This window comes from Indicator indicator, chromosome 1 (genome assembly GCF_027791375.1).
Source record: "Indicator indicator isolate 239-I01 chromosome 1, UM_Iind_1.1, whole genome shotgun sequence".
Classification (NCBI taxonomy): Eukaryota; Metazoa; Chordata; class Aves; order Piciformes; family Indicatoridae; genus Indicator; species Indicator indicator.
Genome location: NC_072010.1, coordinates 9,670,933 through 9,815,111, shown reverse-complemented (window position 1 = coordinate 9,815,111; position 144,179 = coordinate 9,670,933). Strand labels below are relative to the sequence as shown.

At 40.1% G+C, this 144,179-nt stretch overlaps 3 protein-coding genes across 9 annotated transcripts; 1 reads left to right on the top strand and 2 right to left on the bottom strand.

The window, feature by feature from the left end:
- The first annotated feature begins 32,944 nt into the window (after positions 1-32,944).
- Positions 32,945-48,045, top strand: CHORDC1 (cysteine and histidine rich domain containing 1). Of its 2 annotated transcripts, XM_054400033.1 has the most exons (11): positions 32,945-33,019; positions 38,943-38,992; positions 41,099-41,155; positions 41,578-41,738; positions 42,299-42,399; positions 43,404-43,462; positions 44,234-44,304; positions 44,521-44,626; positions 46,270-46,389; positions 47,044-47,106; positions 47,592-48,045. In XM_054400033.1, exons 1-11 carry the CDS (start codon positions 32,956-32,958, stop codon positions 47,733-47,735), a joined length of 996 nt encoding a protein of 331 aa, XP_054256008.1. In that variant the 5' UTR covers positions 32,945-32,955; the 3' UTR covers positions 47,736-48,045. The 2 variants fall into 2 exon arrangements, with proteins under 2 accessions (XP_054256008.1, XP_054256016.1); XM_054400041.1 differs by lacking the exon at positions 41,099-41,155.
- A 19,068-nt stretch (positions 48,046-67,113) lies between these two features.
- On the bottom strand, positions 67,114-100,740 carry LOC128981370 (N-acetylated-alpha-linked acidic dipeptidase 2-like). 4 transcript variants are annotated; one of them, XM_054400123.1, is made up of 19 exons: positions 100,659-100,740; positions 98,958-99,069; positions 95,837-96,023; positions 94,298-94,399; positions 93,412-93,537; positions 92,583-92,769; positions 91,416-91,509; positions 91,040-91,138; positions 88,449-88,534; positions 87,730-87,849; positions 87,252-87,334; positions 83,805-83,868; positions 81,324-81,391; positions 76,877-76,968; positions 75,092-75,182; positions 73,671-73,935; positions 69,940-70,021; positions 68,941-69,033; positions 67,114-67,303 (listed from the first exon to the last, which is right to left on the bottom strand). In XM_054400123.1, the coding sequence occupies exons 1-19, from the start codon at positions 100,738-100,740 to the stop codon at positions 67,114-67,116; spliced, it is 2,223 nt and encodes a 740-aa protein (XP_054256098.1). The 4 variants fall into 4 exon arrangements, with proteins under 4 accessions (XP_054256098.1, XP_054256107.1, XP_054256115.1 ...); XM_054400132.1 differs by lacking the exon at positions 100,659-100,740 and having other exon boundaries at positions 73,671-73,931; positions 75,088-75,182; positions 98,958-99,013; XM_054400140.1 differs by lacking the exons at positions 91,040-91,138; positions 100,659-100,740 and having other exon boundaries at positions 98,958-99,004.
- A 9,276-nt stretch (positions 100,741-110,016) lies between these two features.
- On the bottom strand, positions 110,017-140,989 carry LOC128981352 (glutamate carboxypeptidase 2-like). Of its 3 annotated transcripts, none has more exons than XM_054400103.1 (18): positions 140,959-140,989; positions 139,488-139,596; positions 136,555-136,741; positions 135,674-135,775; positions 130,510-130,635; positions 128,583-128,769; positions 127,075-127,168; positions 124,328-124,426; positions 123,254-123,339; positions 122,214-122,333; positions 120,828-120,910; positions 120,529-120,592; positions 119,930-119,997; positions 118,079-118,170; positions 117,186-117,276; positions 116,154-116,418; positions 114,967-115,048; positions 110,017-110,206 (listed from the first exon to the last, which is right to left on the bottom strand). In XM_054400103.1, the coding sequence occupies exons 2-18, from the start codon at positions 139,541-139,543 to the stop codon at positions 110,017-110,019; spliced, it is 1,992 nt and encodes a 663-aa protein (XP_054256078.1). In that variant the 5' UTR covers positions 139,544-139,596; positions 140,959-140,989. The 3 variants fall into 3 exon arrangements, with proteins under 3 accessions (XP_054256078.1, XP_054256068.1, XP_054256086.1); XM_054400093.1 differs by lacking the exon at positions 140,959-140,989 and adding an exon at positions 112,428-112,520 and having other exon boundaries at positions 139,488-139,558; XM_054400111.1 differs by lacking the exons at positions 124,328-124,426; positions 140,959-140,989 and adding an exon at positions 112,428-112,520 and having other exon boundaries at positions 139,488-139,561.
- Positions 140,990-144,179: the final 3,190 nt, after the last annotated feature.

Below are 144,179 nucleotides of genomic sequence, written 5' to 3'. Positions count from 1 at the left end.
CACATAAAATCTTACCCTTTGTGCAGGGCAGCAAGAGGAAGACCCTGGATCAACAAGACGATGAGACTGAAGTAAATATTACTTTTCAAATGAACTGAAATTGTTAACCCCAGTTTGCTCACAGGTGAAGAGAACTGCACAGTCAGGGCAAAGGCATTCATTTTGTTTTATTTGTCATTTTTTAATCAAATTGATAATAATTAAATTAGTTTCTGTGGGAAATACCACCTAAAAAAAATCTCACACACCCATGGACTCTGTTGATGTATTAATAGTGTACAAATAAATAAAGGAGACAAAAGTTAAATTAATTCAAAAATCAGATGCTCTAAGTAAAACTGAGAGTATCAAAACCAGAAAAACTAGCTCTAAACTCCACAAGTACTCCCACAACCACAGCAGAGATAACAAGCTGAAGAGCCAGGGTTTTATTTTACCATCACATCTGCTAATCTCATACTGAGATATTTTCTTTGTTGGTATTGCTGAATTACAGTATTGTACCACAGAGCAGAATCAGATGGGAAGATCAAGGATCTTTCATATGACTTGTGATTTCTTTCTCTTTTTTTTTTTTCTTTTTTTTTTAATAACCTTTTTGATATCTTTTGAAGATTTCACAATGTAAAACTCAGACAATAAACTGAACCATAGATTAAAACATGCAAAAGTATTGAGAACAGTGCTAATCTCAGTTTCCTAGCTCGCATGGAAGCTAAATCCCATATCATCCCTTCCAAAAATGATTCAGGCAGATTAAATCTGACAGACCAGCATGGGGTAATTTGTGCTGTAGTAGCATGCGGTGTACTAGTTTTCCGATAATTTCTCATTTCCAGAGTATTTGAACATTTAGCTTTGAAACTCTGACATACAAAAGGGAAAAAAGCGTTTGAGAAAACTGTTTTCTCCCTTTCTTCCTCACCTTAGCTCACTTTTGAAGAAGTAAAAGGACATGAAGATGGATTGCCATCTATTGGTGTGACCAAGAAATACCATGAGTGAAAATTTCCTGGTCAAATGCAGCTGCGATAGCTGATTTCCAAAACTGTACAGGCAATAAGTCCCCTTATGTAGCACTTGCTTAAGTACATTAGATGCTGTGATACACCTACAAGGGTATGTTATCAGTGCTTATAAATATCTGAAGAGGGAGTGTCAAGAGAATGAAGTTAGGCACTTTTCAGTGGTGCTCAGCAACAAGACAAAGGGCAAAAGGCAGAAACTAGAAGGAAGTTCCATGTCAGCATGGGTTCATGAAGGGCAGGTCCATCTTGACCAACCCGATCTCCTTTTATGAAAAGGTGACCTGCTTAGTGAATGATGGAAAACCTGTGGATGTTGCTTACCTGGCTTTCACTAAGGCATTTGACACTGCCTCCAACAGCATCCTCTTGGAGAAGATGGCTGCTCATGGTTTGGATAGGTGGATGCTTCAATGAGTTAAAAACTGGCTGGATGCCTAGGCCCAAAGAGCGGTGGTGAAACTCAGTTACAAGTGGCATTCCCTCAGGGCTCAGTTTTGGGGCCAGTCTTGTTTAATATCTTTATCAATGTGTTCAGTTTTTGGCCCCTCATTACAAGAAGAACATCAAGGTCTGGAGCATGTTCAGAGAAGGGCAAAGAAACCAGTGAAGCATCTGAAGAACATCTTATGAGGAGCAGCTGAGGGAACTGGGATTGTTTAGTCTGGAGGAGAGGAGGCTGAGGGGAGACCTCATTGCTCTCTACAACTACCAGAGAAGAGGCTGGAGTGAGGTGGAGGTCAGTGTCTTCTCCCTGGTATCAAGGATGATAGGAAATGGCCTCAAGTTCCACTAGGGGAAGTTTAGATTAGATATGAGGAAAAATTTCTTTACTGTGTGTTCAGGCATTAGAATAGACTGCCCAGGGAGGTGGTGGAGTCAAAAACTCTGGAGGTGTTTAAAAAATGTGCAGCCATGGCACTTCAGGATATGGTTTAATTGCTATGGTGGTGTTAGGTCCATAGTTGGACTCAATGATCTTAGAGGTCTTTTCCAGCTGAACGATTTCTATGATTCTATAAGGAGTAACATCTTTACTTTCAGGCTGAGGGAGCACTAGAACAGGCTGCCCAGAAAGATTGTAGAGTCCTCTTCTCTGAAGACTTTAAAATCCCACCTAGATGTGTTCCCATGAAACCTGTTCTAGGCAAGCCTGCTTTAGCAGGGGGTTGGACTAGATGATCTTCTGAGGTGCCTTCCAACCCCTACCATTTAATTAAAGGGCATATTTAGACAAATCAGCTTTCCCTTTTTTTCTCCACACCCACACTCCCCTTCCTCCTCCTCCCCCCCAAGAAATACACCTGGATTCTCCAGCCCAGTTAGTTTTGAATGCAGTTACTGTCTTTATATATAGGCATCATCTATAGAGTCCTTTCAAGCTGCACCCTGGCTTTTCAAAACAAGTTGGAAATAACCAAACTTCAGTAACTAAAACAAACCAAACTACTTTTCCTTGCAGAAAAACTTGGAGAAAGGAAAATTGGAGAAAGAAAATTATTTTGAGGATTTCAAAGCATAGAGACATTTGTTGATACACAGAAATAGGATAGAAAGGCAGGGAAGGAAGCACAAAAAGAACATGGGAGAGGTGGGAGACCAAACAATATGGATGTTCCGTGTTTTTAGCCACCTATCTCCTCCACCAGCCTTTCTATCATGAGTATTTCCTATCTAATCTTCCAACTTTGCTAACTCTGAAAGCCAAGAACAAACAAGCAGCCCAGCAGGTGATGGCCAGCTGGATGTTACTGTCTCCATCCTCTACTAGAGGAGTTTATGTGGCATTTTTCAATTTGCTTCATGGTAGCACTGGTTATGGATCTAACACTGTTCTTTCTAACCCAGTTACTTTTGCCTAAAGGCAGTTACCTCACAAAAGCAGATCTGCAGGAATAACAGTCATCAGCAAGGAAAACAATGGTGGTGGCAATCTTCTCTCCCATCACAGCTGAGTCCTGAGCAGGACTTGTGCTCTAGCACTAATGGCAAAGCCCCTTCTATTAGTGCCCCCACAGAAATGTTTCTTGGCACATATTTAAGGTTTAGTTCAGGTTTCAGTGTGGTCACAATTTCTCTTCTTTCTTGCTCCAAACATTAATAGCTCCATGAGGTTGTACTTCACTTCCATTCCTCATTCATAAAAATGATGTCTGTACTGGCACAGGCATCAAGTTCTGTACTGAAATTTTCTATTCTTCTTCTATCCATAATCCTCCATCTGCCTTTAGATTAGGTTTCTACCCTCCTTTAGAACAGCCATGACACCATGGTATAGCATCCCTTTCTTCCCATGGTGTAGAGCATTTTCCTACCCAGTACTATTAACGTGTAGGAGCTGGAGGGCTGCAGACCCCTAATGAATTGGGAAATGGACTCCAGAACAAGAATTCACACTGCAAACTCTATTATTCAAACTAACACCTGCCAAGATATTTTTTTTCCTGTATTATCTTAGCACAGAGAGCATAGAATGAGAAAAGCAGAGAAAACTGTTTTCTATCCCTGAGCTGCAGCCACCAGCACTGAACTGAACAAACAGAAGGCTGGAGTGCTGCAGTTCTCTGAGCTCTGGGCTATCACTCTGAATGGTAGGAAGTTGGCACAGCTCCTCTGCATCTATTAAAGTTGCCACAGTTTAGAGATATTCAAGCACTAGCCCCTAGATTCCAGCACTACCACTACGTCTGAACATCAAACTACTTTCCAAGAGAAACAAATTGAAAATAGCACTTCCCTGTTTAAGGAAAGAAAATTTCCATGACTTATTTCTTCTTTCAGTAGGAGGTTAAAAGTGGCTGGTGTTAGTACATAAGTAGAGTACCAGGGAGCTGGGTAATAAAGCATCTTTGAGCTATTCACCAAGTAGATTGGTTGATGCTAATGCCTGTTAGATCAACGTGCAAACAGCCTCTGGGGGTATATAATACACAATATTATTGGAGCTGGAGTGCAGGGAGTATCAGATTCCACTGCTGACTGACAAAGTGAGAGATTGGTTTATTTACTATTAAGAAACTAATTTATAGTGTTGTAAGGTTGCTATGTCTCTGTTTACTAGGATATAACATAAAGCTCTGATGTTCATTTATTGTGTAAACGTTTCTCAGCTACTTGATAGCCCAAAAGGCAGTTGGTGGTACTGTTATTGTATGGGAAGGCTTAGCTGCACAATAGTGTTTATTCACTTTGGTATTGTGAAATTAAATGTTGATGTAAACCACAGTATGAGGAAAAAGAGTGATAATTACTAAATAATCCATTAAACTAGTTTTCTTAAGAGAGTTTAATACATAGAGGAATAAATATCCACCAAGAGATTTTTCTCTTTTGTCAACAAAAAGTGAAAAGGCAATACAGGCCACATTCAAGCACATGATAGAGGTGCTAAACTTCATCATCATAGAATCATAGAATTGTTTAGATTGGAATAGACCTTTAAGATCATCACATCTAACAATTACCTAACATCTCCAAGTCTGCTGCTAAATTATTTCCCCCAGCACCACATCCATGCACCTTTTAAACACCTCCAGGGATAGTGATTCAACCACCTCCATGGGAAGCCTATTTCAGGGTTTGATAATCCTTTCAGTGAAGAACTTTCATTTAATATCCACTCTATATCTCCCCTGGTACAACCTGAGGCCGTATCATCTCATTCTATTACTTGTTACTAGGGAGAAGAGATCAGCCCCCACCTCACTACAACCTCCTTTCAGGTAATTGTAGAGAGCAATGAGGTCTCCCCTCTGCCTCCTCTTCTCCAGACTACTTCCCTCAGCCACTTGCAAGATTTGTTCTTCAGACCCTTCACCAGCTTTGTTGGCCTTCTCTGGACATGCTCCATCACCTCAATGTCTTTGGGACCTTATGAGGGCCTCAAACCTGAACACAGTACTCAAGGTGTATCTTCACCAGTGCTAAGTACAGGAACATAATCACTTCCCTAGTTCTGCTTGTCACACTACTTCTCATACAGGTCAGGATACCATTAGCACATACAAGCCATAAAGTGCCAGTCTCTCCAGGAGGATGCTGTGGCAGATAGTCTCAAATGCTTTACTGAAGTCTAAGCATATAACCACAGCTTTTCCCTCATCCACTAAGCAGGTCACTTTGTCATACAAGAAGATCAGGATCATCAAGTAGAATCTTCACAAGCTGCTGACTGGGACTGATCATCCGATTGCCCTGCACACGCTGCAGAATGGTGCTCAAATGGTGAGCACTGAGGTCAGGCTAACAGGCCTATAGCTTCCTGTGTCCTCCCTCCAGCCCTTCTTGTGAACAGGTGTCACATTTGCCAATTTCCAGTCAGCTGGGAACTCCCCACTAGGCAGGACTGATGGTAAATGATGGGAAGTGGCTTGGTGAGCACTTCTGCCGGCTTCATCAGTACCTTTGGGTGTACACCATCTTGCCCCATGTCTAAGTGGTGCAGCACGTTACTAAACCATCTCCTCCTGGGTTATGGAGGCTTCATTCTGCTCCCCATGCCTATCTTCCAGCTCAGGGGGCTGGGTATCCGGTGAACAACATTACTGTGGAAATCCCTGTGAAAGGTGAGGCGTGTGGTAAACACAAGACCTGGCTCTGGATGTTGATACCAAGATATAACCAGTGAAAAATTGCTGAATTCAATGAATGTGAGTCACATTCATGCAACGGACTTAGACTGCCTCTTTTTTCCTATCATCCAATCATTAATTCACATATGAAAACGCCTTATCCTCGGAGTCACCACCTTTTTGAGCATTCAGAACTCTTGGCAATAACTTCAAATCACTACCACATCTGTCAGAGGTGAAAGTCTGCTCATTAACATTATGGAATAACTACCTTTGAGCACTTGAAGGAAATTGCTAAAAAAATCTTACTGGGTGCAGTAACAGAGTCCTGGAAATATGCAGTGCAGAAGGCTGTGAATCGGTGATTTCTGAAACTTTGGAATCCCACGAGCTACTTTAAAATTCCTGTACTAGCATGAGATAAAACACAGCAGCCTCTGATGATTCATATTTGGCCCTCAAATTTATAGCTGCTTGAGTTAGGGTAGTGAATTACTCCATTTCCACCCTTGCCATTCAATTAGTTCCACAGATTCAGTTGTGTGAAACATTTCAGAGTAAGAGTTCCACTGCCATCTTTTAAATTCCTCTCCATATTTTAAAACAGCCATTTTAACAATGCTGATAAAATTTGTTATTCTATGAAAACAGCCCATGGAATAGCTACATTATATACACAGCTTATCTTGGACATTTGCAGAAAGAATTTCCCCTCCACCGTTTTCCCTCCATGTTTTCCCAGTATTTCTGACACGAAACATGGAACACAGTAGTGTCTAATCATTCTATTTCTACTTGTTGGACCATGGAAACAAGAATGCAGTGATGGCACAAATCAAGAGAAGTCCTGATAAAGCACCACTACGTGGGTATTTATTCTGTTCTCTATCAATATTTACAATTATCTAATTAAGAATAATAGGGAATTAGAAGGGAGGCTGTGGTACAGCTCTTAAGAGAGATGTCCTGGGAGGCTGTGGTACCTCTCTTAAGAGAGATATCCTGAAGTCAAGGAAGGTTTGCCCTTAGCATCGATTATAAGTTCTGCCTGTGAATATTGAATTTGCCTTTGCCTTATTCATTATGGGGCAGTATCCATCACATAAAATTCAGATCTTATTAAGTATTGTACCATTCCAAATATGTTATAGATGGGAGAAACTATAGGATTAATAGAGTTGATTTCATTGACTACAAATTTGGCAAAGCTTATTTCAGATTTCAAGGCTTGATCTTGCAACCTGTTCCTATTGAGTCATTGGCTCTATTGTATTGTATATAAAAGGACAGCAAGACCTGATCATTGGTGTGCAAACTTTGAACATGGACCACAGTAGCAGGGAGATCATTATCACAAGACATGTGGAACTGTAGCTTTAATGACACAAGAGTATTGACATAATGTCACAGAACCTACAATAAGCATTCTCCAGCACAGCTAAAACCGTAGTTTTTAAACCAATTTTTATTTCTCAATTTTTGTCGAGGCTCCCATTCAACAGATGCAGTAAAATCTTCTCTAAAAAGAGAATCATGGAATCATATAATGATAGGGTTGAAAGGGACCTCTAGACATCATCAAGTCCAATCCTCCTACAAAGCAGCACCACCTAGGGCAGGTCACGTAGAAATGTGTCTAGGTGGATTTTGAAGATCTCTAGAGAAGGAGACTCCACAACCTCGTTGAGCAGCCTGTTCCAGTGCTCCGTTACCCTCACAGTAAAGATGGTTTTTCTTGTGTTGAGATGGAATTTCCTGTGACTATGTGCATTGCCCCTCACCCTATCACTGGGTATCACTGAAGAGACTGGCTTCATTCTCCTGACAGCCACCTTTCAGATATTTTTAGACACAGATAAGGTCTCCTTCCAGCCTTCTTTTCTCCACCCTATACAGCCCCAGGTTTCTCATTGTTTCCTCAAAAGAGAGATGCTCCAGTCCCTTAATCATTCTCCTAGCTCTCCATTGAACTCTCTCCAGAGCCAAATGAGATAATCCATCAGATTTCCCTGACAAGGAAGACAAACCATGTGTTTTTACCTGCATACAGTGTCTTTACATACTATTGACTTGGTATAATGGGACATACAAAGAGCAAATCCATAGCACATTCTCATTCTTTTACAGAAAGGCTGTACAAGCTGTCATCAAACCTATTTAAGGCAGTAGTATGAGTAGCTCTTCTGACAAAAAGAAGTTATCCTTGAACATCAGTGCTCTTGTCCATTTTTACTTAAGAGTTCATTCTGCAGCACAGTTATGGGACTGAGCATGTTTCCAGGAGCTTTGTTCTATAGAAAAGTTTAACTCTTCTTACACATTTCCCTCCATTTCAAATGACACATGGTACAATTTCTCCTTTTTGCTGTCAACTCTTATTTTGAAGGAGCCTTCTTTTTCTGCTTTGGCAGAACCTGTTATGAACAGAGAAATTTCTGAAGGACTGACTGTAATTTTGTGCAATATTCTGACTTTCCTGTTGCTGTGCAACCAATTATTATTTAGCACTTGCTGTTGTAAACCAGTAAATATTAACCAGTGTTCCTGATCCTACACACTGTTTCAAAGAACACAGTCTTTCCTGTAGGGAAGCTCTTTGAACATCACAAGTAATTGACTTGTTAAGGTCTTTTGTGTGAAGAAATTAAAAAATAGAATAAAGAAACTAATAATAGAGAATTGAACTTGGCTTGTTAATGTGTGCTACAGCCAAAAATTGAACAATGCTTCAGGACTTACAGTGCAGCAGTGGACAATACATTTGTGACCATCTTCACTGTACTTTGCTGAAATGTTTCCACTGAACTTTTAATGCCAGTTTGTTATTTCTTAACATCTGGATCAGATTTAATAGTGTTTATATATGATGAAAAGGGCTTGGGGCCTGGGGTTTTGAGGAGGCAGGAAAAGCGGCTTTCAGCAGAGGAATGAGCCTTGAGTCTTTTAAAGGGAACCCCATTCATGACAAGTTATTTACATTCTCCTTTACCTTACCTAAACAGGACTCAAAAAAATCTGTCTGCTATTTTTGCCCAAGAATTTCAAAAGCAACTGGTGCAGGATTCAATTGCCTAAACACAGGCATACAGCACTGCTTTGGACCCACTAGGATATTCAAACATCAGTATGAAGCCATCAGCCATGTCATCAGGAAGACCCATGCCATTATGCCATTCTGGATGGATACAAATATTTCAGAGAGATCACTGAAAATCAGTAGCCACGTTTGCAATTTTTAGCCACAATGCTTTAACAGGAGTTGCACAGCTGTTACAACTTACTGACAGCGATGACAAAGATAAGCATCGGTCATTGGGAACAGAAAAGTCAAAATCAGAGCCTTTAAACTAACAAGAGCAACAATAGCTCAAAACTATGGCAGTCACCACTGAAAAAATGAAATACAAAAAATAGAGCAGCTACAATGTAATTGCCATAGATAAGAGTGGTGGCTGCTGATCTGTACCTGCTGGAGGAGCTAAAGAGGTTGTCAATTTAGTTACACAGAGGCAAAATGAATACAAAATGCTCATGAGTAGGAGGCATTTGACTTTTATCATGTGCCAGATGAAAAACTGAGATTGTGGATCAAATTCTCCCCTTGCATAAATGGATTTTTTCCCCCACCATAAATACAAATATATTTAATTACATCCAAAAGTAAGTCAATCCTTCCATCCTATACATATAGAAAAGACACTTTAATTCTTTCTATTTCAGAAGTACTTCCATCACCAATGTGACTCTTCTGGGAGCAGCAGGCAATTCATTTTATATATATTTTTTTTTTTTTTTTTTTGTTCTTACCTGGTCACAATAATATTTTTAGGGCCATTATTACACAAGACAGACAACCAGGGTGATATTCACTAATTAAAACTGAATACAGATTTCTGTATTTGAACTACCCTTTATAGGCTTCCTTTGCAACCAGTGGGAAAAAACAAACATTTTTAATTATAATTTTCCTCATGATAAAGTAGAAATCTAAATGAAGTCAGAACTACACCTTTGAAATGCCCCTTTCTCTTCACCAGTAACACCAGTAGCTCAGAAGTAAATGTCAGCACTGCAGATGTCTATAGTTAAATGAGATTAATTCTGTCCCAAGAATAAGAGATGCAGATTATGTTAATGCTTCTTAATAGCAGTTATGCATATTATGAGGTATAGTCAGCTGTGGATTAAGGGAAAAACAAGATAAATCACAGAATCACAGACTGATAGGGGTTGGAAGGGAGCTCTGGAGATCATCTAGTCCACCCTCCCTGCTGGAGCAGATTTACCTAGAGGAGGTTGCATGGGATGGCATCCAGGCAGAATTTGAATGACTTCACTAGAGGCAAGGATAACCTTTGTCTTCAAGTCCATAATAGCCTTGCTATTACAACATTCCTTTTAAGGATATACTGATATTTAATATGACAATGTATTACAAGAGTTGGATATCCCTGTAATGTCCCTGGTAACATATTTTTCAGCATTATAAATACCTACATGAATTGCTAGAACAGGACCTGTCTCATGTTATAGAGAACTGAAGTAGAGGTGTTTAGATTGGTATGAATAAACATGTGTATGTGTGAGGGCACCAGAGATATCAAATGGCAGATGATGGGATAGAATGATGTATGTTGTTGTCACTTTAGATAGGAGGTCATCAAGGTACCAGCACATGTCTGTGTTTCTCCTCAGGGTACTCAGACTGGGAAATAAAAGGCAGTGAGTAAATCTTGATGACTCAGGTGGGACAGGATGCAGAGACTAATCCCTGTCAGTTTGTAAGTGGAACAGAACCAGGGTATCCAAAATCACTAATCTAAGATGAAACCAGAAAATGTTTCCTCAGTGTCACCACAGTAAATCTCAGTCTGCCTGCCTGCACATCAGCTTCGTGGTGCTCAAGGGTAGACAGACTATGTGGGCATACATGTTTTGGTGTATTACATGCTTGTGGGAACATGTGAACAAATTAATGAAATGAGCTTTGAAATCCTCTCTCTAAGGTCTCCTTCTGAGATCTGCTATGTTGATATTAGAATGCTGCAGCAATATTTCTAACAAAGTATTTCTTCATCTCTGTCAAAAACCAGCTCCTCATCAACCTTGATGCACTGTTTGCTTTCAAGTCAGTAAATATTCAAGGGCAGGAACTACTTACACTATTGTAACACTCAGGACTCCATGAGAATTACACCAGATTCTTGGAGGCATGAGTAAGAAAATATTGCAGTCCTGTTTAATTTCAGACTAGCATCATGACTAAATTCACATTCTTTCACCTGGGTAACACTGAAGAGAAAAATGGGCAACGACAACTCTATCCCAGAAAGCACTGAATTATATGAGACAGGGTGGTTTACAATGGGTTGTGTTCCACAGCTTTGTGAATGAACAGGTTGAGATCTGGCAGTTATTATAAGAAAGAAAAATGAAATGTTTGGGTATATTATTCACTCAAAACAAAAAAAAAAAAAATAAAGCTGAGCCCTTTGCTGGCATAAAATGCCACAGCTTTATTGATTTCAAACAAGAGCTGATTTGTATTGGATGAACATCCAAGCCATATTTTATAACATGCCCAGTTTTCATTAACTCATAGCACAGTCCTAAACAGCACTTTTCATTACTCGATTATTTTTAGGACCACACTTGAAAAAAAAGCCCAAATAGTCCTGGCTATGATAATGCAAGTCTCTATCCATTAGAAAATTAATAATTATTTTCATAATTTAAAGAATGTTAGACTTGATGTTCTCAGTTTACTTATTTATAAAAAGTGAGCAACTACATCTACACTCACCCAGTGTGTTCAGTATTCTGCTCTTTCTCTCACCAGTGTGTTAGGTCATCAGGAATGCTTCCTGAACAGAAGGCCCCAGATGGATACTTTAAAATGTCTGGACTGAACAGGATATGGTTTCCTATATGACCAATACAGGGGTGGCTGTATGAGCCATCTGAAAAACTCATAAATTCATTGTTCAGAACTACAGAAGTATTATTCATGCAGCAGTATGGGCCTCCTTTCTTCTTTTACTCAAGTCTTTAATTTACATATCATAGCTCTTCATTAAAAATAAAAAATAATAGAAAAAATAATCCTTATTCTGAGTAATGTGGTTCCATGTGATACATGCCAGTTTTTTTCCTTGACTTGTCCATGATTTTATGTTAATACCATTGCTTCTCTATGAATAGAGTAGGAAGAAGGGAAGGAAGGAGGGAGGGAAGGCAGGAAGGAAGGCAGGAAGGAAGGAAAGAAGAAGAAAAGGAAGGAAGGAAGAAGAGAAGGAAGGAAGAAGGGAGGAAAAGAAGAAGAGAGAGAGGGAGGAAAGGAAAGAAAACTGAGAGGAAGAAGGGATAGAGGGAGGGAGGGAGGGAGAGAGGGAAGAAAAGAGAGAAGGAGAGAGGGAAAAAAAGAGGGAGGGAGGGAGGGAGGAAAGGAAAGAAAACAGAGAGGAAGAAGGGATAGATGGAGGGAGGAAGGAAGGAATATAGGCAATTACCCTGTGGCTAAAGGAATCAACACATCTTACTGCAGTGTGAAATGGAGCTGAGCGAATTGCAGATCAAAGCACAAGTCAAGAAGTAGGTTCTGCAGTCAGTTACCCTGTATAGGAGCTCTTGTGGATAACAAGCATCTTTTTCTCTCTGATAAATCTGTGCCTTATTTATGCTTATTTAACAGGTTGTTTTCAGTGGCTTCATCCTGCATACATCAACATACTTCATCTCATTTTATCACAGTGTAATATACTTGACCTCCTCTTTCTTTACTTAAAGCACATTTAGAACTATTTCACATAAGTCTGTACTGTGTTGTCTAGTGTCAGAATTTCTTCTAACTTCATATGCTAAGCATCCCTGGCCTAAATTTGCACTTGAATGGAAGATCTTCTACAAAGTACATCTACAATAAAAAAAAAAAAAAAAAATAGTTTTGGTAGTTCAAATCGCTCTTATTTTCTGTGAGTAGGCAGTCCATACCTTACAGAAAGATTCCAGAGAATTTGTCATGGGATTATAAAATGCTATGTGATTTAAAGCAGACTAGAAGATTTTTTAGTAGAGATTCTCAGCCCTGTTATATTTCACAGCCCTGGTGCCTTCACAGTGATAAATCATGACTGATTCGAATGGTCATATAAAAGAGTATTTGCTTCACCAAGCTACCAATAAAATCACAATCATAGAATGGTCTGGGTGGGAAGGGACCTCCGAAGGTCATCTAATCTAACCGCCTCTGCAGTAAGCAGGGGCATCCTCAACTAGATCAGGCTGCCCAGAGCCCTGTCGAGCCTGACTTTGAATATCTCCAGCCTCAACCACCTCCTCAGGCAACCTGTTCCAGTGTTCCACGACCCTCATGGTAAAGAACCTGTTCCTAACATCCAATCTAAATCTGCTCTTCTCCAGTTTGACGCCATTGCCCCTCATCCTATCTCTACAGACCTTTTTAAACAGTTTCTCTCCACCCTTCTTATAGGCCCCATTCAGGCACCAGAAGGCTGCTGTTAGGTCTCCCTAGAACCTCCTCTTCTCCAGGCTGAACAACCCCAGCTCCCTCACCCTGTCTTTGTAGCAGAGGTGCTCCAACTCCCTGATCATTTTCGTGGCCCTCCTCTGGACCCTCTCCATCAGGTCCATGTCCTTCCTATATTGAGGGCTCCAGACCTCGATGCAGTACTCCAGGTGAGGTCTCACCAGAGCAAAGAGGCAGAATCACCTCTCTAGATCTGCTGGCAACATGTCTTTTGATGCAGCCCAGGATGTTCATGTCCAGCTTCTCATCTATCGGCATCCCTTGGGCTGCTTTCTATCACCTCATCCCCCACCCTGTACTGACAGCCAGGATTACTCCGGTTGTGCTATGATTCCAAAATCAATGGCTGTGTTCAACTGCAAACATCTATAGATACATGCAAACTTAGTTCTGCTATCTTGAAGATATGACCAGAAACATACTCCATAGTATTTACTATGGGAACAGTTGGGTGATCCCAACTGTTAAAGAAATGAAAATCTGTTCTTTCATGAGGTTGTACAAATCTAACATAATGATGACTGTAGGAGGAAACTCAGTAAACACTGACTTACTCTCCTGGGCTGTTAATATTTTCCCACACATCACCATGTATATCTGTAGCCACTCTTTTTCACAGGATCATAGGGAAACTCAGGTTAGAAGGGATCTTGGGAGGTATATAGTCCAACCAGCTGCCTAAAGTAGGGTCAGCACTGAGGTCACACCAGGTTGCGTAGGGTTTTATCCACTCTGGTCTTGGAAGCCTAGAGACACAGAGACTGCACAACCTCTCAAGGCAACCTGTGAATCTCTCATTTTCCCATATGTCTGCTCCTCCAGCCATGCATCACCTCCTCAGTTAAGGCTTTTCTTCTGGTTTGTGTGTTGTCATATCTATGTTTTAATCCCTATATTGGATTTATATTGGTGCACCTTAATGCCTGTAAAATGTCCTGGTGATACTAATGAGACTATACCCAGATGCAAAGGCATCCATACCAGTCCTGCTGCAGAATTTCTCTGTAAACAAAGGAGAACATATTAAGCAAATAAATAAAAAAATAATCTCAGACAATTTCAATTTTCATCTCAATAAGCACATTTTCTAGAGATCACATTTGTTGAAAAACAAAACAAACAGAAATTTAAACCCCCAAAACAACACTGAAACAAAAATGAACCAAACAAGCAAACAAACAAAAAACCCCACATTAAAACCAACCAACCAAAACCAAACCACAAAACACAAAATTCTCTTCCATTAGATATATAATGTAACAAAAGTGAGTATGTAAAAGAAAGTGGAACAGCAGGTGTCTTTAAAGCAGTTGAAGTTAAATCCTGAAGATATTTTTATGATACAGTAATGATCTACCTAGAATTATATGGAATTTTCTATTACCTTAGCAAAATGCCATATCAGTATGCTAGCTTGTCCCACATATTTAAAGACAGAGACAGGCAAATAAATGAAAGCAAGATTGGAGACTGTGACATAAAAATAGAGAAAACAGAAGTCTAATATATGCTGTCAGATAAAAGGATCCTGAAGGGAGATGATAAAAGTTTAAATACCCTGAAGGAAGCAATATCAGGGAATGAAGAGAATTATTCATACTACGTTGAAAAGCTAAACCAACTCATGTTTTCCAGGACCTGCAAATTCTGAAAAATAAAATATTTGGGCAAGACAATATGAACAATTTAGGAGAACTATATAGGTGGGACTCCAGCAGGGAGAACACCACACTCCTCAAGTTTCTGGAGCACTTTCCTTTCTTGCTGGTGAGCCAGTCTGGCTCAGGTCCTCCAGCTATCCCCTTTTTCAATGGCAGGGCCCACCCACTGCACTGCCCTGCCACCCACGTTAATCACCTTGGTTGGTTGGAACTGAATTCAGCACAGTGTTCTTCTCTCCCTGGTAATGATGGGGTTAATCAGTGCCCATCCAAGTCTTACCCATAACAGGAACAACTGTGAGAGCCAATTTGTTTTGAAGAAGGCTACTTTGAGAACATGAAAGCTGTCATGCATTGGCACATGAAGACTTGGCCCATAGCCTCACTGTAGTCAATGGTAGAACCCCAATGCACACTGCATGCTAAGCTAAACCTGCATCAGCAAGTAGCAGTAGCACTGCCAGTGGATCAGCAGATCAAAAGCCCTGTCACTGAGGATGTGATGCCTGCACCACATGTATTTCAGAAGGGTGCCTTCAGATTACATCTAATCCAGTCCTGTCTCCTGCATGCTCACTGGAGTGTGCTCGTGGAGTGCTTCTCCCAGCCTGGTTTCATCTGAACTTGTTCTAGTTTCGATGCTCTGAGATCACTTGGAACCAAAGTGGAGAAATTTGAGATGGTTGGGAGATTTACTTCAAAAGAGCAATTTTGATCCAAATTACAATGGTAATGGAGATGAATTCAATTATTCAGAGTTGCCAGGCAATTGTCTTCTTAGCCCTCTTCAGATGGATTGGAAAAATCTGGGTTTCCTTCCCAGCACGAAGCTCTTTTGCTTCTGCATTTTTCCATTTGTGTTACTTGCCCTTTCACTTCCAGATTCTGCAGAGAGCACAATTTAAATCACAGTTTCAAAATTCCCTACTTTGTAGAATCCTAATGCATTTACTTTTTCTTTGGAAAAAACAGTCTGTATATATCACTTGTAAACAATAAGCTTGCCTTTCTCTAACACCTTCTCCAGAGCCAAAGATCACAGTGAAGTAGCCCAAAGATGTCCAGAGATTCAGAGACCCTGAGAAGGAAACTATTGCTTTAGGTTATCCATGGAACAAAGGACAGAGCCAATAATCTGCCTGTGATAGTAAAGCACTACTTGCGGTCAGTGCCCTACTTCTGGGGAGGCAACAATGCTCTACTACTCTACTACTCCATGCCACTGCATCTCTCCCATACACCATACAGTTCAGGATAAAATCAGAGTAATCATACATGGGAAAGAAAACTCCACATGTTACAATTTGAAGGAAAAAAAATGTCCTTTTCAAAGCTCACCATCACAGATCATCTTTGATTATTAAGACATTTTATTAGTTACAATGACTCCATGTAGGCCAGAATCTGTTGCAATAACAGGGAAGATGACAGCATAATTAAAAAATAAAAGAAAATGAAGGTAGGCATTGTCTTTATCATTCCTTTATGCTGTAATATCTTCTGTGGGATAAATCAAATGGATTTTACAAGCTGTGTGTTGCAGCACGGATTCATTTCTCATAGCTTTCATACACATTTTTCTGCATTAAGCAAACAACTGCCAAATAAAGGCTAAACTGTGCTTTTGGCATCAAGCCATCCCTCAAGCAGTTTTGCATGAATCACATTGTATTTATTGGTAGCCTCAGACAAACAAGCAGTAGCCCTGACTAACGACAACAAGCATAATAAAATAGCTACGCCTCATTGCTTCTGGAAAAGAGGACAGAGGGAGCATAATCACATTCCTGCTTATTCTGATGTTACACTGATGCTTCTGTCACTGCCAGACAGGACAGATATCTTTTCCCAAATTATTTCTGGAGGAAGGAGCAGCTGCCCAATGACAAGTAAATAAGGTGTGACACAGGTTACCTGGATTTAATTCATTGACTTGATGAGGACTTCCCATATGACTCAGACAGGCAATGTTTGTCTCTGTTCTCAAGCATTATGCATGGAAATAGTTACTCACTTCAGTGAGTATTAAGAAAATGCTCATTGCAAGAGACTATAGCCAGAAGAATCAGACAGTTCAAGATGTTTCCCATGTGGGCTAAGTCTAATTGTTTTGAGAGATGCTATATATAAGCACAATAACATTGTTATATTAAAAGATCCTGATTTGTTATTGTAATTGTCTTTCCAGGGATACATGGAAAAGATTATACCAGAGTAATATTTCATAATATTTTTCTTTAGAGCCTGAGAAATCGCTGAGATGTTGAAGTACAAGTGCCAGCATTCCTTTCCCAAATCAAGACTGAATACACAGAATGTAGTGCGGCAGCACCACCTGTCGGTAAATTTGTCACCAAGTGACCAAAAAGGCAAACAGAAAATTATCAAAGCACACTATGAAGTGAAATGCTGATACAACCTGCAAATTACATCTTCAACTGTATCCTCCTACTGCCAAGACCTATATGAGAAACTAAGACCCACATCAAGGAGCACTCATTTATTCTTCTACATAAACCATTATTTTACCATAGGCAACATCTTTTTTGAGCCAGAACTGCACATTTTTCACCCTCAGTAATTATGCAGCAGTAGGGGTTTCCTAATTTGTACAGAAGTTTAGGATTAGAATCAGAGTGGTTCTTCAAAGTGAGTATATACAAAAAAGAGTGTTCCTGGAATAGGCAAAGCCATCGTAAGTGACAAACAGTTTATCAAGCTGTCAGCAGTGTCAGCTCTGGTTGTGAAATCCGAAAGAGCAGCAAATGTAAGGTTAACTGTGAAAACGAGGAAATCTCACAGCTCTTATTGATGAGATTGTTTTCCCAATGTGGAATAGTAACTAAAATTACTAGAAGATTTTAAGGAAAATACACCTCAGAAACAGGTTGTAGTGTGCAGATAAATATTATTCTCGCTGCACTACTTCTCTATGGGGCTTTTAAGCAGGAATTATGACATACCTTAATAAAGGTAAATCACATGGAAATGAAACTGTCATTACTGTTGAGATTTGAGATAAAAATCTGAAAAAAAAATAGCTAATTTCACCAAATAAAGTCAACATTAAGATAATCTATTGACAATCTAATTTTATGTAACATCTTCACCTTTTCACTGATTGCATCAGCCTTCCTAGGACAAGAACATATCTTCAGACAGGTGCTGTTGTGCTCAGACTATGCCATTTAGTTTGCACATGCCCATTGCTCAGAAGCACATGCCCCACTACATGTTACTGTAGGTCACTGTTCTTATTTAGGGTTCAATCTATGGTGCCAAGACCAACCTAAGGCAAACCTGGCCACCTATCACTTGTTCTCCAGCTGAGCTGTTCCACAGTATGGTCCTGTACTGCCAGATGAGATCAGTGTGCAATACACTTGTACCATGTGGGACCTAATTCTCCAACCACAAGACTCTGAAGATGAGAATATCCAGCTTCTCTTATGCCCAAAATATTGATATTTTGGTTTAGACCTCTATTAATGGATTACCTGTTAATATGCTTTATGCAATCACTCACTTTTACTACAGGCTTAGGCTTAAACAGCTGGTCACACGACTGTTTGTATCCTACTTTGAAGAATTCTGAGTCCAGCCAGGAAGCTTAAATTACAAGCATCTTGGCTCTGCTGGCCCTCATTACTCATGCCCAACAACATGAGCAGTGTCAGCAGTTTCAGTGCTTAGTTTCTTGTACCAGTTGCATACAATCAATTGCACGGCTTTTCTCCTTTTTAAAACTTCTCACTGACTAACACATTCATTTATTTACAGTTAAATAAACACAGGCTACAGATTTAACTTTCATCAGTGTGACAGGGTAAAGGGAAATATGAGCAGTGTGTAGCACAAGCAGTAGTTGGGCATCCTTATCCCTCACTTGGTCTTTCACTGCCAGCAATGGAAAATTTCAAAGGGGTCAGCAAAGGACACTCTACAGAATGTGTTCTTTTCTACTTTTCACTTCAGCCCTAGGAAAGTGACTCTACAGAAGGCTTGCACACCAGCCCTTTCACAAGAAAAGTGGTGTTTGCTGCTCTCCAGATGGAAGTGCTACCCGCAAATAACTGCAATGACATTTTCTTCTCTGCCCTCTTAGTCTCCTGCCGTAACCACATTAATAAGTCAGTAAGAGCAGGAAATAGAGACTGAGTTGTTTCAGTTGACTAATAGAGTTCAGATACCCCAATTAATTTAGTGTCCAACATAAGGCATCTTAAAAGAACCTGAATTGTTCAGCAAATAGTCATTCAGCATTATATAAAGATAAAATAACAGGCAGTAATCTCAAAGGAGATACCAAGTATCAATTAAAAGCAAATGGGGATATCTTTGGGTTTCATTAGGACTTCTCACAGACCTGAAGATAAAAGAATTATAAATTATTCATATGTGCCTATCTAGAAATTACGCTTTTGTATCCTGCATATTTGAAAGTGCAGTCACTGTACACTTCAGTACTATGCTGAATTAAGCCCCATATTTATGAAGCATTTATGAATGTTGTCTTTTCCCCCTATATTGCAAAGAAACAAAAGGATTATGTGTTGTTTGCAACAGTACTGACAAAACACCAGAGCACTCCACTAACAGCATCTTTTCCTTTGAATCATCCTTCAACAATCTGCTTTGTTTTCATATCATGGTTTTGGTTCCTCAAAAAGGAACATTTTGTCTCCTTTTGAGATGAAACAGTTAAATCTGTATAGAGAACTGGTAAGCATTATGGTAACAAACTATGAATGTAATCCTAGGAAATGCATAATTTATTTTCCAAACAGTTGTATTTTCATTGAATAACTTCATGCCAGGTTAACCCTCTATAAGTTTCTGTCTCAACATAAAAAATGTGATTGTTGGCTAAACTGCTTTGGGGGTTTTCAAAAGTCAGTTTTTACCTCCAGCATCTTTGCAACACCTACATTTTTTGCCTAAAAGACACCTTACCTGTGTCTGTTTAAGTGCAAAAGTGATGTCTGAACTTTGAGATTATTTCCATGTCTTACCATGTTCTCCAGAGTACATACAGAATGGGTCTTAACCATGTTATCTCTATCTGTATTCTAATATCTATATTCTACATCCGTATTGATATCTATACCTACCCATTATTTGAATTCCCTGCCATCTTTTTGCTGTGTTCTAAATCAGCTCATTCAGTATCTTCTGGTATTTACTAGTGCCTGGTAATAGGACAAGGAACAATGAGTATAAGCTTGAATACAGAAAGCTCCACCTCAACACGAGGTCAGGGCAATCCCAAGCACTGATACAGGCTGGGCAGTGACTGGCTTGAGAGCAGCCCTGAAGGAAAGTACTTGGGGATGCTGGTGGATGAGAAGCTCAACATGAGCCACCAGTGTGCACTTGCAGCCCAGAAAGCCAATCACATCCTGGCCTGCATCAAGACAAGCATAGCCAGCAGGTCGAGGGAGGTGATTCTCCCCCTCTACTCCACTCTGATGAGACCGCACCTGGAGTACTGCATCTAGTTCTGGAGCCCCTATTACAGGAAGGATCTGGATGTGCTGGAACGTGTCCAGAGAAGGGCCACAAGGATGATTAGAGGGCTGGAACACCTCTCCTATGGAGACAGACTGAGAGAGTTAGGACTATTCAGTCTGGAGAAGAAAGAGAAAGATCTGAGGAGACCTTATTTTAGCCTTCCAGTATCTTAAGGGGGCCTACAAGAAAGCTGGGGAGGGACTTTTTAGGGTGTCAGGTAGTGATAGGACAGGGGAGGATTGAAAAAAAAAAAGAAATGGGTAGATTCAGATTGGATGTTAGGAAGAAGTTCTTCACCATGAGGGTGGTGAGGCACTGGAACAGGTTGCCCAGGGAGGTGGTTGAGGCCCCATCCCTGGAGGTTTTTAAGGCCAGGCTGGATGTGGCTCTGAGCAACCTGATGTAGTGTGAGGTGCCCCTGCCCATGGCAGGGGAGGGTTGGAACTAGATGGTCCTTGAGGTCCCTTCCAACCCTAACAATTCTATGATTCTATGAGGAGAAAATTCTTTACTATGAGTGTAACGCAGCATTGGAGCAGGATGCCCAGAGAGGTTGGGGAGTCTCCTTCTCTAGAGATCTTCAAAACCCACCTGGATGCATTCTCGTGTGACCTGTCCTAGGTGTTCCTTCTTTGGCAAGGGACCTGGACTAGATATGATCTCTAGAGGTCTCCTCCAACCCCTAACATTCTATTATTCTATGATTCATCACTCTAACACTGTATCTTGTGGCTCCACTACCAGTTCCATATGTAGTGACCTATACATACTACCCCAAGCAATTTTAGGTTTAGACAGTGAAGGACAAGAACCGGGGAAAAGAGCACACTGAAATAATGCTTTGTTGTTGTAATCTTGGGTGAATGTTTTTAATCTGCCAGACTTTCAGCAGGAGACCTACAGTCCCTCTAGAAAGCTGGTAATTTTAAAAGACTGCCGGTTGAAAAATCATAAGAGTGGCAGGGCTTGCTCCAGGGCTCTTCCTTTTTCACTTTGCTTTCCTGATTAGTTCCAGCAGCTCAAGCCTGCTTGTTTTATAAGCACAGGCAGAAATTGATGCTCTCTTGAACTGCAGATAGATCAAGCACAGAGTATTTTTCTAGCTTATTTTATTGTGGTGACGCTTTCTAATGTCACATTAAAACTCTGCTCCTTTTATTCCTAAACTATCCAGTAAGTTAAAAAAGAAAAAGGGCAAAAAAACCCAAACCAAACCAAAACAAAAAAAAACCCACCACAATCATAGTTACCATAGAAACTATCTCTAAGATATAGAGCAATTTCTTAAAGAAGTCTGCAAAGAAGTACTGAGTATCATCAGAGCCATAACACATGGTTTGGAAGAAAATGAGGGATGGGCTGTGCTCCAGAGCCTGAATTCCTCATAAGTTTCTCACAGTGATGAAGACTATGTCTGCCGAAATAGGAATGACTGCTTGCAAAGTGAACAGATTTATCAGAGGGTCACACAAGTATCACAAGTCCATCACAAAGTAGTCAAAGAATAATAGAACTTATCACATCTTCAATATTTTACACTTGTAAAGAGTATGACTGGCGTGCTGTATCAGTCCCAGCTGATGGATAATATTTCCTGCATTTTGTTCGTATCTGTGAAAGAATGACAGGATTCCTCTGGATAGAAATAACGTGTTATCTGGTCTTCTCATGGTACTGACATGTCCCAGTCTTGCAATGCCATGAGGAAAACAAATCTCTTGTCATTTCAGCCCTTAAATGGCTCCCTTTGGCATTAAAAATGTCTGCAAAAACCATAATTACAATTGCAAAAAAACAGAGACAAAACCCAAGTAACAGATCCCACATGCATTCCTGACGCATGACATCTCACGCGTAAGTGCAGACACTTTTCTACTCAAAGATGCTGCCAAATGAAAAAAAAAAATGTCAATGCTATTTGTTCCTGCTACTAAAAAAAATATGTTTTCTGAACTGCATTTCAAAATCACTTTGTATTGAGAATGCCTGCTGGAACACAATTCAGAACTGTTACGGGAGAATTATGCTACCACCTTCTGGCTGACAGAAATACTTAGCACTTATTTAACCAGCATACACCGAGTTCCTAAAGTGATTGCTGTTTTTTCAGTCTGCACTCTTCACGTGTTACTACCCCATTTTCTTTAATATAGAAATAAGAGATACACACACAAAAAGTTATGCCTTCATTTTGCAAACATTTCTGATGAAAAAAATATATAAAATTGCAAAACCTAAATATTTATATCCACATTTAAAAAATTACTTCAAAATCTTTGTTCTGTAATTTAAATTTGTCATAAGCAAAATTAAACTTCTTTACATAAAACTAAATGGAGTTTTTCCACTTCTTAGCCCTTTCCAAAAAGTGTTTTGGTTCAATTAAATTTATTTTAGTCATCAATGAACAGAAAAAAATAATTGTTTACATCACTGTAACAATAACTCATAAAAACTGCAGTTTTGTAAAGTCTTTTGCACACTTCTTGCACACATGATTTAGTCTCACAGCAACATCAACAGAGACTTGAACACAATTGCTTGCACTAAGTTGAATGACAAAAGAGCATAACCAGAGCACAGTCTTGTAAACTGTCTTGTAACCTTTTGTACTGTTGCCACAATCTATTCTCTAAACTTCTCAAGTTAATTAAGAGAATCAACACTTCTTCCTTCAGATCTTAAGTAACTATCCAGCTTCACTGGAAGGAAAGCTGAAGCTGTAAGAGTAAAGGCTCAGAAACATGATGATAAAGAACTTTGTATTTGAATGTTTTAATAATGTTATTTTAAAAACAACACCTGATTTGGGGAACTGGTCAAGAGAGCACCTTGAATGAATTTGGCAACACTGACCAAGTAGGAGTAAAGGTCCTATTTTCCATAACTAATGCCAGCCATTTCTTCTAACCCCAGTCCCTGCTGCTGCTCAAACAGGTGGTCTGAATTCTCCCTTAGCATGCAAAACAGCAGATTACTTGCATTAGTTCCCTCCAGGAAAAAAAGAAGGAAAAAGATGGAGACAGAGCAAATGGAAGCTCCAACACTCAGTTCAGTAGTTGTGAAAACATCCACAAAATAGAAGTGAACATGTTATTACACTGTAACTTTTAAGTAGCTGATGCAAATTTTGTCTTCACAGAATCACCAAGTAGTAGGGATTGGAAAGGACCTCCATAGATCATCTAGTCCAATTACCCCCCTCCCCCTGCCATGGCATCTAGACCTGATTGCACAAGAATACCTCCAGGTGGGTATTGAAAGTCTCTAGAGAAGGAGAGGTTTTTGCTCTTCTCCCACCAGTATTCATTTAATCTGTCAACTTTATTTTCAAGCTCCTTTGGGTTATAGCATTAACGTTCTATGTGTACCTACATGTATTACCTGAGTATTTTCTCTCATCTAGGGAGATGAATTTTTAAAATTTCAGCATTAACATTTAGGTTTAATTATTCACAGATTCTGTTGTATTTCATCCTTGTTTCAGCTGCAGGAAGGATGAAAAAGATCATTATACTACACACATCAGTGTAAGTTATTACGAAGTACCACTCTACGAAATGGCTGTACAGATTGTATCAAAGAGGTTTTGCTCTCTGCAGCTAGGTCAAAGGCATAGAAAAATTTAAATAAGGAGGTATCAAGATATTATTTAGACTTAATCCATATCCTATTGAACCCAATAATGAAATTTCCAGTCCTCTTATCAGGACCTGAAAGCAGACTTCTGAAAACTGATTTAAAATTATAACGTTTTCTAGGTTTCAAAGGCCCCTTGAGAATCCAGCCAGAAGTGGCTAAGCCTCTCTCAAAATGAAATGCAGGCACCTAGGTTACATAGAAGACACCTTTGAAAATTCTGCCTTAAATCAACTCTTATGATCACACAGCAAGCCCATGCTAAAGCCAGATATCAAAGGCAGGTGCTGAACCTTAATGAAGCATCTACTTTAATTCAGGCCATGCTTTAGCAGCAAGCACTCAGGTGGGTTATTAGAAGCGGGTGTCGTTTAATCTCTCCTACCTCCTGGGAAAAATTGGCATTTAAAAAATGTCAGCAATAGCAATCAGAGGAGGAGGAGGAGGAAAATGTTCTCCTAAAGAGTTAGTCGTTCTGCTTCTCCATGAGATGAGATGTTTTCAGAAGTTCTGCCCATCAAATCTGAGCACATTCAGTTGAATTAGACAGCTTCTTGCAAACTCTGCAGGCTTTTGACTCACTTAGCTTTACAGGGATTTAAAACCTCTGCTAAGCTTCCTAAAGAAAGGATTTATTATTTCACATTTTGATTATTTCCAGATCTGAAACAGAGCTACCTGCCCTGACTCTCAATGAGTCCTCAGAATTGTTTTAAATTTCAAGGACTCCTTCTCTGTTCTGAGCAAGTTGAGAGTTCAAAATGCCCTTTGCTGCTGATGAGAAGCCAAACTACTCAAGGGACACCCACACAGAAGCCATAGCCTGGAGCTAGAGTCTTCACAATATTGCCCCTACCACCTATCAGTTTTATTCAAAATTGAGTTAGTTCAGACTTTTGTTGCAGTCCTAGGGCTAGCAATTTCTGCATGAACAATTTTCTGGCTTGCAGACAGTGGGACCCAAAGCCTCTCACCAAACAAACTGGAAAGCAAATCAGCAGATTATGCAGCTCACGAACTGGACTGAAACCTGACATTTCTTTACAGATTTGGGTTTTACCATGAACTCCACTGTTTCAAATGCTTGCAAATTTGTGACCACCTCTTGCATAAGTTCCGTTAGCCATAGACGAGATGGAATGACTTTCGGCTGGTAGAAACTCGGGATGGCTTTTGGCAGAGAAAATTTTTGCACAGACTTTATCTCTGTGTAATAAAGATGCTATAAACCCCTCTGCTACCAGCTGGAAAACACAAAGAAAGCATTCAGTGCCCAGGAGAAGAGTGCACTGACATGCTACCTAGCCACGATTGCTGACAGATGATAACATTACTAACACACACCAGATCTGATAATGCATTTTCAAGATCTGACAATGTATTTTCAAGCTTAAAGTACAAGGAATACACACCACTTCTGCCTACCCAAAGCTGTCCTTGACAAAGCATTGCTTTCTTTTGACAGAAGTAAGCATAATTTTCTGTTTATTTCACCTACCTGCTTGGTCTAAAGCAGCAAATACAATTCTTTGTAGAGGCTTCCTGCTTGGTACAGAGAGTCTTGAACCAAAAACTTCCATACCAAGTTCCTTAAATTATTGAACTATTGGTTTTATTTACATATATGTTAAGAGTAATGCAATTCGTAATATTTCATGGTAGGAGGTGTCAAGGATGAGAATGCTTCACATAACAGTTGTCATCTTCACAGAGCAATAAGCGAACATTCTAGTGGGCTCTCAAGATCACTGGATGGAAAGTAGTTCTGCACTCTAGGAAGCAACACATGTTCCTGGCTATACAAGTTCAATCTGTCCAGTTACCACTTTGGAGGAAGGAGAGAGGATTTAGGAGAAAATATTGTCACAACGAATGTGTTGCTGTTACACTTCAATCTTCTGGTCCAGATTGAGGGTAATGAATCTCAAATTAAAAAGAATTTTCTCTGGAAAAAGAAAAAAAAAAAGAAAGAAAAAGAGATTGAACTCTTTTGCCACAAGAGCAACTCATTTTCACTGTTTGACTGTTTGATTCAACTACCCTGAATAAAAAGGCACAGGAATTTCCAGGAGCAATTCCTGTCTCAGGTATATAATCCGTTTGATATATATGTTTCCGTGTGTATATCATAGAATCATAGAACGTTAGAGGTTGGAAGGTACCTCCAGTGGTCATGAAGTCCAACCCCGCTGTCAAAGCATGATCACCTAGGGAATGCATCCAGGTGGGTTTAGAAAGTCTCCAGAGGAGACTCCACAACCCCCCTGGGCAGCCTGTTCCAGTGCTCCATCACCCTCACTGTAAAGAAGTTTCTCCTCATGTTGAGGTGAAACCTTCTATGTTCAAGTTTGTATCTGTTGTTCCTTGTCATTACTGTGCACCACCAAAAAGAGACTGGCCACATCCACTCGACACCCACCCCTCAGATGTTTATACAGACATTGATCAGATCCCATCTCAGTCTTCTCAATACTAAACAACCCCAGGTTTCTCAGTCTCTCTTCATAGGGGAGATGCTCAGGTCCCCTAATCATCCTTGAGGCTCTCTTGAGCTTGGGGAGCCCAAAATTTGACACAATTCCAGGTGTGGTCTCACTAGGGCGGAGTAGAAGGGGAGAAGAACCTCCATAGGTTCATGCTGGGCAGACATAGTTCTCTGAATGCATCTCAGGATGCCATTGGCTGTCTCTCTCTCTTACCCTTCTCCAAGGGCACATTATTGTCCCATGGAGAACTTGCTGTCCACCAGCACTACAAGGTCTTTCTCCATGGAGCTGCTTTCTAGCAGGGCAGCCCCTAACCTGTACTGGTGCCTATTGCTCTTCCTTCCCAGATGCAGTACACTGCACTTCTCTTTATTGAACCAAATAGGAACCATACAAAACCAATCATCCATTTAAAGCTTCCAGTGATGGAATAAAAATAATAATCCCATCAATCATCACCACTCTTAAAAAGTGCATCTGATTTCTGCATTCAGAAATTCTGCATTCAGCTAATGTGCAGCTTCCCTTACCAGCCACTGATTTTTTCTATCCCTGTTAGCCTCAGTGGCAGTTTTCCAGGGAATTTGCAAACTACGATCAAGCCTTAACCTTCTCCAGAGTTTCTTCAAAATTCCTCTCAATAAGAGTATTTCTGACATTTTGTAATCATCTCTAATAAACAAAAAATACTGCATTCTTACCATCAGTATGACTTGCTCTTGATGGATTATTTCCCATCAACTTTTTACATCTATCCAGATCCATGCAGGACATTCTCTTGTGTGTATCTATTCATTGTAGAGCCACCATATTTTAAGTGTCTGATTTCCAATGTGATAGAAAAGAGTATGTGTAAATATAATTTTAAAAATGTTACATGAACACAAATATTTCACTATTTCTCAGGTATCTCAGAACAACAAATACAACATCATAGAATCATACAATAGTTTGGGTTGGAAGGGACCTTGAAGATCATCTAGTTCCAACCCTCCTGCCATGGGCAGGGACCCCTTCCAAAAGATTAGGTTGCTCAAGGCCCTGTCCAGCCTGGCTTTGAACACTTCCAGGAAAGGGGCATCCGCGAGTTCCCTGAGCAACTTGTTCCAGTGTCTCACCACCTTCAGTGTAAAGAATTTCTTCCTAATACAAGGTCTAAATTTACCTGCTTCCAGCTTAAAGCCATTCTCCCTTGTCCTATCACTAGAAGCCCTTGCAAAAAGTCCTTCTCCAGCTTTCCTGCAGTCCCCCTTCAGGTACTGGAAGGCTGCTATAAAGTCTCCTCAGAAACTTCTTTTCTCCAGGCTGAACAGCACCTACTCTCATAGCCTGTCTCCATGGAGGAGGTGCTCCAGCCCTCTGATCATCTTCATGGCCCTCCTCTGGACCCACTCCAGCAGTTTGATGTCTTCCTTATGCTGGGGACGCCAGAACTGGATGGTTCTCCAGGTGAGGTCTCATGAGAGCAGGACAGAGGAGAAGAATCACCTTTCTTGTCCTGCTGGTCACACTTCTTTTGATGAAGCCCAGGACCTGGTTGGCCTTCTGGGCTGCAAGTGCACATTGCCAGCTCATGCTGAGTTTTTCATCAGCTGACACCCCCAAATCCTTCTCCCTGAGACTCCTCTCATGCCACTCCTCGCCCAGCCCATATTTGGGCCTGGGATTGCCCCAAGACAAGTGTAGGATCTTGCACTTGGCCTTGTTGAACTTCATGAGGTTAACTTGGGCCCACTTCTCAAGCCTGTCCAAGTAAAAGAATCATTCAGGTTGGAAAAGACCCTTGGGATCATCAAGTCTAACCATTAATCCCACTCTACAAAGCATATCCCCATACACCACATCTAAGTGACCTCTAAACACATTCAGGGTTGGTGACTCAACCACCTCCCTGGGCAGTGTATTCCAATGTCTGACTGCTCTTTTGATGAACCCCCTCTATTGTTGGCCTTCTGGGGTGCAAGCACACATTGCTAGCTCACGATAAAGACAACATAAAAATTTATCTAACACTCTGGAAGACTTTGCAACTGAAAATAAAAGACAAATTTCATCAGAACATATATACTACTTTTCATGGTTCAAATTCTACTTCTTATCATTTCTACACAAACTATACAGGAAAAAAATGAGGCTTAGAAGTCTATTATGCACACAAGAACCCAATTATCTAAACCTTATTTGAACAAATTAATCTCTACGTTTTCAAAACTGGGTTGAAAATCTCTTAGGCCTTCCTAACAATCATAGAAAGAGCCTTTTGAAGCTAAGCAGACCACTATGACTATTGCATACTGTCAATCTATCCATTCTGTCTTGTGCAGGCAGAATATATGTGATTTCAAAAGACTCAATTACAAACCACTATTGGCTTGTACACTCTTCTGTGAAATAAAAAACTGATTTCATTTGACATCACATACAAAGACAGATACAGCTTGGTAACCTTCAGAGAACCCATTACATGTGTGGTTAAAATTAACAAGTGAGTTTCACATGAGTTTTTCATTTTCTTTAATGTGATATATTACAGAATTCTGAACCATGAAACACATACATTCTTGTTGGATTTGGAAGACCTAAAGACGTGTTTCCAGAACAGTGAGACATCACTGAGGTGTGAAGTACCACCACATGATACTTTGGGGCAACTATTTGGATTTCGTTTTACTTTTCTCCCTGGAAGTCTTCTCTGTGATTATTTGAACCAAACCCCATTACTAAAGTAATATGAAATGTCCCCTTTAATCCACTAACTACCACACTGGTAAAATAACACTTTTTGAGTGTTTATACAAATGTTCACAGGATCACAGTATCACAGGATGTCAGGAGTTGGAAGGGACCCAAAGAGATCGAGTCCAACCCCCCTGCCAGAGCAGGAACATACAATTTAGCTCAGGTCACAGGGTAACAGATCCAGACAGGCCTTGAAAGTCTCCAGAGAAGGAGACTCCACAACCTCTGTTGGGAGCCTGTTCCAGTGGTCTGTGACCCTTACAATAAAGAAGTTTCCCCCTGTGTTGAGGTGGAACCTCCTGTGCTGCAGCTTACATCCATTGCTCCTTGTCCTATCACAGGGAGCAAAGTGAGAAGAGCCTGTCCCCTCCCTCCTGACATCCACCCCTCAGATATTTATAAACATTTATTAAATTCCCTCTAAGTCTTCCCTCTTCCAGACTAAAAAGCCCCAGGTCCCTCAGCCTCTCCTCATAACGCACGTGCTCCAGTCCCCTAATCCTCCTCACAGCCCTCCGCTGGACCCTCTCCAGCAGGTCGCTGTCCCTCCTAAACTGGGGAGCCCAAAACTGAACACAGTACTCACGATGAGGTCTCACCAGGGCAGAGAGGATGAAGAAACTCTCTCGATCTGCTGGACATAATCTTCTTAATACACCTCAGGATCCCATCAGCCTTCTTGGCAACAAGGGCACATTGCTGTCCCATGGATAACTTGTTTTCTACCAGGATTCCCAGGTCCCTCTCCACAGGGCTGCTCTCCAGCAGATCACCTCCCAGCCTGTACTGGTGCAGTTTATTTTTCCTCCCCAAAAGCAGGACTCTGCACTTGGCCTTGTTGAAACTCATTTGGTTTCTCCGTGCCCAGCTCTCCAGTCTGTCCAAGTCTTGCTGGATGGCCACATAGCCTTCAGCTCTATCAGCCAAGCCTCCCAGTTTGGTGTCATCAGCAAACTTCCTGAGCAGACACTCTGCCCCCTCATCAATGTCATTGTTGAAGATGTTGAACAGCGCCAGACCCAGTACTGATCCCTGCGGGACTCCACTAGTTACAGCTCTCCAGCTGGACCTGGCACCATTGATCACCACTCTTTGATCTCTATCTTGTAACCAGTTCCAAATCCACCTCAGTGTCTGCTCTTCCATACCACACTTCCTGAGCTTGCTCACTAGGATGTCATGGAAGATGGTGTCAAAGCCCTTGCTAAGGTCAAGGAAGACTACATCCACTGGTCTCCCTGAATCTACCCATTCAGTTATGGCATCACAGAAGGCTATCACATTAGTCATGCATGATTTCCCCTTGGTAAATCCATGCTGACTAATCCTGATAACCTTATTCTCTTCCAAGTGCCTTGAGATGCACTCCAGAGGGAGCCGCTCCATCATCTTTCCAGGGATGGAGATGAGGCTGACTGGTCAACAGTTCCCTGGAACCTCTTTCATGCCCTTTTGCAAGACTAGAGTGACATTGGCTCTCCTCCAGTCCTCAGGCACCTCTCCTGTCTCCCACAAGTTGGCAAAAATGGTGGAGTGGCAGAGCGGTAACATCAGCCAGCTCTCTCAACACTCTTGGGTGCATCTCATCAGGGCCCATGGACTTTTGAATATCCAGTTTGTACAACTGATCCTTAACCCAGTCTTCACTGACCACTGGGGTGCATTCCCTCCTCCAGGCTTCCTCTCCTTCATCCAGGGTCTGGAGTACACAGGAGAGTTCAGTCTTAGGCGTAAAGACTGAAGCAAAGAAGGCACTCAGCAACTCTGCATTCTCTGCATCCTCAGTTATCAGGGCTGCCTCCTCATTCAGCAGTGGCCCCACACCTTCCCTATTCTTCCTTTTCCTACTGATATATTTGAAGAAGCCCTTCTTGTTCTCTTCTACTTCCTTTGCCTGTTTCAATTCTCAGTGAGAACAGAAATTGCTGTCTTTTGCATTGTACAAAGCTAAATAACACTGGCTTTTTCCAAATCAGAAGTATGCTTGCCTACTATGAATTAAATCCAACCACAGTGACTGCAACAGCACAAAACTTATTTTATGGATATAATTCAGACTTTTATTATGTGGTATTATCACTGACAGAGAGTAAGGTGAATTTCTAGTTTTAAGAACAATTCTTGGCCCTATGAATACAATGCAAAATAGACCTATTTTAACTACAAAATGCTTCCATCTCTCTTTAAAATAAGGTATCCAACAAACAACTGAAACACTTTCTGTACAAAAAGGGAAGCATAAATCTTAAATGTATTCTTTTCTTACTTTTCTGCTTTATTTTCAAGCTGTTATCATCACTGTGTATTTACACATTAAAACACTCCTGGCAAACATCAAGTAAGTTTTTTCCTGTTTAAAATGAAGCAGTTTCAGTCTTACAATATGCCTCAATGTGAACTTCAGAATCAAGCACTTGGCATTTGACAGCTCAGGCAAATGTGGATTATCATGTAAAATACAGGCAATGAAGCAAGCGGCATGTACCTCACATTACCTGTTTGCAGTTTAGGGCTACATTGTAAGCAGTCTCCTGGTTATCCGTGTTGTATCCTTAAACTCCTAGTAAAGAAGCACTTGTAAGGATCACTTAATCTGCTCACTCTCTACACATGCGCTTCAGGATTTGTTGTATCACATATGAACACCTAGGCATCTCTATTTTTAAAACTTTGCAGTAGGATGTTTAACTAGGAGAAATCAATTTTTATTTGCTTGAAGTACATAGCTGTAATTATTACATACAGCCTATTATAATACATCAAAGAGACTGGCACACAACAGACACATAAATTGGTCAGCATTGCAGGTAACTTGAAGGGAAACGAAAGAACACAAAACAACTTTTTCATGGTAATTTCTGATGTAATTGTGTTTCTGTGCAAATGAGACACTTTAATAGACACAAAAGTAGTTGTGTTTGTTTTTTTTTTTACTTAAACTCACATGTATCACAGACATTTAAGAAATCAGTATCTGGTTTCCTAATTACAGCTTTTATACAGCCAAATACTTTTTGCAGTGACTTAGACAACCTACATTCTCAAAAAAAGTGCTGAAAAATTCACCAGAGGCTGAGCATCCCCTTCCCCAGCCCAGCAACACCACTGGTCACAGACTGAGGTGCTCGCCGCTTCCTTACGGCTCCAGCCCGCAGACTCCAGGAAGCTTCCACCGTCAGGTAAGCTGCGGCCAGGCACCCGCCTCACCCCCAAGCCCAGCCGCCAGACGGGGCCGTGAGATAGACCGTCCCGACGTGACAAAGCCCTGGAAACACCGCGGGGAGCCGACTGCAACCCTCCTCCTAAGGCAGCCAAAGGGCTGTCCTGGGCTATTTTAGCCCGGCGCAAACCTTGCGGCGGGCAGCAAGGCCATAAAGACGCCCAAAGACAGCAGCAGCCGCTTTACCTGGCAACATTCCCCCACCACTCCACTCAGCCCCGCTGCACTACACATGCGCGCCCCGACTCACTTCCCACCCGCTTCGCCGTGCGCATGCGTCCCGCGGCGTCTAGCCGCCTGGCGCCTTCCTTTCCGCCTTCCTTGCCCTCTTCCTTTTGCCCTGGTAGCGGCAGCAGCGCCTGCGCAGCTGCGGCTGCCCGCTCTCCCCTTCCCCCGAATTTTCGTGAAGTTTCCGGAAGGCTCCGGGCGGCCCTTTCCGCTGAGCGAGCGGGCCCGGCCCCCCTGCAGAGTCCGACTTCCGTCTGCTGCCTCCCGCTGCGCCGGGCTCTGCTCTTCCCAGCGGTGGGGAAGGAAGGGCTGCCGATCGCTCAGTCGCCATGTCGTTGCTCTGCTACAACCGGGGCTGCGGACAGCGCTTCGACCCCGAAACCAATAAGGAGGGTGAGAGCGGAGGGGAAAGGTGATGGAGGGGAAAGGGGGACGAGAAGTGCTTCTCTCATTACTCCCTCTCTCTCGCTTCACCCAGCTTTCGGTTTGGGAGATGTGAGGGTGACGGAGCACCGGAACAGGCTTTCCAGAGAGGTTGTGGAGTCTTCTCTGGAGACTTTCAAAACCCGCCTGAACCCATTCCTGTGCAGACTGCTCTAAGCGTACCTGCGTTAGCTCTGGGGTTGGACTAGGTGATCTCCAGACCCCTACCATTCGATGAGGGGAGGGCCTCGGAGGGTTTACGAGAGGCCTGCAAAGGAGGTCTGAGGGGCGGTCCGAGGTGCTGGGGGCGCCCTCCACGCTCTATGACCTCCCCGGCTGCTGGAGCCACGTCGCGGTGCGCTGCTGTCACTCGAGCCTCTGGGGACGGTCAGAGAGGCAGAGAGCAGGGATGTATTTGTGTGACCGTCCTACCTTCGCTGTCACTGCTGGTCCCGCATCTTCTCCTCAGGGAAACCGGTGTGCTGCTTTCAGTCGCCGTCCGGTGTGGTAAAGCGATGTCACAGGCTGCTGCGGGTTTCACGGCAGCTGGACAGCGAAACCTGCCGGGGCTGGAAGTTGTCCCTTTAATGCAGAGGTGCAGGGCTGGCAGTGAGCCTGGCGCTAAGGTTCTTCTATAATAATAAAACCGTTCACAGCAGTATGAGGGAAGAGAGGCACTAAGCTGGAGTTCTGTACATTACTGTCACGTGCTAGAGGTGGAAAACTGGAGGCCTTAAGCAACATTGTTCTTTGGAAGGCCTCTGTGGGTGTTTCATACACGGCAGCTATCAACTACTTTTTTTTTTTTTTTAATTGTAGTATGTGAACTTACAGCAGGTAATTAAATGTAGCTTGTGATCATGGACGCATAGGATGCTTTGGGTTGGAAGGGACCTTTAAAGGTCATCTAGTCTAGTATATTCATGTCTGCTTTGCCAAGGTCTATGAGCTCTTGTAGTGCTTCCCCTGGATATACTGGGAATTCAATTTCTGGTGAAACACTATCATTTTAGGTTTCATAATTCCACAAAGGCTGCAAAAAGGTCATCTCGGTAGGCTTGCCCTCAAATGATTTGTAAAGTAGCTCTGTGGACTGAATTTCTAGAATGGCCTTTTTGCATTAGCTTAATTTTTAGTGACCCACAAGATCAGTAGACTAACATGTTCTAGCGCATGCATATTCTGTGATTAGGAACTGTGGCATAAATTGTGTGTGTTTTTCTGAGCTAAGCATTTCCAAATAGTGGGGCAGCATTTGGAGTCAAACTTGGCTAACGTTAGTAGCAGCAAAACCAGGCAGAGTTGTGCAATGCTTCCATTTAGTGATCTCTTCCACCAACACGCCCTGTGCCCCTTTGCCCCAAAAAGGCAAATGGGCTTTACCATGTGTTCCTGTATTTGTGATCATACTGTATTAGACTCAATCTGGTTGACATGGTCTTTTGCTAACTGTGTGGTGCTTGAGTTGAGGAAAACAACTTCTTGAGATGAAGTTTGTTTTGTCAAGTGACTGGAATGCTTGCTGGCTTACTGTGTCCTGGACTAAGCAGTTCTGAAGGTAACCATAATTATTCACAAACCAGTTCAGAAAACCAAGTCTGACATTTTCTGTGCAATTAGGGTGATGACGTTTGGCATCCCTAAAATTCACAAGGTCAATGGGGCAACTGCTTCTTAGGAGTGTAAATCTTCATATAGCTGTGTATGGCTGTCAAGTTCAAATGTTGGTGTTTCAGAACACAGATTTACCTCCAAAATACTGAGTTAAATACCGGTATAACATAATAGTTAGTCTTAGGATAAATCTATTATTAGGGTGTATTTTTAAATGAAAATAGGTAGAAAATAAGGCCTTCTGGACCCCAAGCAATTTTGGATCTTTCAGGGCTTTTTCTTTACATTCATCCAACGGTGTATTCCCATAGCAATAATTTATTAAAAGACAATTAATCCTGTCTTCAGAATCTTATGGCTGAAATAATATATGCATGAATATTCTGTAGAAACTCTCATTGTTTCAAAAAAATAAGCAAGAGGCAAGTGGCTGACATGAACGACTGTATGCCTCTTAAAGACAGCCTGAGGGAAAGCATTAAAGGTCTGTCTGCACAGTTAGTGAGAGAATGCAGTAATGAATTCATCCATGGCATGCTTGGCAAGGTACAAATTTCATGTGCATTTTAGATGTGTTGCCTACTAATTAATCCGTACTCTTAAAGATTTGCCCAGCATCTGACACAGAAGGGAGAATTTGATCTCAAAAGTGATCATAGACATTTAATTATTTTCTTGTTTTAACCTGTCAATGAGAATATGAATGTTCAAATTTTGTGACTAAAACTGCTATGAGGTAATACATGCACACTTTGACACAGGCTTGAAATCAGTGCAGCTTAATGACAGTTGGAAATATGATGTGCAAAACCAGACTGAAATTGTGTATTTCATGTCTTTGTCTCAATTTCTTCACTGTACTGCAATGTACTTTTTTTTAATGACTTTTTTTTTAAGATTATAATTTAGATCTTTCATAGTGCAGTTTAATTTGACCCGTTGCCAAAACAGTAGCACATACTCTTTTGTGGGGTTTTGTACCCTTTTTCCTTCGATCAAAGTTAGTGATGTTGAACCTGCAGGATAAACATCATCACAGAGCCAATGAAAACTTTATGTATTTCTGAGGTGGTATGACTGAGAGATGTGGTTGAAATAAATGATATCTTAGATTTTTGGCGTCTGTCTGCCTGTTTTTCTTTAACCTTGCCTGGTTCATGCAGTTCAAGCTCTGTTCCTATGAAGTCCACCCCTTGATCCTCTGCCTTCCTCTCCTGGGTTTCCATTTCTCAGGCTGAGCCTTTTCTATATGAATTATTTATAAGCTCTTGCCATACCATGTTTGTCCTGTTTATGTTTGTCCTGTTTGGTGTGAATTTTTGTCTAACACCGTGAGAAATGCAGTGGAATTATCTTCCTAGCTTCAGTAGACACCTGACCTCAACTTCCTCAGAGTGCTGAATGAAGTTCATCAGGTTTAATGACCTGCCATTGCTTCAGGGTTGTGAAGCATAACTTTCAAAGTATTGGAGCACTTCCACAGAATACCAGGTTGGTTTGCAAGTTGTATATAGACAGATACCTCATTCAATCTTCAAGAATTCAATAAGATCACATTGTAAATACTCAAAGTTTGGGTACCTTTACCATTTTCTACTTTGACATTTAACAAAAAATAATAGCATGCTTCAGTGAATAAGCAAGAGTGTAGGAGTAAGGTAACAACAGTCAGCACTGTGTGCATTGTGAGAGTGGGATTGGTTTGGGTATGAAATCAGCATTGAAAAAAACCCCAAAACAGATCTGAAAATTTGTGGTCCTTGCACCTCCAGAAATTATCTGAGGATGAAAGAAAAATGACTTGCTTTGAAAAACCTTATTTCTTTCCTGGTTAAGGGAAGGTGTTAACAGCAGTAGAGAGGTAACTTGATTTCTTTTATCCTGTGAAAAATGTAGACTAGAAGTTAAAGGCTGGAATCTGAAGTCAGACAAATCAGAAGTAGGACATACTTTTAACTGTGCAGGTGACAATCAATGTATACTAAATTCCTGGGTTTTTTTCCCCACCTAGTCTGAGATGGGATACTTTTGTGGAAGTAAACTTCACTCCAGTAAGGGTTACTTGGCTCAGCATGGGTGAAAACCAGTTGATGTTTTCCTGTCTTCTGGTACGCAGATGGTGAGACCACCTGGTGGCTAAGTCCCACTGCCTCAGCTTTAGGCATTGCAGAGCTCCTTGTCTCAGCACTTTCTGGTATGGAACATGCAGAACCCTCATAAGATAGCAGCAAAGTGGGCTGTTATTTCACAGAAGCATGGAATCACACAATCAGCTAGATTGGAAGAGTCCTCAAGATCTTCAAGTCCACGCGATCATCCAACCCTATCTAATCAATTCGACCATGGCACTAAGTACCTCATCCAGTCTTTTCTTAGACACCTCCAGGGATGTTGACCCCACCACCTCCCTGGGCAGCCCATTCCAATGGGTAGTCACTCTTTCTGTGAAGAACTTCTTTCTAAGATCAAGCCTAAACTTTGCCCTGTGCAGCTTGAGACTGTGTCCTATTGTTCTGGTGCTGGTTGCCTGGGAGAAGAGACCAATCCTCCCCTGGCTGCAGCCTCCCTTCAGTTGTAGACAGCAGTAAGGTCTCCCCTGAGCCTGTTCTTCTCCAGGCTAAACAACCCCAGCTGCCTCAGCCACTCCTCACAGGGCTTGTGCTCCAGAGCCCTCACCAGCTTTGTTGCCCATCTCTGGACACGTTCGAGCAATTCAACGTCCTTCTTAAACTGAGGGGCCCAGAACTGGATATATGTACTCAAGGTGTGGCCTAACCAGTGCTGAGTACAGAGGAAGAATGACTTCCCTAGTCCTGCTGGCCACACTGTTCCTGATCCTATTCCTTTACATCTTCTGATTCAGAAGTTCTGTTTGCAGCAAAGATTAATTTTACTATCATGATGCCTGTGATGACATACTTTCATACTTTTGGGAAAGAATAATCTCAATTTTCATTTTTATTTGATTGACAAGTGAAGTCCTGAGCTCTTTATACAAAAGAGCCCTGGGTTTTTTTTAAATTTTCCTTAGGTTTACCAGTGCTAGCTTTCCATCTGAAGCTGAAGAAATTGGTAGACATTCACAGATGTTTGTCAGTCTTGATGAAGGACTAATGTCCCAAAACGTGCCTTTTGAGTTAAGGTGGGAACTGGCTTTTGTCAGACTGCATTGGTACCTTCAGTCTGAATATGAAATTAAAGAAAATTATCTAAGCAAGATTACTTAAGTATCTATGTATTTATAAAAAATGAAAACAACAAAGTTTGATTTCTGTTTGTTTTTTTTTTTATTATTTAATATCTGTAGGCAGGTTACTAATAAAATTATCACTTTTCTCTTTTGCTTACTATTATGTACGTTTTGATATTTTTCACTTCTATTTTATGGAGGCTTGTTATAAAACCTGATACTGTTTGCATCACACTTTTAGCTATTTCTAACAACAACAAAAAGACTTAAAGACTGAAAGATAGCTCATGGTTCCCATCACTTTTAGAATCAGGTCATAATACTATTATCCATGCAGTACATGTCAAAGTTCTATTGTCAGAGCAATGACATTACACTTAAAGTAATAAAATATATTGAGTAAAAAAGGAGCAGTTGATATATTAAAAAGCTGTAATGTTAATAAATGTTTATGAATATAAACAGTTCCGTTAATGGAAGTTCTGTTTTAGTGTAATGTTGATATGAAGCTATTAATAACTAATAGTGTTGACATGTCTAAATTGTGTATGTGGAAGACTAGCCTTCGGGTTCAAGTCCTTGAGTGGCCTAGGATGCTACAAACATTGAAAAAAGACAGCAAGCTAATTATCATGGTTAAAATAATGAACTCAAAGATTTGTGTCAACAGAATTTTTTTAACAGAGTGCTTCTAGATAGAAAACCTTGATCAGGTGCAAACAGATATATTTGATGTTATAAACCAGCATTTTATATCTGCAGGGTGGCCATAGGAACAATAGTTCTGCTGACTTACCAGTAAGTACTAATTGTTGGTGAAGGAATGGTCTATAGGTATTTACTTGCACCATGTGGAGGTAGAAGCTTACTTTAGATGCCTGGGTTTTGGGTTGTGTTGTATAACACAGAAGAAAAAATATTGATTGTTTAGTTTTACGATATGTACTTAGAAAGCTTGTTCTACAAAATTTGTACTTTCCTTCAGCTCATGGCGCACATGAATTGCAAATCTGAATTTTTTCTGTTTGTGGTCAGATGAGTAAAGATTCTTAATATTCCTCAATATTAATAATAGTAATTTTCTTCTAGATTCATGCACATATCATCCAGGTGTGCCAGTGTTTCATGATGCTCTCAAAGTAAGTATGCAAATGTCCCTCTAAGTATTATGTCTTTTTCCAGATATGTAAAACACTATGCTTGTTTTTTTCCTTTTCGTTCCAAATATTTCAGTGGTGCAGAAACCCGTGTTCAGCCTGCCTTGTTTGAGCAACTCTATGAAGTTAGAGGAGCACAGCTGCTCAGACCTGAAGAAATTGAAAGACCATACTCATGGTCTAAACGTTCTGCAAGTCTGCATGACACATTTCCTGCTGACTGACTTTAGATGTCTCAACAGCTTAATTAGGTCTTCTAAATAGGTCTTTGGAAGCATTAAGATATGTCATCCTCTCTCAGTTAATTAATCTGCTTTGAATTCTAACCAGTTGTTTGTGGTCTTACGTGGCTAGAGCACTAATCTGTATGTGACATTTGCCTACTGTGAAAAATCATTTTGTTTGTTAATCAGCCAGATGAGAGTATTGGTTAAGTTTGGATTGGTTACCCATGTCTCTGATGCACCTGTCCAGGATTCTTGGGCTACATCTTCAGTAGTGAATTAAATGTACCTGTGACTGGTCTGCAGTGTTTAGGCCAACTGCAAAGTCCATATTCATTATATTTGTTTTTGTATTTCAAAATCTACTGGATGCATCCAAAGTGAATAATTTGAGACACAACTGCCAAAACAGTTCAGGAAATCGTTCTAACAATTTAATTGTGTATGGTCAGAAATCTGGCATCCAGAAATGGAGCCTGGATCTACTTACTGTGTTACTACAGATAGAGCTTAAGTGACCTTTCTTAGGACACTAAAATGCTATTTAACCAAGCTTTAGGAACTGCTTCTACTGACAATGCATCTCACTCCTGTCCCATAATGGGGTGGATTTTGGATTCCTGGAAACCTCTGTGTGTGTGCTGGCTGACATATTTTCTGTGAGCTATTGCCTATATTGCAGCCCATGACTCTGTAACTGGCCATCATATGCCACTGGCACATTGCAGCAGATGCTGTTGAGTCAAGTATGACACAGTTATTTAGACTGTGGCAGTTTGTTTTGTATAAAATTGTAGTTGTACCCCTAACACGATGCACAAAAGTTCTACCTTGTTAGGCAGAAATTAGTTACCTGTAAACCTCGTGTTTATTTCTTCTTACATATGCACTGTTTTTAGAACAAGAGGTACTTCCTCCTACCCCCTTTATCCTACCTTTTAGCCTAATTAACAATTTATCATAGAATGGTCTGGGTGGGAAGGGCCCTCCAAAGGTCATCTAGTCCAACCCCTCTGCAGTAAGCAGGGGCATCCTCAACTAGATCAGGCTCCCCAGAGCCCTGTCGAGCCGCGTAATTTTGTATGAGCAATTTTGTTCCTATTATGAATCCTAGATAATCAAAGTGAGCAGGATGAGACTTTTGTCTTATCAGCTGTGGAAATAGTTAATGTTTTCACCGTGTTTTTAACCACCTACCTAAGCTCCATTGTGTTGCACTGCTGAAGCTCTGAAAGCAGTGGTGCATTTCTTAGTCAAACTGTTGTCTTTAATAATGTTCTTCAAGTTCTAAGATACATTATTCACAGTGGCAAGATAATTTTCTCTAAAATTGGATTTCTGATTTATATAATAAAAAGTGCCTTTGATTGATGTAGCTGGATAGATGGCTATGCAATGCAGCTATCTAGCTTTGTGGTGGGAAATAAACAGTTGAAAATGATGGCCGACACTCAAGGAAAAAAATCCTCATCATTTTTGGAACCGGGGGGCCTGTACCTCTGCCACATGTGAACTAGTCTTAGGTATAGCATTTCTTCCTTTTGCTGACGTGTTACTTTGTGACAAAGTAACATTTGTGCTTTCTGTTGTACCAAGTTGGCACCTAACTTGTCATGCAAATACTGCCTTACATTTAGCAAACTTTCTGATTAAGGCAGCGTCAGTGAAATAGAAACGTTAACAGTCTCTGGCTTTTAAAAATGCAGATGATGGGGAAATTGTCCAAAGAGGAGGAAAAATAAAATCTCTGAGTGTGATGTGCTGCATCTTGTAAAGGCATATAATTAGCCTTTTGCTTTTTATAAGCTGTTGCCAGGCAAGGTAGTCACATTTGTTTTGTTTTTCTTCCAAAAAATGTCTATAGGGTTGGTCATGTTGTAAGAGAAGAACAACAGACTTTTCTGACTTCTTAAGCATTGTGGTACGTACTCAAGATTATTTACAATTGTTTTACTTGTCAAATGACAGTGATAAATATTAAATGGTAGAATGTGCTTGAATGTTTGAAATTTGCTTAATTTTGTTAACACTGTCTTAAATCTTGCATGCACTGTTCATCTTGATATAATGTTGAAATTGACTCCCATGTTCAAGCTTTACTGGTTAAAATTAGTTCTATCAAAACCTATTTAGGTGCTTGTTAGCAGTGAAGGAAGGTCAGTATTTGTTGTTACTCTGCCTGATTACAGAAAATACGCATTTTTTCTTTAGTTGCAGGATTTCCTTTGCAGCCGGTGTTTAGAATGTGCTAAAGGAGAAGATGGGGCTGAGGAAATAAATCAAGGAAACTTATTACAGTTTTTGACATTTTACATTAAAATAAACATATGCTTTCCACAATAGGGCTGTACAAAGGGTCTTCATAACAGTGAGAAACCTCCTGAGCCTGTTAAACCAGAAGTCAAAACAACCTCTGAACGAAAGGAGCTAGCTGAACTCAAGCCCAGATTTCAAGAACACATTATTCAGGCACCAAAACCGTTGGAAACAATTAAAAGGCCAAGGTAGAGTATATGAAACTCAGTTTTGCCAAATTTGTGGTAAGCTGACCAAGTTAAAGCTTGTTTGTATAGTGTAAAAATTCCCAGATTAACTTTAAAAGAGCTTGTGTTTAGTAGCAGTTATGATGTTACTTTAATCTTTGAAATGAGATACAAGTATTCTGTTTAGGACAAGGTAGTACTGGATTTCTCGGCACTTTCCAGAAAACAAAAACCGCAGTCTAAAGTCTCATAGCTTGGAATGCCACTAGCAGTTCTCATTAGTGAAACAGTCATTAAAAGTAATTTTAGGATGCCTGTATTTAGAATCATTAATCTCTGATTCATTTTTATTGTTGTAGAACATTGAGGTTTTCACGTTGAAAGACATGACTGCCTTCTAAATTTCTATAGTCTCTTTTTCCGTAAACAACAAGAACTGTCATTTACAAATCTAGTTTGTTCGGTTGTTGTAGGAGAGATTGGACAGGAAGAGCCTTGTAGCAAGACTAAAGGTTACTACTTTGTTGTTGTTTGTGAATTATTTCTCATCAAGCTGACATGAGTACATGGACTTATTTTAGCCCAGATGAACCAATGACAAAATTGCAGCTGAAGGTATCAGCTTCCCTCAAGCAAGCACTAGATAAACTGAGACTGTCATCAGAAAGTGAAGAGAAAAAAGGTAAGGATATAGGGAGGTTAAGTAGGTATATGATGCTACTCGTCACACAAATAAGTTAAATGCTGGATTTTGTTGGTTTTTTTGAAGTCATTATTTCACATTATTATGTTCTTAATCTGGGAAATAATTAATGTTCTTAATAATCTGGGAAATACCTTCCAGACTAGGGAATGACAAAGTTGAAATGTGAACACTATGGAGACTTGGGTGTTAGGAGCAGGATGTTGTCATTAAAGTTATTTGAACTGCTGGTTTTGTAAGTTTTCCTGGTTCAAATGGGCATGATGGGAACATCCATTTCTGACTATGTGATTGAAAGAGTTCCCAGAAACTCTTTCCACTCATGTCATTGCAAGCATGATGTCATATAAAGCCTTTCTTAAACTGGTGAAATTCCTCTGAAGATTAGTTGATTCTCCTCCATCTATTTTCCTTTTTTTTCCCAAAGTTTATTTGGAACTTGGTTCCAGAGCTACACTGCTCCTTAAGAAATACTTCCTAATTTCAGCCTCCATTTGTGTCTTTTTTGTATTCTTGCTCTTGTGCCAAAGCTGTCATTTAGCTCTTGTTTCTCCTCGGTATCCAGATTCTTTGTGTATATTTATATGCAACGGTTGGAGCATTTTACATGCTTATGTTTACAAAACCAAACAAGAGGAGTGATTGTTCTCTCCCTCTATGATTCTAATAATCCTCCTCATCAGTTTTTTTTTTCTTTTTTCCCTGTTTAAAGCACTGTAAACATGTAGAACCTAGAATCTGATTCTTAGGTGTTACAGCTTTTGGCATGTTTGTGTAATTTCTGTTTCTGTTTGTATAGAATCTGATTCTTAGGTTTTAGAGCTTTTGGCATGTTTGCATAATTTCTGTGAGAGAGAGCTGGTTGTTTGGTTTGGGTTTTTTCTGATCCACTCCTTAGCTCATTTTAGTTCTTAATAAAAACAAATTATCTAGCATATTATACATTTCAGTTGCTATTTTCCATAATATGATTCTGTTTACAGAGGAAGATGGTGATGAAATCAAGATTGGGACTGCATGTAAAAATGCAGGCTGTTCAAAAGTAAGTGGTTCAGTTCTGCTCTTAAACCCAGCTGCTAAACCAAGTGCACAGTTTTGGCTTTCTTTCATGAATGATTTTTCATGCGCTACAATTTGATTTGGAAATGGCACAAAGTCTTCACGAATGCACATAGTTTTGTATGAATAAACGTGGGCTGTTCTGTACTGGGCATGAAGTAGGTCTAAGGTTACCTTTTCTTATGCCTGTCCTTATGAACGTTTACTTAGTAAGCTTGCCAAACCCATGTTACTGTTGTGTTTCAACTTAAAGTATTAAATATAATATTGGTGAAGGGAGGCTTACTGATAATACTTGAATTACTCTTGATAACATGTATGGGTCAAAAGCATCTGCAGATCTTACTATTTAATGCTGCCCTTAGAAAAATCCATAAAGAAAATGGTTTAATACTTTGAGCACCAAAATTAGTCTTTATATTACAGGGTCATTTATTTTCTAATTAAGTACTTAATTTCTCTGAATATTCAGAGAGAAAGTGACCTTAATGACCAAAGATCATGTCACCATTGATGTATTCCATTGAACTAATACAAAATATAGCTGTTAAAAGGAGTGCCAGGGAACCTTCTGTGAATGCTGGATGAATGGTTACTTTAAAAGCTGGAGCAAGCCATTAGATCTAGGTTACTACAAAGCTTTCGAGTAAATACTTTGTTCAGTGTTTCTGTTGTGGATTGTGTTTTGTTTTGGTCTTTTTCTTTGGTCCACATACTGTAACAGTAATACATTTTAAATGCTTTGCTTTCTTAGACCTATGAAGGACCACAAAGCGCAGAAGAAGTATGTATATACCATTCTGGTGTACCTATATTCCATGAAGGGTTAGTATTCAGTAAACATAACATATTTTTTTAACATCTTCCTGATTTCTTTGAGATGTTGCCTTGTTTTTATTCTGTATTTCTTCTTCAGTCAAAAATGGCAATGCTTGAAGAGGGTATACTAAATCAACAGTTACATTGCTTAAAGGAAACATCTTAAGTATTCACAGTAAATTATGTCCTAAATATTGTTTCATTACATTGCAAACTTTCAAGGATGAAGTATTGGAGCTGTTGTAAAAGAAAAACATCTGACTTCAATACGTTTTTAGCTCAAGAGGGCTGCACAACAGGGACACATGTATGGACTAAGAAGGATGCGGTAAGTAGCATTAACATTGCATTCTATAGCTGCCTTTTCTGAATTTTTAATACTGAAATGTAGTTATTAGCTTGATTGAATTACTGCTGTAGTTGAGCTGTTATGGATCACTACCTCTGAAATAATACGGAGCATCTTCTGCATACCATGACAACAGAGAAATGTATTTTGAATTAATCTGTGGTAGAAGTATACTTGTAATAGAGTGATATGTGTAGTAAAAGTGGTTTTGACAAGTTCAGAAAGGAAAAGGAAGGCAGTTGCTTTGTTAGTCAAGAAAGTCAATAGTATTCCATATAGAATCTAATCCATATATATTACTTTAAAAAATCAATTAATTGTGTTTCCCAAAGACCATTAAGAGAGGAGTTGTACATGTTTCATAGTAAAATAACTGTATTTCCAATTTAATTCAGAGTAGTTGTGTTTAGGTAGGTATAGCAGGAGAGGAAGGCAATGAGATTGCATGGGTGGAGGGCAGGGATGGAAGGGTCTCTCTGCCTAGTTTGGATTCTGTTTATTTTTCTGGTCTGGATCTAATTGAGTGTTTTGTTTTCACTACTGGTAGAACAAATACAGAGAGAACATGTGTTCATTTTATAGATATTTCATTGCAATGTTGGGAACAAAGTGCAGAATTACAAGGTGAAAGATATTTCTGTTCACAGTTTAAAAAGATTCTTAGAGAATGTTACAGAACAGAATAATGAAACTGAACTCTTAGTTTACATCTTGGAGGCAGGTGAATGCAAAATTCTTGTTACAAATGTATTGTCTATTGCTGAGGCAAAATGGGATTGATGCTGCGAACACCATTAACGTTTAACAGAAGAAAATAAAGATATGTTCTAGAAGGTAATTCTGTTACCTAATTCTACAGCAATGGCTTCACACATCCTTTACTTCTTGTAAGTCAAAGAGTTGCTCCTTGCTTCAAAGGTTTATTTTTTTTGTTTAATTATTTCCAAGTACAGAGAGATTAAAAAGAACCTGCAGTTGTGAGCCTAAAGCAGGAAAGTATTGTAAAAAATTTTCCCAGATGTTAAGAAACTGTGTGTACATTAAAAGTATATATATTGAGATAATGGGCTTTAGCTAAGAAGGGCTTTTTGGCTTTACCTTTTCGGTGGTGTTTTGGTTTGTTGTTTTTTTTCCACTATTTTTCCCGCATTAGAGAACAGAGGATAATACTGAATAATTTCTATTTTCACTAATGTGAAAATTTCTTAGAGTCATAGCTTTCTTTGTCCTTTCCTACAACCTGCTGGATAAGTGTAGTCTTGGAGAGGAAGATAATCCAATAAGTAACTTTTATTTTTGGTCATTTGTTTGGGGTTTTTGTAGTAGATTGTTATGGGATTTTTTTTTCTATCACAATGTCCTTGTTTTTCAGTGTAGTCTCTGCCATAAACATTGGTTTTCTCACCTGTAATTTTTGACAGGGACCAGTAGCTGAAACATTTAGTGAGAAGAGGTGTAAGTGGAGTCCTGCAATCTCCTGTGAACATAAAATGTAGTCCTTTAATAGCAAATAAATATAGCTAATAAAAATAGTCCTGTGATTTTTATCCTGATTAATCTTGTAAAACTCCTTCTGAATGCAATTTTAAGTCTTTTTTTCTATACCTTTTTTCCTTATATAGGGTAAGAAAGTAGTTCCATGCAGGCATGATTGGCACCAGACTGGAGGAGAAGTGACTATTTCTGTATATGCTAAAAACTCTCTTCCTGATCTGAGCTATGTAGAAGCAAATAGCACAATGGTGAGTATCTATCTTAAGATGTAATTATTATTTTTTTTTTTTTAATTCTTATAGCAGCCTGCAGTTAGGAACGTCTGGCTTCTACTCAATTTACAAGGCAAAGTTAAGAATCATTTTTGCATAAAGATTTCTTGGTGTTTGTGTTTGTTCAAGTATGTATAGCTTTTGATTTTCCCTTCTATTTGGACATTGTACCTTATTGTGTTGGTTTGGTTTTTTTTAAGCTGCAATATATGTCCAAAAAAAATGCTTAATTTGATTTCTGCAATTAAACCCCAATTGTGATGGATTTGCATCACCATACGTGTAAATAATTATAGCTTCCTAATTTAATTATAATTGGCTTAATGTAATTTAATATTCCTCACAGTATGCAGTTTCACAAGTACTATATTTAAAAAGCATTAAGATGCTTCTCTGATTTGTGCATTTGGAGAAAATGGTACAGCTTCCAGGATGTGTGTATGGCCACTGTTGACTGTGATACGGTATCAGAGTAGGCTAAAACATTCTTCACTTCTATCTGAAGGAGAATTTGATTATTTTGCTCATTGTAGGATCTGAGCCCTAGTGTGATATATTTTGTTTAAACATACTTGAGGTGTTAAATGTTTTATTAGCCTAACAAAATTTTCTTTTGTTTTTCTTATGAAGTTAAATATCCACATTGTGTTTGAAGGAGAAAAGGAATTCCATCGGAGTGTGAAATTATGGGGAGTAAGTAATTTTTTTTACTTAAAAAAAAAAAACAAAACTACAAAGCCTCAACTTTGTTTCTTTCAAAGAGTGTGGTTTATTTCATTATTGTGCTTATTGAAAGAAATTCAGTTTCATGTCATTTCAGTAATTACGTTTAAATCTAATATCCTGTGTAATTGGCTAGGACATCATAGTTGATACTGCTTTGAGACAAAGGTGATCTCCTGAGATCCTGTCTGATCCCAACCCCATGACAGCAGGGTGGTAGAGAACCCATGACAGTATTTAGTTGCATGTATGTGTTAGACCAGTGTATATGTCACATATACAGATGTTCATATCTTGAGAATGGGAGAGGGCTGGCTTTTCTAGATAACAGGAGGTACTCCATCTATCTAAACATCTGCTGAAATTCAGTGATGAGGTACTCTCCCTAACTCAATTCCCAAACATCTAGCAGTCTGTTTCTTGAATTCAAAAGGGAAATACATTTTCTGTTCTAGGTAATTGATGTAAAGAGGAGTTATGTGAACATGACAGCTACGAAGATTGAGCTGACTATGAGAAAAGCAGAGCCCCTGCTATGGGCAAGTCTTGAATTACCAGCATCCAGCACACAACAGAAAAAAGAGGGTTCGGATCAATAATAATTCCAAGAGACAAGTTATTTCCCATTATGAATCAGTGACTTGCTACTGTAATCAAATATTTAACTTTTATATAGGTTTTTTTGTTTGTTTTTTTTTACGCTAGCTCGTATGATCCATTCTACAAAGATATTTGACGCACAGTAACTGGGGATGTAAACTTGAAGGGTAATAGCTGTTTCTGCTTGTGCTCCCATGAGTGTATTTATTCTAGCTAGAGCATCTCCATGGGAATTTAGAGTAAAAGAGCTATTGCCTTTTGCTTACAGCCTTACTTACCATGCACTGACTACCCAAATAGATGTGTTCTCGGCCCACTCTGTGTGTTAATTTTTCAACTGTTTGCTTTAGACTGGATCTACTGGGTAGTACATGGTAAATTCAGCACTGTTCATTATGAAGCATATGGTAACAGAGATACAAAAATTTGAGTTTATGAAGTGATTAGCATGCAATTCTATATCTAGAACAAAAAAAATATATGAAAAATTAACACTTGTCGACTTGCAATTTTTCTTCTGGAACTAACGTTTGTTTCAATACCTGTTGGCTGTGTAGGGATGAAATAAATGGTATTTGCTAAGGATTTCAGTACTTGCTGACTCTAGCTGTCTTTCATGTATAAAAGCAGAAGGTTAGATTAAAATGAAAGTTGGCAAGAGGAGATTTTTTTAAAATTTTACTTCTGTATCTTTGGTATTTGAATTGTTAAATATAAAAGTGAATGGACAAAGAAATGGCTGAATAACTCAGCATCTCAGCTGTGGAGGATATATTGTAAAATTATCAAGGTGCTGTATGTATATGACAGTTTTCAGAATGTATATTCTGTCCTATTGTACAACATTCAAAATGATGAAACTTTTTCAGAGCAGTTGGATATGTGACATAGGATAAGCCAGTATACAGTGTAGGTATCTCAGGAAAATTATTTCCATGTAGATAGGATTGTTTCTGAGGATGGTAATACAAGAACTAAATTTATCTACAGGACAAATCTTAGGACAAAGAAAAAGCTTTAAAATATCTGCATCAAAATAGTACTTAAATATAAAATATTTTTAAAATATTTTAAAATATTTCCTTAGAGTAGCATGAGCAAAACACTGTAACTAGAAATCAAGACTTTTTTTTGTTTTCAGTTCTCCCATCAATAAAGCTTTGTGGCTGAAAACAGGATAGTTTTAAAGATGAGACTTTTATCCAAGCAGCAACACATGCAGTAATGTTGTTTTGTGTTTCTGCTTGACACAGCTGCAGCTGAAAGAAAAACAGTGGTTTTGTAATGTGTCATGCAAAATGTACACGCTTGTTTATTGTGCCAAAACTTAGATGTGTAACCAAGTGGTCCTGTGGACTTTTTAAATGTGTGGATGCTCATCTACCTACCACCTTAGCAGAGCTGGAGTAAAGCCAAGAGAAATGCAGAATGTAGTAAATACATTAAGAAGTTAAATGTGGGTTTCTAAGGATCTTACTCTTTTCCAGCAGGTATTATTTTACTTGAGCTCAGAGTTCTATCTCTAGCACTACTTGAAATCCTACTTCATGCTTCAAGTAATGGGAAATATGTTACCAAAGAAACCATCCCCAAACACCAAGAAAGTAACACCAGTGCTGTATATGCTGAGTTTGTTTTGGTGCTTCTTTACCTTCCTTTCAGGATCCTGTTTCCTTACTGTCTTGGAGGGAGTGTGATTGCCTATTCCCCTAGGCCCCTGTTAAAAGTTCCAGCTCTAAGTTCTACCTACAAGATTCTATTAACCTCTAATAACCTCTAACCACCTGTTTGTTTTGGGGTTTTGGTGCTTTTTTTGTTGTTTTGTTCTGGCTTGATTTTTAAATGTCAGGTGCTCTGAAGTGGCAGGGTGCAGGCTTACAAAAATGTATGCCTGCAATTCGTTCTTTAAAAACTGAACAGATGTTCCCTGATGAGTTCTGAACCAACAGGTGGAGTTCTTAGTAGAATCCTGGGAACAAGCAGGATTACACTGATCAGTATAATCTGATGCTACCAGTATCTGAGATCAAGTGAATGAAAAATTCTAGATAGCTGTGGCTGCTAGCATGCCATCTGTGGGTTTGTATGCAGAGCTCTGAACTTGGACAGCAAAATGAGCAGTGTTTGAATGCCAGGATAAAGTTCTTATTTAACAAACGAGTTCAAACATGTCTACCCATTTGGATGTATAAATACCCAAAATATCTTAATGTTTTCCATATTTTTTAACATAGTTTTCAGTTTACTTGCATCCTCACATGCAGTAGGTTTATATAATTTAAAACCCATTTTAAAGAACTTCAAGGGAAATTTGAATTCCTTCTGGTGAAAAATGATTTCTGATTTCAAGCAAGTCAAATTCTCCTGAATATTCTAACTGGAGAAAAATGTGGCTGAACGGACCTTCTGCTGTTAATGCTGCAGCTTTGGGAATCCTGTGGCTATTTCTTAGACTCTTTCAAACTCAATTCTGCTGGTAACTGAGTTGACTTGGCCATAATTTAAAAAAAAACTCCTGTAAAGAGGAGCTCAGTTTTGCTTTTGCATTTCATTCATTCCTCCTACTTTTTTCCTGTTGTTCATACTTTCAGCACAAAATTATAGAACTACTGAAGTATCTTTAATGACTTCCCTCACCAGTGGCAATAAAACCACTTTTGAAATTACCTTGTTTAAAAAATATGAGCATAACCCCCAAACCAAAGCAACTTTGATCAGGCAAGAAGGTAGAGGTTTTACAAATTAAGCCTGGTTTTCTATGGCCTGTGATGTTTTCAAAGTAAAAGGGTAAACTTCCAGATGGTGTAGACTGCCATAAGTCTCTTGCTTAACTGCATTAATTCTCAGCAGGTTTTTATAACCATATGTCTGCACCCATCATCAGGCTGCCAAAGCTGTATTGTTTACTGAATGCGAGCATTTTGAGCAGTTGCTTAGAACAGGCTTCAGCACACTGGTGTTTGATCCTGGTATTTCATTAAAGGAATTCTTGACAGGAGTGGTGGTAGCTGACACTTCAACGGAATATTAATTTGGCTGTAACTTATTAATAAATGTGGAGAGAAGGTGAAACAAACTACGGTGTGTCAAACCAATCACAATACTTTCTCCAGAGTATTGATTTGAAAGCTAAGTTTTGATTACTGAGGCTTTCATCTGTCTGATAACACTGAAACTAGTTTGCAGACAGGTATGTACTAAAATATTCCTGTTAAATTTACCCTTTGTCATGTTCTCAGTAATTGTACTGTATTTAACAATTTGGTTAACTTGATATGGTCTGGCTATATTTTTAACATTAATGAGCCTTCAAAAGCTCACTAGGGTGTTTCAGGATGGGTTTACACATTACACATTACCCATGTAGACAGGACGTTGCATGTCTGAGTACTGACTGTCCAGGTGCAGACAAAACTTTACCTTCACAATTCCTCTTTAATATGAAGAATCGTGCGGGTGCATAAGTTGGTGATAGAAATCCTAATCCTTTCCCTCATGTGTAAGCCAGTTTTCATACCTAACATTGCCTATTACAGCTGTACCAACTTTTCTTGGAGGAGTTGGACCTTAACATATGGTCAAGCACTGGGCTGTTCAGCTACTCTGACTCTTAACGTGGCATTGATGTAACTTGACAGAAAAATCTTCCATTGAATGATCTTCCAGAACATGTACATTATCAAGTCACCATTTCACTAGTATAGGGATTAGTTTAACTAGGAGTTTTGCCTTGGAAAAAAAATCTACTTATCCTACATAACTGCATATTTTGCTTGCATTCTTTAAACATGGCATGAGTATTGGTTAAATGCTGAACCTGTTAATCTTCTCAATTGCTACTAAAATATTGTTACGTCCATTCAGGAACGAGATCCTTTTTAAAGTAATGAGTTAGGTGTCTAGAACAAGGCCAGCTTGGATGGGGCTTTGAGCAACCTGGTCAAGTGGAAGGTGTCCCTGCCCACGGTAGGGGGGGTTGGAATGAAATGACCTTTAAGGTCCATTCCAATCAAAACCACTGTATGATATTATAAAACTGTTTTAAGGTGGTACTAATTTTGTTGTTATGAGAGTTGAATTACAGTTGAAAGGGGGAGATGTCTTTTTGCATGATTGTTTGATTCTTCACATTCATAAGAGGTAAATGCAGAAATTAATTTCATGTCTTCATGCTCAGTTTTTGGGGGTTTTTTGTTTTGTTTTTTTCTAAATGTATTCAATAAAATTATTACTACATTCTGGTTCCATTTGTGGCTGTTTTGACTTCTTTTGTTATTCCCTTTGGATTTTCAATGCAGTTGTTAAAATCTAAGTGGACATTTTCCACAGATCAGTCTGGATGAGGGAGACTGTGAGCAAAGGGTTTTTTCTCCCCCTCTTGGGTTTTTTCTTTGCCTATTGCTTTCTGACACAACAACCCAATTAATATCCACAAATTTTGCAGCAGTTTGAGTAAGTGTGGCTACTGAGATAGAGGCCTGGTTCACTGATGGGAATTGTTCTGTCCAAGAATTTTGAGCTGTAACAAACTTACTGGAACTGGAATAATACCAAATACTATCTTTGGCCTGTTTCTAACAATGATGAATGTGCTCTGCTGCCTTTTTTTTCTATTTTTTTGAGAAAATGAGAAAATACCTGTCCAAAAAAAAAAAAACAACAACAAAAAAAACCCAACAACAACAAACCTCTGGCATTCCCACAATGGAGGGAAAAAGGGTTCACTTCTCAGGTGTGAAATTTTCTCTGGTAATAAAAACCTTATGTTTTCCCTAACTTAGCATAGGTGTTTCATCCAACAGAACCAAGATACTGTCCTAGACAAATTAATCCACAGTTGCTATGCCAAGTATTTGTTAGTCAAACAAATTCAGATTCTACAAGTTTCTCTAAAATGAAGGGTAGGCATCAGGGAGGTTGGATGTTAGCAGTGAGGAAGCAAAGAGCATGGTCCTTTGAACTTCTCTGTAGGTAGCACAGATCTCAGCCCATGTCTGTAACATCACCGTTTTCCTGTTCAGCTTCTGAGCATTTTGTTCTCCTGGCACAAGACTGGCATGACCAGGAATGAAGAGCTGTATGTGACCACTGCCAACTATGCATCTCTAGTCAGTGCTGTGAGCATTAAAGGAAAGGGGCTATAGGAACAAGTGCCATAATCTGCAGGTATGTGAAATGCATCAGTGTGGTTTTTATTTAGCTTAACTGATCGCCCTGTATAATGAGTGATTCTGGATATCCAGAAAGTGTGCAGGTGTTTCTGCCACCTGTGTGCTTCTGTGTGAGAAGGAAGCATCCTCTTCACTAAATACTTTTGTTGGGTACTGCAAACAAGTATTTAAAAAAACAGTTTCTTTTTAAATATTAATAAAAGCTGCGTTGCAACAAAAAGTCATTCAAAGGTAGCTGGAGGCAGAGCTGTTACCTTACAACCATCTGTGCAATGGCAGATTTAGATTGGATGTTAGGAACATGTTCTTTACCATGAGGGTAGTGAAACACTGGAACAGGTTGCCCAGGGAGGTGGTTGGGATCCCCATCCCTGGAGATACTCAAATCCTGCTCTGGCAAGAGGGTTGGACTTGAAGATCTCCGGAGGTCCCTTCCAACCCCTAACATCCTGTGATCCTGTTTTTAGTCCAGAAACCTTGTTCTCTGAAATGTGTTTTAAATTTATGTTAAATATTGATACTGAGATGTTACTGCTGAGTTCACTGCTTGGGGGAAACTAGCCTAATGTGCCTCCAGCCTTGTTCTTCCTTTATTTAAAATCAGACTCGTGTGTAAGAGGCAGAGTTGATATTTTGTGCTTTTAGACCCCAAGGGTCTTCATTTTTTGGAAGGAATGCCTTGTAATCCAAGTTATTTGTTGTATTCATAAATATTAACCTAAAATTTAAATGGTGTGCATTCATCCGTGAAAGCAGTTAACATTTGGAGTGTCTGCTCATGAACAAAGCCTACAGCAAAAGCATTCAGTTCAGAATTGTACCTCTGCAAATCAGAAGCCTGTTGGCACTTGTGTTAAGAAATTTTTACTTCAATGGATTTATAACTTCAGTGGGATACTTACACTTTCCAAGGGCAGTGAACAACTGTAAAGAAGATAAAGCTGGTGGAATGAATAAAGGATAATGAAAGTGGAAATAAATGTTTTAAAGGAAGATTTTCTTATGTTTATAGAAAAATGAAATAGAAAGCATGCTAAGGCTGGAGGTTAATACAAAGCAACAACTCCGACTGTGAATGAGCCAAAGCACTGAAAATCACAGTGGTGGATAATTCTTTCCTATATCTTTATAAAGGTTTCTCCTGGTGCTCTGTGAGCACAGTGGTGTTCAACATTTCTTCTTTTCTTGTGTTTCTCACAGAATATATCTAGCTGGAACAGACCTTCAAGATCATCCACCCTGACATCTGCTGGAGGGACAACACAGCAAGGCACCAGCAATCCAGGATGTTCCTGGATTGCATAGATGACAACTTCCTCCTCCAAATGGTAGAGGAACCAACAAGAAAAGGTGCTATGCCGGACCTTGTTCTCACCAACAGGGAAGGGCTGGTAACCACTGTGAGGCTCGGAGACAGCCTTGGCTGCAGTGACCATGAAGCAGTTGAATTTAAGATCCTCAGGGCAACCAGAAGGACGTATTCTAAGCTTACGACCCTAGACTTCAGGCATGCAGACTTTGATCACTTCAGGGATCTGCTGGCCAAAGTGTCGTGGGACAAAGCCCTAGAGGGAAGAGGGGCCCAGGACAGCTGGTCAGTATTCAAGGACCACTTCCTCTGTGTCCAGGAGCAATGTATACCAACAAAGAGAAAAGCAGGGAAGAATGCTAGGAGGCCTGCCTGGATGAGCAAGGAGCTATCACTTAAAAGGAAGCTCTACAAGGAGTGGAGGAAAGGACAGCTGGAATGGGGGGGTGTATAAGGAAGCTGCCTGAGCAGCAAGAGACCTGGTTAGGAAAGCCAAAGCACAGTTTGAATTGAATCTAGCCAGGGAGGTTAAAGGGAACACTAAGAATTTCTACAGGTATATTAATGGTAAAAAGAAGACTAGGGAAGGTGTGGGCCCCCTCAGAAAGGAAACAGGTGAAATGGTCACAAGTGACCTGGAAAAGGCTGAGGTTCTCAATGACTTCTTTACCTCAGTCTTCACTGCAAGGGCCTCCAGCCACCCTCCTGGAATAGTGTGGCAGTTTGGGTTGGGTGCCCCCTGCCACTGCTACATGAGATACACCTCTGGTGTCCCAGGTGCCCACCCAATAGGGGTGGACACAGGAAACGGCGTATTTCTACCCATAAATCCTGCGCCCTATAAATCCATCTGCAAAGCCATTCTCTTCCTCTTTCTTCCCTCTCTGCCCCCGTGGGAGATGCTCTCTTATCGGGTAACGGTGGGGGAGTATCTCAGGCCCCTTAGGCCTGTCTAGGCCTAATGCTAGGAGGAGAATGGAGAGGGGGCAGTCTCAGACCTGGCCAGCCTAAGACTTGCCTAGCAGTGGGAGGGGGGGAAGAAAGAGCCCTGAGGGTTTGGGTATACCCTCAGGTGGGAAGGAGGGAAGGATTGGAAGTCTCTGGGAATTAAGTAAGGGACTGTGTATGCTTTGGGATATTCTTTGCCACTATGCTTTGTAGTTTTTCTGTAGCTTCACCAATTGCTTTTCCATTTAAACTTTCCATCACTCTCCAATCTGTTTGTGTGTGTCATTCTTTTGTCCCTTTCGGGGCAAGAGACGTTCTGTCTGGCCTCAAACCAGCACAAGTAGTCATGGAAGCCAATGGCAAGAACAAGAAGAGAGAACTGCCCATCATAACTGAAGATCAGGTTCATGATCACCTGGAGAACCTGAAAGTGTTCAAGTCCATGGGACCCGATGGGATACACCCATGGGTACTGAGAGAACTGGCAGATGAGGTTGCTAAATCCCTCTCTATTATATTCCAAAAGTCCTGCCAGTCTGGGGAATTCCCCACTGACTGGAAAAGGGGAAACATTACTCCCATTTTCAAAAAGGGGAAGAAGGGAGAACCAGGGAACTACAGGACAGTCAGTCTCACCTCTGTGCATGGTAAGATCATGGAGCAGATTCTCCTGGAGGCACTACTGAGACAGAAGAATAGTGAAGAGGTGATTAGGTACAGTCAGCACGGCTTCACCAAGGGCAAATCCTGTCTGACAAACCTGGTGGCATTCTATGAACAGGTCACAACATTAATAGATGAGGGGAGAGCAACTGATGTCATTTACCTGGACCTGAGCAAAGCCTTTGACACTGTCCCACACCACATCCTGGTCTCCAAACTGGTGACACATGGGTTTGATGGGTGGACCACGAGATGGATAAAGAACTGGCTTGATGGCCACACCCAAAGAGTGGTTGTCAATGGCTCCATGTCCCAGTGGAGGCCAGTGACAAGTGGAGTCCCTCAGGGCTCAGTCCTGGGACCAGTCTTGTTCAACATCTTTGTTGGTGACATGGACAGTGGCATTGAGTGCACCCTCAGCAAGTTTGTTGATGACACCAAGCTGCGTGGTGCAGCAGACACGCTGGAGGGAAGGGATGGCATCCAGAGGGACCTTGACAGGCTGGAGAGGTGGGCACAAGCCAACCTCATGACGTTCACCAAGACCAAGTGCAAGGTCCTGCATCTGGGTCGAGGCAATCCCAAGCACAAATCCAGGCTGGGCAGTGAGTGGCTGGAAAGCAGCCCTGAGGAGAGGGACTTGGGGGTGCTGGTGGACGAGAAGCTCAACATGAGCTGTCAATGTGCACCTGCAGCCCAGAAGGCCAACCAGATCCTGGGCTGCATCAAGAGAAGTGTGGCCAGCAGGTCAAGGGAGATGATTCTCCCCCTCTACTCAGCTCTGGTGAGACCCCACCTGGAGTACTGCGTCCAGTTCTGGAGCCCCTATTACAAGAGGGATATGGACATGCTGGAACGTGTCGAGAGAAGGGTCACCAGGATGATCAGAGGGCTGGAGCACCTCTCCTATGAGGACAGACTGGAAGAGTTGGGGCTGTTCAGTCTGGAGAAGAGAAGGCTCTGAGGTGACCTTATTGTGGCTTTTCAATATCTGAAGGGGGCCTACAAGAAAGCTGGGGAGGGACTTTTTAGGCTATCAGGTAGTGATAGGACTAGGGGGAATGGAATAAAGCTGGAAGTGGGGAGATTCAGTCTGGATGTGAGGAAGAAGTTCTTCACCATGAGGGTGGGCAGAACCTGGAATGGGTTGTGCAGGGAGCTGGTTGAGGCCCCATCCCTGGAGGTGTTTAAGGCCAGGCTGGATGAGGCTCTGACCAGCCTGATGTAGTGTGAGGTGTCCCTGCCCATGGCAGGGGGGTTGGAACTAGATGATCCTTGTGGTCCCTTCCTACCCTGACTGATTCTATGGTTCTATGACTGATTCTATGATCCAGTCCAACCTGTGACCCAGCACTGAAGGATCAACACTAAAGTACATTCCTAAGTGCCAGCTCCACACACCTCTTAAACACCTCCAGGTATAGTGACTCCACCACTTCCCTGGGCAGACTATTCCAATGTTAATAACCCTTTCAGTGAAGAAATATTTCCCAATATCCTGCCTAAGCTTCCCCTGGCACAGCTTGTATCCATTTCCTCTGGTCCTGTCACTTTCCACCCAGAAGAGGCTGGCCTCCTCCTCCATACCTGCTTTCAGGTAGCTGTAGAGACTGATGAGGTCTCCCCTGAGCTACCTTTTCTCCAGACCAAACAACCCCAGCTCCCTCTGCCACTCCTCACAGGACATGTGCTCTCTGCCCTTTTACAGTGCTTGTTGCCCTTCTCTGGACACGCTCCAGCACCTCGATGTCCTTCTCCTCAACAATCATTTTCATTAGAACACAGACAATTAAGCTTATTGCATTTATTATTGAACTGCTGCATCAATGCACACTGCCTGAAGACTGTGGTGGGTTTGGGACTTCTACAATGAAAAGTGGCCAAAAACCTTCAACATAGTGAAGTGACAGTACCAAAATGTTGAGCACACAATTCTAAGCTGAAGCATGTGTCACGTTAATGAATTTTTGCATTTCACAGTTTCATTATGTAATGTACATATGTTTGATCTTAAACTGTCTTATAGGGATACTTACATAAACATAACTTTTCAGGGGTATATTGCAATCTGCAGTGGTTTATGTCCTCAGTTTTCCTCCACACATTGTAGAGATTCTTCACTGATATTTTAAGTATAGTTGCCAGCAGAATGAGCAGTTAGAGAGATGACAGATTTTTCTAGAACTTCTCCCTATTCTGGTAATTATTTTAGTACAAAATAATTAGTACAAAATAATGTAGTACAAAAGTTTTAGTACAAAACAGAGTACAGCACTGCCTGAGAGGCAAGTGCAGCTACACTCTGAATGCTATGTAAGTATCTAGTCCTAGTGCCGTTTTACCATTTATCAGAATGCAGATGATGAGAAAGTTTGACCTTTGAAAAACTAAGTCTGTTCAGGCTGAATTTTGTGAACTGGGATGGCTTGAAAAAGTAGGAAGGAAAGTTCAGTCTCTTTCATCCATTTCTCAGATTTGACCAGAAGTAGACACTAAGTATGCATACAACTATATATAAATATCTGTCCTGACCACAGAATCATAGAACGTTAGGGGTTGGAAGGGACATCCAGAGAATGTCAAGTCCAACTCCCCTGCCAAAGCAGGATCACCTAGGGCAGGTTGCACAGGAATGCATCCAGGCAAGTTTTGACAGTCTCCAGAGAAGGAAACTTCACAACCTCTCTGGGCAGGCTGCTCCAGTGCTCCATCATCCTCACCATAAAGAAAGGATTAAGTTGTCTGAACTTATTTTCATCTGCTTGGGACTTCATTTTAGCTTGTTCAGCTCTTACAAAATTTCTCATGATCAGGTGGCTATTGCCTTGTTTGGTTTACCTTTGTTACTCCTTTTATAGGTGTATGGCATAGCCATATTTTTTAATACACATACTAATAACGAGAAGCTTTTTTGTGTAGGGGTTGTTTAGGAGAAGAGGAGGCTCAGGGGTGGCCTCATTGCTGTCTACAACTACCTGAAGGGAGGTCGTAACCAGGTGGGGGTTGGTCTCTTCTCCCAGGCGACCAGCAACAGAACAAGGGGACACAGGCTCAAGTTGTGCCAGGGGAGGTACAGGCAGGGTATTAGGAGGAAGTTCTTCACAGAGAGAGTGATTTTCCATTGGAATGGGCTGCCCAGGGAGGTGGTGGAGTCACCGTCCCTGGAGATGTTCAAGAAAAGACTGGATGAGGCACTTAGTGGCATGGTCTAGTTGATTGGATAGGGCTGGATGATGGGTTGGGCTGGATGATCTTGAAGGTTTCTTCCAACATGGCTGATTCTATGATTCTATGAACACATTTGTGATTCTAGTATCACACTGTAGAGGCGTTACAGGGGAGGTCCTGGATGACTAGAGGCTTGCCAGTGTGACACTCATCTACAAGAAAGGCCAGAGGGAGGATCTGAGCAACTGCAAGCCTGTCAGCCCGACCTTGGTACCAGGGAAAATTATGAAGTGGTTGCTCTTGAGTGTGCATGAGCAGGACAACCAGGGGCTCAGGTCCAGCCAGTGTGGGTTTGTCCTCGTTTAGAGCTGGACAGGTCCTCTATTGCTCCCCCCCACACTGCCCTTCTCCCCTCCTGAGGGCTCACCCAAAACCCCCAGGGCTTGTTCTTCCCCTCCCACTGCTAGGTTAGTCTCAGGCTGTCCAGGTCTGAGACTGCCCCCACTTCTTACCCTGTCATTAGGCCTAAACAGGCCTAAGAGGCCTGAGATGCTCCCTCACTATTACCTGATAGGGAAGCATCTCCCACGGGAGCAGAGAGGGAAGAAAGAGAAAGAGAGTGACTTTGTAGATGGATTTATAGGGTACAAGATTTATGGGTAGAAATGCGCTGTTTCCTGTGTCCACTTACTGGGTAGACACTCGGGACACCAGAGGTGTAACTTATGTGGTAGCCCAGGAGGCACCCAGCCTAAACTGCCACAGGGTTCATGAAAGGTAGGTCCTGCTTGACCAACCTGATCTCCTTCTATGACCTGGTGACCTGCACCGTGATGAGGGAAAGGCTGAGGAAGTTGTCTGCCTGGACTTTGGTAAAACCTTTGACAGTGTCTCCCACAGCATTATCCTAGAGAAGCTTATGGCTCATGGCTTAGACAGGTGTACTCTTTGCTTGGTAAAACACAGTCTGGATTGCTGTGCCCAAAGAGTGGTAGTGAATGAAATTAAATCCAGTTGGTGGCCAGGCATGAGTGGTATTCTACAGGGCTCAGTTTTGGGGCCAGCCTTGTTTAATATCTTTATCAATGATCTCGATGAGGGGATTGAGTACACCCTCAGTAATTTGATCTGCTTGAGGGCAAGAAGGCTCTGCAGAGGGATCTGGACAGGCAGGATTGCAGAATTGCAGGATCACAGGATGTTAGGGGCTGAGGTCAATTGTATGAGGTTTAACAAAGCCAAGTGCTGGGTCCTGCACTTGGATCACAACAACCCCATGCAACACTACAGACTTGGGGCAGAATGGCTGAAAAGTTGCCTGGCAGAAAAGGAGCAGGGGGTTTTGGTTGACAGCCATCTGAACATGAGCCAGCAGTGTGCTCAGATGGCCGAGAATGCCAGCAGCATCCTGGCCTGTATCAGAAGTGGTGTGGCCAGCAGGAGTAGGGAAGTGATTGTGCCCCTGTTCTCAGTATTGGTGAGGCCACACCTTGAATACTGTGCTCAGTTTTCGGCCTCTCACTACAAGAAAGACACTGAGGTGCTGGAGCGTGTCCAGAGGAGGGCAACAAAGCTGGTGATGGGCCTGGAAAACAGATCTGGTGAGGAACAGCTGAAGGAATGGGGATTGTTTAGTATGGAGAAGAGAAGGCTGAGGGATGACCTCATTGCTCTCTACAACTACCTGAAAGGAGGTTGTAGTGAGGTGGTGGCCGATCTCTTCTCCCTAGGAACAAGCAATAGTAAGAGAGGAAATGGCCTCAAGTTGTACCAGGGGAGGTTCAGATTAGATATTAGGAAAAAATTATTTACAGAAAAAATGGTCAGGCATGGGGATAGGCTCCAGAGGGAGCTGGTGGAGTCACCACCCCTGAAGGTGCTGAAAAAATGTGTAGACATGGCACTTTGGGACACAGTTTAGTGGTTATGGTGGTCTTAGGTTGACAGTTGGGCTTGCTCTTAGAGGTCTCTTCCAACCGTAATGATTCTATGAATACAAGCGTGATACAGGCAAGGGCCTTGTAACCTGGGCATAGGATGTGCTGTAGAGGACCATGGGCATGGGACGATTGGAGAAGGATTAGCATAATAGTGGAGGAAGATAAACAGCTTGTAATCATGTTAACTCTTTTGTTACTGAAAGGTTTGTCTATATTAGTATTATGTTTCCCTTTAATAAATAAAGAGCAAACATTCTTTGATCACACCAGTTAGTATTTCAAGTAGATTAACAGTGAACTTGTCTTCACTTTCAAAGCTGCTTCTTCCTGCCCAGGAGACAGGCAGGATCCTCATGTTTTGCTCCTCTACTGTGGCAATGGGCACAGCTAGGCAAGTGGCCACACTTCTGCAAGGCTGGGTGCCAGGATCGTTCTGTCTGGGTTGAAGCTGGTGTTTTTAGTGCCAGCAGGAGGTGCCAGAGCATGCAGATTTGGGTGTAAAGTGCATGGAAGCATTGCTTGAGACACAGAGAAAGCTGAGGAAGCAAAAGCAGTGCCTCAGGAGAGGGGTGCTGGTTCCAGAAGTATCTGAAGGGACAAATGATCTCAGAGCTAAATCTTTCAGTGCCCAGTGTTCACAGCTGACAATGATTCCCCAGCCTGACATCCTGCTGCTGTGGGTTACATAATGCTGTGTTGTGACAACAGTCACTGTGTCCAGCAACTGTGGCTTGAGCTTACTTCTAAAAACACAACCAAGTTTGGAGGTAATATGGATGGCAGCATCAGGAGTGTGTCAGCAGATTACCATCAGCAAGCTAGCAAAGCACATCTGGAGAAAGTGCCAGGTAAACATAGCAAGTTTATTCTTACCTAATACCCTCCTGTGAAATGCTTTCCCCCTTATCACCCCTCCCATTTTTTCCCTTTATGGAAGGTTGTAATATGTACTTTAAACATTCAGTTTACTCAAGCAAGGTCCAATCCCTCCTGCCTGAGGTGCTCAGCAAACTAGTCCTTCTCCTCTTCCATTGGACGAGTCCCCCAAACTCATCCAGAAAATGAATGTGCCTTATTGGTAGGTTGAGGAAGGAAGAAAACTCTTACAGGTGTATGATCTAACAGGACAAAACTGTGTTAACACTGAGAGGAGCTGCCTTGACTTCACAGATGATAACTGGCTCAGGCAAATAGAGAAGCAATCCATGAGACAGCTCCCAAACAACTGAGGTTTTCTAAGTTCCTCTTGCTGATGCTGATTAACAGAAGTTACTGCTGAACTTCAGATCTTAACTTTAATACATCATAGACTCACAGCCAAATTACAGAGTTAAATGATAGCCACTCTTGCTTGATTGCAGTTGCTTTTAGTCCCAGTGATGTAATAGAAAAAGTATTTTGCATTCTAAAGGGGCTGCTCACTAAATTCAGCTCCTCCTGGTTTCTCAAGGGCCAGATTCTGTGTAGCAGGTGTTGCTCAGTGAGGAATGCAGCACTTGATTCAGCTCAGAAGAGAACAGTGGGGCAGAAGCAAGATTTCTGTATTTCATTTAATTAGTGTTGTTTCCTCTGCTTTGCTGTAGGGGATTCCATGCCATTCACCATCACTCAACTCTCTTAATGGCACTCTTAAGAGTATGTTAAAAATTCCATGAATAAAAATAGAGGAATTTAAAGTAAGAGAGAGAGAAAAAACAGATCATGCTGAGTATATCCTGTTCCTAATAGCTGCAGAGAGGTCCCCAGCTGATTTTGATGCTGTATCGCCTAGAGGTTCCAGTTCCTCTTCCTTAAGAGTTTCTACAGCATTGCCTTGGTGGTGCAGAAAGTCCTTGGTGACTTTCAGACTCGGCCAGGATTATCCAGCACCTCATCCTGCTGCCGTTTTCCTTGGGAACGATGTGGGGTCATTGCACTAACTCTTCTGTGCAGATGCTGCATAGCACCTCATACCACCACCACTTTATTCTTTTTAAAAGACCTGTGACTGATATATTTAACCATTATCTTGGTTTGAAGGGAAGAACAAAGCAACTTTTACAGATGTGTTTATTAATTTTCACGGTTTCAGTCAAGTGCACACGAACTGCAGCAGCACTGGGGACTAACTGCTCATTGAAAAGCACTCAGTGAAAGTGCAAAGCTCTGTCGTTCCCAATAGTCTCTCCATGACAAATGCTTAAAGCAAGGAAAGAAGCAGGTATGTTTTAATCCCTTCATAGTTACATACGCTTTAATTCCCAAATGCTTTAGGGACTTCTGAATGAAAGGTTGCTTCTGGATCATTAGGCATGAGAACTCCTTGCAATGTGTCTGATCTTTAATGCATTTCACCTTCCACAGGCTCCTGTAGCAATGAGCTTTACCATAACTTCGCATATAGTGTGAGCTATCCTTTTGTTTTAAACCTTCTGACAGACATTTTATTAGGCAGCCTGGACAGGAACAGCAGTAGGCCTTCCACACAAGGAAAGGATTTCAGGCCACTGAGGGCTGCTAGCAAGGTGCTGTTGCAAAATACTATACAGTCCACAGAATTCAAATTCTCTTGACCCTTATGAACGTGTGAAGATTATTTTATAAGTTATCTATAAAAGAAGGACAGAATAAGATAAATTTGGTCTGTAGAAAAGTCAGCATATAGCACTGGTACTGATTGAGATAACCTGCCTAATGGGCTGATTGACTGCTTTAGGACCTCTCTTGCGATGCCTTTTCCTTAATAGATACTGTGAGTTACACAGTGTGTTTTATTTTAATCACTCTTGTGAAAAGAAGTAATTTTAGATCAGGTGAAGCATTTTAAATATTTGACTTAGACTTGACAAACTGCTTTGGCTGAACCAAAAAAATAGACAAATCCCAATGTCCTGTTCTAATACCTCAGCTCTGTAGGTACTGAGAAGAGTTACGAAAATTTCTTCAGCTGCTGTACTTGTACTTCAGTCATCAGGATACTGGGAGAAGGAAATTTTAATTTCATTGTTCCACAAAAGGCAGCCTCTTGATGCAAAAGTCAGCTTTGGGAAGGGTTGCCGAATTACAGGGTGTCAAGAGAAGTTCTGGCATCACTTAAACCCAAACACTTAATCTTCAAGGATTTTTAATTAGTTTTTTTATTAAGCTTATGATCTGCAGAGCATTTTTTAGGTGGTTCTATTTATTGAATGATTGAAAAAAAAACCCAGCAGAATTAAGATTTTAAATTCCTACCATTGTTGGTGCAAACAAATGAGTTGTAACTGGATTGTGTTTATCACTTAAGCAGTGGAGAATGGAGCGTGTAGGTTATCATCACCCTCTAGCCATCACTGATTATCAAGTGTTACAGCTTCCTTTCCAAAGACAAACCAAGAGAATCTGAAATAAACTTACTGGCACTGTCCCTTTCAAACTGATTTTCTAAAGAGACAATTGTAAAATGAAATATCTGAGTGATATGTGGTTCACCCAAGTTGAATTTTGACAAATTGTTCTGTGGCCTCACTCTAGGCCAAAGGGTCTGTTTTGCCCAACTGCACGATTCACACATTGCTTCAGCCAGGTTGAGTGAGTGAACTTTGCAAATGGAGTTAGGGAAAAATTGGAAGCAGGTGACCCAGTGTTATCTGTTGGCAAGAGCAGAACTACACAAATACAGCAGCCTTTGGGCTGGGAGACAGCCACAGTTTCTTGGTTGCCTATCTATAGAAAAGGAGATACTACTGACTAAGGCAGGGAAGGGAATCTCAGCTCTGAGTCACTGATCCTTTCAATACCAAGAATATGGGACTTTATGGAAATCAGTGAGTATAAGCTATATGTGGTTTGCTTTCCTTATTTATAAGGGTTTGGATATCACTCTCTCTCAGTGGAATTTTATAGAGGAATGGAAATAGAGTTAAGCTATTTTGTATGCTTCTCAGGATGTAGCCAGTCATGATGAATTGTACATTCAGACAGAGTTATCAATTACGGTGAGGAGAGGAACAAAGCTATTGATGCCAGCTGTGCATTCAGCTGATGTGAGCTGTAATTTATTCCTGTAGTTTCAAACCGTTCAAAGAAACAAGAAGAGATAGTATATTCTTTTGCAGCAGCAAGGTAATGGCACAGAACTTCAAAGGCTAACTATAACTGAAAAAGTACATTTACTGGTGAAACATTTGTTCAGAGGTTTATACTATTAAAGAGATTTCTGTAAATGAAGGAGGAAGCATGTTTCATCAGGTATTTTCTTTTTATGTGGAAATCCATAGTTGGCCTTATCCTCTGATGATTCTATGTCAGCAACCACTAACAGATCCAAAGCTGGCTTCTGTTCATAAGGATGAGACGCTAGTGGCTTTTTCCGACCACCTAGATATCAAAACCCTTCCTGGGGGCACATTCAGTTCCTGCCCATTCCAGTTAACATACAGGCATGATGGAGCAGGAAGAGTGGGCAATTCAGGAAAAGGAAAGAAAACCAGTTCAGTTATGTAGCAGGGTATCACAGGGTATCAAATCCTTCAGCAACACCTTAAGCTACAAATGTGGAGACGAACAACTCAGAAACTGTGAGTGGCCTCAGTTGCATAGAAGTAAAGAGAACAACAAAAATGTAGTCACTGTTCTGGTGTCCTCAGTGTTGACTGTTCACATTTCTTATGTGCATGCTGCCAAGGTCAGTTGAGCACTACTTTTTCTAACAGAAGAAGTAAAGCTTGGACTGTGGAAATATAATTTCCTACTCATGTGCCTCAGGCTTGATTTGTGAAAAGCAGTTTAGCAGTAAACCATGAGCACAACATCCATAGGTACAGTCCTTCATCCTTCACAGAGGATTATTAGAAGTGATACCAGTTAAAAATCTCTCTTCTTGATGCCATGTACACCCAAAAAAACAGATTCCCAAAGGACTGAACTATAGGAAATTCTGGTTTCTTTGTCTGAATTCAAGGCATTTGAGATGAGAATAATTCCTTCTGTAGCCTAATAATTGTCCTGTTTCTCCAGTTCTGTCTTTTTTAGTAGCACATCTGTTCTATTCCCCATAAAACAAAAAGGATTTTATTCTCACAACCTGGTGCAATTTATGGTTGTGAGAATAACTGTAGCATATTTTACATAAGACAAGAAATTGGTTATCAGCTCACACAAACTGGAATGTGATTTAATAAAATTCCAGCAATTTTATTAGTGGTAAATCATATAGGTAGTTGTTCAAAACTGTTTAATTTGTTAAAAATTGATTATTGCTTCATTTGCCCTTTTAATGCATTTTTGATCTTTCTCATGCATTTCAGTTTCTCCTTGAACATAGAAGTAGCTCCTGATGGGAAACTTTCTTCAGGTCTCATCTGAAGACAGAATAACCTCAAGCCCAATGCTAATAGTGACAATGTCCTTCAGCTCCCTTAGCTGGAAGAAGACATCTTTGTGAAAGAGATCTCCTGTGAAAAGGAAATAGGAACAAAAGCTGCTAGGAGTTTGTGACTAGTGAAAGTGCCAACAGGAGCGGGAGGTCAGGTTCTGGTTAACTCCCAAAATCTCTACTTTGCAAAGGGCAAATTAAGCAGGGAGGTGCACTGTGACTTTCAGAGGGATGGATGGTCATTCCCCAAGAAAATGCTTTTAGATTTCTGCACGTAATCATCTGTTTTCTCTGATTATCAAAAATGGTTCACACTGCTTGAGCAATCAGAAGGAGGGCCAGCACTTTTTTTTTCAGAAAAAAAAAAAAAAAAGCCAGTCAGGCATTCACCAGTCCTCCAGAATAGATTCTGAAATACAGACGCCTTTGTTGTCTTATATTACAAAAGCAATTATCAGAACAAGAAAAACGCACATGCTGAGGAGAGTTTTATATTTTCTCTTGAAGTGTGTGCTATTGATCACTGCTACAGACAAAGTTTACAAGCAGCTTAATAACTGCTTTTGTAGTTGTACATCCACACTTCTCCACACTCTCCCCACTTCCCAAATTTACTTCCATCTAGGGTTGTTAAAGCTACAGCTTTGTTGGTATGAGAGAAGCTGTGATTTCTAGCTCAGGAGTAGGGTAGCTCCTGCTCACCCTACCAGTACACTTGCGTGCATTCAGAAGGTTGAATATTCAGATAAAGCAGGCAGTGAGGAGAGACTGGGTCACTGCAGTAGCCTGGTGACACTGCATTTCAGACTTTGCTGTTTGATTGAGCTTTTCAAAGCCATCAGTCTATGCTACTTCTTTCAGTGTCCCTGCTGCTGCCTGCACAGTGAAGGCTGCAATAGAAATCTGCCTCTTAACTTCTTCCCAGGCTTCATGTTGAGCTGCTTTGCTTTCAATATCAAACATGGCATCATAGATCCCTGGGAAGGACTCTCCAGCATACTTGTTGTGACTGCTTGGAGCAAAGATGATGTGTCTGTGGGAAAAGAAGAAAAAAAAAATGTAGTCATACTAAATAAAAGTAGCCATTAACAGGGTAGTGTGCTGCATAAAGCAGTAATGAATCCCATCAAGAGCAGAACTTACTAAATACACAAAAAATCTAGCTGGACCTGTTTTGAAAGGACAGAAATAAGCAGCCCTAAGGGGAAAATCTGAAGGAAAGGGCATGAATTAAGGACAAGTAGCCTTCTCCTTGAGAAGAGGTAATGCATTTGTCTAACTAGGAATAAAACCATGGGTTGTTTTTTTTTTTTTGTTTGTTTTGTTTGTTTGTTTGTTTTTTAATAGGAGCTCCATAAACCTATTGAACTAATGTGGCACTCTGGAACAGGGAAGAAAACTAGTTATGGCTGTCTAGTAAGACGTGAAACAGAAAGCACAAAAAATAACAAAGCAGTTGAATAATGGTCAACAAATCTGGTAAAGGTATGTAAAAAGAGGAAAAAATTACCTATGGTAGAATTCTTCAGAAGAGCATGAAGTCTTCAGAGAAGTGATCACACTGGATTATTTTTTTGATGAGGTTTTATTCTTAAATAATGAATAGTTGCAGATTTGCTTTGAAATTTATTTTGTTCTTATAAAGTATCAAAGCACATTTGTAGCATGTGAAAGAGTCATCCCAAATCAAAATAAACACTAAAATTACATTAATAAATGCAAGCAAGCAAATCCAAAACAACAAATGCATACAGCTCTAAATGTTACCTAACACCCAACAAGAACTGTAGAAAACAACCATGTAATTCTTCCAGAAGTGTGAACAACAGTTTATCCTAAGAGGATGGAAGTGTGATTCTTAATTCCACCTGCCTGAGGGACTTCTGACTTGGTGTGAAAGCCATCAATCAATGAGTCAGATATATCCAGTCATTAGAAAAAGGGGGATCCCAAGAGTAAAGTGAGGTTTTCTGGCACCTGACACTGGAAGCTAGCTTTTGTCAAGTGTTCCTAATACATGCATGGGGTTTCTCTAAAGGCTGTTGGGGTATTGTGGTGCACCAAACGTTGTGTTTCTCGTGTGTGTGGGCTTGTGGAGAGAAAACCTCAAGAATAACAAGTTAAAGACTTAGGAGCAATTGTAGCAGCAGCCAAAGCTGGACAGCTGGGGACTCTCCTGTGCAAGCTCACGTGCCTTTATCTATTCTGTGCTTAAAGGTCTTTTTCTCTCCAAACTCTGTCTTCTGGAATTGTCTCTTCATCTCATCCTCACTGCACTTCTGTTCTCATCCTCTTCTTCTTTCTACTCTACCCTCGTCTCTTCTTTTTTTTCAATACAGTAGGTTCTTCACTCAGTCCTTACTTTGTACAGGTTTCAAAAAGCAAATTGTAACAGAAATAGTACTACACACTTGCATGTAAAAGTTGTGGAATATGATGGATAATGAAAACAGACTTAAGAAAAGGAATTTGGCACCACGAGAGTGGTGCAGTCAAGAAGTTCTCCTTGGGGGTTATAAACAAATTCTGCTGCTCACTGGATTGTATCTTGATCTGTTGAACTGTAACTCCCATGAGGCCTATACAGCAGTTAAACTGACCAGTTAGTTAGGGTGGGGTTCACCTGCAAAAACACAGTGCCTTAGCTGGTCAAGAAACTTGTTGCTTCACCTGTAGAATTTCCTTCCTGGTAAGCCAAGAGGATCAATGAAAGCTCTCTCTAGAAACATCAACTGATCGTTCATAATTCGCACTGCAACTGGGCTGCAGAAAATGGAGACAGAGACATTACACACAGTGAAGAAACATGACTTCCCAGTTTCATTTAAACACCTCTCCTCTTCTTTAGACAGAAAAAAAAAATTATGAAGATGGTCTAGAGTTTGAAAAAAGATGAAGTTTTGCAAATGGAGGTATTGTATAAATGCTGTATCAATGCACTGGGATTTCTCTGTTTGAAAACACCACTACACTGTGCAAAATAAAATAGGAGACTTTCTGAGAGTGTCAGATACTTCCTTAGTATTAAATGGCACTAGAAGGTTCCCACTTTACACAGGGGAGAAGAAGGCTGAGATTTAGGTCAAGATGAAGATAGATAGATTTTGGCTTACACCCATAAGCCAAGTGTCTAAACTCCTACTCTAATTGATACAATAACATAATAAGGATGGGATTCAGTTGCCTAAACACAATTAATATGGTACCATACTGGGTGCCTAGGAGAACCTGGCCTCTGCACTCAGAGGGCATGAGTCCCATAAGGTCCTTAGGTTTGCAAGCATCATATGGATATCTTAGATATTCTGAAGCATCATCCTGTTTCATTGAGATGTGCTGAAAGTACAAATTCTGGCATCACTTACAACACAGCAGTGTAAGTATCTAAACACAGAGCTCAGTCCAACTTTAACCTTCACTGCTACCTGCCTTTCCATATATTACAATAATGTAATGACAAGTTGGTACTAGTAATAAACTCTACAGCTGATACTATCCATCATGGAAAGCAGAATTAATCTTAGCAGCTACTGTCTGTCTCAGAGTTCAAGGGCTCTATTCCACACTAATCAGAGAGACTCCCTGTATAGTCTCTGGAGAGAAGGGGCTGCAGCTCTGGCTATTTAAGACAGATACACACTTTTTTAATTATTTTTTTTTCAGACTTACTCTTTCCTGTTGACTGCTTCAAGTCTCCTGTGAAATTCATCAGCAGCCTTTGAGAAGTTCACCACAGCAGAAAAAAGAGAATCTAGAAAAAGAAGGACTTTGTGAACAACTTCAGAGCACCTACTGAATTCAATATACCATTCAGTTGCCCAGTGAGAGAAAATCCACATTTGTTTAGTTGATAAAATTGCATTAATTTTGTTTGTTTCCCATAATTCATTAGTTTCCCTTGTGCAGACTCTATAAAGAGCTACACTACTAGCAGTAAAAGAAAAGACCTTGTGCAACAAGGCCAACAACGAAGCAATAAAACTTTCACATCTTCCTTCTGCCTGGTGAGGAAAGGACTGGCTGGCATTGCTAACAGAGAACTCTGCATTTGCATTTTAAACAAAGGGATGCATTGCAGCATTTAGGCATAAAAATTCTGGCTTACATCAAAAATACCAGCAGGACAGCAGGATTTCCCTCTTGGAACATTATGTCCTATTCACATCACAACAGAAGAGTGTGCCATGTATTTTGAATAGTATTAGGTGAGGCATAAAAGACACAACTGTTGGGGAAGACAGCGGTAGACAAGGTAGATTAAAGTAGCCAAGTCCCACGCTTGCTCTGCACATGCACTAGAATTACAGCCTGTCTCTGCCATGACCCTGCACTCCACCATACAGTGCTGCTGCTCAACCCCTCCCCCAACCCATTTGCCTGACTGTGAGCAGGCAGGCTGGCCAGTAAGTCAATTGCTTTTTCCTGTCTCTGTCCCGGTCAGTACGTCCAAGCCATATGGAATAACTTAGCCAAAGAATCAGCAGGTATTTTATTTAATGACAATATCAGCTGTGGATTTTCCTCTGGAAGAGTCTATTTAATACAGAGCTGGGAAAAGTGTCAATTTATACAATTATTTTTGGAGAGTAAGAGTGGAATATTGTGAGGAGAATAATTTCTGGCCTTACCCAAACTCATGTCATTTACAAAGAAGGGAGATTTACAACACGCATATTGCCCACTAATTTCGGAAAACTTTAGAGAAACCAGAGTAATGTCTCTTTCATTACACAGGAATATGAAGCATACAATTAGGTCATCTCCTAAACCCAGCCCTCCACTGGCAACTGTGGCTCTTCACTATTTATAAATTTATCACACTATTTTAGTGTGATAGGCTTTCTGTAGATAGATTTATCACACTATTTAGTGTCCACAGGACTCCTACTGAGAGCTGCTCTGCAGTCTCATTTGCATGTCTGTTTCCAGCAAACTTATTTACTCATCACCACTCTACACTTGCTTGTTCTTGTATTAATATTTTTGTTTAGTTTACATAATTAGAGGCACAGATTTTATGCATGCAAGCTGTTTACAAACTGCAATATAGACAGACCCACATCACCTTGGGAGGGTGAGAATTTACACTTGTCCACAATCGTGGCAATAGTTGCAAGTTTGCCAGAGGACAGAGTTCTGCCCTGTTGACATCATCTCCATATCATAGCAACAGCTTATATTTCAGAAGCAGTAGGAGGGGATTTAAGAGAAAAAAAAGAAAGACCATCTGAAAATACATGAAAGAATTTGTGATCATGTTCACTAGATATTCAGTGTTGTCAGTGCTGGTTATTGCCCCCTGAAAACCTTAGTTCCTCATAGCAAGTACATATATTTTATGAAACAAACAAAGTTGCCATCAGAGAAACAGCTGAAATGTGAATCCAAAGGCAAAGAAAAAAACTAATCTATTATTCTGAAGGACAACTACATGATTTATTCAGGCTTAATTAACAATATTCTGACATTCAGTGTTGTCAGCAGGCAACTCTATAAAAATACTGAGTGAAATGAATTTTAATTTTTACAGTACTGAGAAAACTGCCTATATATTTTAATGCACTCTGGTACCACAGACTAAATAAAAATTATAAATTATAGTTTTATTCAAGGAATAACTTAAAACTGATCAGACATTAGAGAAGAGGGACAAAAATAGCTATGTTGGTCAGAAGGTAGTTTAGGCAATGTCTAATCTGAGATAAGAAAAAAAAACACAAATACTGAAAATATCAGATTTAACACAAAATTTTGGTAGATGTTCTACTCCTGCAGAAAGATTTCAGATTTTATGTTTCCTTACAAGACATGCTGCAGTAAACACAGCAACATATTGAAATAAATCCTTGTGTTATGCAAAAATCTCAGACACAATCATGCAAGGCTTCTTCTGTCTCTAGTGGCCTTTTTACAAAAATGAGTGTCTTTTTAAAATAGTCAAGAACTTTTTGCCTAAACCACTATATGGACCTTTTAATGTCATTTTTAATTTCCCCCAAATGAAAATTCAAGTTCAGTTACTTCTATATTTCACAAAACCCAAAAGAGTAGTGCATCTCCACAGAGCTCTAAGCCATGGGTCCATCAAATAGCAAGTGAATTAGGATTGATCGAAAATCCTTCTTGGTACAGAGTCATAGAATCATAGAATTGTCAGGGTTGGAAGGGACTTCAAGGATCATCTAGTTCCAACCTCCCTGCCACGGGCAGGGACACTTCACATTAGATCAGGTTGCTCAGAGCCACATCCAGCCTGGCCTTAAAAACCTCCAGGGATGGGGCTTCCACCACCTCCCTGGGCAACCTGTTCCAGTGTCTCACCACCCTCATGGTGATTCTGTGAAGAACTTTTTCCTAACATCCAATCTGAATCTACCCATTTCTATTTTTTTTTTCAATTCCCCCTTAGTTCTATCACTACCTGACACCCTAAAAAGTCCCTCACCAGCTTTCTTGTAGGCCCCCTTAAGATACTGGAAGGCTACAATAAGGTCTCCTCAAGCTCCTCCTAACTCGCTTAGTCTGTCTCCATAGGAGAGGTGTTTCAGCCCTCTAATCATCCTTGTGGCCCTTCTCTGGACATGTTCCAGCACATCTAGATCCTTCCTGTAACAGGGGCTCCAGAACTGGACACAGTACTCCAGGTGGGGCAGAGGGGGAGAATCACCTCCCTCAACCTGCTGGCTATTCTTGATGCAGCCCAGGATATGATTGGCTTTCTGGGCTGTAAGTGCACACTGACAGCTCATGTTGAGCTTCTCCAACACAACAAGGGGTGAATCAGAAAAGAACAAAAGAAGAGAGAGGGAGAGAAAGAAAATTACTGTGGAAATTATCCTAGCCTCAGATGCAGAGCACTTTGCTGCTGCCGGCCTGTTTCGTACGCTTCATTGCAATGTGTTCAAGTGCTCAGCAAATGGATGTACTTATGCGGATGAGCTAAAGAAGTGCTTCTGTGGCCTAAAAGTGGTAGCCAGGCACTGAGACAGATGGTAAGCAAGTTTCCCAGGGTCAGGTGAAGTCTTTGGCAGAGGAAGAATGAGCACTTGTGTCTCTGAAGTTTCAGGCAGTCGTTATAAACATTTAACTTGTCTTTTTTTTTAAGTAAGAAAATGAGAAGTAGGCTGATTCATCTTTTTTGAGATCTCTGACTACTCATGCGCACTGTACTAACCCCTATAATTAATAATATGCATGAAAATTGTTACAGCACTCTCATTTAAAGAATAATGTGTTAAACCTGTGTTATGTAAAGAAAAAAATACAAAAATTAGAAGCAGTTAAGACAGAGTTGAAACAGGAAAGTGAAGAATTCAGTCTCAGAGCTGTAACAGATAAAATGTGTCTTTTCATGATTCTAATTTATCCACTTCAGAAACAGTCCTGTGGCTACTACTCACCAAATGACACTTTGTACAGTTTCATCTGTTCTTCATGTTTCTTGGCCAGTTTATAAATTCTATTGCTATATTCTTTTAAAGCTTCTCCATAATCTCTACAGTTGAATGGAATGACCTGGGAATCTGCCAGTTCACAAACCAGTTTGCCTCGTAACTGGGCAATTGTTAGCTGTTTCTTAAAGGTGGGGTCATAAAATTTTTCCACTAACTCAAAGGTCTCATACACAGTGTGATAAACAGGATAATTGCTGAATTTGTCTGCTTTCTGCAAAAGAACAAAGAAATTTGTCAGTGCCCTGTGTTCCATGGCAGCTAAGGAATCTATCAATCACTTAATGACTATCATGTTTACACATTGTCCAAACCAAAAAAGCTATTTGCTACAAAACACAATTTACTGCCATTTTTGTGTGTTCATTTTAAGAAACTGAACCTGAATCCATGGACTGCTGCACAAGATTAAGTGAGCAGGCTTCCTTCTCTCTATCTACACAGACCTGCCTTCAGTTCCGCTGAAGCTAAAGGTGAAAATGGTTTGGGCTTTTGGATAGCAGAAGTTCTAGATCATGGCTCCGTTTTATCTTGTGTAGTTATTTCTTAAGATTTCTTCTACCTCTCTACTCTGCCCTGGTGAGACCACACCTGGAATACCACATCCAGTTTTGGGCTCTCCAGTTCAAGAAAGACAGAGAACTGCTGGAGAGAATCCAACGGAGAGCCACAAGGATGATTAGGGAACTTGAGCAACTCCCCTATGGAGAGAGACTGAGAGCCCTGGGACTGTTTAGTCTTGAGAAGAGAAGACTGAGAGGGGATCTGATCAATGTCTATAAATATCTGAGGGGTGGGTGTCAGGAGGAGGGGGCCAGGCTCTTTTCGGTAGTTCATAGTAATAAGACAAGGAACAATGGGTTCAAACTTGAACATAGAACATTTCACCTCAACATGAGGAGAAACTTCTTTACAGTGAGGGTGACAGAGCACTGAAACAGGCTCCCCAGGGCAGTTGAGGAGTCTCCTTCTCTGGAGACTTTCAAAACCCACCTGGATGCATTCCTGTGTGGACTACCCTAAGTGAACCAGCTCTGGCAGGGGGGTTAGACCTGATGATCTCTTGAGGTCCCTTCCAGCCTCTGATATACTGTGATACGGTGATATTAAGAGGCCTCCTAATAGTATGGTGGAATGAAATATACTCCTCCAACGAGATTGTATGGATACCTTTCAGAGACCTTGACAACCTATAGAATATACACATCACTGTAACATGTTTTATTCTCCAAACAATTAGTTAAGAAATGGCACTAATGCGTGAACCAGTCAAAGATTCTTTGAAGCTTTTTTATTAATCATAAATAAATGCTGTTAAAACGTGACTGCTTGTCACTATCAAACTTCTTCAAGCAGTCTGGAAAACTTACCCTATTCTTGGTATATCGGACTCTGCCTGATGCAATTCCCAGTCGCTGAAAGTAAGCTTCAAAATCACTGCCTGACCCCAGTTTGTTTATTCTACATGTAGAAGAGACAACATCTTAGTGAGAGCACTTACTGAATAGTAGGGTAGCAATTTATGCAAAATGCAGATTTTTTTTCAAAGAAATGGAGGTCAGTCCTTCTGGAGGGCACATCAGGGACACTAGCAATATCAGAGGCTAGACGAGTGGCAAGCTTAATCACTTTGATTTTATTCCACCAACATTGCTAGGAAGATCTTTTAGAGGTAGCAATCCTGACTGTGACATGAGCACATTTGAAACAAAAAAAAGTACACATTATGCACAAAAGCTACAAAATTGTATCAGACATGTCTCTGCAATCTTAAAACAGTCATCATCTAATATAAATTAAGTAGCAATGCATGTAAAACCAGATTTTTTTTTTACATACTTTGCGTATTCTGCTAGAATCAATGATAAAAACTTTCCACTGCAGGACACAATTAGCATTTGTTACTTACAAGTGAATATTGCCATCTGCTGGGTAGGTGTGGCAAGACAGAACAGAAGAAAATTGTTAACAAAGACAGATGTAATATTCTAAGTATTTTCAAACATTTATTTAAGATTTAGTCCAAGTTTTATATTTATATGTCCAGCCTTGTGAATAATTGATGTTTCTCAGCTGAAAATGGAAAAAAAAATATTCTCTTATTCAAGTTCTTTTGCTATTATAAATTTCTGCAAGGAACTATTTTTATCAGTTGAGAAAGATCAGATCTGGTGGCCTTCAAATGAGCCTAATAAATCTAGAAACTCCTTTACTTGGGCCTGAAATATAGGGAAATACATGCATAACATTTTGGCCAAATCACACAAAGGGGCAGTTTCATTTACCTTACATGAGTAATGCCACATCGTGAATACTTAGTCAAAGAATCACAGAATCATAGAATTGTTTTGGTTGGAAGAGACCTTTCAGATCATCAAGTCTCACTGTTAGCCTAATACTGCCAATTCACCACTAAAACATGTCCCTCAGCACATCTACGTATCTTTTCAATACCTCCAGGCTCACTGACTCCACCACTTCCCCAAGCAGCCTTTTCCATTGTTTTACAACCCTTTCAGTGAAGAAATTTTTCCTAATATCCAATCTAAACCTCCCCTGGTGCAACTTCAGGCTTTTCCCTCTTGTCCCTATTGCTTGTTACTTAAGAGTCTTGTGATTCATAGGCTGAAAGAGTGTTTTGGATTTTTAATACCTTCAAATAGGAAGTTTTTATACCCTCAGATATAGATTTTTAATATATTACATTTACATCCATTGTATAAACAAAGAACAAGTGTCACAAGAGCTTTTTAATTACCACTCTAGGCAGTTTCTTTCAACTGAGCATTTGCTTATCCTAACAATGTTGATATTATCTCTGGTAGAGTGACTAAACTATATTTTGAACACTTTCCCTGCTCTGCTCTTTTTGATTGCTTTCCAGGTTGCTTTCTACTAACAAAAGGCCTTTAAAAAGTGTGAGGTTTCATTTTCCAGCAGACATAGATGTCACTGTCATTGGAAAAAGAAGTTATAAAATGTTATTTTATTTTACTTTAAAAAATACTGCTAGAGAGTCACCTTGCACTAAAAGGTTTTGTATTGCTGTCATCAACAGCACATCTTGAAAAATTCTGGAGAGCAGCCGTGCTATGATATGAAGGAAAAAACGGGGAAGAAGAAAATGGGAAAGAAAAAACAGATTAACAACTTACCTGGGATAGCTATTATTTTCAGTTGCAGGATCTTTGTCAAGCCAGCTCTCATAAAGAGACTTATTTTCATAACCCTCATCAGGGCTTAAAATCTGGAGAGGAAAATATTATAATCTCACTGGAAGTACCTCTAACCCAATGCATTATTAAAGGAGACCTTTACAGCTATATACATCATTCTTTTAAACAATAGCATTGCTGCAGGCAGGGAAGTACACATACACTATTTGTATTTGTTACATACATTTATGGATCCCAACCACAAAAAGCATCTCACAGGCACTTGGAACCAACCACAGACAGTGGGAAAGAACAGGTTAAAAGTTCAAGGACACTAGCTGAGACACATTCACTTCTGGGGGAAGTGGATCTTCAGGATTTCTAGGACTTCTTACCACCTTATAGAACTATGTACATACAAAACATCATATATAACACTGTGGAGCTCCTCCAGGATGCCCCAGCTGCTCTCCTTTCAGCAGGCAGGCAATAGCCCTAACCCCGCAGAGGTTTGCATCACACAACAGCAATGTTGTCTCAACAGGCTGAGCTAGAAATTTAACTGCTTTTCCTATAGGAAGGATCAAAACAAGTCACTAACTATACTACAGCAGTGCCAAGAGAACACAACCAAGAATGGAGAATCATTGCACAAGACAGTGTGTGCATAAATGTAGGTCTCACCCTTACCTTAGAAAAAGTCAATATTAGTACAGTCATCACACAGCCAGGAAAACTAAGAAAGGTTATAAAATTAGTTGACCAAAGCTTTTAGAAAAATCTGTGACAGAAGTAAAAATAAATCTAGGCTCTGACCTTGGTCTCCATCTACACTTACATGATCTTTAATAGACACAGTCCTTTAAATATAACATAGATTATGAAGTGCAGAGGATTGGGATTTTTTTTTCCTCCCCAAAAATACAAAGCATAAATATTGATGGCTAGATACATGGTCGTACAATGTTGTTGAGACTTAAATTCTGCACTGAAAAATATACAGCCTTCAAATTGAAAATCCAAATAGTACTGACCTCTGAGGCTATGCCAGCAGCTTGCAGAAAAATAACAACTTTGTGAAGTAACTGCTTGGCTGCTGTCATTTTCAGGGCACTTAGGTCAAGTTCTAGGGCTAAATTGAAAATGGCACATTAATAAGTGCAAGCTGAACTCTGACATAGGGGAGTACAAGTACTCCATGCTCTGGCAGAGATGTTATTCTGACAGCTCTGGTCATGTAAAAACCATTGGCCAGCTTTTTCACATAACACTGAGAGCCTAGTAAACCATGCTGTTTGCTCTGACTTAGATCCAAGTCTGAATCAAGCAAGTATGAGCAAGTATGAGCTTGCTGCTACCTCAAGGGAAGATGCAGAGTTCTTTAAGTACAAATCAAAGTAAGAAGTGATGATCAGAATAGAGAACCTGGAGTTAAACTATTGCAGATTCTGGCTGGTAGTGGCCAATTTTCTAAAGCTTAGCTGTAGAGTAGGGTCAAAAATGCTGTCAGCATCTAAATGTCCCATCTGCAAGCCAAGGATCACACTGAAATGTAGAACTCCTTCAAAGATGACACTTTGTATGTTTGCTACAATTTTTTGTGTGAGAAATGGCTTACTGAAAACCAAGAAGAGCAAAGAGATCTTCAAATGTTGGATACTTGGATGTCAGACTCTTTAACAGGAACAGAAATGCCTTTCTTTTTCCATGTACAGTCACCCATGCCTGTACTAATGTCCTTTCACATACTGGGCTTTCTGAAGGGAATTCAATCCCATGCAAAAGCCTTCTACAAAACATAAGAATCATTTCAGTTCCATTTATGCTTTTTCCAAGAATTAACTAGGACTCCTGAGGTGCACAGGACTTCTCACTATTCCTATTCAAGAAACTCACAACTAGGATATGCAAAAACTTGATGAGCTGAGGCTTTGTTGTGCACATCTATCTTCCCCATGTCATCCAAACTCAAATGCATTGCAGTTGAAACAGCAAAACTAAGAATAGAATCACTCTGCCTTAGTCCTTCAAAGTCTTACAAAAATTAAGGGGTTTTCCAGATTAGTGGGAAAGACCCAGCTGATTAGCAAAGGTACAGACTGTACTCTGGTTATCTGTATAAAAGGCTGTCTGGATGCAAATGAAGAAGGGAAAAGGTAAATTGAGCAGATGCCTCTGCAAACCAGAGCTTCCCTATCCTAACTGTTGCTTTATATTCTTTCTCTCTTTATCTAATGCAGTTCACTAATATTTTTAGCTATCTGGAGAACAGAGATACTTGAATCTTTAAATGAATTTTATTTTGTGATGCTAAAAGCAGTAAGCCAAGTAAAAGACATGCCACATTTCTACAGGGTCTGTCAACAAGAACAGTGTCCTTGCTAGTAGTGATCATTCAGCAAACACACTTTGGTATTCCTGTCTTGTCTCCAAGAGTCCACTAAAACATGTTTTTCTTGGGAAAATTCCACAAATCTCTATGAATGATAGAGAAAAGTTCAACACTGGTAAATGAAGGATGGTTTGGAAAGGAAAACTACAATGTTGAATCGCTGTAAAAATTGAACCATGGTTTTATTTTTCAAACAGATGAGAGGCAGTCCAGGGTTTGGCAGTAGAAAAAACCACTCCTGTAGACAAATGTGGCAAGGAGTGTCTGAAATTTGTTTAGCAAGACAGAGACAATGCCATAAAACTTGGGAAAACGCTATTTGACTGTGTATGGAAAGCAGAGAACAGCCAAGAACTGGAATGTTGTTGCAGAATCCTGCTCTGTGGAACAACAGAAAAGCAGTTGTGGATTTTGTCTCTAACAAGCTAGCAAGAAAAAAAAAAATCTAAGATGTTCCAATGGTGCCTTTAAGGAGCTCAGGAAATAGACTTCTCGCTGACAACTCTCTACCGTAAAATAATCCCCTTTATAAGTGGAGCCATGAAGAATATGGATGAATATAATGTACTGCTAGGAGCTTTTTAGTGTGAGACAAAGAATGAAATTATAGAACAGTTGTCAGGTTTTCTATTGTTTACATTATGCTTGTACTGTTAAAAGCTTCAATAATACTGAATAGGAACATTTTCAAAAAAGCCACTCTGAAGTACTTCACCTTAATGGAAGTTTTCTACTCAAACCAGCTTAGGATCAAGAGTAAGGTACTATTTTTACCCTGGAATATTTTTCTACTTTGTCTTTTTCAGAAGAACATATCCCTGAGTAAGTGGCTTGCTGCAGACAGAAAGTTGTTTTTTTTTATCCAGGGCCTTGCAGCAATATGAACATGGAAACGTTTATAGGTGAAACAGAATACTCTTCTGTGTGCAAAGTGTCACAGCTAATGTTTGAACAAGCACAGCTTCTTCCCCTGCAAGGAAGAGACACAGAAAGAGTTGATAAGAAAATAAAATATAGAAAAGAAAAACATGAAAAAGTAAAGATAAACCACCCCAGATTCAAACCGTGGCCTTTCCACTATTACAAGAAAATGTACTGCATCTGAAAATATCTCAGGACAAATACATCTATTGGGATGGAAGACTGGTAGTTGGACTCATCCCATCAGTTGCCATGACAGTATAGATTTTTGCACTGGATCAAGTCACCTGGGTTCCCTTAACGGCAAGGGGAAAAAGTAGTTTGTGAGTTCTGCATGTATAAGAGAACGTTTAACCACACTTGGTTAAATTAATCTCGTCCTAAAGGTACCCATTTCCACCCACTGCCTCTAAAGGAAGCCTGTGTTGATTAAATCAGAGATATCTTTTGTTAATTAAGATTAATCCAGATTTGAGTGATAGTGACAATGACTCATGCTAGGTGCCTAATCTGGTTAACTCCTCATAAAAACAATGACGTTTCATGCTTTAATGGATCACAATCTTTTAGCCTTATGACAGTTCACCCTGAGAGGTGCAAGCAAAAGAGACATGATTAAACCACTTGTAATCATGCAATTCCATACATCTGGCCTGCTACAAAATCCACTCAGTCCTTAAATATTTCTCACAGTATTTCAAGGGCTGAGTGAGATACGACAGAGATTTTGGGGTAAGAGACAGAGAGAAAATAGTAGCTAGCCAATGTAAAAGTGAATAGATTCTTTTCGCCACATGAAATGGAAATTTAAAATACAATTTATTTCCTTGAATGCTTATCACTTTAGAGATTTGATCTTGCTCAAGTGTTTTATTATCTTAGTTTTATTATTGTTATTATTTTACTATATTGTAAATAATTTTCCACTTCTGTCAGTGACATGTTTCAACCTTTCTGAGAATACTGAACAACTGTGAGTCTGGGCTGTGTACCACTGATGGGATGTTTTGCTATTGATTTTGGCAGGATCAGAATTCTTCCAGCACAGTGATAAGATAAACCAAATATTAATCAATAATCACATTTTATCCAATAAACTTGCAGTCACAAATAATAGACATTCTGATTCTGTACCTCTTTTGTCAGATTATACACCAGTTTGTAGAGAAGAGGGGTGCAGTCAACTCTTAATGTGTAGTTACCTGAAAATGAAACAAAGATATGGAAATTTTCCCCTCACGTACCAGTGGTGTTATCCTTTCTTAGACAAAGGCAAAAATTTACATCTTTCCTTAGACTATATACAGAAATAGACTACTTGGTCACATTGTATAAACTACTGCTACTACACAATAAGTAATGTGTCTCTGGAAGGGGGGTTGGACTAGATGATCTTTCGGGGTCCTTTCCAACCTCTAACATTCTGTGTGATTCTGTGATTCTATGTTGCTTACAGTACACACACAGTAATGCAATTAAGCCTTCCCACAGGTCTAAAATACACCTAACTACCCCTCATCAGCTACAAGCCCTTGTCACTTGTGCTCCCTGAAGCTTGTGTTAAATGGTAGGCAAAGGTAACATCCTATTTTTTCTTCTGGTTTCCACACTGCCTCCAGGCTACACCGAACTAGCTAAGTATCCCATACTGAGATAATATGAGTTACAGCACCAAAAGCCTCATGGAAAAGAAACTATCACTACTTTTGAGAGTGTAAAGCATTCTTCTCTATAGACTACAGCCACTGGCAGGCAGCTGGGAAAACATTTCTGCCCTCAGATACAAACAACAACAAAGAGGAGAAGAGGGTTGAGAAGGCTGGGACAACAAAGCACATATAAGCTCTCAGATAACATAGTTATTGGGTTTTGATATGACGTAAGACCTTTGGCTCATCCTTTGCACAGTGTGTACTCACAAAAGGACCAGACTGACAATTACAAAAAGCCCCATGATGATGGAAAAATGCTAGATAATATTAATAAAGTTTCCAAGGAGAGTCTGTATTTGAAAACTGAAAATTAAAATCACTGAAACACTCAAAAGGACAGCCCACTATTCTTTTCATTGCTAGAGGACAATGAATAGAAACAACTTGCTGCCCAAAATTTCCTGTGGAGAACGTGTGATGATAAACATAGATACATGGCTCTAAAGGGGATTTTAGTGCTCAGTCAGGTGAAAGATGTCCAAGATACTTAAAACAGTACACTAAACATGGTATCAGGTGAAAGATGTCCAAAATAATTAGAACAGTACACTGAATATGATATTCATTTCCTTATTACATATTTCTTTGCCAGTGGTTTTACTTTCACATTTTCTTTAATGCATAAAGCAAGAACCATGTTTGAATAATCAAGATTTAGAAGAAAAATGTTAAGGCAGCAGCATGCTGGCTGCAAATCAACTGAAAAAATACATGTTACAATCAATGCTGAGAACATGAAGCAGTTGTAAAGCTATTATTTCATTCGTGACATCTTCTAGGTGTGAAATTCTGCTCTACTTTTTTTACCCAGCATGTAGGCTGCATAATTGAAGCTCTAACCCTTCCCAATGCCCCAATTCAACTGAGCATTTAGAAACTGAGTTTGGCTTTTCTTTCTTTGAAATCCTTTAGTGTCAGACAAAATTTTCAGCTGACAGGAACAAAATGAGTTCTTAAATGTGCCTGTGGATATCCACTTTATTCACATACACTAAGCCCAGATAAGTTTGGTTTAACATGGAAAGAGCAATGCCCTGAATCACTGAGGTTAGGATGCAGCACAACTTTATAGGACTCTAGCAACTTTTATTTCAACACAGACAATAGTAAATGAAGTCCTTCTGTAATAAAGTTCAGTATGATTTAAGGATTATGTGATTTAGACCATAGCCTTGGGCCCAAAATTCAAAGTCCATTTTCTGGAAAGCAGTCCTTTATAATAGAGTCTTCTCATAATCTGAAGAGCATAGAAAACTAGATAATGATGGAGCAGGTTTTTTGTGAAACATTCTTTAGTGTTTTGTTGTTTTTTTTTTTTTCCAGAAGAGCCCTGCCATAATACACATGTAACTCCCTGCATATTCTTCCTGCTCATAATAATGAATAAAGGTGACCACACTGGGCCAAAGAACCAAAATGAGTCCCACACCCACAAAATGTAAGCCTAAGGTCTCAACACAAATTGTATTCTGTTAGTGTCTCAAAAGATCATAATTCCACAGGGAAAGGAACTGGAGGTACAAGCAAAACAAGGAGTAATCTGTCATACCTTAAAACTGTAATTGTAAATTAAAGCTAATGCAGTTAAGAGATACTTAAACGTTCAGACTGCTCAGTTCATTATCAGAGAATACTGAAACTGATCCAGAAGAGACATTCTGGACTCCAGACATGTGGTCTGAAGCTCATGGATGGCACTGTTTGCAACAAGAAAGCAACAAGAAAGCAACATGAGAATTGCAATTGTTATCTCTCTCTACTCAATACTGTATTTGCTACATGTATTCTGAATATCCTATTATCTATTTTATGTTTGTCTGCTCTGGATGCAATAAATAATACACAATGAACTATTAAAATTGGCACCTGTGAAGTAAAGTGAGTTTAAAAATAAAAGACACACCTTCTATAGAAGAATCTGTGTTGATGTAAGCTACTGCCCGTTCCTGAAGGATTCTGGAATTTTCCTAGGATTATAAAACTGCAATTATTGCTCTCAATTAATGACACTAAGTCAAGAGCATGTTAAGAACACTGTTTTATACAGCATTACCTTTAAGAACCCAGTCAGGATAAGCAGAATTACAGAATTCAGAATTAACTATGTTGGAAAAGACCTCTGAGATCATCAAGTCCAACTTATCACCCAACACCATCTAATCAACTAAACCATAGCACTAAATGCCTCATCCAGTCTTTTCTTAAACACTTCCAGGGATGGTGACTCCACCACCTCCCTGGGCAGACCATTCCAGTGGCGAACTAACATCCAGCCTAAACCTCCCCTGGTGCAGCTTGAGGCTGTGTCCTCTTGTTCTGGTGCTGGTTGCCTGGGAGAAGAGACCAACCCCCACCTGGCTACAACCTCCCTTCAGGTAGTTGTAGATAGCAATAAGGTCTCCCCTGAGCCTCCTCTTCTCCAGGCTAAACAACCCCAGCTCCCTCAGCCGCTCCTCACAGGGCTTATGCTCCAGACCTCTCACCAGCTTTGCTGCCCTTCTCTGGACACATTCAAGGAACTGTTTTCTTAAACTGAGTGGCCCAGAACAGGACAAAGTACTCAGGGTGTGTCTAACCAATGCTGAGTACAGGGGCAGAATGACTTCCCTGCTCCTGCTGGCCACACTATTCCTGATATAGGCCAGGATGGCATTTGCCTTCTTGGCCACCTGGGCACACTGCTGGCTCATGTTCAGCCTACTGTCAACCAGTATCCCCAGGTCACTTTCTGAGGATGTGTCAATTATCTGGGAATATGAAATCCGTTCCTGAATTCTGGGACTTAATTTGTTGAGGAAAACATCTACAAAATATAGGTGCTGCCTGCTTCATCACACAGGAGCAAGATGGAACAGGAGAATGCCTGAGTGGCACTGCAACAGGGTAAATGAAGGCTATGCATGTACTTTAACTATGCAGTTGCAGTGCTTTTTGATCACACAACACTGTGTTCGCTGACCATGAGGTCAGCCAGATTTCCTCTACATTTTTAATCCCTAGTTATTCATGTGAGCTCCCAGCATGGATTTTAATTTTAACACTGATGAAGCAAGGATTGCTGCCATTTCTATGCTCTTCCATTTCAAAAAGGGAAGAGTCAAAGCACAGACATCTTCTGTTCAAATGAATTTGACTGTCTGTTTTGAGTCAACTAAGCATTGCTTTCATGCTAAATACATACACACACTTGTGTTATTTTTTGCAAACTGGCAATTATGTTTGAAATTGATATTCTAATCAGCTAGTGGTATTTTACTAAGTGTTGGCTTTGTGATAGATATTGCAATTAGATTACTAATTGTTACTCGATTCATTCAATTTAAAACCCAACTAAGCATTTGTTAAGTCATGTGAACTGAAAATAGAATTGGTAATTAGTAACTTCATAATAAAATTAGTATCTTCAAAACAAACAGTAGATTCTGTAGATCAGAAACAGTAGGAGATCCTGAAATAGAAGATGAAAAGGGAGCAAGCCTCACATATACGCAAAAGCGTATTTGCAGTATAAAGAAATGCCTTCATTTATGAGCAATGGAGATTGTCTATGTAACAAAAGGATGCTGCCACTCTTGCAGAGTCTTTTTGTCACACAGAAGATGGAGAATATCATGGGTTAGTTTTCCTCAAAATTTAGTACATGGCAGATCTGGCATACCTGTGAATGTAAGCTGTGAGGAATGCCTCCAAGGAAAATGAACCTAATATATGTGTAAAAGGTTGGGAATGCACGCCACCAAGATGAAACAAGAAAATAATCATATAAAAACATTGAGGTTTAAATATAGATTGTGCTCATGTTTTTCTAATCTAGTTCAGCTGCCTTAACATTGAATAGTGGATGATAAATTACTGGATATTAAATTATGAAACAAAAAACATTACGGAAAAGCAGTAGCAATATGTGAACAAACCAAATGTAAAAAGAACACCTAATTTATTCATTACTTGCTCAAGAGAAACTGATCTTTTAAAGTATCATTGTTTCATATTCCTCACAATTAAAACAACTCTGTGTTTTAATTTGGCAGTGTCTACATATGTGTGGAGATACATAGACCAAGAAATCACAAATAAGGTTTTAAATACAGCATATTTTTGTCACCAGTGCAGTTCAGAGGGGATGGACCTTTAATGCCAACTCTTTAAAATCTCTCCATAAATGATTTTAAACATAATTTAAATTATGCTTTCTTCATCTAATGTGCCATGAACCAATTGTGAGGTGCAGAGAGTCTGTTGCAGCTGGAAGGCAAACAGTTCAGGGGAGAAGGAATTAGTGAAAATCCAAAGGAATAGAAATCTCAGCTTTGTTATTGTAAGAATTACGGAATTCCTTTGGTGTTTGGGAGCATATTTCTGCTTTTGTTCCCTCCTCTGGCACACGTCATTTTGCTACAAAATACTGTAGTATAGTGAAATACATGCTAATAAACTAAAAAGATTAAAAGATTTAATTTTATAGATTTTGAAAGCTCTATCCACATATCTTAGCACAACCTTGTAAATAAAAATTTAACAGAACAAGACAACACATTTCTGTTAAACCATTCAGCACTAATAAATTGACATAGTTCAGCAGAAATGTGTTTCATCAGACAGTTTTCTGCCTCCTCTATTTTTAATTTGTATTTCACAGACAAGGCAATGAAAACTCTTGTAAGATCTGTATTTCTTACTAGGGCTGAGCAAAACTGCTTACATAGTTAAGAACTGAGCATGCCCAACAGGGAAAGGAACATTCAGAATCTCATTTCTGAATTTCCCAACATCCCTCTTATCAGGCAGTAATATAGTCAGGGATTCCACTACAGAGTTAATCAATTGTCCTATCCCTGAGACTCTGCAATATTAGAAGTTTCACAGGGATTTGGAACTATTCACTCAAATACTACCTACCCTTTCATTTGCCCAGAAGAATTAATTTCCACACAAAGGACTTGGTGTGCTTATGGATCACAGATACATGATCTGGACTTTAATTTATAGAAACTAAGGAACTTCTCTAATAGAAAGTTAAAAAATAAAGCAATTTGGTTTATAACACAGTATCATTCTGTTAAATGAAAGGATAGATTTCCACGCAAAGACATTAGCTTTGAATCAAATAAGATTTTTAAATCTTTGAGGAGATAGTGCACTTTTGTTGTAAGAACATAATTTGTATATATATATATATAAGGTAATTTATATAAATATATGAGGTCCTCATAGCACCTGAAGGAGTCTGTTGTGCTCTAGTTTTATCTTGAAGCTATTGATTGCAGTCTACCAATAGATGTCACTGGGTACTGTAGCTGCCTGCAACAGACTTTCAGGTTTTGCTTTTTTTATACTAATTTTTATTTACCTCAGCCCATTCTGTGGAACCCAATAATCCAAATTCTTCTGCATCCCAGCTAGCAAAAATAATAGTTCGCCTAGGTCTCCAACCTGCAATTACATAGTTAAACTTCAAAATCCAACTTAAAGGTAGAAATTGCAGTGAAAGATCACCAAAGTTAAATGAAATCACGTTTAAAATATACCTTAATTAATATATCTGAAAAAAAATCATCTTTAAACTCTTTAGAGGAACACATTATTGCAGAGACATTTCTTCTTAATGAAATATTTTCATTCCACAAAGCTGATGAGGGACATGAGGGAATAAATTCAGCTACATATTCATCTTTTCAATTAATTTGCATCTTTCAGAATATGAAATAAAATTTTCTGTAGAGGTGAAAAGTTAAATCAGCACAACTACTCATGGAAGCATTAAGCAAAGTTCCTCAAAGCTGCTGCTTTTCATGTCCATCACTTTACGTCCATAATAAGTAAGTTACCTTCCATCTTCATTTTACCAAAACTCCGTACAACCTCTTGCAGAACAGCTGCACCTGTAGTTGGATCAATACCACCAAACACCCAAGAGTCTCTGTGACCTCCTAAAATAACATATCTGTCTGGAATCAAACAGATAATACCAATCCTTAATTAAAAATGCATTAAGGTTACCTATATTTCCTTTGATTGCAACCCTACTTGTGTCAAAGAAAATATGAAGTTTAATACCAGTTCCACAAATTTAGTTTTTAAGGTATTCTGCAATGATTCACTTACTCTACTGAAGTATATAACTAAAGGCAAGCAATACTTCATACATATTTTTTCTTTTCACTTAAAATTCTTTCCTCTATATGACCTGCTAGTAAGTATCAACAACAGGATGCTGAGATTCCAAATCATCAATAGTTTTCTGTACTTCTCATTGTGTTCTTCTTTTGGAAAGGCAAAAGATATGAATGATTTAGGTGGAAACCTACCATAAAATGACAGGTGTTAAAAAAAATTCTCAAAGATTTATCATTCTAGTATTTCCATTCAAATACGTTCCTGGGAATGTCAAACAGTGTGATGGGAGGGACAGGGCAATTACTAAGGATTTCTCAGATTTCATATTATCTGGCTATCAAAAAATCTTGAAGTTTCTTACAACATGAGAACTGCTTCACCAAACACAAAATAAAGAAGAAATTAAAATCATCAAGCACTCAATGCTCACCTGGTTCCACAGCTCCTCTGAGGATGCCAATGACGTTATAAATTCGTGTTATTTTATTGCTTGTATGAACATGCATTCTGACTTTTCTGAAATGAAAAGCAGTATGGAGTAACTATTTCTGAGTGAGAAGGCAATAAAAAGTCAATGTTAATAACTTGTAAGCAGAAAGTCTGTGCTTCTTTTTTGTGTGTTCAGCACTGATCTAACTTGTCATGCTGCACCTCTGTCCCATTATTTTACTTCAGGTTAACCTGCTGACAGAAAGATGCCTTAGAAACAACCCTAGGAAGTGGGTCAATCTATAAAGTTTTGACCATTTACAATATTTACTGAGTTAGTATTTATGGGAGTCAGTTGAATAATTGTGCATTAGAGAAGTACTGATGTGCTAGTTCAGGCTGTGATACAGTTACTTGTCTTCATAGCAGCTGGTATGGGGCTATGTTCTGGATTTGTGCTGAAAACAGTGTTGATAACCCAGTGTTGACAACAGTAGTTATTGCTGACCACTGCTTACAGAGAGTCAAGACCTCTGCTCCTTCTCACACCAGTCCAGCAGCAAGTAGGCTGGGGGCACACAAGAAGTTGTAAGGGGACACAGCTGGGACAGCCAACGCTAGCTGACCAAAGGAATATTCCATATGATATCACACAGCACATTAAGCTGGGGGAAGAAGAAAGAGGGGATGTTCAGAGTGATGGCCTTTATCTTCCCAAGTAACTGCTAAGTGTGATGGAGCCTTGCATTGCTGGAGATGACCTGTAAATGGGAAGTGGTGAATTAATTTCTTGTTTTGCTTTGCTTGTTTGTGCAGCCTTCAGCTTTTGGTTTACTGGTTAAAGTGTCTTTATCTTAGCCCCTGGATTTTCTCAGTTTTGCCCTTGCAATTCTTTCCCCTCATGCCACTGTGGGGGGAGAAAGTGAGCAACTTTGTGTATTAGGACAGCAAAAATTTACATAGTATTCAGCCCCTCTTAACCTGTGTGAATAAACAAACCACCAAATAAGGACTTTTTTGTGTCTGGCAAAACCCCAAGAGTTTCACATTTGAAGTTAACTTTTCAGCAGCAAATCTGCATAGTTGTCAAAATCAAAACCTGCTTCAGGACAGCTACTGGATCTTTGCCCAGAAAATAATTGACACCAGTGCCTTGAGCATGCATATACTTGCACACTTTCCATGTGCAAGTGACTTTCTACTTAGGTTCAAAAGATTTATTTGGATATGAGCTACTCTGAAAAATATATGATGGATTAGCCCATATTTATACAAACTGTTACCATATCAAGTAGGAAGATGTTAAAAAGTGCATTCAAAAATATTGTCCATGTATATGTTTTGTGGATGAATCATATTGTTTTTCTCACTGTTTTCTCACATTCTAAACAGCACCCTGATTATGTCTAGTATGTTTTCTTACATATTTATTTATTCTTACTAATTTTCAGCTACTGTTAAAACAGAAAAGAAACAAATTATAATAAATGAAGTGATTTAGATTGTATGTCAGGAAATTCTCTACAATGAGGATGGTTGAGCACCAGAACAGGTTGCCCAGACAGGTGCTTGAGGCACCAGTTTGGAGATACTCAAGGTGAGGCTCGACAGGGGTCTGGGTGACCTGATCTAGTTGAGGATGTCCCTGATCACTGCAGGAGGAGTAGACTAGATGACCTTTAGAGGTCCCTTCCAACCCCTGTGATTCTATGATTCTTCATACATTAAATACTCAGCCATAGTCTTGTTTGGTAGGAGGTGGAACAGTGATAATGACACACAAATTTTGCACGCTGTTCAGAATAGCATCTCACGTAAATTGAAAATATTTTTGTGGGAAAAAGTGATAGAAAACTCTTCTTTAGCTTTATGTACTGCAGCTTATCAACTATAAATAAGGAAGAATGCTATAGCCAGCCAGCCAAATCCCTGTTTGGTAAATGTAACTGTTATGTGTCTTGGTCTGCTAGAGGATAACTCTTGTTAGGGCTGGAGAGCTGGACAGTTCATTTCAGCTCTAACAGAGAAACATATGTAAACCACAAACCTACTATCGCTAATCCAACTGGGCAAAGGCCAGTTCCTCCCAAACAAGATAGTAAGATGCACGTGCCTTGGGCAGTTCCATCCTGTTATTGCTCAACCATGGGGCCTACCAGCTTTGGGGAATAGTTGACAGACTCCCAAATCATTGCTGTATTTTATAGCTCTAAGTACACTGAAATCCTGTAAGGCTTCCAGTGGGCAAGGGAAATATATATAGAAGAGGACTACTGAATATTCTGTCCTTCTCTTTTGGGCTGATATAAACTGGATGTCCTATTGCCAGTCTGAACCTTATACTAAGAATTGAAGTTGCCATGACAAGGCTGGACATATGCCCCTGAATCTGTTCACTGACACTGAGGACATTGAGCAAAACTATATTTTTGATAATTCATTTTACAATTCTAGTAATTATCATCAAGCATTGCCCACTCTGAAGGAAATAAATTTCTCCAGAGTATCTCTAGATGCATTTTTTTTCTCAGACCTTTTCTTGTTGGGAGATTTTTCGCAGTATTTTATAAATAGGCAAGTGTTAAAACTGACCTTGTAGAAAACTTGTCTGCAAATCCTGGCCCCACGTTGTAAGACACATTGAGACTTCCCTTCCAGCTGCTCTCTGGAGCTGCAGGTCCTCCCATTGCACTGTTAAGTGAAAACCCAAGACAAACATTGACCAGTAGGCTAAAACTTTACATTTGCTTAACAATTACTGCATCTAAAATAAAGTGGGTTTTCAAAATTCTTAAAACCATTATACCAGAAACAGATTTCTTTGAATTTTCCACATTTTCTGAAGTGCACATTGCTACAAAAGAGCAGTAAATGCAAGCAACAGCATAGATTTTACATCTTAATAAGCACAATTCTGCTGTACATTTGTAATACTGACTTCTGGTGAGGAGGACTGATGTATACTCACCGCAATAATACTTCTGCATCATGATATCCGATAGGATGAACTGGGATTTTGGGAATCCCTACACCTTCATTACCTTTATACCTGAAAGTGTACTCTGAGAAACCAGAACAAAATGTCAAGTTTACAATGTTCTTAGCAACTTTCACCAAACTGGCAATACTTTTGAACAGTGCAGCCACACAGTAGCCACAAATTTACATCAATTTTTGTATTCTTACATCATTTTTTAGATACTGCAAAATGAAGTGACAGAACCACAAACCCAATAGTGCATCTGCACAACTGTGTAAGAGAATTCCTCACATTTGATGCAAAATTTGATTTGCTGTCCATCCATATTATTACACCTCCTCAAAACTGACTGTGGGATAACCAAGATATTGTGTGAGGTGAAGATGGCCCCGGTGCAGCCTGTTGTCAAGCTACAGAAGGCACCCACAGAAGATGCATTTATCTATGCTGAAGACAGTCTATGTCTCTCTGAATCTCATGGGCCAGGTACACACAGTCTATCCTGTTTTTACAGTAGGTTGTTGTCTTACACTCCCAACAAGGCAGTGAGCTCTCCAGCAGCACCCCTATATTCCCATCCCACCATCAGAAAGGAGTGTCAGGCAGCTTCATTCAGACAGAGCTCAGGATGCCCACAAGGACAAGACAAGCACATGGTGCCAGTTTTCAAAAGACTTCAGGCTACTGTTATTTTTACTACAGAAATGTTACTCCCTGTAAAGAGGATTTTAAACAGTTTTTCTGCTTGGAATTTAGGATCAACAAGGAAACATGCCTCCAAGCAAAGCCATTACTCCTCTTTGATGGTTTCTTAAGAAACACAGGTATTTTAAAAAGGCTATAAATTCTCAGCCATTTTCTGCTGCTTCATAGACTGAAAATTTACATGTCCTGCTTTTCTAAATTACAAGGCTATGTTCATACAAAGAGATTTTCCTACAAACTTACTTTACTTGCCTAACTCAAAAGCTGCAAGTTGAAATGACATAGAGATAGAAATTAGTTAGCAATAGGAAAATGAACTATTGCTAAAAAATAACTTTATCTGTTTTCAGTACAGATGCAAAAAGAAAGAGATTAATTTCCACTGCTACAATAACTTCAGCACCAGTTTCCAAAGTACCTGATAGCCCAGGGTACAGATCTTTCACTCACCTTTTGCAGGATAACCTGGTGTCAGAGGGTCCCCAGCTCCATTTAGGTTTAACACATTCCCACGCTGGGCTCCTCTGCCTGGAAGGTTCCAGCCACCTGGATAAGCATCTACCCCTGGGGCACAGTAGTCAGCAGGGTCTGAATAAAGTATGATCCCTTGGGCTCCTGCTAATATGGCATTTTTGACCTGTGAAATTATTTGCTTTTAAGAAATGCCTCTTTTCTCTTTTTTTTTTTGTTTTAATGCAGTCATTAATCCAAAGGTTGCAATTTACATCCATGGGGACATAGATTTAGAAGTTGTGTATGTACAAGAGTGAAAAATTACCACAGACTCAGCAGAAATGAGTCTGCTCTGTTTCACCACAGCAAAACAGTGTTGATTATTTGTGTCACACCTTTACTCACATCTCAAAGCACAGGACATAAAACTGAGGCACAAAAACTGACCAGTATCCCTACAGTCCCACTATCACCAGTTTTGTCAGAGTTGTTGCCTCAAGTTAGTAGTTATTCAATCTCTATGCATCAGATTCCCTGTCAAATACTTCTTCAAAATACTGCTGTTCCATGGCTGCAGAGCACTAAAGGTTTTGGCTTTACAAAGAGCCAGTTCCCTAAACTAATCTCTTGCAAGAGCTTTCTGTGGAGTCTGCAGTTATCTCAGCCTCAGGAGACTGAAAGTTATGTGTAAAATGCAATCACAATGGATACACTGCAGGCTTCCTTCTGCTTTTATGTTCCAGTCTACAGCCCTCATTAACTCCTGCTGGCTCTACCATATGCAGCGTCTGCCCAGAGAGGGAAATAAATAAAACACAACTCTTACTTTGTTTCCTCTGAATATCTTTCCATATCTGGCAATGACAATCTTCCCTGTACAGTTAATTCCCATTTCACGTTCCAGCTTGAAAAAATCTTCAGTACGACCGTAATTCACATATACCAGATCTGCCTGCACAGACAAGCAGTTTCATGACAACCAGCATTCAACACAAAATACTTGTTTTCAGATATAAACAGTTTTAGTCACTATGTCTGATATAGGGCTTTTTTTTGGGTTCCTACAAATGAGATCCAGTGTTCATCAAAACGATAGCAAAAGATACCTGTAATATTCTACGGGAATCCTTGGCCCAAAACTGCTGAGCTTTCTGTATTATCCTACAAACTAAGGTTGGACTCTAAGCCAAAGTACTTTGCTAAGCTGACAAACTTTTGTGGCCATGAAAAAATAGTGGTATGACTTGCATACACAAACACTCACTGTTATATAATTTCATTCATCTATACCATGCAAGGTTGTCCCTGGCTTGTTTTTCTCCATGATGACTTACCAGATTAAGTGAGGGACTTCTGTAGCCGTAGAAGACATTCACTTAATCTAAAATGTCTTCCAGCCCAATTTATATGTAGCTATTTCTTCTTGCTCCTTATGATTGAGTAATGTGGAGTAATCTGAGAAGTTTCCAGCATTTTCCATAAAGATAAAAGCTTTTCACTTATTATGGTCTAGTAATTTGAGAAAGCTTTTTTTGTAATAGGAGGACCTTAGCACAATATGTGGCCTAGCTGTCCTCAAGTATTTTCTTACACTAATGGTTAATTAAAGCTACTACAAGAAATATTTTGAGAAGTTGGAGCAATCCATCCCAGCAAGTTTTTTGCAAAACACAACTTCAGCTAATAATACTCTTACATATTTTTTTTCTTACCTCTGGCACTCCTTGTGCTGAGAAAGCATTATATGGTGGCAGTATATCAGTAACATTTTCATACCCCTGTGGAGGTGGTTCAGACAACGATGTATTGAAAATCTATTAACAAATAACAGGAACCCTTGGTCAAACACTCTAACTCCAGGCAAAAGTTTGCACACTAAGCATGATTATTGCAAATTATATACCTGTTTACATAAACTGTTAGCAAAAAATACCATTCTAACTAGCATGCATAAGTTCAAACAGTAAAACAGCTAGAGATACATAACTGAATTTTTACAAAAGAATGCAGAGAGACAGAATCATTGAATCTGAGAATAATTTAGGTTGGAAAAGGCTTTTAGGAGTGCTGAGTCCACCCATAAGCCGTTTGATATAGCAGTTGTCAGAACATGCTTATCAGTCAATGCCTGAACCTAAGCAAAGAAGTAGCTGAAAATTGCCAAAAGGTGGTGACAATAAAAAGACACCTAGTTCATCCATGCTATCAGACACTTATTTTTTTGTGATTACTTGTATTATTATTATTCTCTTCAACTCCCTGCTAGTTACAATCCAGTTAAACAGGCTGCCTTTTGCTACTATCTGTTCTAACACTCATGTTTCCTCAAGATCCATGTTCACTCTTTGTCACATTAGGAGGTTATAGCTAGAGACTGTTATGGGGGTTCCAGAATAATTTCTCCATTCTTTCACTTCTAAGCTCATGCCATCTCTGCACACACAGTGCTTAGTTTCTATCAGGGCTCTTCATCCCTACCTATGTGCTATGATCCTTCTCCACCAGTGACACCTCCTCTCCTCACTCAGGGCCCTTGTCAGATTTTGCATCTAGGTTTTTTTATTCCTCTGTGTGTACAAAATGGAGAAGATGACTATAGACCAACTGTTCATTATTATTTAGGAGACATCACAGGAACCCAGTAGGATCAAAGTTAATGAAAGATGTAGTACTTCATACAATGCATAGCATCTATGTGGCATTCCTTACCTCAGCATGCTGGAGAAGCAAATATTGTACAGATGTCAAGCAGAGATTGGATAAATACTTGAAACAGAGAGGGTCATTAACTGGGTAAATATTTGGAAAAGATTTTTAATGAGAATTCTTAAAGAGACTAATTGCATCACATTCAGGGAATCCCTGCTCTGAAAACAGCTAGGCACTGGAAGAATGCATGTCCTAAATGGATTTCTTTGTGCTTAAATTTCCCCATACATCCACATAAGACTGTTTATTGAAACAGTATATTTGCCTTACTCTAAACCAGTATGGCCATTCTTACACCTTATGGTCTATTGGTGTTAATTGCAGCCTCTCCACACATCCTCTGTTTGCTGTTCGGGGAACTGAGATTTCAGCTACTGCTGTTTTTCTGCAGCCTGGAAAACCATTTCTAAATATAAGTTCCCTTTGCACTGGATTTTTTATCAAAATATAAAGCATATGCTGGAATGAAATGGCAGGAAAAGAGGAAGACACTATTTCTTTAAAGAAGTCTTAACTATAGTTTGATCATTAAAAAGATTCACCTCATTCCCTTGATCATCAATTACTGAGATGTAGTTTGGCTGAGTTTCATTTGGATATGAAAGAAGTACATCATAATGAACGAGTTCTGCTGAATCTAGTCCAAATTCCTTCCACTGGCCTTGAATTTGCTTGGCAAGAAGAAGATTCTGTTCAGTTCCTGCAAGGTGAGGCAGCCTGGTGAACGAGCTAGAATAAAAAAAGAAAGCTATTAGTAAACAGCAAATATAGAGAAGCACAGTGGTGAACCAGGATCAGTGTGTATGAAGCTTATCTACAGGCCACATGCATGGAAAATAAGGTCTTACAGTTAAAGTCAGAGCTGTATAACATATTTGCTTATCAGAGTCTGCATCAGGATAAGCATAAAACGTAGTCAGAGCAGAAAAGCTTTCCTGAGGCTTTAAGATAAGTCAGCTGAACTGTTCTCTTTGCATAATAGAAATAGCCAGATCTACACGCAAACAACAAAAATCAGTGTCAGGGATATTCATAAAAAAAAACATGAACAGTATGCAAGGAGCAGAATTAGATACAGAAAAGCCACATGTTTAGAAAGAAGACCTTCAAATAATTCTGGTATCTGATGATGAGCTTGCACATTGTTGGCATAACATTATAATAATAAGTTTCACTTGAAAATACGTCAAACTATCTGCACAGATTTGTTCTTTTTTAATTAATCAAAAGCCTGACTAACAAAAGCCTTCTAACAACATTTAAATCCAGAGCAGATATAACACATAATGGTGATAAATAGTCAGAAACAACATCCAGCCCCATTGGGCTACCCTACACAAATCTGTCTACAATCTGTTTGTCCCACTGAACAAATGAGTTACTCTGAGCTGTCAGCTGGGTACCAGCTTCAAATTCCCAGCAGCCTACATGTTAACGGCTGCCCCAGGGATATCAGATACCATTAATTACCATTAATTAACGATACCAAATACCATGATTAGTACCTCTTCAGCCTGTCAGTTCAGACTATTTATTGCCCATATAACAGCTTGTTCTTCAGTATGAACTTCCTCAGCTTCCAAATGAGAATGTTGCAGGAGAAGACGTCCAAAGCCTTGTTAAAGTCAAGGATGTTACAGCCGCTTAATGTCTCCACTCACCTCTGTAGCCTTAGAGAAGGTGATCATGCTGATCATATAAACAAATAGTAAATAAATGCTGACTACTCCTAACTACTTTTGTGTCCTTCATGTGCTGGGAAACAGATTTCAGAAGGACGTTTGGTCACCCTTACAGGGACTGAGGTGACACTAACCAGCCCACAGTCCCCCCAGGTTGTCTTTCTTGCCTTATTTGTATCAGCCTTTTCCAGCCACCAGGGACCTCATTCAATTGCTAGAACTACTCACCCGCAGCAGCCTTGAAATCATAACATCCAACTCTTTGATGTGGATCTCACCTTGCCCTCTGAATTTGAAGGCATCTGAATAGACCACAACCTTCTGCTCTCTGCTGTCATCCTTCTTTCTCTTTAAACTGTGAGGGTATGCATTGAGGTCTGGAAGCAAGCTTTGACAAAGCCTGCTGCCTGTCTTTTTGAACTTTAATTTTCTAGAGTGTTTTAAGTACCTCTCAATTCCTTAGGCACTCTAGTTTAAATACTGCATATGCTATTAGGAAAATCGAATAGAACAACACATGATACTGCTTTTTAACTTTTCCTTTCCAGAACTAGGATTCAATGCTAAGGTCAAAGTGCCTGCATTTTCTGAGACTCATAGCTCATTTCCCCCACTTGACAAAAGCCAATTTAAAAGTCAAAAATTCTCGAGCTCACATTTTTTAATGTTTTTAACAAACTTTCTGGATAGTGTATTAGTGTATTTTTTTCTGCAGTTCTTGCTTTTTATTTGGATTTAGGGACGAAAATAGCAAACAGTAAGAATCATTTGGCCCATCATCAAAGCAAATTCACAAAAAAAGATACAATTAATACCCTAGAGACAAGAAACTTTAGCATAATTGCAGAGCTATTATATGCTGACACCAATCTATGTTGCCTAGACTCTCACTCAAACATAATCTTGAGAAACTCTCCAACCTATCAAGAGCAGCAAATACAAAAGAAGATAAGGCCTATAGACTTAAAAAAGCTAATTGATACTAGAAATTAAACCTTGCAGTTCTAGAATAAATGGACAGAAATCAGAGTTGTTTCTTTGATGTTTATGATGTGGCTGCTGACTTACATGCTGAATACCAACATGTTACTAACCATAGGTTATATTAGTTTACTTTTTTGTATGAACATGTTTATTTTCCTGTAGAAGATACAATAAACATGTACAATAATGATGATTTTTTTCCAGTGGCATACATAGCAAAACAAGAGGATATTTCCATATCCCTAGCATTTTTGGTGTTTTGAAAGAACTGCATGGATGCAAAACGTATATTTTATAACAATTATATCATACAAGAATTAACCAACCATACACACTGTGCATGGACAGGGCCCTTCATCTTCTGAAACAGAAAACAGGGTACACTAACCAATATGGTCACACTAAAAGTATTACCAGTTGTAACTATACATGGAACTCAGCATCATGCAAATTTTGTATAATTTTTAATATATTTATTTCCTATTTATATTAGCTGCTCAAACTGAAAGTTCAATGAGACACTGGGCAGATAAGCAATCAAATGTAATTAATAGCAATCAAAGTATGCCAAACACAGTAAAATAATCTCAGTCTGAGACAAAGCAAAGTTATCAAATGCTAGAGTTTCAGACACTTCTCAGACACTTCTGAGAAAAGAACAAAAAAAACCCAAAAAACCCCCAACAGACACTGCATTAAATTAACACTGTGGAAAATCATAGTAAAAAGCATAAGCGCTGGCAGTACTGAAGCTTGTGGGAAGTGCATTGAACAGTACAAGCACTCCAAAGAGGAAACTTCAAAAATGGGTAAGAAGGGAACAGAAGGGTTGTGAGACTCTCCCTTCTCCTTCCCCCCAGACATTATGCACAAACCAAGTGATTCCAAAGCATCTTAACAGCTCTGCTTTAAGAGGCAGCTCCTTGGAGCTGATGTTAGCATTTTCTGGATTTTGTGACTGTTAAAATTATTCAAAACTAAGATGCTCAGGACTTACCGAAGGAATTGCTTGATGTTTTCTGCTTTCATTTCATCCACAAGTTTCTGTCGCGCACTGTGATAGACATCTGAAGAGTCAGGGTTTTTTTCAGTCGGTTTTGTAAACCATCCTGAAACACATTTGAAGAGCTTCCCACTTAGCAGGAACCCAAATCCTCATATATTTGAGCCCACGTGCAACCTGAAGTACCGAACTGTCTTATTAAAACCATACGAATGTACAGGGCTTAGAGCGCCCCCTGTCAGTATTTGCTGGCTCAAATGTAGAAGTGAGGCAGAAAAGTAAAATACACTTCACTGACTGAACTGCCAAAAAAAGCGTAATATAATTAAGAGTATACTCTGACTCTCTGGTAAATACAGTCCTCTTTTCAAGGTAGATTCATCTCTCATTCATTTTAAACTCTAGTTTAAATTCTCCACTGTTTTCAGGGTAGATTCACTTTTCCTTCATTTTGAAGTCAAATTTAAATTCTCAGTTAACTCTTTGCAGTGTGAGGACTGAACTCCTGATGCATTTAATTTATACACTTACTCCAAAATACATGTATAAGGATATTTAAAGTGAAGATATAGGACTCAACAGCCACCCTGTCAGCATTTTAATAGCTACAGAGGTTGGAGAGTATGGTTAGTCTATCTGATAATTAAAAGAATAAAGTTAAATGTGACTGTGACCCAAGTCAGATTTAAAAAGTCAAAGATATTTCCGTAGACATAAATCTGAAAGAGAGCATATAAAAGGTATGAATTTGTCTTTATAAACAAAACCAACCAACCAAAACCCACAAAAGCAAACAAATAAACAAAACCCCCAACAAATCCTTTTATTATTATAGCTAGGAATTACTGTCATACTAAAGCCAAGTATCAGTGCTGTCACATGCACAATATATATGACCTGTTAGACTTAAAATGCAATTATGGTAACACTGAATGTAACAGTGATACTAGATCAGACCAAAGGTCCATCTTGCCCAGTATCTTGTTTTCAGGGACAAACATAAGCATAGAACAAGCACCAGAATTATTTACTTTTTTAATACACATTTAATAGCCCTCATGTATTTTTTCTTTCATGCTTTGCCCTTAAGTGCCCTTTCTAAAATTGCATGTCTGCATCCACCCTTTTAAAACTTGTGGTTTAGACAATTTTAGACTTAAAATCAAATTCTGCAAGTGACTGCAGAAAAGAATCTAATGTTCTAGTAAACTTCATTGTACATGATGAAAAATTCAGAAGCTCCACTCTTGGCTGGCAGTCAAAACTCCTCCTCCTCCTCTACATTCTGCCCTCAATTTCTGAAATAGCAACTGAATAGGAGCATTTAAATAGCTCTTCAGTAAAAATTAGGAAGCAGAAATAAAAAAGATAACCCAGGAAGTTTTGTAACCTCTGAAGTCTCAAAGTCTTCTATTAATCTCTCCTCTTTGACCAGCTGACCGCCCGTTACGGGAAGCCATCAATTCACCAGGGCTCATCTTGGACTGAAGCACGCAGCCGCCTCTGTTCCTCACTCCCTAAAGCCCAAAACTGCCAAGACAACAATCTCTGAGAAAAACAGCGGGACGGGTGTTTTTTAACTCCCCCAAAAAGCAGTAAAAGCTCCCTGATGGGGAGTTAATCACATCAGGGCTTGCACCAAGTATCCGTACAGGGCAAAGGCTGCGGGCCGAACCCCTGTGTCTCTGTACTCACCTGCCAGAAAGCCCAGCAAGAAACAGCCCAGCAGCCCGGAGCAGCCCAGCCATGTGCGGAGGGTGGCCTTGCTCCCGGCCATGGGGGCACCGCTTGCCTGCAGCTTTGCACGCTGCCAGGAGGACAGGCAAACAGCCACCTTCCTCCTCCTCCTTCTCCTCTTCTTCCCGCCCTCAGCCTCAGGGCTGCCCCTGGCTTCTGTGCTTCTCAGCTCTCGTTTTGCCTAACCAGCCTCAAGTGCTGGATGGTGATGATACGATTTTTTGAGTGCAATAAAACACTTCTGTTTTTCAGTCTTACCCCAGACAGCTGTGTACCTCTGTAACAAACATGCATTTAGGCAGTGCACCAAACAATGCATTAAGTACTATTTAAGGGCTAATTTTTATTAATTATCAGGACTTCTAGGTTTTGAAAGTTCCTATTTCAGGCTTAATCACAACCAGTATTTGTTCCAGTAGAAGTGGTCAAGAGGTGAAGGGGAGGAAGAGAAAACTTGTTTTCTCTTTACTAAGGAAGCACTGGATTGCTTCCCTTTGTAATCCATGGTTACAGTAATCCTTGGCAAGTGATGACTAGAGAAACTCAGAATACAATTTAGATTAGCCAATGGGGACACTTCCACACATCATCCAATTTGCAGCTTGGAAAAGCTGCAAAATTGTTTCCTATATTGTATAGCTTGTTAAATTTTGGATTACAAGGTTCTTCCGATCAAGCTCTCCTAGTCTAATTCAGCCAAATCCATGAATACCTCATGAGAAAGGACAAAATTTCCACCCAGGGAACAGTCAAGGTATTTTTACAGAATCATCAAATCACCATATTTTTTACGTTTTCCCTGGCCCTGCATGTCACTCCAGAAGTAGATATATTCTGTGAAAGAAATGGCAGTGCTCCACATACCAAAACTTTCTTAAACACTGAAAATATTCAGAAACAGTTGAAAAGACTGGCTAATGTCCTAACAACTTCAGTAAGACTTTTCAGAGATTAGAGATTTACACCACTTGGGAATCCTGCACCAGTCACAGCCACTGTCTTAAACATATGTCTGCATGTCTTTTTTAAATGATAAGCATGTCCAGTTTTGTGATCCTTTTTTCTGCCATTTCCCAACTGCTCATAAGCCATCACAAATTCTGAACAGCAAGGACTTTTCACACTAACATCTCACATGTCATATAGAAACCAGATGGAATTCCACCTACAGAACTTATAAAGAATGAGCATATTGATGTATTATTAGCTTCTATATAGCACCACAGGTGTGGGACTGGCACATAATAGACAGTAAAATGACAGGTGCTTTTGGGTATTACTATCTAAATTAGACCTCACATGACGATAACATCAGTGGAGGAAGATGGTATGAATAGCATCAGAAGAAGGTATGAAATGCATTTATTTCTATGCCTACATCTTTTTAAAGTCGTAAGTACATCAGTAACATTAAAAATGAACAATAGCAGCAACCAAGTAGTACTGTGATGTCTGTCCTGCATCTCAGTAAATCTGAAGAGCAACAGCCCTTTTTCCATGGGCAGCTGAAGGCTGGGCCTTCCATCAGCCCCTGGCACCCCTCTCCCCCTGGTGCTATAGTGCCTCTGTCACATCAGCAGAATGTGAGCTGGGGGCCAGTGACACAGCTGGCTGAGGCAGGGTATACAAAGGGCTGTGCAGTGAGCCAGCTCAGCCTGGAAGTGAGCTGGTGTGTGAGGAAAGGTTGAGGGAAGAGGATGGGAAAGAGGGCAGGGAATAGCTGAGCCACAGGCAGGGAGGCCACACTTAGTGGCTGCTCTTCACCTTCTACAACACAAGAGGGAAATGGACCTGATGGAGCGGATCCAGAGGAGGGCCACAAAAAGGATCAGAGGGCTGCAGCATCTCTCCTACCAGGACAGACTGAGAGAGCTGGGATTGTTCAGCCTGGAGAAGACTCTGGGGAGATCTTAGAGTGGCCTTCCAGTACCTGAAGAGCACCTACAAAAAAAGCTGGGGAGTGACTTTTTACAAAGGCCTATAGTGGTAGGACAAGGGGCCATGGTTTTAAACTAGAGAAGGGTAGACTAAAATTGGACATTAGGAAGTTCTTTATTATGAGAATGGTAGAACACTGGAGCAGGTTGCCCAGGGAGGAAAATACCTAAAAGCTAAATAAATACCATTCACCCAGGCAAAACAGGAGCTTTGGCTTGATGGCAGAGTTTATTGATGCTGCTTGCTTCCCTTTTGGAAGGGGGAACAGGATGCAGCAAACCACATGCTTCTTAAAAGAATATGGGTAGTGAGTTGAGAGCAGAGAGCATAAGGAAGTAAATTTTCCAAAAGAGAGGGAATAAAGCTACCTCCTTGTACACCAGCTTCCATTTTCCACAGTGCCTGGGCTGGAAGAGGGGGTTCTCTTTAGCATTGTTTTGCTGCTCCTTTCTTGTCTCACTCTTTGTTTCTGCACCTCCTTTACTTTCTCCACTTTGCTACTACTACCAATTCCAAGATACGCAGCATAAGGAATGCAGTATCTACCCTGAAGGCTCACCATTTCCTGAGTCTTGGGAGATGACTAAATAGCCCACCGTACACATTGCTAAATTACAAAGCCACAGTTGCTGTATCCTGTCTTACAAATGCTCTGCAGGATAACTGGAGACAGAGAAAAATGAGCCTGCCATGGTGAGATCTGAAGTACAGCATGCCTTGGAATGCAGTCAACTCTGTTAGGAGGTAGAAGAAGTTGGTCCAAATCAAATTTCATCTCACTTTTAGCTGTTACTGAGCACCTCACTTAGCAGCCAAAGATGACACTCAGAACTTTTAAGACAATCAGCATCCCATAAGACTGTCTGAGTCACTTCCTGACTAAATCAAAACCACACCTATTGGCCACCATACTCTCTTATATGGGACTTTCCCTGCTAGAGCTATTACCAGTGTGAGATATGGTTAAGAGTGCTTCTCTGATAATACTTGGATATTTTATTCAATATTGAAAATACCTATTTTAGTCTAATTAAAGACATGAGGCTTATGGGAGATAAAAGTGATCCTAAGTAGTCATAAAAATGACACAAAACAAACTGAAAAGATTACTAGGAAAAGGGACTTCTTTTCTTAGACCAGGTGACAAAACTGCAAAAAAAGACCAAAACAGACAAACTCCTGAACATCCAGTACTTCATTAAATTACAATCACTTTTAAAACTAGCAAGGAAACTATCACTTACTTCATAGGCCTCATATTGAGCTCAGGATTGGTGAGAATTGCTCATGTAGACAGTGAAAAGTGAGGATCAGCTTAAGCTAGCAGAACTTAAGCTGGCATTTAGCTATATATATTCTACTTAGTTAAAAAAAATAAAGATATCCCTTCTAAACCAGAAAAGCTCCCAGACTGGCAAGGATACACATGTCAAACAAAAAACAAGCATGAATTTTTGTGTTGAATGCATAATTATGCTTTGCAACCAATTAACAAAACCAGCAACAGTACATAAAAATACATAATTCATAAAACAAATGCCAGGGGTTGTAAATTGTAGGCTGTAGCTGCTCAGCAGTGAGGCTCCGAAGGTTAAAATCTGCATCAAGAAAGGTGGTGTTTAAGGAGGTGTTTAAGGCCAGGCTGGATGAGGCTCTGGCCAGCCTGACGTAGTGTGAGGTGTCCCTGCCCATGGCAGTGGGGTTGGAACTAGATGATCCTTGTGGTCCCTTCCAACCCTGACTGATTCTATGATTCTATATTACTGTTGTGTTACTTGACCTATTGTTTGACTAAAGGTTGAAGTTGTGACCTGAGAGATCAAGGGCCCTGGTTTGTGGGACAGGCAGCTCTTGCAGGAAAAACGGCAACAGGGGAATGCTCAAACACAATTTCAAATCAATAGTTTCCTTCTGACTGCCAGTCGCACGGTCTCCCAGAACTCTCTCACAGCCACTGCAGTTTATCTGACTACCAGATTAAAAGTGTAGTAGATTTTGATGCTTTGAGTCAGTCTCTGTTATCTTCAACTTCACGCATCCATTACCAGGTTACTGCTAAAATAAAGTTTACACTGTAGGCAGCTGACAAGTTCAGCTTGCAAACTTTGACCCTTTCTTCTACAGGAGGAATGCACCCAGTGAGGCAGAGAGAGTAAAGGACTGTGCACTGAACATAAACAAAATTCTATCTTCCAGCACGTACAAGAAGTTTCTCAGGAAGACAGAACCAGCCTCTTCAGTGGTGCATGACAGGAGGATGAGAAACAGTAGTCATAAACTGAAACAACAAGAGGTTCTGGATATAAGCAAAAGCTTTTCCATCATGAGGGCAGGGGAATATGTTGCACAGAGAGGTGATGTGGTCTCCATCCTTGGAGATTTTCAAGACTGGATTCAGTAAAACTCTGTGCAGCACAATTTGACCTTGGAGCTCACCCTGCTTTGCGCAGGAGTTTCTACTAGAGACTTCCTGAATTCTATTCCAACACTACAATCCTGTGATTGTGTGATATTCTTCCCCATGACCTGGGGAGCTACTAAAATACAATTTACTCTGACTCTGCCTGTAAGAATTGGCTACTCTGCTCTGCCACAGTTTTGCCTGTAATCCAGCAGTACACTCCATACTGCTCATATGAGCAGAGATGAGCACAGGTCCCATCTCAAAGATCTTGACTACTAGTGATTAGTCCATCTCAGCTAAACCAAACATCTGAAGTTAGATCTGTGTTGACAACATCTTAATTTAGGAATTATGCTGGTGAGTCAACAGCCTTTCCAGTTGACTAACACTGATATGCTTCCACTGCCTTTGATTTAGACTTGTAGTGCATAGGATGGTCATTGTAACTGTGGAGTTCTCTGGAAAATTTTGAAAGCATTCAATTTATGATCATATGATAGGAAGTATTTTCTCAAAAATATGCCACTGCTTTTTTATTTTACCTCCATATTCTTTAATGTAATTGTTCAAATTGGAAAGGATGCTCTCTGCAATGCCACAGTGTCTGGTCGGTTCCTCCCTTTGCTTACTTAATTCTTCTAAAGTCACCTGCTACTGTATATAGATCAGTAACTTGATGATTTTGTTTGCAGTAACTATAAAAGCTAAATGAGTGTTCCCGAGGAGCTGACTGGAATCAGGATGTTAGTTCTTCCAAGTATTAATTACAGCACATTTAGAAAATAAAAGATTATAGTAAGCAACTGTGCTAATGGCCATCTCTAGCTGAAAACATCTAGTTGCATGAAAAGCTGGCTCATGTTAGATGATCAATAAACTAAACAATTCAACATGGTTAATTTTGGCTTTTGTTCTTATTAACAACAGATTTTAGGGGTTTTACTTAATTCAACAGTCCCTGTTGGCCAATTACTATGGAATAATATTACAGCTTGAGAGCCAAAACAGCTAATGTGGTTTAGATCACTTGGCAGTGTTAAGGGTGAATTTCAACTCACTGTAGTAGTCTGGAAAATAACCACCACTTTTAATGTTGTTTAAACTGCTACTTTGCTGAAGGAGAATCAGCACATAAACCTTATTTTGACTTCTGGTATAGGAAAGGATTTCACGCTCAGGGCTTGAGTTAGCTAATAACTATACTACTGAGATACCCTGACAGATCTAACAAAGAACACAGATGCTTAAAAAGTATCTGGCTTCTCATTCAGCTTTCCTTAGTAGACTGCTTCATAGCATAAATCTCCCAACTCATATCTCTGGTTCAGTTTTTTGAGCTCTAAGAATCAATGGACTGGAAATGTTTCTTAGTGCAACTACAAAGCTTCATTTGTTTTAAAAATTCAGCTGATGCAGGTTGTGGTTTTTCACTGAACAAGGATGGATCACATAGCAGACCCAAACCTGGGAGAAGGCACTGGACGGTTTCAGTTGCATCTTACCAAAACCACCACATAAACTCTTGCAACCAGCCATACAGGTGCTGCCTCTCTCTGGACCAGTTAGCTTCACATGTTTTTGTGTGCAGTGGAATAGGGTCAATAGGAGAGAGAAGAACTTCTGTGAGGGTCTGGGTCCTGACATTTTATATTATCTGCTAGCCATTGCCAAAAAAGGGCCCTAACTAAACTTAAATAAAACAACACTAAGCTTAGGCCAGAAATAAAAAAATACATCTTTTGGGTTAAGAAAATAAGTTGTTCAGAAAGCTTACAGGTCATTTAGGGAAAGACCTCCCATAATTTGGGGGTCTCTTTTTGTATCCATCTGGTCAAGAGAAGCTGTTCATTGCCACCTGCTGCTACGAAGTGGATTTGTGTTGTTACTACCACTGACTGCTGCAGACAGCAGATCCTCTAGGTTAACCTAACTGATGATCTAAACTAACTGGATTAATTTTGCCAGAGGTGGATTATAGACTATCATCATGGATTCTCCACTGGCTATAAGGAGCAGTGGAGCAGCCAGCTGTGATAAAACAGTTAGAGACAGCAATGTCTCCTATCAGCACAACTAGATCTGAGGGAAGATACGGCTCCAGGGTTTTACTCCAATGACTTTTGCAAAAATGTGAGAATAACTGGGCAGTAAATGTGGTTGTAAGAGCATTTCCCATTATATAGTAAACTGGATTATTTTATGAGAAAGGCCAACAGTTAAGTAAAATAAAGACTTAACTATAATAACTTGCCTAAAGGGATTTAAGGTGAAGAGTAGAAATATTTATGAATGAATGAGGTATTAAGGAAAAGAAAAAAAACCTACCATAACACTGAAAACCATCAGACTGTGGGTCAGTCTTCTAAGTCATGTTGGTGGCCTCAGCTGAAATGGCAGATCAAATGACACAAAATATTTGCTGTACGAGACATTAGTAACCCTCCAGTGGCACTGTCAGATGGAGGGATTTGATATTCTGAGATTTCTCTGTCCAATCTTTGTTGTCCCATTGTAGTCTTTTGAGCAGTCTGTCATACGAGTAAACTGCACAGCAAAATCAGAAATACAGACAGTAATAATTTGGTATCCTTTTGGACTAAGGACATGATCTTAGGATCACAGGATGTTAGAGGTTGGAAGGGCTCTCTGGAGATCTTTGAGTCCAACCCCCCTGCCAGAGCAGGACCGAAAGCCTGAAGGAGGGAAGACTCTCCACTAGTCAATGAAGACTGTGTTAGGGATCAGTTACACAAATTGAACATACACAAGTCCATGAGCCTTTATGAGATGCACCCAAGAGTGTTGAGGGAACTGACCGATGTTTTTGCTCTACCACTCTCCATCATTTTTGCAAAATCATGGCAAACAGCATGGGTGCCAGAGGACTGGAAGAAAGCCAGTGTCACTCCAGTCTTCAAAAAAGGCAAGAGAGAGGTTCCAGGAAACTATAGACCAGTCAGCCTCACCTCCAACCCTGGAAAAATGATGGAGCATCTCATTCTGGAGGTCATCTCTAGGCACATGGAAGAGAAGAAGGTTATCAGGAGTAGTCAACATGGATTTACAAAGAGGAAATCATGCTTGACTAATCTGATAGCCTTCTATGAAATCGTAACTGTATGGGCAGATGCAGGGAGAACAGTGGATGTAGTGTACCTTGACCTTAGAAGGCTTTTGACACTGTCTCCCATAACATCCTTGCGAGGGAGCTCAGAAGGGATGGCATAGAACAAAGTGAGATGGATTAAGAACTGGTTACACAATAGAGTTCAAAGAGTGGTGATCAATGGTGCCAAGTCCAACTGGAGACCTGTAACTAGTGGAGTCCCCCAGGGACTCCCAGGGATCAGTGCTGGGTCTAGTCCTGTTCAGCACCTTTATCAGTGACTCTGATGATGGGACAGAGTGTCTGCTCAGCAAGTTTGCTGATGATGCGGCCTGGAAAACCAATCACATCCTGGGCTGCGTTAAGAGAAGCATAGCCAGCAGGTCAAGGGAGGTGATTCTCTCCCTGTGCTCCACTCTGGTGAGGCACCACCTAGAGTACTGCATCCAGTTCTAGAGCCCCTGTTATGGGAGAGATATGGATGTGCTGGAGCACATCCAGGGAAGGGCCATGAGGATGATCGGAGGGCTGGAGCACCTCTCCTATGGAGACAGACTGAGAGAGTTGGGGCTGTTCAGTCTGGAGAAGAGAAGGCTCTGAAGAGACCTTATTGTGGCCTTCCAGTATCTTAAGGAGTCCTACAAGAAAGCTGGGGAGGGACTTTTTAGGATGACAGGTAGTGATAGGACTAGGGAGAATTGAAAAAAAGTAGGAATTGGTAGATTCAGACTGGATGTTAGGAAGTTTTTCACCATGAAGGTGGTGAGACACTGGAACAGGTTGCCCAGGGAGGTGGTTGAGGCCCCATCCCTGGAGGTTTTTAAGGCCAGGCTGGATGTGGCTCTCGGCAACCTGATCTAGTGTGAGGTGTCCCTGCCCATGGCAGGAGGCTTGGAACTAGATGATCCCTGAAGTCCCTTCCAACCCTAACAATTCTATGATTCTATGATATGAAACTGGGAGGCTTGGCTGATATACCAAAAGGCTGTGCTGCCATTCAGTGAGACTTGGACAGACTGGAGAGCCAGGCAACGAGGAACCTAATGAGGTTCAAGAAGGATAAGTGCAGAGACCTGCATATGGGAAGGAAAAATAAACTGCACCAGTGTATTTAAAATACCTTGATATGGACAAGGCATAGCAGGGGTGGATTTTGGATAAAAAAAGTAGGTCTTCATCTCAAAAGGTGTGTTTTGTGGAGGTGGTTATACATCTGACAAGATGCCCTGCCTTCTTTTTACTCTGGTGACTAGAAAGCATCATACTTAATTTTATTTGCAAACAGCTGCAAGTCTCAGCATGTAAACAGAAGAATAACATGGATGAGTATTCTGGGCTGGCCACCCAAAACTTGTTATGATCATCATATATCCCTCACACAGTATGTGACAGTGTTCCCATCTTCATACATTATTCTTTGTGTAAAAGGAGAGCTGGAAGGGTTATCTTGGAGTATAATTTTACAACTTCAAGGTAAATAAAAAAGCAACAACAAAATTAGAAATTGATAGAAACATTAAATGCCTTCTGGTTTCCTAATGACGGGTACTGCTGTAATAATCAAGCTAGGAAAATTCAAAGTTCTGAAAAAAAATCCATTGGTTAGCAATTCTCAAATATGAAGCTGAGAGAAAACATGAAACTACTTCATTCTCACTTTAGAAGTCATCTGAAGCCAGATCTCTATTGCAGTACATTACCTCATTAATATTGACAAATGCATTCCACTTGGGCATAATACTTGTAAAGAGAAATATTTTTTTGATTTTGTGTTCTTTGTAATCATCCTAGGGTTTTAAAATGCTCTGTTTTTAAGGCTTCTGCAAACTGTCATACATAGTCTTCGTTGATGATTATGCTATTGATATTTATGCTACTTCTTGCAGTGTCCCTGCTGCTGCCTGTACGGTGAAGGCTGCAATGGAAATCTGTCTCTTAACTTCTTCCCAGGCTTCTTGTTGATCAGCTTTGTTTTCAATGTCAAACATGGCATCATAGATTCCTGGGAATGATTCTCCTGCGTACTTGTTATGGCTGCTTGGAGCAAAGATGATGTGTCTGTAAGGAAGTTGATGGAAAAAATATCACTGTGTTAGAAAAATAAAACATATTATTTTCTGATCAAAACTAATCTGTTTCAATACTATGTTAAATTCTTGACACTGAAGATGTAAATAAGATTTTTGCAGCAATATTAGCTATCATCTACAAAGCTATAAAATGACATAAAAATACATTATTCCATGTGAATTCCAGAACTTTTTAGCTAAGACATGAGAAAGTTGACTGATATATTTTTCTTTTCCTCATTTTAGATAAAATAGAAGGATTAAAAAAAGCTATTTTCTTTTCTTACAGAGAGACACAATCTCCCACAGATGTAGGCAGGCTTTGAAGTAGGAAAGCTGATTCTTCAACAAGAGACTGTTCTCAACAGATTTAAAATCAGAATCTATAACACGTACAATGATTATCGATCTTAAGTTCTCTTTCTACAGCTACTTTTCAGTGAAACACTTTAGTGGAAATATTACTGCTCTGAATTATGCAGACTGGTTACAGGACCAAAAAGCTAGAACTGACTTGACTATTCTGCCTCTCCAACAAGATTTACTTCTTGAATTGCATGAGGGTTCACTGCTGTTGGTATACTGCCCTCTACACTGTATTTCCTAGCATGACTGTTCTGCTATAATTGATCAAACTGTACATCATATAATCACAGAATCGTCAGGGTTGGAAGCGACCTCAAGGATCATTTAGTTCCAACCCCCCTGCCATGGGCAGGGACACCTCACACTAGATCAGGTTGCTGAGAGCCACATCCAGCCTGGCCTTAAAAACCTCCAGGGATGGGGCTTCTACCATCTCCCTGGGCAACCTGATCCAGTGTCTCATCACCCTCATGATGAAGAATTTCTTCCTAACAACCAATCTGAATCTACCCATTTCTAGTTTTGTTCCATTCCCCCTAGTCCTATCATTACCTGACACCCTGAAAAATCCCTCCCCAGCTTTCTTGTAGGCCCCCTTAAGATACTGGAAGGTAATCAGAGCCTTCTCTTCTCCAGACTGAATAGCCCCAACTCTCTCAGTCTGTCCTCATAGGAGAGGTGCTCCAGCCCTCTGATAGAATCATAGAATCATAGAATCAGTCAGGGTTGGAAGGGACCACAAGGACCATCTAGTTCCAACCCTCCTGCCATGGGCAGGGACACCTCACACTACATCAGGCTGGCCAGAGCCTCATCCAGGTTGGCCTTAAACACCTCCAGGGATGGGGCCCCAACCACCTCCCTGGACAACCCATTCCAGGCTCTGCCCACCCTCATGGTGAAGAACTTCTTCCTCACGTCCAGCCTGAATCTCCCCACTTCCAGCTTTATTCCATTCCCCCTAGTCCTATCACTACCTGATAGCCTAAAAAGTCCCTCCCCAGCTTTCTTGTAGGCCCCCTTCAGATATTGAAAAGCCACAATAAGGTCACCTCGGAGCCTTCTTTTCTCCAGACTGAACAGCCCCAACTCTTTCAGTTTGTCCTCATAGGAGAGGTGCTCCAGCCCTCTGATCATCCTGGTGGCCCTCCTCTGCACATGTTCCAGCATGTCCATATCCCTCTTGTAATAGGGGCTCCAGAACTGGACACAGTACTCCAGGTGGGGTCTCACCAGAGCAGAGTAGAGGGGGAGAATCACCTCCCTTGACCTGCTGGCCACACTTCTCTTGATGCAGCCCAGGATCTGGTTGGCTTTCTGGGCTGCAGGTGCACATTGACAGCTCATGTTGAGCTTCTTGTCCACCAGCACCCCCAAGTCCCTCTCCTCAGGGCTGCTTTCTACCTAGTCCCTGCCCAGCCTGTATTTGTACTTGGGATTGCTTGATCATCCTTGATACTTCCTAGATACATTCTAGATACTTCAGTTCTATCCTATTTCACTTTCAAATCATAGTAACTTCCAAAAAGATCCTTTACCACTGGAATTACTTGAACTGAGTCCAGGAAGAAATCTTTATATCTGTTTAGAAGCCCACAGAAATTAGCGGAAATGAATTTACTGATCTAAACAGACTTCCAACAAGACTTTCTCTTACTCTGTATAGCATATCTCAGTGAAGTTTTCCCTAGTGTTTTCCCTTTTCAATCTTTGTCCTATTTAATCTACTTTTACCATGTTTAATGATCATTTCAATTCCATTTACAGACCTGTATATATTAAAGGAATTATTCACAGGGTGCTCTCTATTGAGTGAAATAAAGTGAAAAATAAGCCTTTCTTACCTATAGAATGGCCTGCCAGGTAATCCAAGAGGATCGATGAAAGCCCTTTCTAGAAACATGAGCTGATCATTTAGTGATCTGACAGCAAGTAGGCTAGAAGGAAAACAGAGGAATATGTTAGTGACAGAGTGTTTGGCCCACTTTCATGCTGTGCCCCAATATACACAGTACTGGATTTATGAAGAACAGTAAATCCAAGATGTTGAACTTAAAGTGTTGCCCTCAAGACAGTCCAAGTCAGCTAATCTGCACAACATAATTATGCTGACCTGTATTGTGAGACAGTCTGGTTAATAACCTGAAAGTCTCTTAAAGCTGTTTTTAAAGGCTGAGGAACAGTCTTTCATATTGTATCTTATTCCTTTATCTTCTTTTCATTGGGACACTTAGGCAGACTATTTGTGTCTTTTGTGCAACAGTTTTCTAAAGACCCTGTTTTCCATAAAGCCAGCCAGCTGCAAATTACATCAATAAAATCACATTTATTTTCATGTAAACCCACAACATCTGAGAAACAGGAACCTTGTGATGTTAGAATCATCTTTTGAATCATCCAAGAATAGTGTTTTTCTGATGGCAGACTGTAAATTCCCTAGAGCAGAGACCATCTGTGTCTGTGTGCTTTGAATAGCTGAGCATACTGCTGATGATCAACAAATAAAAGAACTGTGAAAAAGAATACACTGAATATATGTGGGTATGGTAGTTTACATCCAAAGTAACTTATTGCAGAGCTTCAAAGGCATTAACCAATTGAAAAAATAAAACAACAGCAAAATTGATATATCACAGTAAACCTAGAGTAACTCTACTACCATCAGTAAAATTATTAAAGGTTTGCATTGATGTAAATGGAAACCAAAACTGGTTGGTTGAATGAATTCTTGGATTTATGCTATCCATCAATGAAGCCACCTTGAAAATGTCCCATACATGTCATATGTCATAAGTGTCATATTTTACACAAGAAATTATTGTTAACTCATTTAGCTTGGAAGTTGCTGTCATTAAAAAGATCATTTTTATTCTCATTTAGTCTTCCATAAGGGTAAGCATATGGCTAAATGAGATTCTTCCAAAGAAATGTAGTATACACATATGTATATACAAAAAGAAGTTTAGTTTCCCATTCTGGGCATGGCCTACAAAGAATAAATTAAGAATCAAGTGCAAATTAGGACTTTTGGCATAGGTGGCACATAGAATTCCTTGAAAGCTTGTCAAAAAACTTGCCACATGTGATTTAACAAGTCTAAGTGGCAGGTTCTACACTTTGGCCACAACAACCCCATGCAGCACTGCAGGCTGGGGACAGAGTGGCTGGAGAGCAGCCAGGCAGAAAAGGACCTGGGGGGTACTGGTTGACAGTAGGCTGAACATGAGCCAGCAGTGTGCCCAGGTGGCCAAGAAGGCCAATGGCATCCTGGCCTGTATCAGGAATAGTGTGGCCAGCAGGAACAGGGAAGTCATTCTGCCCTGTACTCAGCACTGGTTAGACCACACCTTGAGTACTGTGTCCAGTTCTGGGTCCCTTTGTTTAAGAAAGATGTTGAGTTGCTTGAACATGTCCAGAGAAGGGCAACGAGGCTGGTGAGGGGCCTGGAGCACAAGCTCTGTGAGGAGCAGCTGAGGGAGCTGTGGTTGTTTACCCTGGAGAAGAGGAGGCTCAGGGGAGACCTTATTGCTCTCTACAGCTACCTGAAAGAAGGTTGTAGCCAGGTGGGAGCTGATCTCTTCTCCCAGGCAACGAGTGACAGAATGAAAGGACACAGTCTGAAGCTGCACCAGAGGAAGTTTAAGCTGGATGTTAGGAAGAAATTCTTCACAGAAAGAGTGATTGGCCATTGGAATGGGCTGCCTGGGGAGGTGGTGTAATCACCATCCCTGGAATTGTTTAAAAAAAGACTGGCTGAGGCACTTAGTGCCATGGTTTGGTTGATTAGATGGTGCTGGGTGATAGGTTGGACTTGATGATCCCCAATGTCTTTTCCAACCTGGTTAATTCTGTGATTATGTGGTCTACAATCATTGTACAGCTATTTTTTTTTTCATTAAATGGTACCAGTATCTTGAAAACTAGAGTGTTGGCAAACACACACCATGAGTCAACATTTGTTCTTTAATGATAATTCAGTAACGCCACCTTGGGACATGTCTCTGCTTTGAGTTACACACCTGAGCTGGCTTTGCTCATGCTAACTAGCATTCTAGTCACATCCATGTATCATCCTGGCACTATTCCTCAGCTAAATCTCATGAAGAATTGGCACTAACTAGCTTGGACACTTTTTGAAGTTAACATGGCTAGATTCCCAGGCTCTGCAGTATCTCTGATATGCACTGCTGCAACACTTCTGTACTTTGTTTCGCAGATTAACCAGATCCTTAAAGACAAGGGTCCATAAGAACTTAAAAAGAAACAAGTAATTTTTAGTCATGTGTCATCAAGGTTATGCAGGGCATGAAATTCCCTCAGAGCCCAGAGGACTTGTATTGACTGTATTGTATTTAACTGGAAGAAAAAAAGTGTTAAACTTACTTATTGGTATCTATTTGTTGCAGTCTCTCATGAAAGCTAGCAGCAACTTCTGTAAAATTTTTCACAGCAGAAAAGAGAGCATCTGGAGAAAGCAGAAAGAAGTATTTCACTTTAAACTCTGAAGGAATCCCTAAACAAATCAAATTCAAACCAAAGCTTCATTTTTTTAACTGTGATCATGACCTGTCAGTTCTCACTGAATGAAAATCAGACGACCCCATATTTCTACATTAAAAACTATGTAATGGTGTGTAAAAACCTGCCTTGGAGACAACAGAAACCAATATTTTGGTGAATATTTATTATTTGCTGCTTGAAGAAATACCAAAATCTAGAGCATGAATTGCCAGACCCAGACTGTTCAGGTAGGTCCAAGATTTTGTAAATCCCAACAATTTGTATTTTACTGGAATGTCCCTCCACACAGAACTGAGTTTTGAGAAAGACTGAGAGTACCTGTGTGTGTGTGTGTGTGTGTGTGTGCGTGCGTGTGCGCCCATGGGCCTACCTTATAGCAGTCATTGGCAACCAAGTCCTAAATGGAATACCATACAATGTTGCAAATAAGATAAAGGCTTCTCAGGCAGGAGGCATATTGTGAGCCATTCCTGCCTGACCAAGGCCCAAGGGAAACTTCATGGTGCTTGCACTTGTCATCATGTGCCCATAAACTGAAACAAGAGAAGATCTGACTGGATTTAAGAAAAATGATTTTACCCTGAGGGTAATCAAGCACTCTGGTCCAGTGAGAGATTCTGTAGTCTCTGTCTTTGGAGGTTTTCAAGACTAGGTGGGATGAAGGTGATCCTGCCTTTGGCAGGTTGACCTAGAGACCTCCTGAGGTTCCTTCCAACGTTCTTATCATTATCTTATGATTCTATGATCAGTGTCGGACAAACAATTATCCAACACCATAAGCTGCAAGGCAGTGTGATTTTTTTTTAAGGACCAAACCAAAAATATCTTGTTGCCAATATTGATGAACCATGCACCGATCAAAGAACATGTGACTGTGTTAGTTCTACTTGGCAGTGGCATAGTCTCTACACAGGCATACTACTGACAAAATATTTCAAATTATTGAAGGATGTGGCTCTCGTTTCATTTACTGTTCATACAGAACAAGGTAAAAACCAGGTCACCACAAAGATGTATTAAGGAGGAGTGTGATTTAAGACTATACATACCAAAGGATACATTGTATGTTGCCAATTCCTCTTCATGCTTCCTTGACAAGTTATAGATGATGTGAGCATAGCTGTTCACAGCTGATGCATAATCTCTACAGTCAAAAGGAAGCACAACGGAGTTGGCCAGTTCAAAAACCAGCCCTCCCCGTACCTGAGCTACTGTAAGATGATTCTTGAAAGTGGGATCATAAAACTTTTCCACAATTTCATAGGTTTCATAGACACTGTGGTAAACTGGATAGCTGCTATATTTTTCTACTTCCTGAAACAAACAAACCCAAAGAAACACATTATTCAGCTGCAAATATTTTAGTTTTGCTTGCAAACCTTTGCCATGCAATTCAAGGCACTGTCAAGTTTTCAAGTCACACTAATCCTACGCAGCTACTACAGACAGTCAAATGAGAAGAACTGCTCAGTGGTCAGTTCTCTTAGACATCAACCTATAATGAAACGAATGGCCATTTGGAGCTCTCTCTCTCTCCACTGACCATGTACAGAGCCTAAAGAAGGCAGCTGAGAACAGACACTTTTATTTGGCAAGATCTGAGGTGAGATTATCCTTTCTCTCTGCTTGGATCTCAAGAAGTCATTTCTGTTTGTGGCTGTGGTTATGTCTTTGCAGAGAAAAAGACCATACTGAATAGTCTCATCTCACACTGTGCTCCAGATTCAAACCCGTATTTTCTATAAAACCACTTCAAACCATTTTGAATTCAAACCTTCATAACTTATTACAAATCATTCAGAAATCATCATAAGCAACTCATAAGCCTTCATCAACCATATGTAATTTTGAGCACATCTGTTTATTTTGAGCAAAGGTCCTTTTGTCTGGCTGACACCAAGTTGACCATTGTTGTTTATTAAATGTTTCTGTTGTAGTAGCAAATAGAATTCTAGTAATGAACTAGGACTCCACTCTGGCACATTAAACCGAACTCCAAAAAGCTGGCGGTCTAAAAAGCTCAATTAGGGGTGGTATTATTCAGGCAGTTACAGAGCAGACAAACAAAGACACAGACTTACCCAATTTTTACTGTAACGTGCTCTGCCTGAAGCAACACCAAGACGTTGAAAAAAGACTTCAAAGTCATTGCCAGAACCCAGTTTATTTATTCTTTTAACAAGAAAGAGGAAAATGCCTTGAGTAACAATAATTAAAGCATAATTTCAGTTTCCTTACAACTACTGTGGCAATTCTTTATTCTCCACTGGTAGCCACTACACAGCCTTTCCCTAGTACCCTCCTGACAACATGACCATGAATTGCCTATGACCTCTACATTACATGCACCTCATCAACTGCACTCTTGAAGGAGCACAGTCATCATTTTCAGGGGCAGAGAAATAAGACTCTAAGAGGAGAATTTAACTCACTGCCTTTAATCACTGAGAAGATCCAATGACTTTCCTTCTACTGAATTTCCACTATCCCAAGCTCTCAATGCAGAGAAATCACAACAGTAGGCTCCATCAAAGACAATAGGTCTTGAAGATTCTCTAGAGAAACCCTGATAAATTTGAAGGACAGTGTTCTAAAATCACACCTATTATGCTCCCCAGCCATGCAGATTCAAAGGCCCTGGAGACTGAAAGCAAGTGCAAGGGAAAGCTGCTGAGTTAGCAGCTTGTGTGCCTGCCTCTAGCTTGTGCTACTACTTTTACTTGTCTAAATCTCTATAAACTGCACAAATACTTTTTATTTATAAAGCTTCCCTATTTATGCCACAAAGGCAAGTTAAAAAATTGTTGTACAATGGTGCATCAGCTGCAATCAATAAAATTCTGGAATTTATACCAGCTGAGAATCATACCATTTCTTCTGGGGTTCACTTTTTTAAGTGGCTATTTATTTTAAATCTACACTCTACAAGTTAAAATAGCTTTTTGTGTATTGTTTATTTTCATTTGTCACTGACCTGGGAACATTGCTGTATTCTCTTGATGGATTTTTTTGTAACCAGCTCTCATAAAGAGATTTTCCTTCAAACCCCTCATCAGGACTTGGAATCTAGAAGGATATTGTAAAACAAGAGTAAAGGGTACAGTTTTAAATGTTACCAAGCAATAAATTTATGACCTGTTATTTCATAAAATCTATGTTTTAGGGAAATGAATAAGTCACAGACTTAAACTCCTTAACCTTTTTTTATTTTCATTTTAATACTTCAAATGTATACCAACAAGCTCTGGTTACATGCATTCATCAGTCCTTGTTGCTGCTTCTCAGCTCAAGGAAGGGGTTACACAACCATGTTTGCTGGTATTTAGGTCAACATTTTAACAATGGCTCTGGGCATCCAAACTGAGACTCTGTTGACCTAATTGTCTTCTGGACATTGTGCTCTGGTTAGTGTTCTGGACACCTGCACTTAGCACAGCCTACCACAGGAAGTGCAGGTGATCAACTCTTCTGCTGTTCAAGACAGAAATATCTCTATCTGGACACCTAGTTTTAGCACAGTTACATTTTATTTGTTGTGTTTCAATTACCAGAAAATTATTATACTGCATTACATTTTCTTTACTTTTGTATCAGCCTAATTCCACCTTCCACAAGATGACAAATCAAACTATCAACTGGAAAAGACAGATACAGGGGAATTATAGAATATATACTGTAGTTCAATGTACCTTATATAAATATATAAAGTATACACATAGATGTCTAATTAAATGTTCATGCTTTAATACAGATGAATAGAAAAACCAAACAAAAACAGAAATAAAAAGCTCTTAGTGCCAGCCCCTAAGACCCACTCTCCAAGCAATGGACATCTAAGATGGTGAGGCTATCACCTGAGAAAGGTGACCTTTTATTTTTGTGACCTTTGTGTGTCACACAAGGTGAACTTTTATTTTTGTGTGCCACACAAATGTGTGTGAAAGCGTCAGTCAGAGCCAATAAATATCTAACAGGGTATACTGAAGCTCAGCATGTTGACCAAACCTGCCAAATCATGCTAAAAGCAACACTGTAATAAGCCAGATTTTTCACTCTGCCTAGAGGGAGTCAGTCTCCCACTATCATGGGTACTCTACTGGACAAGGCAGCCAGGTTTGTGCTTGTTTTTGTCCTTTAGCTCACAGCGTTTTTGTACTCTTTTGTTCTTAGAAAGAATATTTTCACAGGAGGAGTGGAAAAATCCCCTACTCCGGAATAGCTAATAATTTAAAAGTACAAGCTTGAAATTTTTTCGCCACTCCTTTTAAAACCTCCAGTAGCTTAGGTGCTGACTTGAAAGGGGTAATGCAGTAGGAAAGACAGAGAGAAAAAGAGAGAAAGAGAGAAAGAGAGAAAGAAAAAGAAAGAAAGAAAGAAAGAAAGAAAGAAAGAAAGAAAGAGAAAGAAAGAAAGAAAGAAAGAAAGAAAGAAAGAAAGAAAGAAAGAAAGAAGAAAGAAAGAAAGAAAGAAAAGAAAGAAAGAAAGAGAAAGAAAGAAAGAAAGAAAGAAAGAAAGAGAAAGAAAGAGAAAGAAAGAAAGAGAAAGAAAGAAAGAAAGAAAGAAAAGAAAGAAAGAAAGAAAGAAAGAAAGAAAGAAAGAAAGAAAGAAAGAAAGAAAGAAAGAAAGAAAGAAAGAAAGAAAGAAAGAAAGAAAGAAAGAAAGAAAGAAAGAAAGAAAGAAAGGAAGAAAGGAAGAAAGAAAAAAGAAAGAAAGAAAGAGAAAGAAAGAGAAAGAAAGAAAAGATCTGCGATATTATTTTATACACAGAGCCCCATCCAGTAAGCAAGCATTGAACATGCTGGCTAAAAATTTTAAGTCGTATTACCTCTTTAGTCAGACTGTACACCAGTCTGTACATCAGTGGTGTGCAATCCACTCGTAGTGTGTAGTTTCCTGAAAAATACAAAACCCTAAAATAATTTGAAGAATCAAATTCTACTCCTCTAAAACCGCATCTCATTATTTATTAATAAGAAAGGGACTAAAGAGCTACACTCTCTGCATGGGACAAGCTGATCTCCTTGTAGAAGTGTTCATCTGTGATCTTGTATTGGTTAGGGTGAATTACAGCCCAGCTTTAGAAGCAACTCTTAAGAACTTTTCCTATGTCCCTATGTTTACTACACATTATAAGAGGGGAAGTTGACTAAAGAATTGCCACAGAACTGCTTACAGGGGCACAACACTTCTTGTCCCTCCACATGACTTCCCAAACAGTGTAGCTACTGTAATAGAGTTTTTCCCTGGAGGAATGGGAATAACTGAAGGACACACTATGACTCTGGGTCATAGTTTCCCCCCATATCTACTCCCAAACTAATGAAATAAAATTCTCACAATGAAGCTTTAATGGATGTCCAAGCCCAAATGCCTCTTCTTTATGTACGTCATTACTCCTATAAAACATAAGTCAAAACTGTGTACCTTCGACAGAGGAATCTGCATTGATGTAAGCCACTCCCCGTGCTTGCAACACTTTGGCATTTTCCTATGAGAAGAAGAAGAAAAGGCTGATGAACTTTTTTTCCTTAGAACTATTTTCCCATCCACAGAGTAACAGCTGTTTCAGGGAAAAACATCATAAACTGCAAGGAGCCCTAAATTCTTGGGCAAGAGGTGGGGAGAGAGAGAGAGAAAGCAAGAGAGAGGAAGGGAGAAAGCAAGAGAGAGAGAGGAAGGGATCTTCCACTGTGCAAATTTTTCTTTGTACACTATTGGTGTACCTCAGCCCACTCTGTTGATCCTAACAAGCCAAATTCCTCTGCATCCCAGCTTGCAAATATCACTGTCCTCCTTGGCCTCCATCCTGCAATAGAAGATTATGAAATTTGTATTTGTCCAGAAAAAAAAGACTGCTTTTTACATGTCTTTTATCCTGATCCATGGGGAAAGATGTGTTTTAGGACCTTTAACACAAACTTCTTCACTAACCTAATCTAATAATGGTTTGCTAATTTTGTAGCAATCTCACTTCTACTTCAGTATTGTCCCAAACAATGTATTCTTTTTCTTCTGTCAGCTTTAACTGCAAGAAAATGTTCTAAAATTTAAAACTGTGTCTATGTGCTTGTGCAGAGATTCTTGAAAGAAAGCTTTTCTACAGTTATTGCTCTCTTCGATTCAGAACACATTATATATATCAGGGCCTACTTCAATAGAAAAGGGTTTGGCATGTTTTCGTATCTATTACTGAGTTTCTTTGACCTGTTTCCCAAATGTTGGATTTCAAAACCTAAGGAATGCTCTGTAACATTGACAGATCACCTTCAAAGATCCTCCATCTGAAGTTCTGCATTTGATTTAAACCCAGGCCAAATGGAACCGTCTCTACATGCCTGCCTCTGTATCTGTGCCCACAGATTTCATTCAGGTTACTGGAACTTTTTCATCTTTTGTTCCCTATCTTTTTCACCTCTTTGATTTTTTTTTTCCAACTATCATTCCAAAGACACTTTTCCCTAATATCCAAAAACTGGAAGGGAATGGATACTAAATGTCAATAGATTTTTGGGGCAGCAAAGAAAGCATCAGAGCTTCTTTCTGTGGAATGTCAGATAGGGAGATAGCATTTGCTGTGACAGCAGCAGAAACTTGGTAAAGATGACATTTGTTCCTGCTTTATAGTAACTAGGCATGAGGTATTTTTAACCATTACCTCCTACCATGTTTGCACAGCTCACTCTCTGAATACACAGACATGCCTCTTTTATTCTTGCGTCTGTCTCCAAACTACAGTTATGTGCTAAGAAGGCTCTTGATGTTGGTCTCATGAAACCTGGGTCGGTCCACCTCTGCATCAGTTTTACAGGACCACTGAGTTTATCAAGTCTGACCAGCCTCAAATACACAGTAGTCAATTTAACCTAAATGTTGTATTTCTTTCAGTGTCCTCCATTCTGTGTTTTCTTTTTCTTTAGGCATACTTTCTCTTGAGCAGAAGAACCTCACGTATAGCAAGGTTGCAACTAGAAATAACAGCTGAAGAGCAGCATGCTTATTTGAGAGATCAGTGAGATAAATGTGTTTAAGCACATGCTTCAATTCCAGAGAAATCCACAGGCACTGCTGAGAGCTATGGTTTTGGTATGCTTTGTTCTTTCATTTCTTACCTTGCGTTTTCAACTTTCCAAAGCTCCTCACGATCTCATGAACCACAGCGGCTCCACTCTGAGGATCTATGCCACCAAAAACCCATGAGTCGCGGTGACCTCCCAAGATGACATACCTGTCTAGAGAAATTAATTCTGGAAGTTTGCTTAGAAAAACTTTTTTCCTGTCATAAAGATATTAATTGGAAGTAATCTCTTAATTTTCCATGTAGGCATTGGGCAACAAAACTTAACAGTTTATAATATACATCACAGGAAGGCAAAAGACATTTTAAATCTCCAAAGACATCTTTCAGCCAGTTCTAAAGAATTCATCAAACAGTAAATTGATTCCATAAGGCTTACAGCCTCTCAAATTTCAAATTTACTTCTATTATGGAATACTGCAGTTTTACTCTAAAGATAGAAGCATCTTTTCACATTTTACAATGGTGTGTTTCATGGTAAAGCTGATCCACTAATTACCTTGGTAATGTAGTACTTCTATATACATTCAATGTATACAGAGTCAATCATACAATAGGTTGTCAAGCTCATGATGGAGATATGATTAGTAAGATCATAGTGCTACTATAATGTGGTTAACAGTTTTGTTACAAGCAACAGGGAAGTGCTGCAGTTACAAGTTAAATGATGTTATCACCCTCCTAGCAATGTTCATATATCTGCTTTTTTAGAGTGTAAAATCACACTGGTTACAAGAGACTGTAAGACAGAAGGTCAGTAGTGGTGGATATTCTGTCTTCAGATGTCAAAATCCATTCCTGTCTTATTAGGGAAGAATACCTACTTAAGAATATTCTTTCAGTTGCAAAGTTACTTGCCTGAAGACAAATATTTTGTATTGGCTATGACTCTGACTTGAAAATTGAAACATACCCTGAACTATATGAAAGCTATTGTAATAAATATTTCAACACCAGTGATGGTGTAGTGCAGTATTTCAGGGAAAACTATATTCCTCCTTTTCCCCTTGTAACTACAAAGTGCATGTAGAAGTCATGGCATGCTCACATGACACCAAAGACAGATGATTTTACCTGGTTCCACTGTGCCTCTGATGGTACCAATCACATTGTAAATCCTTCTTACTTCATTGTTGCTATGAATGTGCATTTTCACCTTTCTAGTGTATTGGGAAAAAAATTCAAAGAGAAAAGCCCCCAGATTAGACAATAAACCATCTTGACATTTTTCAAAATTGTACAATATGAATGTAAGAAAAGCAGTTTGGCCATATTTGCCCTTCATTAAACCAAATTAAACCTAAAAAGATTTCAGTGTAGTTTTTTCTGCATTCTGCATGCTTGTACATTTGTAAACAGCATTTAGCCTTTGAAATCTATGTGCTGTTATTGATGTCAGTAGGATTTATATGCATTAAAGGCTCAGAAGTCCAAAGATTTTTTTGCTAGAAGCTTGAATTTAAATTTGTAATAGTGAAAGAAAAATTAAAACCATCTAATGTTAAAAAGGTAAACAGTTCTCATCATCTAGAGGGTTGCATCAAGAGACCTTTTATCTACCACACAGCTGGAGGTGCAACAACTCATCCTCAAGGGTTGTCTGTATATTCAGAAATATTTTTTTATGTTGCATGACTAAGACATAGGGAATAGGTCAAACTGTTAATGAGGCCAGTATAACAACTCAGCCAGTACTGAAACACCAGGACTTTAGTCCTAAACTCTAATTACTAAAAACAATCCGAAGCAATAAAAATGACATTGTAGTTAACAGCTTTTTTCATGAAAACTTCACTCGTAGGCTAATCCTATTTTCTGTGAGGAAGAGGTAAGGTCCATGTGAATTTAAAAAAGATGACAAATTCAATTCTCAAAAAAATAATCAGTCTCATCAAATAGTCTGCCAAAAGCTAGATGCTTCTTAAATGACCTTGGTTCAAGACTATCTGGAAACTGAAGCAATTCATTCAAGCCCATCCCATCAAGATGTAAATCTACCGAAGCTTTCCACTGAGAACATTTCAACCCAGGAAATGATCATATTCAAAGGAATGATAGAAATAACCCCAACTACTCTACCTTCAGTCAAATTTCTCTATCTGTTTTTCTCTGATCCCAAGCATGCTTTTCTTATGAAACAAAACTGACCTTGAAGAATAACTTGGTGTGAAACCTGGACCGACATTGTAAGATACATTCAAACTTCCTTTCCAGCTGCTATGAGGTGGTGCAAGTCCTCCCATATTACTATTACGAAAAAAAAAAAAAGATTAGTTATAGACATCTTAAAATAGCACCAAACACAAATAAGAAACCAGGAACCACATTTTGTTAGGTCCCATGCTCACACAGACCAGGGTGATGGTCTTTGTCTCTGTATTTATAATACAAGCTTCCACAGGTGAAGAATCTTTCTCTTTGGCCACACTAATACTAGTAAATTAACATAGAAGAATAGTCCTGTACACTGAGATCAGCTTGGAATGACTTTCAAAACAGTGCTGGTCTCCAAAGGTTTTGCATACAAACTGCCTCTTGTAACTGGAACTTTCTACTGCCCTGAACTGCATTTGCATTTGAATTAGCAGACAGTAACTTGGACCATTCTAACAGTTTAACAGCACTGGCAATGCCTGTTCCTGGACACTGTTTAACCCAGTAGCATACAGTGTTTCATGTGTTTCAAAGATGACTAAAACTGGATAAACTTCATCATTCCAAGTCACCTTTTCTTGTTCCATTGTCAAAGGTGAGACTTTTTTTTCTCAGTTAACAAAAATAGAAATGCAGTAATTCTGTGGATTGCAATTACCTGATATTTATTCATCCACTCTAAGGAATTTATATTTTTTGACATAAACTTTTGAGAAACATTAAAAAATATTAAAAGTGTGTTGGATGCTCTAGTTCTTACTAGGCAAAATATAATTATTGCAAAAGAAAGCAATTCACTGTAAATGCATACTTCAGTCACACTGTATTCCACACAACACCTTCAGTATGTCTATAAATCCTCAGTGTATCTTTAATATTAGCAAGAATAACTAGAAGTTGTGATTTGTCAAGACAAAAGTGAAAACAAGGATTCAGTATTTTTAGAAGATTTCATTCATAATTATTAAAACCAAGTGCTATAATTATTTGCAACTTATTAAAAAAAATCCAGGTACATTATATTTAAACATTATTAATCTGCTCTACCACTACTAGTAGACAGTGAAATAACCAGTGGGTTTTTAACCTACATCTTTTTCATTAGAAGCAGTTATCCTCCTAACAGTGATGACCTCATAGTTAAAAAAAAAAAAAAGACAGTTTGGAGATATTTTAGTTCATAACACTTTTGGGACGATATAGGAAAAACACCAGAACATCATTAACAAGCATCAGGTATGCAAAAAAACACTAAAGAGAGTAAAATTCTGTCTCATACAAAAATAAATAGCTTCAATACTTCTGAGGAAACCTGAATAGAGAACCAAAATAGAATGGTTTGGGTTTGTTTTGTTTTTCACTCAGTGTTCAAATAGAGACATAAGACAGAGCAGAATGACTGCTAATGTGATCTAGATACAAAAATCCTATACAAATACACACCTGAGATTATATTCACTTACTGCTCTAACACTTACCCATGGTACTATTCCCAGTCCTGGTATTTCCTGCTCTGCATCTCTGCAGTTGATACAGATACTCGCTGCTGCATTTCTAGGGGAATGATACACTTGCCAACTCAATCATACCTTAGTTTTCTCAGATAACATATTTGGCTTGTTAAGATAATTATGAATTTTAATGTTGTCCTCTGGCAAGTTGGTCTTCATGTCACTTGCATCCTTAATAAGCACACTTACTTACAGGCTGATTTCTATTATATGCCCTATAGTACTCTAGAGTTTTTTCAGTGTCCTTGTATTAGTTGTGTAGCATCACTTTATATTCATACAACACAATACATCAGATGAGAGAAAGCACTCATTTAACAGAAGACAGCACTGACACTGTCCCATCAAACATGCATTCCCTGGACAAACAGATGACTTCATTTGTGGTCTTTTTACAAGATATGTATCATACCATTCTCAAATTTCTTTGCTGTTGTTCAACCTGAGAGACACACTATAACTTCCTGTGATGGTTTTAAGACTGTGCTTTAATTTTTCTCATAAAATTCGAGCAGAAAAGTGAAAGAATGTAAATAAATCACAATTGGGTGTAAGAAAGAAAAATAATGATTATTCTAAACACTTCCATTGGAGAGATAGAAATGTTTAAGAGTCAGTACTCAAAACAAAGTACAGGCAGTCTCTCTCAGTCTGTCTGTTCTGTTTCTCTTCTAGCTGGAGATAACAAACACACTTGCATACTGACCTTGACAAGCTAAGTTTAACAAACCTCTCAGCTTCTTAATTTCTTCCCCTTTGCAGGCTTGCTCTGGGAAGGAGGGGGGAAGAAGCATGGCCCCTCTGGGGCCAGGGAGCTTTGTTGTGTTTTTCTGTTGATTGTACATATTTGTAAATGTTGTGAATAATGTATATTTGTACATATTCACTGCGTTTCATTATAGATTGTAGTTTTGCCTGTAAATACACCTTCATTTGCTTCCAAACTGAGTTAGCCTGGTTATTGTCAGCGTGGTAGGGGGATATCAGCCTACCACACTGTAACGCTTCCATATACATAAATGACCATGATATATTACAAATTATCTGTTCCACATCATTCTGTGAATATCTGATATGCTGTAACAGATTATATCTTTACCTCCTATGGAGAACCTATGGACAAACAAGCATCTACTTCAATAGTGCAGAATATTTTCCCTTTCTTTTCAAATACTCTTGTAACTTTCAAAGAACAGTCTCCTGAAAATTCCTCATGTCTCAGACACTTACCGCAGTAATGATTCAGCATCATGATAGCCAATAGGATGAACTGGAATTTTTGGGAGACCTACACCCCTGGCTTTGGCTAATCGGTAGGTGTATTCTGAAAGCAGAAAGACAGGAATGTTCATATTTAAAACTCTCAGAAGGAGTCTGTGCATTTCCTAGCACAGTCAAAATACCAGAGCCAAGAATAATAATTTTCCTCAAAAGTTGGGCTGAAATTTCTTCAGTGATTTAATCCTTTATTCATTATCAACACATTTGCAGAGAGACATTAACAAAGGCTCATCCATACTGTCTGCATTTAGTGTTGGCTGGAAATTTTTAAATTATTTGTTAGATGTTTTGTGTTTTGAAACACTTTTAGATAGAAATGTTTCCCTCCATATAAAAGAACCCCCACACTAAGCCACAGAGAAAGAACAAGAGCAAAAAGGAAGCCTGTGGTGTGATGCTTGGATCTATGAGCTAAAAAAAAAAATAAATTAAAAAGCCAGCTAATAAGAGATGCAGAGAACATCTCATACATTGGACTACTTAATATTCTGGTTGCTGGTTTTGTGAACAAAATGAAGTCTAGGGTTTGTTCTGACAAAGCTCAAACACAATTTTTTCTTTCAAATATGAACCTTAACTATTACAATGTGGACAATATTTGAAGTTTGCAAGCTAGCACATACAGAAAATAATAGTTTCCTCCTTCATACAACATTCACATGGACCCTTGTTGAGGAAAGCAGGTGGGGATTCATCTAGACCACTGACTCTAGCATGAGGAACCAGAAATCTTTCTCATGGTCTGCTCCTGCTATGCTGCTGTTGTGAACATCTATCCTCTTCCAGCTCAATTCGTGATGGATAGAGGTAACTTTCCCCACCACTTAGGGTTTGCTATTCTTGGGCCTCCCTCAGATATGCTGGCTTAAGTGCTGGTATGAGGTTCTTAATGCACTTCAGTCAAAATGATCTGGGTTATGTGCTAAACGAAACAGCTTTGGCAGAGCTCAAATAAACAGCTGAGGAAGCATGCATGAGGTGAAGGTAATGAATCAGTGGGGAATGTTCATCTTCTCAGAAGCCTCAGTGGTAGCCAGGTGACCTAAGTTTCAGCATGAAAGAACTCAGCATTGCCAGTAGGGGCTCTTGTGGAGGGAAAGTAGCCCAATTCCTGCAGAATGGAGAACTGCAAAAGCAAAGAAACCTGTAAGCCATGCAGGCTGGCTCCTTGCTGACTAGGGCTTCAGCTGTCAAATAACTGTGTAATGATCTCTAGGCTAACTTGGGTACATCTGTGAAGTTAAGCACCCCAGCACTGTACTATGTGGCTCCCTTATCCCCTCACTTTCTGTCATGCATCATTTACAGAAGTAGCCTACTGATGTGAAGCTCAAAGCTGCCCCTTTTAAGCACAGAAATAGCAACAAAAATGTGTTTTGTTCCAAGGGAAAGAACGTCCCCATTACCTCTCTCCTGAAACTAGACTGTCAGAGCATGACTTCCATAGTGTCACTCACCTTTTGCAGGATAACCTGGTGTCAGAGGATCTCCTGCCCCATTCAAGTTTAATACATTTCCACGCTGGGCTCCTCCACCTGGAAGGTTCCAGCCATTTGGATAGGGATCTACTCCTGGGGCACAGTAGTCAGCAGGGTCAGAGTATAGAATAATTCCCTTGGCACCTGCCAGTTCAGCATTCTTCACCTGCAAAGCACATCTACAGTCCCTATCCAGTCCTTTCATAGCTTGACACCAGAGTTCAAGGGGCAAATGAAAGTAGTATAAATTATAGTGATTATTCCTTAGGGCCTTTTACAATGCTTGGGATAAATAAAAGACCCACAAGTGTCTCATAGGATAACATTTCCCAAAAATATATGTGCAGATATCAGGTTCCATCTAGGAGATAACTGCAGAAGCATGGAAAGCATCCTCCAAAGTATTACTACATAACATGAGTTTGTATTCTGTCATCTAGATCAGTAAAATCAACTGAGTATTGAAATGTACACATCATAGATGCAAAAAACATTGCTGCAGCCTTATCTTTCAGTAAGTCATGTATTTACCTTATTTACCTAAATGATCTCTGGAACATATCTGAGTTCAGACTACACAGGAAGATTACCATGGGAGAGCTTGAAAGTGTCTGGCTATGAACAAGACTAACTTCAAAGAGTGTGTATCTTACGCTTATTACAAGAGAAGAACTGACCCATATGCTGTTCTGATTTTAGAAAGTGTTGTCATGCAACTTTATTATTGTGTAATGCTGGTTGGTAGAGAGTGAGAGCAAGAAAATATATGTCATTCTGACATTCCAATCTGTTATGCTACTAGAAATTACAATGATGTATAGTGAATGTGTGACAACTAATCCTCAACAGTTTTAAATTTAGGTATGTTAATTCAGAAATAACGTAGCTTCTTTTAGGAAATACAGTACTCGCCTTCATCCTCTATCCTATTCTTGCACACCATTAGGAAGTCGGAAAATGACAGTTCTGCAGACTTTATATAGGCTATTGAATTCTTCAGTATAGAAACAAAACTAGAAATTAGTAAGAATGAATATATCATTCCTTAGAGTCAACGAGGGCATGTAATTTCCAAACCACAGTATCTTTAAGAGAGGTAAACAATTTACTGAAAATATTATCTGACCTAGAATACGATTTCCATGACACTTTTCACTGGTGAAAGCTCATTTATCTGCAAACCAGTGAGTTACCCACTTAAAAAAAAAGATTATACAACAGAGTTTAATAGGGGATGGCATACCAGCAAGGAGATTCAGTATTTGCTACTCCTAGGTAACAGAAATACAAATTATTGTCCTGCCTAAATTAAGGTCAAACTAATTTTTGTTCAAGAATCAAATACATTTAAAACAGACTGTCTTCTTACACCCCTATTGAGGAAATAACTTAAGTGAACACATGCAGTTATGTACATGATTATGTTCTTTCCTGTCAGGCCATGGAAATCTGCAAAAATCTGTAGCTTAAAAATATTTTTATGACAAGGACATTGAATATTTAAATAGATACAGAATTTAAAATAACCTCCATGTAGTCATAATCCCTGCCTGGTATACAGAAACCATTATAAAGAAACACAATACAGGCATCTTAAAGCACAGCTGAACCAAAAGCACAGATGAAATTACAATGCACTACCCAAGAATATTCATAGTATTTTGGAACAATTTATAGTATGCAAATGAATATAAAAGTATGCTACATTTTCTAACTTATTTACTTTTATCCTACAGATGTATTATGTACATGTCAAATATGTATTTTAGATGTGCTAAAGAATCATTTCTGAACACAGCTCTATAAAAACTCAGCTAAAATCTTCAGAACACTTTAGGCGAGTGTTTCTGTTTCTTGAAATCAGCTGAAGGACAGCACAAGTAACATTTTAATATGGGGGCATTACCTTGTTTCCTCTGAAGATCTTCCCATATCTGGCAATAACAATCTTTCCTGTGCAGTCAATTCCCATTGTACGCTCTAGCAGAAAGAAGTCCTCAGTGCGGCCATAATTCACATACACTAATTCACCCTGATAGAAAGAGGCACAATTTGAAACAAGAACACCGATGAGCATGTCAAAAGGAGAGTTTGATTTAGTAAGTGAATAACCTGGGAACAATGAGTTTTGGGACTGGCTCTGGTACAAATTGTTCTTTTAATCATAAGACAATTAGATAGGCAAGTGACTTCTAATGAATTTAAACTCCTACCATCCAAATCGGGCCAGACTGCCTACAGTGGAGAATCAGAAACTTAGAGGAAGTGTTCAGAGCATGGCATTTACTTCTCTTCATAGTTTAAGATGTAGTCAGACTTGAAGAAATGGAGTTATTCTGAACTCAGACACCACAGTAACCATCAATTATACTTTATGCAGTAGACTGAATGATGCCAATATCCTATGAAATTCTCAGGACTTGATTCTTATTCAATACAGCAGAATCTACAGCTGGCGACTGTCAAAATAAATACACCTTGGATATGAATAAAGTATTCTTCATGATTGTGTTTCACTCATGTTATTCAACATTCAATGCATAACTCATCTTCTGTAATGTCAGCTACCTAAAAGTTGTGTGCATTGACTACAAAGACCGTTTATTGAACTCCACAGTTAGTGAAGAGCTGGGAAGTTCTCTGAAAACTCACCCTTTCCAGAATTCACCCCAAACCTGTTTTAAACATCTATTGTAAGGAGGAATAAATTGTCCTCTCACTGATTATATACCTCAAAGATCATTTTAGAGTAAGTGCCTATAACAAGCCTTAGACTGGTTTAGAGAAGATGCCTACAATTTCAGACAACTAAAATTAGGTAACAGAAATTCTTTCTTAGTGCATTTCTCCAAATTACCACAAACCTTCAGAAAGATCTTCAATTTAATTTCAAAAAGGTATAAAAATCAATGACTAGACACTCAAGCATGTTTTGTCATTTTCACTGTACTGGTTTCATCAGTAATCTGCTCGAGCTGCAATTTCTTCTTAAATTAAGCAAAATAAATTCAGTTACGACAAATTCATGAAATAAAGTGGACTGTATTTGAATAAGATAAGCAGTGTCATACCTAGTGCGATTCTGGTCCTTTCAGAGAACAGTTCATAAAAGCAACAATTATTCTTGTGGAGGCTATTCTGAATTTAAGGAGTAGTTTTCCCTCTCAGTAAATTGAAATATAACTCTGCTGAAGACAAGACAGCTCTTCCTATTTAGATGAAGCTATTTAGATGAAGCAAGAAGGGAATTTGGTCCTCCGTTTTTACAGTTTCTTTAGAATACCTTGTACAGAATATTTGTATTTACAGGCTACTGTGGTTTTCATGACGAACACAAAAATGTTGATTTCAACAGTCTGGCTTACACAACTGCAGAGCTGTACTTCTAACAATGAATAGCAACCTATGGGGGTCTCACATTCAGGGCCCTTGTTCTACAACAAAGTGCAAAACGAGTTAATATGAGAGTAGCATTCTACAGAGAAAGCCTGCTCACCTTTACAGGGTTTTTTAAAATAACATCTTTGATTAAGTAGATAGCCATCACATCATGAAAAGAGCAGTTTTGATATTTAGAAGAAGCTCTCATATACAATATATAATCCACATTCATAGCATTTTTCCTGGTGTTGCAGACTATGACTCTCAGTATGAAGAACTTGGAACACTACTTCCATTTTCCAGGAAGGTGTGTTTGTGAGACTACAATTACCATGGGATGCAAGTACTTTACAGCCTTCCCCCTTTGCTGAACTTGAAGCTTTATGCAGGAATTGTCTGCAAAATTAATGAGCAGAAAGAGAACCTATGACTGATGACTGCACTTCACAAGTTCCAAATATCTCTCTCCTTGTCTTAGTTCTGTTTTTTAATAGAATGATTTTTAACAAAATACAGGCCTGGTACGACTCAGAAGACCCTCAATCCCACTGTGTATTCCCACTGCTGAGCTACAGACATGCTCCCTCTTGTGCTGTTTGCAGCACAGGTCAGACAACTGCTTGCTGGAGAATGTTATGGCTGCAGCTTCTTAAATTTGTTTTTAGAATTTCCCAAATCCCATCACTTCTTTTGGCTCTCCACAAACCAAATAAAGCAGTGAGGTTATTCTATCTTTCTTTGGGGGTATTATGTTATGATACAAAGTCAGAACCCATAAATTTTACCTTACACTATTTACATTCCAAAATTTCCACTGCAATTCTTGAAACACTTAAAGCTCTCATATTCTAGGGCATAGACCATCTGCCTGGTACTCCATCTTCCTTTGAGTATCTGAAGCAAACGAATACAGGATACCTTTTTTTTTTCTGGTCTTGCACAGCTTAGTAACAGAAAGTTTACTTCAGAAAGCTTATTTCAGTAAGTACACAATCATAGAATGTTTTGTATGTGACTCTAATACTGGGCTGTGTGAGTAACACCATTTTTAGTAGGTTTCAAAGTGACATCCAACTTTAAAGCAGAGATGAGACCAGATAACCAACCTCCAGAGGGCCCTGTCCATCTGCATGGTTCTATGTATAGATAATAAATATACTGAGAACAACAAAAAAACATTTTTATCTTACAAAATACTAATTGAAACCATTGATGATTACAGGATAGAAAACTCCTTTTACCTAGGCCAGCTTTATAAAAGCCCATCATCTGGTACCATCTATACAAGGAGACAGGAATATTAAGCTGAGATCACACCACTTTTATTGCCAGCTAGAAATGCTAGATAGAACTTTGTATGTTCAAGTTTTTGCTCATTACCTCTTGCAATGTTGCTGGGCACTACTGAAAAAAGACTGGCCCCATCCTCCTGATACCCACCCTTTAAGTGTCTATAAACATTTGGTCTTCTCCAGGCTAAAAAGCCCTAAGTCCCTCAGCCTGTCTATCTAAGACACATGTTGCAGTACCCTAATCATCTTTATAGCCTTTGCTCTACCCTGTCAAGCAGTTTCCTGTCCTTCTTGAACTGGACACAGTACTATTCACCAGGACAGAGTAGAGGAGGATGAAAGCCTCCCTTGACTTGCTTGCCACATTCTTCTTGATGCATCCCAGAATATCATTGGCCTTCTTGACCACAGGGGCACACTGCTGGCTCACGGTCATTCCATTGTGCACCAGGACTCCCAGGTCTTTCTTCCACAGGGCTGCTTTCCATCAGATCAGCCCAAACATGGGGTTATTCCTCCTTAGGTGCAGTACCCCATATTTGCCCTTTTTGAATTTTGGAAATTTACCCAGGATTCTTTTTCCTCTCAGAGATAAGCAGTTTTCTTCTATAGTCTGCAGGCCTGGAGTCTTGTAGAGTAGCCTGTGATCAAAGAACCCAAAAACCTGCCATTGACTAGTCCTGCAGCCAGGCATTACTCTGCTAGATTTTCATGTTTAGTACATCATTAGGCATAGCTAGTGGGGGGACAGAATCAAATATTACTTGTGCTCCTGACCCCTTAACCATTCGTCCCAGGGCTCTGAAGTCCTTCTTCATTGATCTCAAACTTCTTTTTGAAATTTCATCATTGCCTACTTGGAAAACCAACAATGGGTAGTAGTCAGTTGGGCGGATCAGGGTAGGAAGTTTTCTTACTACATCCTTGACCCTGCCACCAGGTAGGCAACAGACTTCCCTAAAGAGTGGATCAGGTCTGCATATAGGACCCTCAGCACCCTTCAGAAGCGAGTCCTCGATGACAAGCACCCGGCGTTACTTCTTAGAATCATAGAATCAGTCAGGGTTGGAAGAGACCACAAGGATCATCTAGTTCCAACACTCCAGCCATGGGCAGGGATACCTCACACCACATCAGGCTGGCCAGAGCCTCATCCAGCCTCGCCTTAAGCACCTCCAGGGACGGGGCCGCAACCACCTCCCTGGACAACCCATTCCAGGGTCTCACCACTCTCATGGTAAAGAACTTCTTCCTCAGGTCCAGCCCGAATCTCCCCACTTCCAGCTTTATTCCATTCCCCCTAGTCCTGTCACTACCTGATAGCCTAAAAAGTCCCTTCCCAGCTTTCTTGTAGGCCCCCTTCAGATACTGGAAAGCCACAATAAGGTCACCTTGGAGCTTTCTCTTTTCCAGACTGAACAGCTCCAACTCTTTCAGTCTGTCCTCATAGGAGAGGTGCTCCAGCCCTCTGATCATCCTGGTGGCCCTTCTCTGGACACGTTCCAGCATGTCCATATATCTGTTACAAGAGGGATATGGACATGCTGGAACATGTCCAGAAAAGGGCCACCAGGATGACCAGAGGGCTGGAGCAGATGTCTTGACTGCAGATGTTTTGACAGTAGGTTTACTTGCCCTAGCCTCTCTGAATAACGTAAACTAGATAGGCTTTCCTAGCTGGTTCCCTAGATGGTTCCACTTGCTGAACATTGGTTTTGGTGGAAACAGGTTCATTAAGAACAGCGTATGTATTATACAGGGGCACCTGAGTGGGTTCAGTGGCTTGTGGGGTGCCATGCCTGGTGCACTTGGGAGGAATTTGTCTCCACTGCTCTCCAGCTTCTGAGTCATTCTGTTTGGGAAGCTGGTAAGAGAGTAGGGAGCGTTTAGTGTCCTGACTACTACACGGCTGATGGGACTGTTTGAAGGATGGCAGAGTCTGATTCCACCGGTCCAGCTTCCTCTCACACTCCCTAATAGTCTGCAGCCTTTCAAATTCCTCATTTAGATCACCCACTAGCAAACTTGTCATAAGCAAACTTGCTTAGGGTATACTCTATCCCTTCATCCAGGTTGTTGATAAATATATTGAACAGGATTGGACCCAATACTCACCCCTGGGGAACACCACTCACAATGGAACTCCAACTAGACTCTGTACCAATTAAGACACTGATCACCCTCTGAGCTCTATCTTTCAGCAGTTTTCAATCCACCCCACTGCTGATTCATCTAACCCACACTTCCTAAGCTTGCCTGTGAGGATGCTGTCAGAGATGGCATCAAAAGCCTTGCTGCAGTAAAGACAGACAATGCTCACTGCCCTCCCTCATCTATCCATCCAGTCATGCACTCACAGAAGACTATTTCTACTTCTGTTTTTTCCTACTGTGTTACCTCAGGCATTCCTTGGGCTGAAAATGCGCTGTAGGGTGGCACCACATCTCTAACAGTCTCATATCCTGGAGGAGGAGGCTCAGACAATGATGTGTTGAAAATCTAGTGCAAAAGGGAAAAGAAAAAGAAAACCAGGCAATATGGTAAAGAAGTACTGTCTGTTCAGGCATTTCACATGTATTTGCAGTTTAAAGTACTATAGTTTTAGAACTCTGTATGAGAAGTGGCCAAAACTTTGGAAAGCACTGAGTATGCTTTCTAGAATGCTGGTTCAATTTGTGATCTTGCAAATTTCATCTCTGCTCCTCACAAGGAATCCTGCTTAAATAAACACAGACTCCTTTAAAGTGGTCTTAGTGCAGCAGGTAAGAACAGGTTAGACCACAGTGGTAAAAAATGCTTGCATTCTGCTCATCCCTGGAGCTTCTATGAGCAGTAGAGCCAGTCTGTAATGAACAGCTGTTACTTGTGATAGCACATCTTGAGTCTTAAACTTGGAATCTTCAAGAAACTGAATTAAGCACAATCACCAATATATTGCATAATGAATCGACACGATGTTGACCATGGTTGTTCTCCTCTTTCTAAATAACAAAATAATTTTAAAACAATTAAATTACATAAATCAATTTTCTTACATAATCCTTCTTCAATCCATCTATGTCAGTCTGTTACATGAATCAGGGCAATTAGTACTTCTAGCATATACATTATGCGACAAACATACAAAATACAAAAGTAAACTGGAACCCCTAATTTCTGTGTGCTTTGGATCATGTCCAGCATCATTACCAGAGCAGAACATAGCTTTCCTTCCCAGGCTTCCTAGGAGTATGAAGGTGATTTTAGTCCCTAGTTGCAAAATATGCTGTTTTCTGTACCTCATTTCCATGCTCATCAATTACTGAGATGTAGTTTGGCTTAGAGTCATCTGGGTAAGAGAGCAAGACATCATAATGAACCAGCTGAACAGAATCCAAACCAAACTCCTTCCACTCAGCTTGGACTTGCTGTGCCAGATGCAGATTCTCCTTTGTTCCTGCTAGGTGAGGAAGCTGTGTAAAATTGCTAGAGAAAAAGAAGCAACAAGTCAAGATCAGGCATTGTAGCTCATAATCAGAATTCCTCTAAGCCTAACTGGAAATCAACCTTCTAGAGATAACTGGGTGAACCCAGGCCAAATGATGGCCCAGACTCCTCTGCATCTATGCTTTTGCCTGTCTTAAATTTGAGGTGAAAAGTTTTGGTCTGTCCTGATGTAATTTTTTTTTTTTGTATCTTCCTTGCAGTGTTGCTTAGCAAGAATGGCATAATGCCATCAGCTGTGGTGTCTTGTCCTTGCTTTATTCCTCATCTACTGAGTGACTTTAGGCCAATCACTTCTATGCATAATGAGACTGGCCTTCCTTGAGAAGTGATAAAATAATTGAGTATAATTATCTTTGTGCAGTCGATATAGAAACGTGCATAATTACTCTGATCTCTACTTGTAATTAACTGGATATTCTCCTTGGATCCCACTATTTTAATTAATTTTGACATAAATACTAATTTAGCTAAAAGTTCACTCTGAACGTGTCTTGTTGGCAAATGAGAGTGAGTTCACAGTGGTTTACAAAGAAGGACTAGAAAAATTCAATAGCCTGCAACTTAAAAGTCATGCAGTGTGAATAACAAACAGTGAAAGATGCCACAAATAGAAGTAACATATTGTCTGAAAAAGCAAATTATCCAGACCACTGAGAAAGCCCTGTGGTGAAGTGAGATGAAGAAACTCCCAGCTGAATGAGATTGTCATCATGAAATCCTCATCCTGTCATATGACCATGCCATCAACATGACACAGAATCATGTGTCATATCAGCTGGTCTTAATGAAGGAAATTGGATCCTCAATAAGGAAAGGGTGGAAGATTGGGAAAAAAATTAATTCCTGAGTTGGGTGAGAACAAAGCTATCAAATGAAGCACTTTTGAAAGAACTTTGCACTTTAATTAGAATAGAAAGAGAGGAGAGGAGAAGAGAGGAGAGGGGAGGAGACGGGAGGGGAGGGGAGGGGAGGGGAGGAGAAGGAGAGGGGAGGGGAGGAGAAGGAGAGGGGAGGGGAGGGGAGGAGAAAGAGAGGGGAGGGGAGGGGAGGAGAAAGAGAGGGGAGGAGAAAGAGAGGGGAGGGGAGAGGGAAGGGGAGAGGGGAAGGGAGGGGAGGGGAGAGGGGAGGGGAGCGGAGAGGGGAGGGGAGAGGGAAGGGGAGAGAGGAGGGGGAGAGGAGGGGAGGGGAGGGGAGGGGAGGAGAAGGAGAGGGGAGGGGAGGAGAAGGAGAGGGGAGGGGAGGAGAAGGAGAGGGAAGGGGAGAGGGGAGGGGGAGAGGAGGAGAAGGAGAGGGGAGGGGGAGAGGAGGAGAGGGGAGGGGAAGGAGAGGGGAGGGGAGGGGAGGGGAGAGGAGGGGAGGGGAGAGGAGGGGAGGAGAGGGGAGGGGAGGGGAGAGGAGGGGAGGGGAGAGGAGGGGAGGAGAGGGGAGGGTAGGGGAAGGGAGGGGAGGGGAGGGGAGGAGAGGGGAGAGGAGGGGAGGGGAGGGGAGGAGAAGGAGAGGGGAGGGGAGGAGAAGGAGAGGGGAGGGGAGGAGAAGGGGGGGAGAGGAGGAGAGGGGAGGGGAGGGGAGGGGAGGGGAGGGGGAGAGGAGGAGAGGGGAAGGGAAGGGAGGGGGGGGAGAGAATATGGAAGGGATCTACAATGATCATATAATCCAACTGCCTGACCACTTCATGCTATGTAATCAGGCTGAGAATTAAAGGCAACCCCAAATTTGTTGATTACTCTTAAAAACTGATACTCTTAACATTTTCTTTACATACATGCAAATTTATATCAATAAACTTAGACTTCTGGTCTGTTCCTGGCTGGAATAAATATATGCATTTAACAATTACTACACTCTCCTTAGAGAAGAATAATCTGTTTACAGGATCCCTAAAATCAACAACTGTTTGAATTTTCAGGAACAAATATTAGCAGCTTCTAGGATTTAATAAAAGAAACACAATATATTTAAAATAACCTAATTTAAAGGGTAGACATCATGAAAAAAATATTGGAAAAAAAAACCTGTTCTTAAAAATTATTGAAGTTTTAAGATTATTACATTTATCAGGGACAGTCTAATGACTAGCTAATATCTACTATATCTGTTCTAGCTATTCACTGTGCAGAGGGAGAGAGCTTGGAAACGTATTTTCAGGGAAGTGAGTACACAGTTGAAATTGACAGATTAACACATAAACTGGTCACAGTATAACAGTGTGAAGAGAGGGTAGGAATAAGGTATTAAGGCCTAAACTGCAGAAGTAAAGGCTCAAACACTGCTATGATTTTCTTCTCTTTTACATTGCTGTACTCCACTATCTTCCATTTAATCTTTCCTGACTTAAGTTCATTCACACAGCCTAATTTCAAGTGAATGATTTTTCCATTTAAAAAAATACAGAATAAACATTGTTGTAGACTGAAACAGGACACATAACAGAAAGGCTGAATCTCTACAGCATTGTACAAGCATCACTAAATGCTGAGCAAAAGCTTGACCAGTTTTTAATTACTTTAAGTACTGAGATTACTGACAAATCCTCAACTGTTTCCAACACAAACAAGAGTAAGAGGTGAGGTGGTTCTGTCAACCACAGCTCACTAGGACACAGTAGATAAAACCTATGGCAAAGAACCAGCACACCATCCTCTATCTGGTGGCATCCTTGGGCTGGTTCCTGCTTGTTTGTTGTATTTCTATCTTTTTCAGACTCATTAGTCTACATATTGCTTACTAAAGAGACCGCTTGATGTTTTCAGCTTTCATTTCAGCCATAAATGCCGCCTTCATGTCCTCATGAGGCCTCACAGATGTCTCCTTTTCTGTAGGTTTTGCAAACCATCCTGTACAACATGTGAAAATTCAACAGTAAAAACATCAGAGTAATATTCCATGACACATACCATTTCTCTTTGGTATCACAAGATTTTCATTGTGTATTTTGCAGCTCTTTTTGCACAGACAAAAGCCATAACCTAATGCATCCTGCATGTGATGGCAGTTGCAGTCCCTCATACAGTAAGAGAACTTAATTACATAGGTAGATATTAATGGGAATAAAATACTATATTGTTTATATTGTTCATCACTGTTGTTTTACTGTAGATGCTAAGGAGACTTATCTATCTTCCTTTAGCACCAGAACATGATGCTGTCATGTCAGTCATATCAGTCACCTCAGTAATAAGGTGGCAGCTTTACAAAAATGCACAGAAACAGACACCCTTTGTAAGGAACAGATGTCTTGTAATTCCTTTCTCACTCTCTGGTCTGTCTGGCTCTTATTCGGGAATCCTTCCCTTACTGTGGATGCATTACTGCAGTAAGTGATGAGAGGAACACCTGGCTAGAACGTGTTCCTGACATCTGTTTTTAAGTCAGAGACTGGACATGTTGAGTGCAAATGCAGCAGCAGTTACACAGGTAATGCAACTAAGAGAATCAGTGAGGAGCAGAGAACAAGCTGGCACCAGTGAGGCACACTGACCACTGGCACAGCAAAAGGGCCTTTCTCCACATGACAGTGGAATTCAGTCAGGGCTTCCCAATGGCACTAACTCCAAGTACATACCAGAAATAATTTCAAAATACAAGTGGCTTTTTTGTTTTCCTACCTCCTCCAAACTGATCCTGAGCCATTTTTAAATCAAAGGGAAGGTAGGGAGGGGAAATCTCTGGTGGCAGCAACCCACAGGCCTGCCTGCTTGCATCAGGAGGGAGGAGGGCAAGTAAATTAGAGACTATTTCATCCTTCCTGTTAGCACTCCTCCAGACTTGTATTTATCTTCCTGCCTTTCTGGTTTTAACACAGCAGGGTCGAGGGGTCCGTTTTCTATTCCCTTCTCACAAACCTGCTGCCTCTTCTTTTGCCCATAGTATAACTACTTTATTTAAAAGAAAATCGACAAACGAGTCCAAAGGACAAAATATTCTTTCTCTTGCGGAAGAGCTGGAACTGCCAGGAGGGGTCGGTAACGACGCCTGCCCTGGGATGAAGCATAGGAAGGGAGGAAGGAGTCGGCCGGCCCAGTACAGACTCACCGCGGGCATCCCTGGCACAAAGCGCTGGACAATGAAACCCTTCTGCTTCTTCCCCCAACCCAACCCTTGCTCGGGCCTTCTCCGACCCACCTCCCCCAACTGGAAAGGCCGCAGGTGGCTGGGGAAAGCCTCTGATCCAAAGTGTGAGTCAGTTTGCACTGTACCGATGAAGAACCCGAGGAGGAAAAACCCGGCCGCTACTCCCAGGACGACAGCCCAGATACGAACGCTGGTTGCCCTGGAGCCGCTCTGCTCCGCGGCACTGCGGAGCGACGTCCCCATGACTGCTGACTCGCTCCGCGCTGCCCCCGGTAGCACCCGCCTCGCCGACCGAAGTCCCGCCGCAGCCCGGTCCGCCCCGGAGGCGGCAGGGGGCGGAGAGGCGCCGTCCATTGGTCGCGGCCGCTTCAGAGGCTCCTGCCACAGCACGACGCCTCGCATTGACCACAGGGCTGCCCGTGTGGGCTAGGGTCTTCGTTGCCCAGGGAGCGAAGGCCATCCTGCCATGATGGCTGGGCGAAGCTGGAGATGTCGGAGCCCACCCGCGTGCTGAAGCCCCTGCTCGGCCGCTTCCTTACCTCACGCTGAGGTCTGTCTGTCGGTCCAGATGTGCCCACCTTCCTCTGCATTCCTCCTCCCACCCTGCGTGGCTTAGATACCCTGCTATCCCGTATTTCTTTTAACTTGCAACAAACTGCAGTGATGATTCTGACACCTAGTTGGCAGCGGCCGTTTTACACAGGGCTGTGCCAGTGCCACTTCCGCAAGGCATATGCCAGAATGGGCAACGGAAGCAGCGCAAATGTGAGGGGAGAAAAAGGGTTAAAATCCATTATTCTATGATATTTGTTTCAAGGAACATTGCACCCCTGCACCAAACACTCTCTAAAAGGCTATAAATGCTCTTCAATAGAGTATTTGCCCCCGTGGATCTGTTTGCCAAGAGGCAGATTGACTACCAGACATCTCTGCTCTGTATTACTTTCCAGTTGACAGAGGAAACCCCCAGGGAGTGTGAGTACACCCCAGCCACTGGTTTGAGGACATTCCTGGAGTCTTTCACCTCTTAAAGTCTCCACTGTGTGGTTTCAGAAAAACCTCTCCATTCAGTTCCATGAGGCTGTACCATTAGGTCCATGAACAGAGAGGAACTTTGCATGCAGAGGTGACCTCCTGGGTTCTGCACAGATTTTCATCTTCAAAACCCTTTCTCAAAGGCCAGATAGGGAGACAGGTGATGTTTAAGACATTCTTAAGTCTGTAGTTATGTTATACCCATGTCCACATATACTATGGACAGCCTGTTCTCAACAGCACATGTAAGCGTTCTACAGGACTGCTCCTATTGCACCACACTACTTGCTGATGAAGACAAAACCTAAGCCTAGGATACATTTCAGACACTGGACTTTGACTGGCCTCATATGCAGAGCCTATTGCACTAGGAAGTCTTTGTACAAGACCAAGTAGACGCACCATGTGGAAAGCCAAAGTGTAAGGTGCAAAGAGCAATATGCCAATGACACAGCAGTAGCATGCTTCAAAATTTTATAAGATACAAAAAACTCCAACTGACCAGTCAGATACTGAAGAAAAATAGCCAGTATTTCTGATATTAGTCTTACCTCCTCCTTTACACTATTCTCTATGATCTGGCCATATACAAAAGCCCTGCTTTTAATGATACTCTTAGAAGGATACTCTACCACATCATCAAGTCAAACACAGATGTCTTCCAAGTTGGCCTTAGCATGCCAGCTGTTGTACATAGCATTCTAGAATGCCCTTCTCTCCTCTGTAATATATAGAGAATCTAAATTTGGAAAGGAGCACAGTGGAAGGTTGCACCCCTACCCAGCAGTCTACTTTCCTTCCCCATTCTGTACCTGAATCATAGAATCATAGAACTGCTTTGGCTGGAAAAGAGTCCAACCATGATGAAGGGGCATAATGTGCTCATGTTTGCTACTCCACTATTACTCACTGATGAAATCAATATGGTGTTTAAGCTAAGTAGGCTGAAGAAGTTAAGTAGGCTGAAGAATGGACACATATTTTCATATTCCTGGAAAGATTAATATGGCCACGGCATCTTTGGAAAATCTCCTGGATTAGCTTTTTTGTTTGAAGCACTTGGAAGATAGGTTAACAAAGCACTATGGGCCTAGGTGCTGAACAAAAACTATCTTCGCTCCATTGATATTCCAGAGGGACTTAATCAATCCCCGTGTATTCAAGTAAAAGAGTATGGAAAGAAACAGTGAGGAAACTGGGGTGGGAATATTGCCAGAAGTTTGGTACTATTGAGTACTCTGAAACTAAGTGACCTGCCCACACCACTCAGAAGCTTTGAATTACTGCTTTGAGACACTTTTTATGTGGTCTTCCAGTATGCTTGCAGCTTGGCCAGGACATCGTGACCCCTTAGGAAAGCATAGGAAAGCTTTATTCAAGAACAAATTACAGTAATTATAAATAAATAAAATGTTATGTGTACAGAATCGTATAGGTCACTTTGAAGGCAAAGCCCCTTCACTAAACAACAAATGTTCAATAAACCCAAAGTAGGAAAATGTAATGCTTCTCTTCTCTCTGTGCTTTATGGGAAGTCCTATACCAATCAAAGTGCTGTAAGTTATATTTGTTAGCTCTGAGCTATGAGGAAGGCATGAATTTTGTTTTGCTGTTTGTTTGTTGGGATTTTGGGTTGTTTTGTTTTGTTTGGGTTTTTGTTTTGTTTTGGATTGGGTTGTTTGTTTGTTGGTTTTTTTTTTTTGTCAATTCATCCACCTGAAGAAGCAAAGTCACCTTTTGTTTGGCTTTTTTTTTTTTTTTTTTTTTTTTTTGAGATGCAAATCTTGGGCAATGTTTTGGTTAGTATTATCCTTTTCCATATGTTTTATCAGCTCTGGCCAGCCTGATCTAGTGTGAGGTGTCCCTGCCCATGGCACTGGGGTTGGAACTAGATGATCCTTGTGGTCTCTTCCAACCCTGACTGATTCTATGACTATGATCATGAGAGTATTTTCCTTAGATCCAACTGCAACCAATTTCAGGTGAATATTTTAGGCAGGATCTGTACTCAAAAAGTATTGAGGAACCCAGCTGTACTTTAAAGTGCTGATACAATAAGATACATAGATACAATAAGATACATAGATACAATAAGATCAACTTCTGTGCTTCTTTCTTTTGATATACCTGCAGGGTTACTACTTTATTCTTTGCTAGCCTTTCAGCATGTGAAAATGTTGCCACATTAATTTACTGCAAATAAAGCTTACAAATACTTATGGGGAGTATTCTTGATGTACCTCCTAAACATGAGATTGCTTGGGTTTGGGATTTGGGGATGAGTAGGGAAAAGTTGTCTCAGTGGCAGTTT

Excerpts from the sequence above, each read along its gene's own strand:
- LOC128981352 (XM_054400093.1), bottom strand. The coding sequence starts at position 139,543 with ATGAAGGCGGCATTTATGGCTGAAATGAAAGCTGAAAACATCAAGCGG. Across the intron at positions 127,169-128,582 it reads ACCAGGTTATCCTGCAAAAG|AATACACCTACCGATTAGCC; the intron begins GTGAGTGACACT and ends TTCTGCTTTCAG. Across the intron at positions 119,998-120,528 it reads TGCAGATTCCTCTGTCGAAG|GAAACTACACACTACGAGTG; the intron begins GTACACAGTTTT and ends TGTATTTTTCAG.
- LOC128981370 (XM_054400123.1), bottom strand. The coding sequence starts at position 100,740 with ATGGCCGGGAGCAAGGCCACCCTCCGCACATGGCTGGGCTGCTCCGGG. Across the intron at positions 96,024-98,957 it reads AACATCAAGCAATTCCTTCG|CTCGTTCACCAGGCTGCCTC; the intron begins GTAAGTCCTGAG and ends TTTTTATTCTAG. Across the intron at positions 87,850-88,448 it reads CAGAGGAGCTGTGGAACCAG|ACAGATATGTTATTTTAGGA; the intron begins GTGAGCATTGAG and ends GTTTGATTCCAG.
- CHORDC1 (XM_054400033.1), top strand. The coding sequence starts at position 32,956 with ATGTCGTTGCTCTGCTACAACCGGGGCTGCGGACAGCGCTTCGACCCC. Across the intron at positions 38,993-41,098 it reads TGTTTCATGATGCTCTCAAA|GGTTGGTCATGTTGTAAGAG; the intron begins GTAAGTATGCAA and ends AAATGTCTATAG. Across the intron at positions 41,739-42,298 it reads GAAACAATTAAAAGGCCAAG|CCCAGATGAACCAATGACAA; the intron begins GTAGAGTATATG and ends GACTTATTTTAG.